Raw genomic sequence first — 144,179 nt, 5'->3', positions numbered from 1 at the left:
TGATGAAATACTGAAAATTCAAAATAAACAATAAAATTTATATCATTGTGTAAAGTATAAGTAAAATTACAAAAAGTATGATAAATTCAAATTATTTCATTGCATGCGAAATGAAAATTCAATTTATTTTAAGGTTGAATTCATGGATAAAGATCTGCAGTTTGTTTTATAAAAATCAATAGAGATGTATGTACTTCATTAAACAAAGTCCAAGACTAAATTTCTTCAATCTTGTTTCGATATATAAATAATCCACCTGTATAGGTTGAAATATCCACTGATTTATAATAACAATGAAGATAGGCGAACTATACATCCTCTTCATGTGAGAGTAGTTTGACCTGATATTTTACGATTGTTAGTATTTTAGGAGTAAACGATCACAAACATATTCAATCTCTCCCAAATGAAACAAAATGAAAACATTCTCACCAAGTTATATGGTATCGAGAATCAACAACACAGCACTTTGACAATTGATTTATATCTAGAGGGAGAATTGTGTATCAAATATTACACTCATACAGCCATATAATTTTGAAGTTGATATCCTGAAGTATTTTTCACAACTCGTTCGTATTTTAAAGTATGGTGAATGAAGGTTTGAACCTCAATATTGATCACCAAAGAAAATAGGAAAATTCTCTACCCCAATTAAAATTGGACGGACAATGAATCAGAAATTCATAGAAAAACATTCAAAATATTCTTGCATTCGTAACTACACCCAATTTTTCACACCGTGTCCATCACAGAACACTAGTCACTAAATATGTCCATGCCGTGTCCCAACTAGGGATGTGCGGTTAGTGGTTCGTTCTTAGAATATAGAATACCAGGAAGGAACATAAGGCCTTTGTTAAAACTGGTGAACGGATATCCGCCATTAGATGACTTCCATGATTCAATTCTCAGTCAATTTTGTGTTTCGTGCTGTCAAAGTAGACCAACAAATCCCATAGACGTATCATAGGGTAAGACAAGGGTTTTCTTTTTGTTATTACATTTTTCAGGTTCATTATTTCTTCTGTAGTGACTGTGTCTAAACACAGATGGCGCTATGGTTGTATGCCAACTTACATCAACCCCGGCTAATTTAAAGGGGTCGTCACATTGCAAAACCACAGATTAGTCTGTGGCAAAACAGTCACTTCTTCTAGTTCTTCACGATGATGTGAGAAGGTGTGTCTTAGGCAGAGATCGCTGGAACGCCTAACTGAAGAATCCACCAGCGATCTCGGGACGAAACACACCTATACCTTGGCTCGAGAAAGACTCGCCAAACTTCATTCTCATCAAATTACTAGCTAGTAGCGTTATTCAGTATATAAATTTATGGTACAGCAATGGGATGTAGTCTCACTTTAGCCTTTGGAGTTTGATCAAAACAATCATCAGCAAAATGACGAGAGCATAAATAACTTTAAGTTTTAGGAACAAATTCAGGTTCATTTATAAAATGAATCCATGCCGGTAATGGTTGTCGATACAACCATTTTCCACATTATATAAATGTTTTCCAGTTCCCTCGATTTTTGCACAACTTTTCATTTCAAGATTCAAAGTTTTGTTGATGTTTATTTTGTCCGCCCAAGAATATTTCTTTATTTATAATAAAATTTGCTAACTAAAATCATAAATTTTTCTATGTATGTTTAAAAAAATTGAAAAATTATAATACAATAGTGACCAGAACCTCAAAATGCGTGGAAAGTGCTCTAATGGATCATGATTATTTATATTCAATTACTGGATCCTCAGGTTCAGGTATGACTGGACCTTCATCTACATCCAAGCCTTCAAGCTTTGTGGGAATTTTCATTTAGTTTATTTGTTTATTCATGATAATAATATATAAAATCATCACATCATGTATAGCATCTCGTATCTACAAACATTGCGAGACAAATAACATAATGACAGCACAGCAGAAAGGATGTTCCAAGAATGCACTAGAATCGAAGGAACTGCTGATAATAGATTCCACCATATGTAACCAAGCCTTCAAAAAACACAGAAATCTTTTTATGACATATTTTGACTATAAGAAGCCTTCGACTCTATTCCACATGGGTGGCTGACAAAAATTTTGGAAATATACAAGATCGATCCAATTACAATAAACTTTCTGAAGTATGCAATGTGCAACTGGAAAACGAATATCGAACTCTCTACGGCGAACATAACTACTAAAGAAATGCCAATAAAAAGGGGAATTTTCCAAGGAGATTCATTGAGTCCCTTATGGTTCTGCTTGGCGCTGAACCCCCTTTCTAAACAACTGAATGCTACTGAAAAATGTTTCAATGTCAAAGGAAATAGAAATACTATTGCACTCAATCATTTGCTATACATGGATGACCTAAAACTTATAACAGGCAACAAAAACCACTTGCAAATTATGGTCAAACTGGTGGAAAATTTTTCGAAAGACGTGGGGATGAAATTCGGATTGGACAAGTGTCGTACGATTAGCGTAGTGCGTGGAAAAATCCAAAATGAACCGATAGCTCTCTCCAATGGACAGGAGATAGAAGCAATGAAATCGGACGATCTTTATAAATACCTAGGAATGAAACAAAACCGACGAATAAACCATCAAAGAATGAAGGAAGACTAAACAACTGAGTTCATTAGAAGAATCAACAAATATTTTAAAAACAACCCTCAACAGCAAGAACATGACGAGATCCATCAACACATACGCATGTTCAATTCTTATATACTCTTTCGGTATCATTCCATGGAGCAAAACAGATATGGAAAACCTGCAACGCAAAATGAGAACCTTGATGACGAAAGCACACAAGCACCATCAGAAAAGTAGCATTGAGAGGACGACACTGCCGAGGAATAAAGGAGGCAGAGGTCTGCTAGACATCATGGAACTTGCCCATGGTCAAATTGAATCCTTACGAACATACTTCAAAGACAAATCAGGCACGTCAGAGATCTACAAAGTACTGTGTGAAGCAGACGAATCAACACCTTTACAACTGCACAAGGAGCAATTGTCATACAACCACCAGACAATCCAAGAAAAACTGCAAAGATGGAGAGAAAAGCCCCTACATGGACGACATTTCAACGAGTTGACCCAGGATCATGTCGACATTGAAGCGTCGAACTATTGGCTCACATTAGGTGCGATGTATCCAGAAACGGAAGGATTTCTTTTAGCCATCCAAGATCAAGTGATCTCAACAAGAAATTACTGCAAGCATATCATAAAGGATCGAACTATTACTGACGATCGATGGCGTTATAGGTGTCCAACGAATGAGACAATCCAACATATCATGGGAGGATGTCAAATGTTTGCAGGAAATGGATATAAAGAGAGACACGATGCAGTAGGAAAGATACTACACCAAGAAATGGCAACTAAATTAACACTAATTCATTCTGAAAAAGTGTCATACTGCAAATACCGACCAGAAACCATCCTGGAAAACGAACGCTATAAACTGTACTGGGATCGTACAGTTTTGACTGATAAAACAGTCCCTCACAACAGGCCAGATATATTGCTAGTTGATAAACATCAAAAGGCAGCAATACTCATCGACGTAGCAATACCCAATAACAACAACATGCGTCAAAAAGAGGTCGAAAAAATTTCAAAATATAGGAACCTCGAGTTTCGGATAAAGCGCCAGTGGGGAATGATATCAACGAGAACTATTCCAATTATCATCTCAACAACAGGAATAGTACCCAACAATCTCAAGAGGAATATCAAGCAACTAGGAATTAGTGAGTATATATGTAATATAATGCAAAAAGCTGTTCTTTTAGGTACTGCAAGGACAGTGAGAAAATTCCTAGGAAGCGAAGTCCAAGGATCGGACCTGTCCTCGTCGAACTTCTGGTCCTCTTACACGCAAGGATCGCGTGTAAGAGGACCAGAAGTTCGACGAGAACCAGGGGGACCACAAGGACCGGACACGACCGAGTTCTGCCCTTCTGATATTTTAAATATCTGGGATTGAGTGAATGTTCCTCTTAGCGAGGAGTGAGAAGCCGACGGCGAGGAGAAATCCTACGCGTATAGGCAAAAGTCGGGGATAATAATAACTTCATTTACCCCACATGAGAGTTCCCAGTAATAGGGTAACAAATTACATCAACTCAAAGAAATTACATGTAAATTCCCTAAAAAACTAAATGAAACGACAAGTTTTCCAATAAAATGATAGATATAAAGAAGAAAAAAACATAAAATAAACATCTACAATAGACTAATATTAACTTTGTTAGCACAATCACAAAGCCTGTTGCTCGCTGGAGATTGTTGATCCGAGGCGTGGATAGACTACATGTTGGAGAATCTCTGGCTGCCATCCTCGGGACATGAATGTTTACCCGAGAGAGTAGAAATGGGCAGTCAATCCTTCCACTTAAAAGTTTTTTGGGCGAATCTCGCGCACTGCTGAACCTGCCGCTCAATTAAGGTTGAAAGCCTCAGCTCCTCCATTATGCCAGAAAGATCAACACCACGCTCCGGATATATTCCTGTTTTTCTATATACGACGTATTTCAGGAACTTCCTCTGAACTCGCTCAATGGGAGTAAGATGCGTTGCATAAATTGGGAACCAAATCATGTTAGCGTACTCCAACCTACTGAGAACAAGTGAAAAGTAGACATTTCTGATAGCAGACAGATCGTCTAGCTCATGGAAGCTCCTGAACAGAAAACCCAAAGATTTACAGGCAGATGAACACATATCTTCAACATGTGGAATAAAGCTCAGCTTACTGTCAAACCATACTCCTAGGTCACGAAAACGATCTCCAGCCGCAATAAAATCATCACCAATGTGATAATCGAAAGCTAGTGGATGCGTCTTCCTGGTGAAAGTAACTTCAAAACACTTAAAATTTAAAATAAGTCCATTCCGCAAGCATCAACCTCGAACTAACTCCAAACTTGACTGAAGTAGTAATTGGTCATTTTTTCCAAGTATTCTCATGAACAGCTTCAGATCATCAGCATAGGCTAAAGCCTCACAATTGAGAGAGCATAAAAGGTCATCAATGAATATTATAAACAGCAACGGCCCGAGGTTAGATCCCTGAGGAACGCCAAACTTGAGCTCATACTCAAAAGATCTGAATCCATTGTAGAAAACATAATTAGTTCTTCCCTTTAAATACGAACGAATCAACCTCACAAAGTTAGGTACAAAACCAAGTGAATTTTAGGGGGAACCCGGCCCCCCCCTTATCTTCGCCACTGATCTATATCCATGCTTTTGGATTTTGGGTTCATAGTTATCAAAGGAAAACAAAATGTAATCTATAAACCTAGTTATTCAAAACCTATATGCATACTATCTTCCAAGAGTTGTAATTATAGATAAACATGATTATTTAATTTTGTTACTCTGATACCATAGAGCAGAGTGCCAAATTAATGTCTAATCTTAATATTCATATAGGCCTTCCAAAAGTTCCAGCTGATAATCTGACTTTTCATTGGTATGTCATGTCTTTACAAACAAAAACAACAGTTATAAGTTTCTTTATATTTATCTTAAGATAAAATCTATCCAACATGATATTGATTATTGAAAAGTGTATTCTTGCAGTGTTATAAACAAATTGAAAAACTTTTAAATGTGTATCGCTAGACGAGATATGGATTGTGTATATGAAGCTTATTTCGAATCTAACAATCATTGCGAACCTGATGATATTCCAAGACTTTCAACACCCCTTTGGATATTCGGGAAAAAATACAATGCTCTAGATGGTAAATTGTGTTATCTATTCTTAAATATGTAAAAAAAACTGCCTTTTAGATCTAGAGAAGATTCGTCAGGATATAACATCCAAACTTTGGTTCACCTATAGAAAGAATTTCGTACCTATTGGTGGCGATAATGGATATGTTTCTGATAAAGGATGGGGATGTATGCTTAGATGTGGTCAGATGGTCTTAGGACAAGCCCTTTTATTTTCTCATCTTGGCAGAGATTGGTTCTGGGAACCAGGAACCAAAGACTCTATTTACCTTAAAATATTGAAAAGATTTGAAGATTCTAGACAAGCTCCTTTTTCAATACATCAAATAGCCCTCACAGGTATTTCAGAAGGAAAATCTGTGGGGCATTGGTTTGGACCAAACACAGTTGCTCAAGTTTTAAAGTAAGTATCTTGTGAATAATTTCCTGATATATTTAATTTTGTTTCTAACTGTTTTGGGTATTTTCCATTTCAGGAGATTAGTTCAATATGATGAATGGAGTTCTTTGGTAATCCATGTAGCTTTGGACAATACAATAGTAATTAATGATATAAGTATGTAGAAGAATTCTCATTTTATTTTCAATGATTATTGAATATTTTTTTCAGAGGAGCTATGTCGAAGAAATGATATAAGTACGAAATTACTGAAAGTTAATTGGATGCCATTATTATTAGTAGTGCCTTTACGGTTAGGATTAACTGAAATGAATCCAATATATATTCCAGGATTGAAGGTAAGATTTAATTCAGAAATCTGTGTTGAATCCATCTCATTTTATCAAATATAATAACCCATTATTATCCAACATCAGCCTATCAGTATAGGGAATTAGGAATTCTCATTCTCCCCTAAAGGGATCATCCTATATATTTAAAATCCCATAAGGATTGAGCCTTATCGTGTACAGTTGAGATTGATCCAAGGTTTGGACCATCTGGAAAAGGGTGAGGAACTGTTTTGTCATTACAAGCGCATGATCCCAGAACAGAACAGTTTTCCAGAATGTATTTCTCTCAATACGATTGCCAATTCTTAGTAAAGTATTTTTCCTACTGAATCGTGCCTTTCTCTATATTTTTGAGAATGAGGAATTAAAGGAGTAATCTAATTATTAGATGAATAAAAGAAAAATTGGTAGTATCTTAAAAGAACAAATTTTTTTAATTAGAACAACTGAACTTGATATACATGACATTCAGTTACTTTGTTTCTTATTCAAAATTTATATTTAACAAATAATTTCAACACTTTCTCTCAAAGTTTCTAATCACTGTTAGACCTATCATATCTCGTAGTTTTTGAAATTGGACTCTTGTGAAACTCCTGGATTCTTGACCAATTTTATAGCACTAGCATTGTCCACATATAAAGTAGGTATTCCCTTTTCCTCTGAAATTTCACTGAAAAGCCTTTTCAACCAAATTAAATCCTTAGTAGCTTTACTTAGAGCATTGTATTCTGATTCAGTACTGAATAGTACAACACTCTGTTGTTTTCTACTGAAGCAACTCATTGCTGCATTTGAAATTATGCTAACTGAACCACTTCTGGATTGTCTTGTTTCCTTGTCACCTGTTTAATCCGCATCACCGTAAACTTTCTACTCCTTATCACCCCCTCCACAATAGAGTAAACCAACATCTATTGTTCCTTTGAGGTATCTGTGAATCCTTTTCACCGATATCCAATCTATCAAACTTGATTTATTCAATTTCTCTGACAATAATAACAATAATAATTTATTCATTTCCACAATTATTGCAAGCATACACATATACAGACAATGAAAGGAAAACACGTCAAGTAACACATAGAAATCATCTATCAAAGTGTTCTTTTAAATTGTATGGCTCAAGTTCCAACAATTTGAATGCTTGGTTCCTAAAGTTCTTGAATGCACCAATTGTTTTGATGGACAAGGAAAGAGAATTGTACAATCTCATGGACATGAATTCGCAGTTATTTCTACTAAGAGAAAGACTTATGGCTGGACATGCCGAGTGCAACCAGCACTCTTGTTCTGAGTAAAGTATTCGCTGTTCTTTCTAATAAGCACAAGGCATCTGTATATACAGGGTGTTTCAAGTTCGACTGCCTATTAGACGTTTCTGGAAAATTCGGAATATGACATTGTTCATGATGCCCTATTCAGCTAAAATATTTTCGAACCTTCCAGTTATACAAGAAATGAAAAAAAAATTTTCAAAAAAAAACTTTTTTTTTCATTTTACTTCTCAGATATCATCAAGACTCCCATTCTCAATTTCTCCTTTCTAAAATTATTGCGTCAGTCCTTATAGATTTCAAAATATTAAGAAAAAACCGAAAACAAATGGGGATATCCATAGTCACTATTACATGAATTATCACTACTGTGAATATCCTATGCGTATACTCGATTCACTTTCTCGAACAAAAAAGATGTAGTAATGTTTAAACATGATTATGATCCTAAATTCAATAATTCAAGAGTTATTCGAGATTTTATGAATTTATGTATAAGTAGGATCAATTTCGAATCTGTTTCTAGAATGTGTTTAAAAGCAATATTCTATGATCATAGAAATTAAAATATGCAATTATTTCAAAGTGACAGGTGTATTCATTATTGAAGTTAGTAGATCATAATTTCACGAAATGAATCCCTGATATTCAAATAATGAAATTCTGGATCTATTCCATATCCACGGTGAATGCAACAGAATTGTTTCGAGAACTTGTCGAGCATTCAATCAGAAATATCCACATTTATCACCAATTAACGAGAAGATATTTCGGAAGTATAAAATGTATTCTATCGCCTTTTTATATGTATAGAATATTCATCGGCACACAGGAGTGCTGCATGATTTTATCTCATATGGTACAGATTTTTTTCTAGGTAGGAACTCCTGTATAATGGATATTCACAAAGTATGAAACATCCTTTCAAGATCTTCTCATTTAAATGATGAAGATGAGGAAATTTCTGATTCAATTTTCGATGAGTTCTATCAATAATAATAAGAAATCGAAAATGATGGATTATAGCGTCTGTGTAATAAATATAAGGTAAATAGTTTGTTGGCGTGCAGACAAATTTTCAATTCTGGAAAAATTACCTCTTCGAGCGGAACTCGAACCCGCAACCTCCGAATCACTACTCCAGCGCTCTAACCACTAAGCCACCGAGGAAGCTGAAGATTCTTCGTAACGAGGAACCACTAATCCCAGAATCTAGTGTTAGTATGTTATGCCTTACGAACTATATAATAATTCGCAAGGGTTGTGAAGTTGAAATGTTAGTATGTACTCAATAACGTCAGTGATCATCCTGATTCCATTCACCTTTCCTCTAGCGTCATCGACATATTTTTTTGACTACAGCTTATTGATTCAGGTATCCAATAAAGTCAGTTAAATTAACAATATTATCAAAACAACTTATTGTCCGATGTTGTTATTTTCGAGATAACTCATCTTATCAATAGAAAGTTCGTTATTTTTCATCAATATCGAATTTTTGCTTTTTACTTCCTGTAATATTTCGTTCAAAAGTTTTGCCTGCATTTTTAAATATTCTTTCTCAAAATTTGTTTCGATAGTGTGCGTTGATATTATAGATCTCGCAGATTCTTCCATCTCTGAATTTAGTTTCTCTAATTCTGTGGTTATTCCGTTCATTCTTCCACATCTTGTAGAAAAAAATCGTGCGAGAATATATCAGAAACGCACAGTTTTCATGGTTATATTTTATTATTCTATGTTGGCACTCCGAACTTTCCGCCACGGCGGATCAATTTGCCTTAAAGAAATCAGTTCTGCCAACCAACTTTTTTCAATGCAAAAATCACTAAAATATATTTATGGAAATATTTCATTAATTTCAATGAAAATGCAATGAATTAGAGAAAATAATGTATAATACTCGTACAGAAGGCTCATTCTACCACTCGTTCATTCCAAAACTCGCCACTTCGTGGCTCGTTTTTGAATTTTGAACTCGTGGAAGAATATCAATGCCTTCTGCACTTGTATTATAAATAACTATTTTGGGTACAAATTGTTGTTGATGATTTTTTCGCTTTATTTCAGCATGACTTATGCAACATTTCATTGCATTTAACGCAATTCAGTGCGTCTACCACTTTTTATTGCAGTAGTTACACAAATTTTTCTTTATTTCTTCACTGTACAAATTATTCGCAGAGCGATCGACTTCTTCGTCTTCACTGGCCGACATCTTGATACTGAATTTTATTATCCAAATATAAGAAAGCAAAACAATGTATTGACTAACGAGAATTATTGTATTGTCACTCAAAAATTAAATTTCCGACTGGTTGACGAAATTGAAGTATTGGAGGTCATTAAGTCGATCAAGAGTAGATGAGTAGGCTACGATGGAATACACGTCCTCACCCTCCATTTATGTGTGCCTCATATCACGCATATCATTAACCACTGCCTTCGGCATTCAGTTTTTCCAACAGAATGGAAGAGGGCGCTGGTTATTCCTGTTCCGAAGGTACATAATTTGCGGCCAGTCAGCATTTTACCGACTATGTCCAAAATATTGGAGAAAATTTTAAATAAGCAAATATGGAAACATCTTGAAAATAACAAAATTATTCCATTGATACAATCAGGTTTCAGAACCAATCATAGATGCACTACAGCCCTATTGCAAATTGTTGATGATATATAGATCGGAATAAGTTAACGATTTTGACTCAGTTGGATTTCTTTAAAGCATTTGATAGTCTCAATCACTCAATGTTGAAGTCTATACTGCTCCATATTGGACTATCAGATGATGCAATTTCACTGCTTGATTCTTTTATATCAGAGAGGCAGCAGGCGGTTTTTCTTAGAGATAGAATCTCTGATTTTTTGGAGATACTGAACGGTGTACTACCTCAAGGGCCCAATTTTATTCATCATATACAGGGTGTTTCCTAAACATGCGGCAAAAATTCAGGGGGTTGTTCCTTGGACTATTCTAAGAATATTTTGTCCTTTGATGATTTTTGAAAAACCTATTTGTTTCGAAGATATAGGGGAAACAAAATTTCAGATAATAACATTTTATTATGAAAAATTACATGAAAATTCAACTCAACCTACAAAAACTGTTGAAAATGACCACCTCTAGCCAGCATACAAGCATCCATAATAGTCAAAGATAAAATGTTAATTGCTAATACATCACAAAACGAATTCAAAAGAAAACCGTGTTTAATCTGTATTCCTTTACCATCTGCACTTATCAATTTTTAGTCAAAAAACTGGCCGTTTTTAGTAATTGGAATGTTGTTAAACAAATTTAAAAATAAATTGTACCTACTTAGTAAACACATTTTTATTTAAACTATTATTAATTTTAAAAATATGAAAAATGTTGTTCGCCCTGTATCTTCGAAACAAAGAGGTTTTTCAAAAATCATCCAAGGACAAAACATGCTTAAAATAGTCCAAGGAACAACCCCCTGAATTTTTGCCGCATGTTTAGGAAACACCCTGTATATCTATTAGTTCAAAAGTTTCATTGTGTTAGACTTCGGTCCTCTCCCATATGAATTATGCAGATGCTTTTTATGATCCGTGCTTGAATGTCAGTGATCGGATGCGTGTTCAAAAGTTACAGAACTCTTGTTTGAGGATGATTTTCTGGTTAAAAAATCATGATAGGGTAAGCCACAGACTTCGGGACGCAAATTGGCTCAATATGGAGAGAAGTAGACTATACAACTCAACCGTTTTATTCTGGAAAATTATAAATCTACTTGCTTATATAACAAGATCACTTACTGAGTGGATGTCTATAATATAAATATTCGTTTTAAAGGAACACTTACTCCTTAAATTTTTAGTTCACAACAATTTCGTCATTCATTTTCATACATTACATCTTGCATGAATAAGTTACCTCTGGACATCAGAGGGTTAAAAGTTATTAGTCGTTTCAAAAACATGGTATTCACAATGCTGATGAGTGAGCAGAACAGGTCTTTATCAGGGTAGTCGTGTTTATGATTGTATTTCTAAATGTTTCTTTTTTATTTTAGTTTCTCTACTTTTTGTTTTCCCCACTACATACATGTATGACGGAAATCGAATTTTGAGATTCTTTTTTTTTTTCTTTTTAGATCTTCAATGAACCCAGGGTTAAATAGAACAGTGCATCCGGCCTGGATGCACTGGATCTTGCCCATTCTGCGAGAAAATATGTATTTTGTTTGCAGAATAAAAGCCTTTATTATTATAAATGTTTAGAGCATGTTCTATAATTTCGGAGATTCTCTTCTGTGAATCTCATTCCTAGTGTGTCTTGCCAGACTTTTGATCTGTAAAAACATAATATTCAAAGCATACTGACTGTATGAAGATTTACAACTTACTTTTTATATTTCTTGGAAAATATTACATTTTTGCTACTTCCTCTTTTCTACAGATGAAACGAAAATTAATCAATAATAAACAAAAATTACCGACAACTTTTAAATTACTGACAGAATGCACGTCAAACTTTATTCCGTGTTGCCAAAATTGTTTGGAGCACGTATATTGAAGATCATAGATTGCACTTTCGCCATATAAGGAATAAGAGAGTTTTCCTTTTTTTCATGAAATGGTAGTAAATATTTTCAGATTTGGCAACACTAACAAAAGCCTACGCTGCGCTTCTACTGGGACCGTATTCTCGACAAGTGATCTTTCAAAACGTATACGTTCTTTCAATGCTCCGAACACTGAATGTACGTATACGTTTTGAAAGATCACTTGTCGAGAATACGGTCCCTGGTGCCTTTCGTGACCGGAACGAAGATAGCTTTATGCGATCTAGAATGATATAGGCAAAGATAGATAACGAAGGCAAAATCGGATAAATTAATGAAATGAGTTGACAGTCTCATTGTTGTCTATGTCAACATGAAATTTGAGGCTTGAAATTGCTATTCTACATCAAATTTTTAAATCTCACTTTGTGAAATAATCTAATGAAATTTCACTCGTGATTAAATATCCCATAAGTCTTTTTTTATTCGATAATCCAACTAAGTTACTTGAAGAACTACTAACACAAAGCTTGAACCTATTGAAGGATAGGAAAATTGAATTGAATGACAAGTATTAACGAAATGTAACTAGACTATTCGAATAGAATACAAATTCATTTATCAATATGGCCCGTTATTGGCCAGCTAACTACTATTTGCTTAGAAATGGTAGTACTGAGTGGTTTCTGTGGAACTCTGCAAACGGCTTTTGTCGGTAAACGATTTTATCTTCTTCCATTTTCGTCACTTCCTAATAAATGCGCATGATTATTTGATTCATAGTGTTTGTCTTATGAAGGGTAGAGATAAAGAGAATCTCTTTTGGTAGAACTTTCTTGAGAAAGTGTCCAGCGGAAAAGGATACATTGGATTTATTAAATAAGATTTACTTTACAGATGCTGCCGTATTGGTTGTTGATCTCTGTTTACGTTAAAATAAATCGTACAGTTTTATGTAACACGCGGCTTGAATAGACATAGTTGGCGAGTTGTATAAATTTGGTCATATTACCTAACGAGAGATTTAAGAGGCATATTACCCACGACTATAAAAAGTTACGATTTTAGCCTATCCTATTTTCGTCACTTAGTAAATTTATTTATTCATCCATTTCATGCGTCTTCTTGGTACGCCTGCTTGGGAATCCTATGCAACACGTCCAGCAGTTGTAGAAATTTGTATATCGTTACTGGCCACCGAATGTGTAGTTGAGCTGAGCAGAGCCAGCTACGAGAATCGAAACAAAGGTTTTCAACTAATATCTAACGAGGCAAACGTTGAGCTTAGCTCAACTTCGCGTTTGGTGGCTGATCATATTCTTTTGCTAGAATATTGTTTGTTAGAGTCATTTTGTTCGGCAGACGTTATATAACTTATATTAGTTATATAAAAAATATATAATTTTTTTCAGAAATGCTTTCAGTTCAGACAAAGTCTTGGTGTTATTGGAGGAAAGCCCAATCTAGCATTATATTTCATTGGGTGTGTAGGAAATGAAGTGATTTATCTTGATCCACACACAACACAAAGGGCTGGATTTGTAAATAATAAGGAAAACGAGAGTGAAATTGAAATAGATCTTAGTTACCACTGCAAATATGCATCTAGGATGAACATAAACAGTATGGATCCTTCTATTGCTGTTGTAAGAATATGCCCATTTTTTTATTTTATGATCTTATTTATTGTATTGTATTGTTTCTTAGCTTTTCTAAATTAACAGAAATGGTTGAAACCACATTCTAATCCGCAATATTTATTGTGGATTGGAGTGTGGTCACTGAAACTTCAGTAGGATATTTTGTCCAATGTAGACTCAAAAAATTTGTCTAAATCTTTTTGTCCTTTTGAAAGTTTAGGGTTGATTTTACTATTATACATAATTGAATTAGTTCTATAGAATGCATTTATTTAATTTTAGTGCTTTCTGTGTAAGACTGAAGCTGAATTCAACGACTTATGTCAACTGATACAAGACAATTTAATAATACCAGAAACTCAACCACTTTTTGAAATAACGCTTGAGCGACCAACACAATGGGTGTCGGTACCACCATCAGTTTCAGATGTTGAAGCAGCTGAAACATCATCCATAAGTAAATGTCCATCTAATTTGAATTCCTTGAATAATATTTTATTTTACAGTTGCTGTGAGAATAGACTCGGACAGTGATTTTGAAATTGTATAATTGCAGCTTCATGAGAGTTTGACTGATGGTACTCTTTCATTCGTTATTTCAATTATTCTAATTATATCTGTGTACAGTTTTGTAAAAATTTACTGAAGAATATTAAATTTACACTTCGAATCAATACAATAGTTTCATTATTATTCAAAGCATTTTTTATTTGGTTTCTGAAAATTTTATAATACGTACTTACTGCAATTTTTATAAAGTTAAACTTGATTCTTAGAATGTCAAGTTCAAATAAGTGTGAAATTAAATATATATATATAGAAAAGGTAATATTTCTTGTGCTATATTTGATGTATTGAAAGTGTAATTTTCTTGGGTTTAGAGCACATTAATGTGCTCTTACACTTTCAATATATATGAATATATATATATATATATATATATATATATATCATAGTGTATTATACGTCAGTTGGTGCCTCAAACATGAAAAAAAAAATTATATTTTCAATGATTTCCTCTCAAACAAAAATTTACCGGATGATAGCTTATATGCAACTATGGATAAATATATATATATATATATATATATATATATATATATATATATTTATCCATAGTTTGAGAGGAAATCATTGAAAATATAATTTTTTTTTTCATGTTTGAGGCACCAACTGACGTATAATACACTATGCTATAACCAGCTGATTGCATTTTTTCGTCTAGATATTGGGTTAGCTACAATTTGACAAATTTTCAGTTGGGAGGAAATGACTGAATGTATATTTTTTTCTTCGTGTTTGGGGGGCTGCCGCCGTTCTCCCCCCAGCCGAGTCGTAGCTGACGTTCACGAGGTTTTTTATTACTATTATCTAATGCATTCTACTTTCTACTAATTACCGTTGGAGAGGACCTTGGTCATGTATATTGTAATTGTAGTATTGAAATATTGCTTCGATCGTACTCAAGTTAGCTTTTGATTTGTTAGGTTATAGTCCGGGAGCCAGTAACAGATATAATAATAAGCCGACTTTATTTGTTGAATAGGGTCTGTATTTGGATGTCAGCCACTTAGTAGTCTGTAGTAATTAAACAAAAACTATTTAGAATATAATATACATTGGTTGAAACTATTTCAGCAATTTGCAGGTTAAATCTTCAATTGGCGCACTTCTTACACGAACATTTGGAAAACGTCTCAATACTAAACTTTTTAATATTATAGGAGAGGGTCGAATAAGGCACGTTGTATTTCTTGGAAGCTTGTGAGACCGACATATGTCTACTGACTACTGCTTGGATGGCGCAGTTTAAACCCTCGCGGGAATATGGCTTGTAGTACTTCGATTCCAGATTTTGAGCTGGCACGTAGTTTTCTTTGCCTAATGTCATTTCGGGGTAGTAATACGAGCCTCGGGATGATACTGATGGGTTGGGGTTGACGTCTTTTCCGTTGGTCCAGTATTGGGCATAATAAGGCGACAGTGCGTTGTACGAGTATAACATGTGCTGAAAAAAAATATATGTTAGATGATCCTGATCTTTCTTGAGCTTTGTTTAATTGTGTGAAATATTGGGTTTATAAATTCTGGATTTACCAATAACTCAAACACAGGTCCTAATATAAGATTTATTCCATACTCAATACAATGAATGCATAAAAATTTGAAAATCATCCTTGCGCAAACGCATAATCAGAATTTATATCTAATATATTACACTAGATCCATTCTTCGAAGAATGTATATAAACTACATTTTGACATATATACAAGTCTTTCTAATAGTTTCGTGAAGTCTCACATAACATTTACTATTGGCCAAATCGGTTTTATTTTCTTCAGGGTCGATAATTATGTCTACATAATTTTGATCTCGAAAGTCCATCTCCTTGACAACATCTACATTTTACTCCAACAATAAAATAAAAAAAAGAAAAATAATAAGATAACCTGAAATTGAACAATATTGAATTGTTAGTACCTAACTGGAATTTGCCAATAAATCAAACACAGGTTCTAATATGAGGTTGTTCCATATTCAATACAATGAATGCATAAAAATAATTCTTAGCGCATAAGCATGATTCGAACTTATATCTCTTTCTTTTTCCAAGTTTCCAATCTTCTGAACTTTTTACATCTCTGGGCAGATTTAAAATATTGAATCTAATGCGCAGTTCTTTTCCAAACACAAGTTCTGGTGATGGGCTTCTTTTAGTTTCACCATGTTTAATATTCCCATATTCAAAGTGACCTGGCTACACTTTCATTTTCACCATTCCTAAATGTGAAGAAAGTAAATCATTCAAAATTAATTTAATTATTCTACTGTTTCACACAAACAATCTGAATCAATGGTAAGTTCATTTTTACTCTTACATAAGGGTGTGTTTCCCCCGAAGGCATTCTCTGTGGCCACCCTGTAATAAAAAATTCTTTAAGTTTACTTAAAATTTTTTACATAAAGTTTTTTTGACGCTCGAAAAAAACCCAGAGAAATGAAGATCATGCAGTGAATAAACGCAATATAAACAAAAGCGATACTGCTACTACCACAAAGAAACCCAAAAATGCTAAGGAAGAAACTTATCCGGACCACGTACAGGTGGAGAAACAAAAGCAGAGCAAAACTTAAAGCGACATAACAAAACAGAGAACTAAATAACAAACTATAACACCAACTGTCATTAATGTCAATAAGAATCGAAATCAAAACAAACATATTCAAATAATACAGAATACAACAGGTGAAGTAAACAACATTGGTAAGGAAAACAACGTAGCAAAACAAAACAATCGGAACTGGGAAAACAAGCGAATTCACTGGATTTATGTGTGGATTTATTTATATCGAATAAAGCGAACCGCCACAGAAGAAAAAATTCAGGAATATATTAAAAATGCAGCTGGTTTTGAAGATAGCAACATAATAGTGAAAGAGACACTTACTGCCGAAAACGCTTCACGATGGTATGTTACAACAGCACCATTCAATAAAAAAGATGATAATTATAAACCTGAATTATGGTGTGGGAAGATTTAACTCCTCTAGACACAAAGAATTCCTATCTAATCAGGCTGGGGATTTTTTACTTTGAATACTGGCAAACCGCAAGAACCTCCCAATACCTCGAGTATTATATCACAGAATGTACCGTCTATTGGGAATTGCATAGACGAACTTAATACTATTTTAAATTCGCACCCGGATTGTGACTATCTTACAGTAACTGAGCATTGGAAGACTGAAGTCCAACTAAAAACATATTTATAACACCACCAATCTATAGTGAAATTAAATTTTGGATCACCACTTCAGATCTTGTAAAAACATATAACTTAGAAAATTTCAATCTAGCAACCCACTACTGTGGAGATGTCGGCGAGCATGGAGGAGCTGCAATATATGTCAAAAAAGGAAAAAAATATAATGTGTGCCAAAACTTAAACGCCTTATCGAAGTGCGGTGTGATTGAGTGTGCGGCAATAGAGTACAGTGTAGAGAGTAACGTCATTATGTGTATTTACCGACCACCATACAATTCAAGTATTGATGAGTTCTGTGGAAGACTGGAAGATGCCCTTGAGTTATTAACTGGGATGGAAAAAGTGGCCTTTATCACAGGTGACTACTGACTTCAATATGAACCTAAAAGACAATAAAAAAGCCATCAATCGAATGAACTTATTACTAAGTGCATATTCTTATGAAATTGTAGAACTTGTATAGACAGTGTTTTGACAAACTTTAAAGATGTTTATTCAAAAAATGTTCTGTACACTTCAATTTCTGATCACTTAGGTTTGAAATTTACTTTTACTAAAGATGAAAATAAGAAAGAACCTACTTGTCCTAAAATCGTCAGAATGTTTTCTGATGAAACTATAAATACTCTCAAAATAAGGTTAAAGTCTCGGGATTGGAAAGGAGTGTATCTGGTTGCTGAAAACAATGTAGATACACATTTAAACACGGCATCTTCCCGAAACAGCTCAAACTTGCTACTATTGTTCCTATATACAAGAAGGCCGATCGCGGGTTGTTCGGGAGCTACATACCAATAAGTATTTTTCCATAATTTTCTAAGTTGTTTGAGAAGGCAATGTCTGATAGGCTGATTAGCTTATTGACCTCTTGCAGTGCCGTATTTATAAGATACATACAAGTGAATGAATAAGCCCGATCCAGAGAAATCAAAAAGAACTGAAAAAACGCATGACAATTGCTTTACTGTCATCACGTAGACCACGAAAAGTTGCTTCTCCTGATTTAGGTTCTTAATCAATTTGACAGTAATCTAAATTTCCTTCTGCTTTGTTTAACATTTCGCCTGGGATTTGTTCATCTTGAGTATTTTCGATTTTCATGAAACTTTTGAAATGATTGCAAATTATTTATGTTAATAATCAACGTCTTCAAACTTTGCAGGTTTGAAATACAAGAGAAGACTACAGTTGGAATATCTTCAAGCTTATTTCATTGAACTTTCTTGGGTGTAACCAAGACAGGTCCTCTAAAATTTCTCTATTTGGACAAAAACTTTCTTCAATGCTGGTTCTAACACATCGAAAAATACTGACTTGTAATTATTTTTGTTGAGATTTTAGGAGAATCATCTTTTGATTTTTCCCAGACATCTGTTCTTTGAAATTCTTCTTTCCGTGAAATGCAATTTTATTTCCATATCAATATTCCGATTCTTCCGATATTCTTCCGATTCACAATTAATAGCAGACTCTTGGCGCATACTCTTTTATTTTCGTGTATACAACTTCAAAATGTTTATCATTTCTTTTTTTATTAATTAGTTTGAGCAGTGATTGAAATGAATTCCAAGCAACAGCGTAGTTCAATGTTTTAGTTTGCAAATATTTTGAACCAGGAGTTATAACAAGAACCAAATGTAAAACGAATGAAATAAATGAGTTTCTAATTTTTGATCATTGATTTGCCAAATTTCTGGCCATATGTCTGGATTTACAATCAAACTGACCATCATGTTTTTTTAATACGGTTTACTGAAGTCAATTATTTATTTTTGGCAGTTTTCTTCAACACACTTCCATCAATTATCGAAAATAGAGCCTTAGAGTCTTTTACAGTCTATAAAGTTTGTATGTTGTTTTTTGTTTCTTTTTACCATACTGCCATTCGCTTGTAAGATGAACTCAGAAAAACTGCAGATTCTTCCACCAATCCAAACAAATTTTCTGTCTCTAGTAACTTTACTGCTGAATCAGCTACTAGGTTCAAGACGTGATAGATACGTCATATTTTCATTTAGCTTTTTAAGGTGAGCCTGTAAACCGTTATAATACTTTTTCATGTTATTTTTTCCATCGAATGAACATGAAACGATATTTGATTCCAGAATTCCGTACTTGGTTAATTCTGGAGTTACACGTTTTTACAATGCAGGACCACTCGAGTCTTCAACTACAGTAATTTCTAGAAGCCTTTCATAATCTTTTCATCGAATGACATATCGTACGAAAATAGCCAATTGGTATATAAGTGCTTCCTGTATCTTGGGTAGAGTCTACCATAACGTTATGAATAATGCTATCGTGGAAGCCTTTCAAAATTATATTGCGTTTTATCGAAGCAATTGTTTTTATCAACTTGTTCAAATAAAAGATTTTGACAAAAATATCAATACAGAACCTTGCCCATAATGTCTATTCCTTGTTCATTTTAAAACGTTTAAATGAAATAAAATTGTCAAAAAAACATATTTTCAAAAATTTGTTTAGTTTAGTTTGATTCAGCTGGGGGCCCCCTTGGGCCGGGGCCCTCGGCGATCGCCGACCTGCCGACCTGGCCAGACCGGGCCTGCTTGAATAGTCATACTTTTTAGTGATGCTTGTATTTATTAGTTTATCGAATCTTTATTAATCTTCGCTACAGAATTTGTTGATAGGTAACATAAGTTATAATTAATTTATTCATTACAGCTTACTAACTGGATTTTTATAATAATTTGGATTTTCCTGAGGATTACCAGAGACCCATTTGATTTTTTTTTTCGAAATCGATAGCAGATACGACAAAACTACAACAAACCAAAAAGTGTCATTTTCATTTGTACACATTAGGAATCAGATATAATCAATTCAAAACTGATATCTGCACAATTAAATTGCAATTTGAATGAATCACACAATAAATGGTATAACACGGCCCAGACAATTTTTCGATGCGAATTACTCAGTACTACAGTATTGAAATTTTATGACGAGAATGAAACAAAAAACCGAAAACAACGAGTAAGTGCATGCCGATTACGAATACAAAAATTACAGATGGCAAATATATTTTGGAAATATTGGGGGGGATAAGTACCACCCATTTCTACGCCTTTGCTGGAAACATTGAAAATATTGCTGGCCTTCCCTAGAATTTGCGTACTAAGCATAAAATAATCACAAAATATATGACTTGAGTTATGAACAAAAAAATACTATAAGAAAATATAATCAACGAAAAAAAATCTTCGAAAATGGGGGGCGCTGTCTAAGACATTGCCACAGGCGCAATAGTACCTAGATACGGCCCCGACCTCTTGTAATATAATCAGCAAATAAACATGGGTATATAAAAAGGCCGTTCTGTCGAAAGCGCTATTTTGCAGTTAACCAAACATATTATAACGAAAACCTGTTGGGTGCATTTATAGATCTCTCGAAACGAAAGCCTTTGACAGTCTTACTCATAAGAAATTGTTGGAGTCTTATGGAATAAGGGGAAGTATGCTGAGGTTGTTCGAGAGATAGGGAACAGAGAACAGTAGTCAAAAAGAACGGTAAAACTATTTAATCAGATATAAAGATAAATAACACGGGTGTTCCACAAGGAAGTATTTTAGATCTAATTCTTTTCATCATTTTTATCAACGATATAGAAGGAATATTTGATGAATTCAGCGTATCTTGTTTCGTGACCATATTTGCTGAGCTACCCCAGTTTATCACAAAAAATGTACATCCTGCTTGAAAAAATACAGGTCTGGTTTGAAGAAAATGACTCGATTCTGAACGCTGAAAAGACTGATGCCCGCCACTCATGAGGCGTTTTTTCGAGCGTTTGGAATCCAGGCTTCCAAATAGCAGCCAGTCTACACTGACTGCCATCCCAGGCTGCCATCGAAACCCGCCACTCAAGAGGTTGTTTTATTGAGTATCCAGGTCGGATATCAGATGATCACACACAGCTGGCAATTTATCAGGTACCGCCGGAACTTCGTAGCGTACAAATTTTTGTGCAAAATGAAAGAATTTTTGATAGGTTTCATCGGAATATTTAGGCAGAAAACCTGTCAATGGAAAATAAAAAGTTCAGCATACGCAAACAGGAATATCAAAAATAAAGCCTATGGGGAACTAGTAGAATATTCCAAAGGAAAATTACAGAATGAAAGAGTATATGTGAATTTCGATTTGGCTGATATCGTTTTCCATCGTTATTGGCATATCTTCCCTTTTACGTTTTATGAGTTTATTATCGCCTTCAAGATGAGTACTTTTTTTGGACTAAGAGCACGTCAATGTCCGAGATTTATTATTTTCCTTTATCTATCCGCTTTGTCGGCTTCATATTTGCCATCTGTGATTTTTGCATTCGTCATCAATATACACTTACCCGTTGTTTTCGGATTTTTGTACCATTCTCGTCACAAGATTTCAATAATTTAGTTTTTAAATAACTGAACTGAGTAATTTGCATCGAAAAATTGTCTGGGCTGTGTTGTACAATTTATTGTGTCATTCAAATTGCTATTTATTTCTGAAGATATCAGTTTTGAATTGACTATATCTATACGATGTTCCTATTTTGGAGGTACAATTGAAAATGACAGATTTCTCGGATCATGTTGAGAATTTTGTCCAGCGACCTTGATGTGGCACTTCTCGCATCCAATATGGATTTTCAGCAGACCAATAATGTAAGTTATGTGTGATGATATTAGTCTATAAAAAAATTATAAAAAATGCATAAATAATTTCTCCTGTGAAAGGAACAGTGTGTGCAACAAATTGAAGACAATTTGAACTTTTGGGGCAATGGATTGGAATTTCGTATTCGATTTCCTTGAGCCCTGGGATGTGTGGCCATAGAACCTAGAGACATTATTTGGTTTTTCAGTGCATCAGTTGAAGAATATCTTCTTTCGAACATATTCAGAACGCCTGAATCTATCGCTTTGCGACCTTCTGGTTTCTTTATGCATCTATCAGTCATTTCGTCAAAAAAACTTAGTTTATGTCTAATCTGTAGGCTGGATAAAAAAATAACTGAACGGAATAAAACAAATGGAATAATTTCGAATATATAATATATCTATGCAATGCATTCGAGCAGTGCTATAATATAAATTCTATATTTAAAAATAATATTGAACATATATTAAAAATTTAACATTTAACAATACAAAGTCTGAATAAATAAAGTGTGAAAAGAACACATAATAAAATAGCTGTATCAAATAAAATATAAATGACTATGACTTTGCATCATATTTCGATTAATATAACTTGAAAATTGAGTTAGTTAAAACATGTGAAGCATATTTATTTATTATATCAGCAGTGACCACACTAACGGATCTCTATGGTAATTGTGAAACAAGTTTCAACGATGCTTTAAAAATTATGAGGTAACCAACACCAGTTTCGAAAAACAATTGTGATATCGGAATATTTTCATGAATATCCCAAATGAGCCGTATTTTTTTATGGTTAGAATATGACCACTATAGTATCAAGTTTCTGAAGGCATGACATGATTTGTTTAGAAATACTCTTTAGGACCCCTACAGTGAATTGTAATGATCAGTATTCCAAAATTAGAACGGAACTGCTGGTGAGAACATAATTGAAAATATAATGGAAAAACTTGCGGGTGCTTCTTCCATTTATGTGAATAAAGTACACTCGAAATATCAGTTGAATTTATTTGTAACTAGGCCAAACCAGTCTATTTTTATGAAGCATAATACAGGGTGTAACTGAATAAGTGTAAAACATTTAAGGAGGTGATTCCTCATCGAAAAAAAGATAGGATCTTTCATATAAAGAAACTTCATTGGAGCATCCCTTGTTAAAATACAGCCCCTTAAAGGGGGTACATAAAATTTGTATAACAATTTTTTTCACAAGCACTGAAAAAGTTACAATATTGAAATTAACCTGACGTTTTGTACTACCAAAAAGACACTTAGCCAGTAATTTATTTGGTTTACCACATGGTTGTAAGGGGTGAAAAACGCAACCCCTAAAATTTATTTCCAATGTAACTTTTTGTCTTATTATTTGTTTACCATTTAAAAATTTATTTCCGATAGCCTGTTTCATTCTAAACAAAAAATATTTCTTGGGTTTTTTGCCCAAAATAAACCAGTAAGCAGCAAAACATTATTTTACGAACAACTACAGAGATACATCGTCATAAATGCGAAAATACGAAACTAATCTATCTAGTAGGTCGCTATTAGCGATAGTGACAATTAAATTGGTATGACGCTGTCAGTTTGGGAATTTTCGAAATTGAATTAATACTAATACTAATTGTACTAACTACAAAATAACAATAAATCCAGTTCGCATTTATGACGATGTATCTCTGTAGCTGTTCGTAAAATAATGTTTTGCTGCTTACTGGTTTATTTTGGGCAAAAAACCCAAGAGATATTTTTTGTTTAGAATGAAACAGGCTATCGGAAATAAATTTTTAAATGGTAAACAAATAATAAGACAAAAAGTTACATTGGAAATAAATTTTAGGGGTTGCGTTTTTCACCCCTTACCATGGGGTAAACCAAATAAATTACTGGCTAAGTGTCTTTTTGGTAGTACAAAACGTCAGGTTAATTTCAATATTGTAACTTTTTCAGTGCTTGTGAAAAAAATTGTTATACAAATTTTATGTACCCCCTTTAAGGGGCTGTATCAAGGGATGCTCCAATGAAGTTTCTTTATATGAAAGATCCTATCTTTTTTTCGATGAGGAATCACCTCCTTAAATGTTTTACACTTATTCAGTTACACCCTGTATTGTGAGACTGGTGTCAGTCTAGTTGATCACAGCTATGGCTTTGCAATATGGTTAATTCTAGAATTTGTAACTTTTGCTGAAATTCTTTCTTGAGGTTCAAGTTTGATACCTCGATAACAATCTCAAAAACAATGTGCTTTAAACATTAAACATGCAATATCAAACCACTTATCAATTATGTAATAATTCGAGTTTTCTGTGAACTAAACTTGATCAGCTGAAGTTGTCACCAAATTACAGGTTACTAACTGAATGAACTTCAACTTCGAAATCTTCTTAAGAACATAAACAAAATATTAGCAAAACAGCAATTCAATAAAAATATTTCTTCGAAATAACAGAAAATTTTGAATCAGATTTTAAAATATCATGAAAAAATTTCATCAAGTATATTATTTATAAAGTATTGAAATTCATAACGAAATCAATGAATAAAAAAATTATGACTTTCATTTATTTTGCCTTTTCCTTTTGATGATGACAAAACGTTCAAAATCGCGTATGCAGGTGTGGTTACTTTATCTTTCAAGTGTAATTAATTTTCTTAACTAATCTTACAGAGTGAATTTCGTTTCGAGTTAAATAATTGACTATAGGAATATTTGACCCTAGTCGTTTTGAACTAGGCACACTTATTGAACATTTTTTTTACCATTTGGTACTGTATCAATTCCAACCAAATTTGCAGATATGAATTTATCCTAAAGTTGAAATGATTCTCATCAGTTCGAAACGATCACTGAAAATCAAATTATGTAAAAACAGCTCATACCCCAAAACCAAAACTTGAGAGATAACAATTTAATCTAAAGAATGTATAATGAATTAGAGTTCAACTTTTTGCAGAAGGCTTTTAAAGTCAAAATCGGGTTTTGAAGTTATCTCAAGCTTTCAATCCATAGGTTCTGCCAAATGCAGACCAGTGAAATAAAAATTGTTGAAAGATGATATGATGAAGTGATATTATTTGTAGAAATTGCTTTGTTCGCAAGAGTCTTTCAACGGTCAAGTAGCACCCTTCTCAGAATTATATAGCACTTAGTAGTCTGTAGTAATTATACAAAAACATAAACTATATGGAACTATGTCAGCAATTTGCAGGTTAAATCTTCAGTTGGCGTACCTATCACACGCACATCTTATTTTTTTCTTCTTACTCGTGCAATTCTCATTTTCGCAGGTTTGGTAGGGTGAATATGTCCGTCTAGTCACTAAATAGCGGACATTGCCTTGGGAATCTTTCTCGAAAGACCTGTTGGTCACAATGCCTAACTTGCTAACTTTATGGGAGAGGGTGCTAGTAGGCACGTTGTATTTCTTGGATGCTTGTAGGACCAACATGTTTCCATTGGCTACCTCTTGGATGGCACAGTTAAGATCATCGCTGGAATATCTGCAAGACCTGAGGACCACAATGCCTAACTTTTTGATATTATAGTATATTGTCCCATTAGGCACGTTGTATTTTTTGGCAGCTTGTAGGGCCAACATGTTTCCATTGGCTACTTCTTGGAGGGCACAGTTCAGATCCTCGATGGAATATCCGCAAGACCTGGTGGTCACAGTGCGTAACTCGCTAACATTATCGGAGAGGGTTCTAGAATCTAGATGGTACTTTGTATTTCTTGGCAGATTGTAGAGCCAACATTTTTCCATTAGCTACTTCTTTGATGGCGCAGTTAAGATCCTTGCTGAAATATCTGCAAGACATGGTGGTTACAATACCGACCCTCTGGTCGGAATGCCATAATAGAGAAGATTTTGATAGAGGCTTGCATAAGGCACCTGGTATTTCTGGGAAGCTGCTAAGACCGACATGCTTGTACTGAGTACTGCGTTGATGGCGGCGATGAGATTCTCGTGCTTGTATTCCTTCCATTCTGGGTTTTGAGCTCGCCTTTCGTTTGCTTTCTTTCTTCTTTTGATAGTGTCTGATGTTTCGGGGTTGGAATACGAAACAGGGGATGATACGGATATGTTGGGCTTGACGTCTTCTCCATTGGTGGACTGTTGGTCAGAATAAGGCGACGGTGCGTCTTCTAACACTTCCTCTTTCATGTGCTGAAAAAAATTTATGTTAGATGATCTTCTTATAGTTTGTTTAGATATTGGGTTTATAATTACCGGAATTTTCCAGTATAGGGTTTATTCCATACTCAATACAAAGAATGCATAAAAATCTAAAAATCATCCTCGCGTATAAGCAGGATCAAAACTTATATCTAATATATTACACTACATCAATTTTTCAAATAATAATTTCTAATGGTTACGTGAGTTGCTAATGTCTCACATAACGCTGTTTCCTGCGTGAGCGAACTATTGCGAGCGATGCGAGCGACGCGACCAAAGCGAATTTATCAAACCTTGGAATATAATAATAGAGATGAGCGATACCGTGATTTCCAGATCACGTTGTGAAACGTTCCTGTTCCTTTATGATATCAGTGAAATTAAACTGTGACGGTGATCACCGTTTAGGTATCGTATTCGGTTAGAGTCCGTTCCGTTCCCTGTTCCGCAGCACTGGGAGTGGGGTCACCCCACTACCAGTGCTGTACGGAACGTTCGCTAAACGAATCCGATACCTAAACGGTGATCACGTCACGCTTTAATTTCACTGATACTGATATCATAAAAGCGCTAAGCAAGCACGGACCGTGCTCGTTATTATTATGTGTATAGATCACCCGAACCTTAGCTCTTTTGTCTTTCTGTTAATACTTTAGAGGTAACAGATTTGTAGAATATGGATATGAATAATTTTGGACATCGAAAAATAAATAATACCTACACATACAATAACTCACATGTGAATATATATTGATAATATTAAGTATAGCTGATACTGCAATAAAATTAGAGAAAAACAGAAGAAGTAACAATCAGAAATGTACAAAAATATAGTAAAACCAGTTATTGAATAATTAAATTTTCTAAATATATTTGATATTTTCTATTAATTTTTGAGCTAATCAAAGAATTGTGAAATCTCTAAATGAAAAGGTATGATTTTTAGGACATGGAATAATAAATAATAAGCCATATGCATATATTCATATATTTATTTAATAATAATGATTCTTATTCATTCTCTACCAACGACAAATTGCTATTGAGGAAGAGAATCATTTGGGTTTTTTTATTATTAAGTCTGCTTCGACGTTCTGTCAATATATTTCCGGCTTTCGAAAATAATCTTTCGCACGGAACTGATGTTGCTAGAGTGCATAATTGATCTTGTGCGATTTTAGATAAATACGGTAACCTTTCTTTGTGATTTTTCCACCACAAGAGTGAATTCTGATGGCGAGATATAACACCCTCTTCAATGTATCCCTGTATTTCAATAATTGCACGAGAATTGTGTGTGCCCGATTTCTTCCATGGGTTTATCGTTTGATTCTTTTGCTGCGCTACTTGGATATAACTCACTTGACTCTTCGGAGATTTTTTCTACAATCATTTTCATTATATTTTCTTTCGTATTTTCAGCCATGGAAGGATTCGAAAATGCAAATTGTTTGAATTTGGGATCAAGAAAAGTACTCACTGCTAATGTGTTATTGTTTTCCACATTTCCTAAACGTTCCTGAAAACTGCCTCGAAGTCGTTGCACTACATTCGTCACAGTTTCCGATAACTTTTTCCTCAGTAACTCTTCCAAAATATTCTTCAATCCATTACAAATGGGGATCACTAACGAAGAGGTGCAATAATTTTCTCCACTCAGAGATTTTGTGGCTTCTTCAAAAGGTTTTAATATCAGACACAGTTCCTTTATAATGTTCCACTCTGTAGCTGTAAGTACAGGCAGTTCTTTTTCAATAATGGCTACAGTACTTTTCACAGCTTCTTCTAAAAATATAAACCTTTCTAGCATGCTAAACGTGGAATTCCATCGGGTCGGAACTTCCAATATTAATTTTAAGGGCGTTTTTCCCACGTTTTCTTGATATTTTATTAATTTTTGGGATGAAATGTTACTTTTTTTAAAATGCTTAACTATTCCCCGAACTTTATCAATAGTTTTTTGGATGTCCTCATTTTTGAGCCCATCTTTCACTAGCAAATTTATTGTGTGCGCTAGACAGCCAATATGTTTCCATCCTATGTCTTGAATTGCTTTTTGGATGTTCGCAGCATTATCTGATACTGCAAATATCACTTTCCTTTCAATACCCCATTCCCTAGTCACTCTTCGTAGTTCCGCAGATAAATTTTCGGAAGAATGACGTAAATCGCAAGCCGAACATTCAAGTAATATTGATTTTAAATAGAAATTTTCATCAATAAAATGCGCTGTAACTGCAACATAGCTAACATTGTTAATAGAGCTCCATGCATCGGTCGTGATGCAAAATGTTTTTCCACTATTAATTATTTCTCTAACACTATGAACGCACTCCTCGTATATTGCTGGCAATAAAGTTTTTGAAATAACAAATCTTGAAGGTAGTTGATAGTTGGGATTCAGAGCAGATATTAACTCTCTAAATCCCCTGTCTTCTACGAGGGAAAATGGCTGCAGGTCCTTAATAAACAACGAAAGTAATTTTCTATCGATGACATTTTTCGACTTGGTAGATATTTTAGAAAAAAAAGATTCAACTCGCGACTGTCGAAAGTTTGATGAAGATGGACCGGAACAGGTTGCGGGAGGCTCTTGTTCAGGTGTAGAAGTCGTGGCTAATTGGTTCGTTGGTTCAACTGTTGGGAGCTGTAAAAAATTCAAAGCAAAATTAATGAAAAATTATTATGAAAACATTCATTTTTCTTACATTTTCAACGGTTTTCGTTGTTCCAGCTTTGGTTTGGAACGTAACAGAAGGATGCCGATTTTTTAAATGTTTTCTTAAATTTGAAGTGGAGGTTTTAAAAGATAATTTTAACTTGCATAAATTGCAAGTAGCATAATTTTCATCCACTTCTGTGAAGAAAGCCCAAATATCGCTGGTCTTCCGCCTATTCATTTTCAAGAACTGGTTCACACTTCACACAAATCGCACACACCAACTCTAATAGTGAAAATTCACGACTAACGAACGATAACGTTAACGAATATTAACTTTTATTATTAACAGAGAATCAATATCAGTATCAATTCTAACACTTCTAATATTCAGCAGCTCAAATATTGTAAAATGAACTGTGAAATAATATCAAATTCAAATCCACTAGCAGCTAGAAGAGGGGCATCAGGGGCTGCAGCCCCCCTCAAAGATACCGACGATTCGAAGAAAGTTTGTCAATAGAAAAACCATACCTAACGTCTCTAACGTGTTTTCATTTATTTTTTATAATACAGAATACAGTACCAATTATGTAGTAATTCAGTAGTTATTATTTCTTTGTAGCAAGTATTATAATTCAACAAGTCCTACAAAAATACTTCTCAAAGCCTGCGAAGTTGCCGACAAAGGTTCCGAAGCAATAAAAACATCAGGCGGGCTTCATAATTTACGATTGCCACGGACGTTGATACGCCCTGAAAATATCTGTGAAATGTTCAAACAGTGATCCCGTCACGCTCTGTATTCGTTTTGCGGAACTGTGACTACCTGTGACAGTCTGATATCAGTGATTAAATCACAGTTCGTGAAATATCGCTCATCTCTAGCGCTGTCCTACTTGCAGTCGTATCGGTCGTAAAACTGTTTGACGCGAATTTCGCGCGATGTCCGCGATCAAATTATTTGATATTCGCGCGACTGATCTTCCGCACTGCACAATCCCAACCACATTTGTCTTGACGTGTCGTGTTTGTAGATTTCAACGTAGGTCACTGAAAATCACGCAGCTCGCATCGCTCGCGTAGTACATAAAATTCGCGTCGCTCGCGTAGTAACATTAGTCGCTAGGACATAGAGTAAAAGTTACTATCGGCCAAATCGGTTTTATTTACTTCAGGGTAGTTAATAATGTCATAATTTTGATCCTGAATTTGCAAGTCTATCTCCTTGGCAACATCTACATTTTCTTCCAACAATAAAAATAAAAAATCCAATAATAACAATATAATATATAATAACAATAATATCAAATTGATCAATATTGAGTTGTTAATAACTGGAATTTGTCAATAACTCAAACACAGGTTCTAATATGAGGTTTATTCCATACTCAATACAATGAATGCATAAAAATCTAAAAACAATCCTTAGCGTATATGCATGATTCGAACTTATCTAATATATTACACTATGTCTTTGTTTTTCCAAATTTCCAAATCTCCTGAACTCTTTACATCCCTGGGCGGCTTTAAAATATCATATATATTTCTGGTGATGGGCTTCTTTTAGTTTCACCATGTTTTATATTCCTATATTCAAAGAGACCTGGCTACTCTTTTCATTTCCACCATACCTAAATGTGAAGAAAGTAAATCATTCACAATTAATTTTCCTGATATTCCTATAATTATTATATTGTTCCACAAAAAAAATCTGAATCAATGGTAGGTGAGTTCGTTTTTACCCCTTAAATAAGGGAGTGTTTCCTCTGAAGTTATTATCTGTGGCCACCAAATAATCAAAAATTCTTTAAGTTCACTTAAAATGACACATTCCCTTCTAGATAATATAACCGCGCTGAAATCAATTGGAATATGTTTATTTAAGTTAAATACAATTCTAAATTTAAATCGACATCTTCTACAAATTCATTAGTTTTATTTCGCGCACGCAATCAATAATCTGCTGAAAATTATCGCTTATTCAATGTTAAGAGGGAATGGTACCACTTGACTGGTCAGTTCAAAACTTAAAAGAGAATAACTATTCTTGCAGATCACCGATTTGTATGGGGTTTTCTGATAATTTCTTCAAACAATGATCTGAAAGGCAGGGACGGGCTATTTTTAATTTGCGAATGAAAAAACAAAAAAAAAAGTTGGTAACTTTTCGTTTTCCGCAAAGGAATTGATGATATGGATGAAAGGGCTTATCACTGATTTATTTTAGAATTATTCGTAAAAAAAAAACTACAGAAAAACATTTCAAAAGAGCTGAAATCACTTCGTAATAAAAAAGAATAATCGACCGTCGTATAGTGCTGCCCCTACTGTATAAATTCGCAACGAATCACCAGATTCTTCAATACTACCTACAATTTGATAATTCCGGCAACGTTGATGCGTTATGAATCAGTTTTCAGTTAGAGTCGTAAACAGTATGTATTAGGTGAATAGAAAGATTTCCAGCTTGTTCGTTTCTTTTCGAAAGTTTGAAGGTATGAACAGATCGACGCGGGACTTCGGGAACGGGAGCGATGCGTTCAGCGGGCAGATTGCATAGCATGCACACCTACGCGAAAATAATGAGACACGATTATTAGTATGAATCTAAAATTATGTATGAAAATGACAGTTTTTCGGAGGAAGAAGTTTTACTGCTCAAAGCCGTTGATTTCCATCCCACAAAAGTTTCTTTCCCGCTCCCGCAGTCACGCGTCGGTCTGTTCATACCTTTATTCAGTTTAGTTAGCTGTCAATTCTTTTCGATATGGGTAACAAGAGATTCAAGGATTTATTTATTCTGATCCCATTACTTGCTTTTTGGGAGTATCATGTAAAATATCAAATTTGATTTCTACAGGAAAACAAGAAGAATCTTATTAGTTCATGGTCATTCTTATGATGATACTATTAGTTTTTTAATCATGCATAATCTGTTTTGTAAATATTCATTCAATACCAATTCATCTTTCAGTGTATGGGAAAGAGATTATGTTCATGCACAACATGAAATAACATTTCAGTTGAAATGGTAGATAATTATATGGTAATATTGAAGTTCAGTACTACGATGTTACGATGTGAGTCAATTTCTGAACATGAGAATTTTTTGAAATTTGAGAACCTTTTATTGCCTTCAAAATAAATGGATCGTAATTCTGAGCAAGGAGAATCAATGCGATATTGCGATATAACAACTGATTTTTGTACGAAGTCAATTTCTGAAAATGAGAATTTTCAAAAAAGATTTTAGGGCTTTTTTTGCCTTCCAAATTGATGGATCGTGATCCTGAGTATGAAAGATCAATAAGTGATATAAGAACTGATTTTTTACCAAATTTCATGTTTATAGTTTTCACATTTTCCGACAATAATCTCATCAGTACGTGGTCATTCTAATAATTATGACAACTATTAGTTTTTTTAATCATGTAAATTTGTTCCGTAGATATTCAGTCAATCCCAATATCTTTCAGTGTATGGAAATGTGATTATTTTTATGCACAATAAGAATTAATATTTCAGTTGAACTGGTTGGTAATTATAGGGGAATATTGAAGGTCAGTACTAAGATGTTATTATTGTTTAGAAATTTCTTGATTCTGCATAGTCAATTTCTGAAAATGAGATTAGAGTCCTTTTTTTCTCTTCAAAATTGTTGGATCGTAATCCTGAGCATTGAGAATTAATGCGATATTTTGATATAACAACTGATTTTTGTATGTAGTCAATTTCTGAGAATGAGAATTTTTTATAATTCCATTCTTTTTTTTGCCTTCAAAAAATGAATCGTAATCCTGAGCGTCCTGAATATTAGAATCAATGCGATATTGCTATATAACAACTGATTTTTATACATAGTGAATTTCTGGAAATAAAAATTTTTGAAAATGTTAATTGTTTTTTTTGCCTTCAAAATTATGCAAAATTATTGCCTGAGTATGGAGAATCAATGCGATATCGCGACATAACAACCTATTTTTGTACGTAAGAAATTTCTTAAAATAAGAATTTCCAAAAATGTTAGTTATTTTTTTTGCCTTCAAAATTAATGGATCGTAATCCTGAGCATGGAAAATCAATGCGATATTGCTATATAACAACTGATTTTTGTACGTGGTCAATTTTTGAAAATAGGCTTTTTTTTTCAAATTCCAGTACTTTTTATGCCTTCAAAATTCATGGATCGTAATCCTAAACATGGAGAATCAATGCGATATAACAACTGTTTTTTGTACGAAGGCAGTTTGTGAAAATAAGAATTTTTGAAAATTTTAGTACTTTTTTTTGCCTTCAATATAAATGAATCGTAATATTCAGCATGTTGATCAATACGATATAACAACTGACTTGAAATGAATATTGGTCATAAATGCCCATGTTCCATCATTCATCCGATATCATATTTGGATGACCATCATATTGATGGTTCATTTTGATTTGGCTAACCATAATGAGCAAAATCAATATTTTGCTCAATGAATGTGACCCGCTTATGTGAAAAGTTTCGGTGCATTTGTTTTGATTTTTTTATTATTCCACTAAATACGTTTTTGAATCAAATTAATTTTCGTAAGAATGAAGGAATCTGAACAAATTTAGCATATACATTTTTTCTCGAACCCATCTGATAATAGTCGATCCTAACTGATATTTCTGACAACTTCGCAACCCTCTCTAAAATCGGTTTTATTGCCCATCATAAAAAGCGAGTTATTCCTTTCAAAACATCTGGCCAATCCGTCCTAGAAAGATACCTAATACCATCTCTGTACCTGTCTTTCGAGCTCGAAGTTGCTGCATTGCCAAATGTTCGAACAACCGTTCGTACAGTTCGCTGCGATTTCATTGGCTGGCGTGTAAGAATTGAATGCCGTCAAACGTATCTGAATTCTTAGATGTGGTAGAAAAGGACGGAAGATCAGAAGAACGTTTGAGATTGCTCCACTCATCCTGAAAAGTGACGGCATCTCAGAGGGGCTGGAGGGAGCTGAATAGGTAAACTTTGACAGATGCGCTCAAACGCACGTGGTACCATTACCTCTTAAACAGATAATTCGACAAAAATTCCTTCAAACGATACTTGTCAAAATTTAACAGCAATCCTATCATTAGTTTGTGAGATATTGCGTTGTGACCTACCAGGCCATCGCTTGAGCCTATTAACTGAAAACTGGGGAATACTTTTCTGAGGAAGAAAAAATTGTTGTTAGATCCTTATGATACATTATAAGTATGGATTTACGTCCCTATAATTACTGATTGGATTTACACAACTCGAAAATAATTGAAAGACATTCCCTTTCAATTTGACTTACTCTTTTTTCCTCTGAAATAAAGGTTCGTGAAACGAAAGCTATTTTTTACCGACCATTCCAGTGAACTGCTCGCCAGAATTGTAGGTAGGTATATACCTACACGATGTAACATGAGTGACTGGCCATAGCCTAATGCTGAATGCAAGTCATCCAGGTCTTCTAGAAAAGTAGCTTGTTTTATTTCCTAGGACTGTTAGTTTCGGAAATACAGGGTGATTCATGAGAATTGGCCTAAAGGACCCCGCACGTTTTATATGGGAAATGGCTTTCCGTGAATTTGGCTGAATTTTTGATATGTTGTAGTTCTTGATGAACTGATCAGAAGTGTCCATAGCCACAAAGCTCAAACATGGACAGTTTTCTAGATATGGGGCTTTGAAAATGGATTTTTTGCAATTTTCGGGGTTTTTGCTCATCAATCGAGGAGCTCTCATTTCTGGTTGGAATGGAATTTGGATGTTCGGCGGCCAGAACCCGACTGAGAAATGATCTTCCTTGGTTATATTAGGCACTGCCATCGATAATTTTTTATACACTGCTCCACATTGGCTATGAAATGAGATACAAAATCCAAGATCTTCCATACATCTTTTGATGCCACAAGATGACGCCAGAATAATTCACATGACCGAGAAACGACAGAATGAATGATTTGGTAACATAAAACTATATCAACGAACGTAACACAATCACAAATCATCTCAAAAATAAGAAGAAAAATCAAGCCTTTCACGCCATTTAAACTCCTATCAAAAAGTTCATGAAAAAAAATTGTACTTTCAAGAATTCGTGGGTTGATTTCGGAAGTTCCATTCATAGTTAGCTTCCAACACTTGGACTTCTATATTCTACCCGGATAGTACTATATTGTATCAAAACTGCAGACATTTTCACGGATTCGTTTGTCTGTGAGATGCTAATGATGCTATCATCAATTTCGAGACATTCTGAGGAAAATGTCTTGGCACCCCATTGTCAGATTATCGAGATTTGTGAGAAATAAATCACATATTTTCCCATTTTCCCCCATTACAGCTCGCAGTAACTGGTTATGAACATTTTGGCTAACATATTTGATATTATTGGACATCAGATATATGATGATTCAGTTATTATGGTCTCTCTTAAAAAAATGTCACAATATGTCGTTTCTCATGTGAATTATTCTGGCGTCATTTTGTGGCATGAAAAGATGTATGGAAGATCTTGGATTTTGTATCTCATTTCATAATCAATATGGAGCAGTGTATAAAAAATTATCGATGGCGGTGCCTAATATAACCAAGGAAGATCATTTCTCAGTCGGGTTCTGGCCGCCGAACATCCAAATTCTTTCCCAACCAGAAATGAAAGCTACCCGATTGATGAGCAAAAACCACGAAAATTGCAAAAAATCCATTTTCAAAGCTCCATATCTCTCCATAGCTCTCAACTGTCCATTTTTGAGCTTTGTGGCTATGGACACTTCTGATCAGTTTATCAAGAACTACAACATATCAAAAATTCAGCCAAATTCACGGAAAGCCATTTCCCATATAAAACGTGCGGGGTCCTTTCAGATCTCCATAACTTGGGAATCAGCATTCCGATTTCAAGATGATCAATGTTTTTTTAATATGTTCACGGCACTACTCAGATTTTTGAGTTTTTCCCTTCAGACTTCGAAATCTATGTTTTTTACACGTTTTAGAGAAATATCGTTATTGGCATGAAAAAGAACATAATTCATTCTAATTAATTCAATTTTTACTTTGAATGGGACACATTTTTCAAATGAGCAGCAAACGAAAGAATTTATGTGTAAGGTAACTTTTTTGAATTACGGTCATGCTGCCATTCCTTTTGTGATAATATTTTTTCAGATTTTATAGCTTTCTGTCACATTTAGCAATTTTAAAATGTTAAAACTTTCAAACGTTGTTGAATCCGGAGACCTTGGCCGCCACCGAATATACACTGCGCAAAAGAATTAACGCACATTATGGAAATCTCAAATTTATTCTACAACTGAAGGTGCTCTCAATGATAATTATTTTTATCAGAATTATGCATGCATATGTTATCCACTTTCAACGTTTTTCTTCAATACAGATGTTTTTTTCCAGTAGGAGTAAAAAAATATGAGATTATCAGATTTTGAATGTATTGGCTCCATTCTGAAATCAGTTGTTCTCGATCAATTCTAGTGGTCGTTTGATTTTCTACACTCGATCGCTATGCAACGCGAAACACGCAATATGACCCAAGAGGAATGTGCCCAAGCGGGAGTTGCCCATACAAGTGTGTCCAGAATGTTGCAGCGATTCAGGGAGACAGGTATGAATGTCCGAAGACCAGGACAGGGTAGACCACGGGTAACACCTGCCATTCAAGAACGTTACTTGAGAGTTTCTTCGTTGAGACAACGGTTTGCAACCGCTCGCCTCCTTCAAAATCAGCTTGAGCAAACTCATGGGGTGCAAATTAGCACTCAGACAATGAGAAATCGCCTCAGAGAATATGATTTAAGGCCTTGTGTCGCGGCAAGAGGCCCAGCTCTTACCCCAGCCCATCGAAGGGCGCGTTTGGATTTTTCGAGAGAGCATATCCATTGGGAAGAGGCTGATTGGGAAAGAGTTCTCTTCACAGATGAGTCTAGATTCTGCCTCTACCATTGTGATCGACGTTCCCTTGTATACAGACGTCCACATGAAAGATATGCTCAGTGCACTCTTTCCCAATCAGCCTCTTCCCAATGGATATGCTCTCTCGCAAAATCCAAACGCGCCCTTCGATGGGCTGGGGTAAGAGCTGGGCCTCTTGCCGCGACACGAGGCCTTAAATCATATTCTCTGAGGCGATTTCCTAATGTCTGAGTGCTAATTTGCACCCCATGAGTTTGCTCAAGCTGATTTTGAAAGAGGCAAGCGGTTGCAAACCGTTGTCTCAACGAAGAAACTCTCAAGTAACGTTCTTGAATGGCAGTTGTTACCCATGGTCTACCCTGTCCTGGTCTTCGGACATTCATACCTGTCTCCCTGAATCGCTGCAACATTCTGGACACACTTGTATGGGCAACTCCCGCTTGGGCACATTCCTCTTGGGTCAAATTGCGTGTTTCGCGTTGCATAGCGATCGAGTGTAGAAAATCAAACGATCACTAGAATTGATAGAGAACAACTGATTTCAGAATGGAGCCAATACATTCAAAATCTGATAATCTCATCTTTTTTTATTCCTGCTGGGAAAAAACATCTGTATTGAAGAAAAACGTTGGAAGTGGATAACATATGCATCCATAATTCTGATAATAATATAATTATCATTGAGAACACCTTCAGTTGTAGAATAAATTTGAGATTTCCATTATGTGCGTTAATTCTTTTGCGCAGTGTATATTCGGTGGCGGCCAAGGTCTCCGGATTCAACAACGTTTGAAAGTTTTAACATTTTAAAATTGCTAAATGTGACCAAAGGAAAAAAATCGAACGATGTTAAATTCGGAGACCTTGGTGGCCACCGAATATTTCAATAATCTGAAGTTTACTATTATACTAGATAGCCACTTGGCTGATTTGCCGTGTAAAACTGAAACTTCCGATGATTTTTATAGTTTGATAAGAAATCAATATATCATGTTTTATTTTTGAGATGGGAAGAATTGAGCGATTTTATTTGTTATTGAAATTGTTATGTTTTACTTTGAAAAAACACAAGGTTGTATTATAACTTCAAAATTAATAGCAATTAAAAATAAATTTCACAACAATGGATTCTACTTAAAAAGTGCAGGTAGGATGTTTTTGTTTCATGTTGATAACACTAATATTAAAGAAGTAATGAGAACATTCAATAGCTTGAAAACAGTTTAATTTATGAGGTTGCGGTTTTCACTGTATTGATTCTCTTGAAAATCGAGCCCGAAAATGTACCATTCATTTTTTTAGCTCATAGGGGTTCTGAGATCCCCTCACTAGATAACGCATTTGGGACACCCGATACATATTTGGTCCAAACTGCAAACAGTCTTATTATACTTCGTATAATGAAAAATGCTATGGCATATTGCTGAAATTGTCATCAAAGAAGCTATCTAATGATGCAATAATATACTGGGCGTGCCATTTTAAATAAATAAGTAGTAGTCTGTTTCCGGTATATTCGGAAGTTGTAGAAATCTGAGAATATTTTGGTGAGAAAAATCATTGTCTCAAACCCCAGTATGCAAATTTTCAGTACAAAATTATTATAAGTTTTCTATAAATGTTTAATAGACCATCGCGGTGAATCACTCTGTATATGCAAACTAAAACAAAAAGTGGAAATCATCAAGGAAGGTGAAAATTATGAACCCAGTGAGCTGATAAATAAAAGAGGTATAGTGCAAGGAGGTGTATTGAGGTCACTTCTATTACTAATTTTTCTGAACGATTTGAAAGATATTGGAGAGGAAAACGAAAAAATTAATCAATTACCTGGACGACACCTGTCTACTGGTAGGAGCAGAAGATGAAATTACATTAATTCGAGCAGGAACCAATCTTCAATAAGACACATGAATGGCTACCGAAGAAGGAATTGAATCTAAATGTTGAAAAAACAAACCTCACTGTTTTCAGTACACACAGAAATAATGAAAGCAAACCAATCAGCATTACTTTAAAAAATAAGTTTATAAATATTGTGAACAGTACCTTCTAAATTTTTGGGTGTACCTATTCATAGACTGATTCATGAATGTTAGAGCACATTCAAGTCACAAATTGAATCCGATAAATTTTGCCATACCTAGAAAATACCTGAATGATAAATCATTAAAATATTAAATTATGCAAATTTTTAATCTAGACTTAGGTATGAGATTATTTTTTGGGAAACTAAAAGAAAGTCACTAAAAATGTTTACAATACAAAACATAACACTAAGAGAAATTTATTAGCTGGATTTTAATGAAATTTGTAGAGAATTGTTTAAGCAGAATAACAGTGTATGTACCGGGTTTTTCACCATAATTTGACCCCCCCTTCAACTTTGTTACTGAAAGAGGTACAAAAAAATGTTTTCCACAAAAGTTTCACAAAATCGATTAGTCTTCTTTGAAATGATTTCACAAAACGAAATAGATACAGAGTGGGACACATATTGATTGCAACTTCATTTTTTCAAATGGAACACCCTGTATATTATTCTATATTTGACTAGCTCTTTTTCCCCTGATTTCGAATATATAACATATGTTTGGCCTATCTCTCTTATTCTGAGTACCACAGAGTTTCAAATTTTAAGAACCACTTGGCAAGCTAAGTAATCAGTTTTCAAGTGGAAGGCTGTGATAATACAAAATGCCTTTTTTTGAGTTATCTCGTAAGCAACGATATGTAACATTCGTTTGTCATATTCATATTTATCGAATATTCACTACACAAAAGCGGAAAAATTTGAAATATTTATGTGAAGAACAATAAAAATAAAAAAGCTACGAGGAGAGAATATATGGAGTTACATCCAAATCATCCAGTTCCAATTTATAGTGAAAAACGTATGTCATATCGTTGCCAACTCAAAAAAGGGAATTGAAAACTGATTACCTAGCTTACCAGGTGGTTGTTAAAATTTGAAACTCTGTGGTTCTCACAATAAAAGAGTTAGACCAAACATATGTTATATATTCGAAGTCAGGGGAAAAAGAGCTAGTCCAATATAGAAAAATATACAGGGTGTTCCGTTTGAAAAAATTAAGTTGCAATCAATATATTGCCCCCTCTGTATATATTTCGTTTTATGAAATCATTTTAAAAAAGACTAGTCGATTTTGTGAAACTTTTGTAGAAAACATTTTTTTGTACGCCTTTTAGTAAGAATGTTGAAGGGGGTGTCAAATTATGGTGAAAAACCCGGTACAGTGCATCCCATTTTGGGTGAGACAGCCAGGTTTCTCGCTTGTTATTTGAGATAGAGCCTTGCGGTTTTCACGTTCCTATCCTACTTTTTTTTGAAACTCAAGTTGGTCTAATCAGAATTTTGCGTAGAATCCAGTGGCGTACTCAATTTTTTTTTCAGGGTATGGTTTTGAAGATTCAACACAAACCTATATTTTTTTTTAATGGAACACCCTGCATATTATTACTTCGTTGGATTCGTAATTTTTTCCCTTCAAAATGATGTATGATACTATGTAGGTAGGATGTTCAGAAATATAAAAAAACACTAAAACATCAAATAATGATGGTTTTTTTGTTAATGGGTCATGAATTTCCCAAGTTTCAATAAGAAGATTATTAATTTTTGATATTTAAAAAGTAGTAGGTCATTGATGATCCAAACATTCTTGTTGTTATATTATGACTACTATTGGCAGCATTGTTTTATCAAGCAAGCATTGGGCAGAAAAAACCAATCTGATCTAGGTGTCATCGCTATGAATTATTATTATTATTATTGATTCTTTTTTTATATGGGAAATCCATTGCCCATTAACAAAAAAACCATCATTATTTGATGTTTTAGTGTTTTTGTATATTTCTGAACATCCTACCTACCCAGCATTATACGTCATTTTGAAGGGAAAAAAATTACAAATCCAACGAAGTAAAAATATATAGGGTGTTTCATTAAAAAAATATAGGTTTGTGTTGAATCTTCAAAACCATATCCCGAAAAAAAAATTGAGTACGCCACTGGATTATAGCAGAATTCTGATTCAGACGTAGTTTTTACCTCAGCATTATTTCTAATAAATTCGGAGATGAAGGAGGGGTCCGAAAAGTATCAATTTCCAAAATCGCCCTGTATCTCTTAAACAGAAACAGTTATGCAAAATCTGATTAGACCAACTTGAGTTTCACGAAAAAGTAGGATAGGAACGTGAAAACCGCAAGGCTCTATCTTAAATAACAAGCGAGAAACCTGGCTGTCTCACCCAAAATGGGATGCACTGTACAATAAAAAAATCAATCAATATAATACCAGTAATAATTACAACACCAGAACACAAAATTCAAATTTTCCAATTCATAAGTGAAAAACACCCCACGTGTATTTGTTTCAGAGTATTCAATAATTTACCAACTAACATTAAGAACTTCAAAACCAGGTGCGTCTGAAAAAAATGCACTTGTTGAACACTTTATTTTTGAACAACAAAATGTACCTATGATAAGGGTGGTACGTTATTCGAAAACCGCTAGTGATTTAGGGACAAGGAAGCTAATACCTAATCAAGAGGTTATGGCAAATCGAAAAAATAATAATATATGAGGTGTTTTAAGTATTTGAAACATTGAAGTTGATTGTGATGTTCTTACCAGGTACCAGTCTTATCGTTCATGCAGGGTGAAATAAGACACACACTCAAGGGAGTAACAGATGAGGTTTATTCATTGTATCACCAACTTTTACATTAGACGAGATCGTGTGAAGAAACAATAATGTCGAATCTAGAACTCTCTAGCACATTTCTTATGGAACTGCCTATATCGGCTTATATGCATATTTATATATGAGAATATAGTTTACAAATTATCATTGACGACATAGTAACACATTATTAGTAATTCAACAATGAATTCCAATAGTAGCTACCTTGCGGAAATATCGCTACTGAAATTGATATTGGAATTTGACCTACATTACACCTCCCCCGCTTGAAAAAAAAAATTTTTTCTTTGTTAATAAAAAAAAAAATTTCTATCTAAGGCTTACACTTAACTATATACATTATCTTAAAGCTATATTACTAAATTCCCTTAATTTCCTATTTACATATACTATTACTAATACTATTATTATCTATGACATGCCTATTAAAAAAAATACGGTTTAATCATGTTCTTATGCACTTCTTTCACTTTATTGTCTTTTTTCAACACTACATTAGAATTCTTGACGTCAATTATTTCATATGGACCGCTGAACAAAGCGTCCAATTTATTTTCAATATTCTTGTTTTCTAAAAGTACCTTATCGCCTATTTTGTAATCAACTTTTTTACAATTTCTATCAAAAGTCTGTTTCCTTTTGATTTTTACCTCCACCAAATTTTCTCTTGCATCTTTCCAAGCTTTTTGCAATCTGTATTTCAATTCAATGGGATAATTATCGAAATTGTATATGGGATCGATTTGGTTTTCGATATTTTGTGGAATTCTACTAGGTTTTCCAAAAACAAGTTCATAAGGAGTATAGAGAGTGGATGAATTCACGGTATTGTTATATGAAAAACACCAAAAGGGTACCCAATTACTCCAATTATTACTTTCTTCATTTGCACGCATACGGAGATAAGCTCCTAAGTGTTTATGTGAGTTTTCAATCATACCTAGAGTTTCGTGGTGATGAGCTGTTGAATTCAGATGACTAATATGAAGCAACTCACATGATTCCTTGAAAACTTTAGCTAAAAATTCCGTACCTTGATCCGTAACAACTTCAGAGGGTATACCATATCTAAGTACAAAATTTTCTATGAAAGCTTTTGCAACTGTTTCAGCCTCTTTATTCAGCAATGGATATCCCTCAATGAACTTAGTAAGATCACACTGAATTGTAAGGATATATTTATTTTCGTTAATATCGGTGGGTAACGGCCCTACCAAATCTAAAAATATTTTTTGAAATGCAGAAGATGCTGTTGAAGTAATTGTCATTGGTTCCTTCCGCGGTAAGGAATATTTATACCTTTGGCAATCATCACACTTCTTCACAAAATTTTGAACGTCTTCTTTCAAGCCATTCCAAAAGTATTCCCTTTTTATGTTATTGTACATGCGGTTTATACCTGCATGTCCCCCTGTAGGTAACATATGATAGTCATTCAAAATTATTTGTCTCATTTCTCTACTTTCAATCCGTTTCGCATTTCTAACAATATTTATCGTTAAAGATTTCCCTAAAATTTGATTTTTGTATTTCATCAACACATTTAAAAATTGATTATTATGCGAGCTCTTCAGTAAACATAATTCTTTTATATTATTTTTTGTGCACAATTCTTCCAGATTCCTCAACGATATACCTAAGTCATGCGTTGATCGGATATTCTGGTTTAAATAAATAATATGTGAATTCACATCGTATACTAAATTGTTATACTGAATTTTATGTTGATTTATTTTCAATTTGGAAAATTCTTCATTAGAAAGTGGCCTCAACTCTACACTTTCTACTGGACGTTTCAATACTTCGACTACAACAGGGTGATCAGTCCTTTCGAGTGAAATATTCGTCTGGGATTGTTCGCTAGGTTTTTCTTTTTTTGAATGAGATCTTGTTATGACATTTAATTTTTCGATTGAACGATTTTGTATTTCTTTCAGGTCTTCTGATTCTAATTTTATTCTCGACAATGCATCTGCGGTAACGTTTTCCGAACCTTTGACGTAATGTACTGAAAAGTCATATTCTTCTAATATTAATCTGAATTTCGTCAATCTGCTAGATGGGTTTGTCATATTGAATAAGTAAATTAGTGGACGGTGATCCGTTAAGATTTTAAACTTCCTTCCAAATAAATATGGCCTAAAATGTTTTACTGACCAAATAATTGCCAAAAGCTCTTTCTCAATTGTGCAATAATTCTTTTCAGCTGAATTTAAACTTCTTGAAGCATAAGCAATTGGATGGTCATTAGAATTTGATAAGACTGAGCCTAAAGCAAATCCACTTGCATCTGTCCTAAGGATAAACTCATTACTTTCTGAAAAGTCTGGATATTGTAGGATAGGTTAGGGCTGCCATACGTCCCGGTACGCCGGGACATGTCCCGGTTTGGACCATTGTGTCCCCGTGTCCCGGTCAGTTATTAATTTGTCCCGGTCAGTAATTTGACCGTTATGAGATTCATATTTTCTTATATAGAAAAAAATAGTTTTCATGGAATCTCAACGGATTCCAGTAATCATGAAGCTGAAAAGCTGTTTCCGTTGCTCAAACATTATTTTTCAGAAACAGAAGGATTAAAAATATAATTATTGAAATTAGAAACATTGCCAAATGAATCACCTTATACAATCACTGCATTTTGTATTGAATCCTGAGAGGACCTTAATATTTCCATATAAAATATTTTCGCTGTCAGCGCGGATAACACAAATATAAATAAAAGGTACTTAATTTGAAGTAGAATAAAGCCGAGTTTCTTTTGAATTAGAAGAGATTTTTTCTAAAGACATCAGAACTATCGGTTGCCCAGCGCACATACTTCACAATACTGCTTCCAATTCCGCCGATATGATGTCAATTTCTGTGCAGTCTATTGGTCTTAAAATTTAAAAATATTTTTCGATATTTTCTGTAAGGTCGACCGATAAAAGGTTTTCATGAGAATGGAGAAACAACTTACAGCAATGAACTCTCATTCTAGAATTGGATGGCTTTCACTTCTTCTATATATTGAACGCTTGCTGAAGCAATGGGTGCCATTGAAAAAAATTTCTTAGCTGAAAAAAGGGCCTCAAAAGCTGTAACCGATTTTGTTTAGACTCTTTATTCGAACTTTATACTCTATTTCTACACAGTCAAGAATTTCTGATTGACGATTGGATTTAAAGGATTGAAAAATCCTTAATTACTGTTTTTAAAAAAAATTAATTGAGAGGATACTAAGAAACAGTTGAATGTAAGATTACTAAATAAATATTTTGGGAACCAAACAAGACAACTCTACAACGAACTAAAGAATGATGGCACGATGACTACAATGCAATAAGTTAAATTTGACAGTTACGTCAGAGATTTTTCACAACACCCGATATCTCGAATATAATCGACTCGGCCAATGACAAAATTCGATATATTTGCATGAATGGTTTTGATTTGCTGTTCCTTAATGAAATCTAGTGAAAAAAACTGTTGGATATTTGAATGGGAAAGGTTTCACGCTAGAAAAAATTACTTGAGAAGGACAAAACTTTGAAATATATAAATGGGCTAAGAAAAATGGAAACGAGGATCAAGCCTAAAAAAGGTACCAACCTACTTGTTTGTTGTTGCGACTTTATGTTGTTTTTATTGCGAGTTGATATTGTTTTTATTCTTTATGAATTATTTCAGTGGATATGTCTGAATGAATGAGTCCTATTTTATTGGGGAATGTGTTATAATTCAACTACCAAGTGCAAAAAAGTCAATAATCCTAGAAACCCCGGATTATTATTAAATGAATACCTGTCAGATGAGTTTTTACTTTTTATGTGTTTTTTAACCTATTTCTGTGCCACTTGTCCCGGTCGATGTTCTAACATTTATGGCAGCCCTAGGATAGGTGCTTTTTGCAAAACCGTTCTTAAAGTTTGAAATGCCTTTTCGCAATCTTCGTTCCATTGAAAAACTTTTCCTTTGCGGGACAAGTCATTCAAAGGTTGTGCAATTGCGGCGAAATTTCTGATAAATTTTCTGTAATAATTTGTCAATGCCACAAACCGTTTCGCTTCGTCAGAATTTTTTGGTACAGGATATTTTGAAATAGCGGAAATCTTTTCAGGATCTGGAGATATACCTTTATCTGAAATGATATGCCCTAGATATAATAAATCTTTTTTCAAAAATTCACATTTGATGGGATTTAATTTCAAATTGACTTTTCTCAAACGATGTAAAACTTTCAAAAGATTTTGATTATGATTTTGCAAAGAATGTCCAAAAACTATTAAATCATCTAAATATATAAAACATGAATCATAATTTAAGCCTGACATTGCTATTGTCATGAGTCTTGAAAATGCACTGGGACTCGTTTTTAAACCCATTCCTAATCTTTTCATTTGATATTGACCTCTTTCTGTAGTGAAAGCTGTATATGGTCTACTGTCGGGATGTAATTCTAATTGGTAATATCCTTGGGCTAAATCTAGATGGGAAAAATACATTGCTCCTGATAAAGAATCCAAGATTTCAGTTATGTTCGGTAAAGGAAATTTATCATCCTTAATTTGCTTATTCAATAACCTATAATCTAAAACTACTCTGAATTTTTTAACTCCATTTTTATCCGGTTTCTTTGGTACAATCAATAATGGTGATGACCATTCTGATTTTGCTTCTTCTATGATTCCATCTTGCAACATTTTGTCGACTTGTTTATGAATCTCGCTTTTCTGTGAGTGTGGTAACCTGTATGGTTTTACATATACGGGTTGCGATTCAGGTTTGAGTAAAATTTTTTGTCGATATAAATTAGTAACTTTTAGAGGGTCTCCTTCAAGATGAAAAACATCCGCATATTTAGCACAAATTTTCTGGATAGATATTTTTTCTTCTTCATTCAATGACTTCATATTAACTGAATCCAACACTTCATCTACTCTTTCTACCGATATATAATTTCGACCATAATTTAGTACTTCGAAATTTGAAAGAATTTCAAGTTTTGGTTGAAAATTCTTGATTTTTATCTCTCTTTCATTCACGTTTAATATTCTGACTGGAATTTTATTTGCTTTAGGTTTTGCAATCGTACTTGCAATAATCACTCCATTGCTAATTTGTTCGTTCAAAATAACACAATCCTCTGTTTCATCGGTATAACAATAATGAATTATTTCGCATCTGGGAGGTATAATAGTAAAATATTCCACCTTTGATTTCAAGGGGACACTAATTTCATCGTTATCATTATGCAATGTTATTAAAAATTTTTCGTAATCAATGATAGCTTTATATTTGTTCAAAAAATCTGAGCCTAGTATACCATGAATACTAAGATCAAATGATTTAAGCACAGAAAAATGGTGAGGAAAATTTTTATTACTTATAATCAATGAAGAAATATTTGCGGAACCCATGGAAGATGTGGATCCGGCAATACCTTTGATATTTATTTTCCCTGAAGTATCTATGTATTCTCCCTTCTGCAAATATTCTGAAAATATGCAGCTGATGCTAGCACCAGTATCAATTAAAAAATTCAATTCATTTTTGCCATACTTGACCTCAACAAAGTTCAAAGCATTCATATTATAGTTTACGTTAGGAACGAAAAAACTTTTCATCGGCGTTTTGCATTTCTTCATCGTCCGATTTTGTCATATAAACATGATGAGATTTCGAATTCCTATTATTCCTATTGTTATTGTAATTAGAGCGACGACCGCGACCTTCTTTCGTAGTATGATTCGGGTTGAATTTTTGCCTACGATTGTTATTTTCTGAATAGCGTCTACCTGACCTATATTTATTTTCATTGTGTGTGGAATTTCTCTGCCTGAAATGAAATAATTTAGGATTAGACGTTTGATAAGAATTTTTCACTAACTCTTCCTCTTTGGCTGAAGCTACAGCATCCTTTAAATTTGGGTAGTTTCTCGCTTTTATAATAGTTCTTATCTCGGAATTTTTCAAACCATTGGCAAAAGTGTTTATCGCTATTTTTTCATTTACTTGCCTTAAAACATCTAAAGCTGCGCTATCATTATCAGCTTGCGAAATAGTTAGGTCTAAAGAGAGTTGTTATACTAATTTAGCGAAATCCTCGATCGATTTACCTTCTTGTCTAACATTGTGTAACTGGGTAGAAAGCGCTGCAGGTGATTTTTTAGTTAAAAGTAAATTTTTCATATCTAACACCAATTCATCAACTTTACGATAATCCCGTCTTAATCTTAATTTTGCGTTTTGAGTCAATTTGATTTTAAGAATATAATTAATTAATTTCATTTTTTCTGATTCTTCTAACATATCGTTGTATAATTCTATAGAATCGATCAATTGTTTTACTGATTCCTCAGTGCTGTCAATAGACGGCAATAAAGAAGCAGCAGTCCTCAAATCAAATTTTTCTCCCATTTTCACAGAATTTTTTGAACTATTTATAATTAGAATTCTTTGGTTCAATATATCCTTTGCCTTTTTGAGTGAAGCTCTTATTTGTTCAGAATGCTTTTCAAAAAGCTCGAGAAAATCTGGATCAGTACTATCTGAATTTTTTATTATTCTTGCAAATTGATTATCTAACTTATTCAAATCACACAACAATTTTTCATTCCTATCTAAACGCTCCCTACGCTCTTTCGGTTCTTTATTAATGTTACCCAAAAATTTCCTAACTATATTATTTAATTCCTCAATTTTATCCATATAACAATCAAATTCATCAAATCGAAATAAGAGTCCACAAAATCACAAAAATAAAAAAAAACAATAAAAATTTATGATTGTTTTTCAGTCATACCAACTCTTGGCTTCTTCGTATCTCCCTGTGTATTTTCTTCCTTATGGACTTCATGGCTTGCCTGTAACAGAAGTACGCAATTCCTACACATACCATCACGAAAGCTGCAATTCCCAAAAGTTCTGAGGTCGTCCACTCTATCAGCCCGTTGGTAGCGCCTCCGCTGTTGCCTGCTTGGGTGATGATGACCTCTTCTTCTTTAGATTTAGAAGAACCCATGTTTTAGCTGTGATGTCGTCTTGGGTGTAGGTAGTATGCCTTTTTCTATCAACCAAATCTGCATGGGACTGGCAGGATCGCCATGTGATGTTCTTACCAGGTACCAGTCTTATCGTTCATGCAGGGTGAAATAAGACACACACTCAAGGGAGTAACAGATGAGGTTATAATAATGTCGAATCTAGAACTCTCTAGCACATTTCTTATGGAACTGCCTATATCGGCTTATATGCATATTTATATATGAGAATATAGTTTACAAATTATCATTGACGACATAGTAACACATTATTGGTAATTCAACAATGAATTCCAATAGTAGCTACCTTGCGGAAATATCGCTACTGAAATTGATATTGGAATTTGACCTACATTACATGATAGTACTTTTTGATATGAGCGAAAATATTTTATATCGATAGAGGTTCTGGTATTACACTAAAACCGAGACTAAAACTAGAAGCTGTATCCGAAATAAATTTATAATTTGGCTTTTAAATTTTTCAATCAATGGAAACTTGATCTATATTATAATAAATTGAAAATAATCAATGATCACCTAAACCAATTTCATTTGTGTTTACTTCTTTCTTACCCCTTTTTAGAATAAACAGAAGCTAAATGTCTCTTTCTCTCGCAAACATGATAAACACTGGTCTGTACTAGTGTACTATGACTTCTTCTTTCGCATACATCACATCGTAGAAATTTAGTCGATGTTCATGAATGCTGAGTAAAACGTGAAATTGTTTGTTTATTTCTGTCATCTGTCTTTTCAGTATGATTGACACTTGCTGACGTACTCGCTGGAATCTGCGTCCTACTCGAGCTGCAGATTTTCCAGATAAAAGTCTCAATTATTTCAATAACTGTAGGAGTTTGTAATTATTTTTCATGGAATTAATTGAATAAAGATCTTTACCTTTATCTTCTTCCCCTCCATCGGTTCATTTGCACTTAACCTGAATCGCAATAATGAATATAATATATCCCAGTGAAATAAGTTTGTGGCTTGTGGACAGGGCAATCCTAAGTTTGCACTTTTTTTCAAAATTTAAACATTTTTTTCTGTATAAATATTGGCTTTGAAATTAGATATTAAGAACTACACAATTTGAGAATCTTACAAGTTCAATAATTTTTCATATTGACGTATCTGCCTGATTCTATATAATATTTGTTTGTACGATATATTTTATCTTATAATGTCGTTCTTATAACATTATACTTTGTGTGGCTGAAATGAGTTCTTGAACACTATTGTATTGTTCATAATGTTCATATCAAAGCCAATATTTATTCAGAAATGAATGTTTCATTACACTGGAACTCACAGTAATTCTTCTCTCTTTTGCAGATTTATTCTCTGATTTTCGAGCAGTATAACATTTTAAACGCTATGCGAGAATTGTTCGTACTGGCTTGAAATATATACTCAGCACATACACTAGTTCTTCATATGTTTTACTTTCCGGCTCCACTGGTAGACACAGATCGAATATCAATTGATATGCATTTTCCGATAACAAATTTAACAATATGGCATGTTTCCTAACATCACTATCAATTGAATTTGTACTGAAAAAAATTTCAAGTTGTCTTTCATAAATTGTGTAGTCTAAATTCACAAGATCGAATTATGGTAACTGTCCCGTCCCTCATTTTCACTTTGTGTCGGCACTTTTCGCTCAGTGAAAAGCTAACGAGTATATTGTATTGTAGTACAGTTTCGAATCATTGCCACTCAAAAGACATTGATTTGTATGCAGAAGAAGTTTTTTAAATTTCTTTATGTAAAAAAACATGTTCGTTACCCTGCTAGATATATAGGTTATGAATCTCTCCTAGACTAGTTTGAATTCGCTTCGAATTTCGATTAGAAAGATTCGTGAATTGAATGATCTTTCTCTAAAAACCCCTTAATAATCAGGTTGACTCATCAACTGTGTTCTCGTCATTGCAAATTAGTGTTTTACGTTTACAAATTACAATCAAGATCGCATTATGTAACATTTCACATTGGCGTACCTAATACGCATCATAACTTTTATTGTCCTCTTACCACAAGTTATTATATTTTGAGAAATGTTGATATATTTTTTCATTCATTGTCTTTATTTAGCAATTTCGTAAAACTAGAGAGAGAGAAAAAAAAACTTTAATTCCCCTAAAGGGGAATTAAATATTTTTTCTTTCGCTATTATTGGAATTATTTTATTTCTCCATAATCTATGTTTTTTCTTGTTAATGCTATATCTTTTTTGCCAATTATTTTATTAACCCGAATTGGGCTTTGATATGTAGGTATGGTATATTTTTGAGTAAATAAATGAAATATAAATTTAGTTAAATTGCTCATTTATTGAAATTGTGCCAAAATATATGTGGGTTGAATATAGCAACTAGTGTTTTTTATGCAGCACACAGACATTAGGTGATTTTTACAAAATTTTAATTGGACCGATATTCAAAAGTATCTAGACTCTTGAAGAAGATATCAAAAACAAAATTTTTGCGAATAATATGAAAAACTGAAAGAACATGAATAAAAATAAAGTTCTCAGAAATAAATTTTGAATTTGAGATCATTCAAGTGGACTATTCAGTGGCTGTTTCAATCAGAACATCAATCTTTGTAATATTTTGAAATTGCAACAGAAATATCAGTCGTTTCGTTCATTTTATTTATTGAATAGAATAGATATAATTTTGCTACATTTTATACAATATTCAATTCCATCCTGAAATTGATCCCTAGATGTAACCTATGTAAACGAAAAATTACTACTCGCTAGATCTTTCATTTCTCTATAAGATGAACCTACATTTATTACATTCACGCATCCAGAAATTCAATTCAAATATCGAAAATGACGAAAGTGTGTTTGACCGTGGTGGAATGAATGGTGCCCGTGAAGCTGGCCGGCCGGGAGCTAACCTTACCGGCGTTTCTCGCCGATAAATCAGATTCCGAGTCTCAAATTAAATTAATAATGACTGAAATCTAAATCTTAGGTACGTATTCTTGCTGAAGTCTCAATAAACATTGAAAATCTTTCAGAAGATTCTCTCTAGATCCACGCATCTGCGTTCCGACCGTTGGTACACGATATGATACGATTAATTGACAAATTACCGCGTCTTCAAAAATTCCAGTAGAGTAACATGGAATGAAGCGTGCAAAATCGTTGCACACACCTCTCACCAGGAAAAAGAAAAAAAAATTTTTTTCTTTATGTATGAATATCTCAAAAATAAAAAAACTCGATGGCATCAGATCAAGCACAGCACGTCAAAAGAAAACATACTCCGACTTGTCAACTGGAGCAAATGATAATAGTTATAATTAGTGTGGTTTATTACAAGGGAAAATTCCGCAAACGTACCATGTCTAACCCAAAACCTATCGAATGCAACTAATTTGAAATATGAAATGCCAAATATTATGATCAATTGCTGAAGGCAAGTAAAAATATATAGAACAAATAGTCAACCAAATTTAGAAACGATCTGAGCACTAAGGAAAAAGAAATGAGGGAAAAAGTGAAACAGACTTCAGTTGCCTAATCCGGTAATGAAAAGGTAAGGTAAAATCGATATTTATCGACCACGAAAAAATTCGATAACATTCGACAGAGTAGGTAAAAGATAATTAACGCCGTCTGTGAAAAATCAGCCATAAATGACTCAAAATAGTCAAATAATGTGTACAAATATGTTCTGTACTGTGTACTGACGTGTATATGAATCAACTGAGCTCAAGAATTCACTTCCCTACCTCCCTCTCTATTGAAGTGATATAACTGAAAGTTCACAGCAACGTTATGTTGGGCGCCAGCAAGTATATAACTTGCAACGATAACGATAAGATAAATGAAAATTGAAGGAAAAATAAGGAAACGGGATATTGCAACAGTACACAGAAAATAAGAAAAAACTGAATCTTTACAGACCCAAAATCATAAAAATCTCCAAAGTATACTCTCAGTTACGCCAAAATTAATTTGCTCTGCATATCTAAAAGACACTTCAGTCAGATTAACAACAACTTCAAAGGTAAATATATGTAGTATCCATACTACAACGATAAGATAAATAGTAGCCACCATAAACTAATAGTGGTACAACGATAAGCGATAATAGTAGCCTCGCTACAAAGATACGATAATAGTAGCCACGCTACAAAGATACGATAATAGTAGCTATGCTACAAAGATACGATAATAGTAGCTATGCTACAACGATAAAAGATAATAATTGTCAGAAAATAGATAAAATAAATAAATAATAAATATAAAAAGAAAAACATATAATCTGTGCATCTGGAACAAATTTAGGAAGTAAAGGTTAAAGGCAAAAGAGAATTAACTTTGTTTACCAAAACTGCGTGTGTGACCCTACTGTCCGAACGAAAACCATCAAAATCGCGCGGGTAATTTAAAAATTACATGCTTTATCTGATTGTGGAACATTCTCCCCTATGGAGAACAATTATCGAAAATTACAGCGAATATTTCCCTCCTGTCAAAAATTCTATGTATCTGGAGAACAATTATCGAAAATTACAGCGATAATTGCATTGTAGGAAGCGAAACTGCACTGCGATAATTGTTCTGTTCATAGATGCATAGTTTCTATGCATCTTACACAGATCGAATCTATGGCAATTCCATTCTACATCAGTTTGACAAGTAATGTAACAGTTCATTCGGGAAATATTCCTCCGAATTACACTCGTGCATCAAAATGATCAGATAATTTCGCATTCCAGCGTGTTTTCTTTGAAAAACTGCTATTCATTCGGTCATTTTCATTTTTGGAGAAAGAGCCCGACACCGAAGGTGGAGGGCTCTTTCTCCAAAAATGAACTCATGCAGTTTTTATGACAACACGCTGTCATGCAAAATTATCGGTAATTTTGATGCACTTGTGCAATTACTTACGATAATTGCATTGTAGGAAGCGAAACAGCACTGCGATAATTGTTCTGTTCATAGATGCACAGTTTCTATGCATCTTACACAGTTCGAATCTATGGCAATTCCATTCTAAATCAGTTTGACAGGTAATGTAACGGTTTATTCGGGAAATATTCCCCCGAATTACACTCGTGCATCAAAATGACCGCATAATTTCGCATTCCAGCGTGTTTTCTTTGAAAAACTGCATTCGGTCATTTTCATTTTTGGAGAAAGAGCCCGACACCGAAGGTGGAGGGCTCTTTCTCCAAAAATGAACTCATGCAGTTTTTATGACAACACGCTGTCATGCAAAATTATCGGTAATTTTGATGCACTTGTGCAATTACTTACGAAAACAATGCTGTAAGGAGTTCATTACAGCACTGTTTTTAGTATTGTAATGAACTCATTACGATACTGAAATAGAGAAAATTTTTAACGGGCATATTCACCGAACTCCTAGTCAGATTTTGCTCTGAACTTAACTGCAGGATACGAACATACCATAAAAAAGGATATTTCGTTCGAGATTTATCATGTTTATGGGTGAGTCGAACCTTCTTATTTGAGACCATATCCGGCTCAAAATTCAAGAAATACACACTTAACGAAAGCTTTCAGCACTGAGCGCTCAAAAATATGATAATCTGAAATATTTGAATAAGTTAGAATTATTTTCATAATCGATAATTTAGAAAATAAAGATGCTGGTAATTTTCAATTTTATTGCAAAAGCTCAAAAATCATATTTTTGGAATGTTATATCACTCATGAAAAATCTTAAAAATTGATTAAAATATATACAACTATGACTTTTCACTATATATATAAATGAACATTTCTAAAGCAAATCTAATCATATTCAAGCAAATACATGATAAATAATGAAAAATCTAAAAAATAATATTTGTAAAAAACTGTTGTCAATGCAAATTGAAATATTGTTCTATTAATCTATCAAATCTTATGCTTGTCAGTTTATGATTGCCTTATGATACCAGCAAAAATATAAAAAATAAAGTAGGTACCACAGTACAATTTTTCATCATACAATTGCAAATCTGATCACTGAGCGCTCAAAGATCCTAAAATGAAAAGAAAGCGGTTTTTTGAACGGTTAGAAATTACCTAACCTCTAAAACCTCTGTTTTGACAGTTCTCATGACATGTGGAAAGGTAATCGAGGGTATTGTTATAAAGCAAGGAAAAAGAATAAGGATATGCCCTCAGAAGAAGTGCTAACCGCAGACACGTGTTTTGGGCTTTCGGCCCTTATCAGTATGGTGAAAAAGTGTTGGATGAGCAACACTTGAAAGAAAACAACAAACGAAGTCCACAACAGAAGTCAGCCGTCCATTTGTGGTTTCCGCAGGAAGACCCAATGTTTTTGGGCAACAACCAACATCACCACGTGGGAAGCTATAGCTACCTGCGTGAAAACCCTAATCCTGGTAATAATAAAACCATATTATCTAGTCCTGGTAATAATATTACCATATTATTACCAGGAGTAGGGTTTTCACGGAGGTACCTATATCCCACGTGGTGATGTTGGTTGTTGCCCAAAAACATTGGGTCTTCCTGCGGAAACCACAAATGGACGGCTGGCTTCTGTTGTGGACTCCGTTTGTTTGTTGTTTTCTTTCAAGTGTTGCTCATCCAACACTTTTTCACCGTACTGATGAGGGCCGAAAGCCTGAAACACGTGTCTACGGTTAGCACTTCTCCTAAGGGCATGTCCTTAGTTCTCACAACGTGTTGAGCTTAGTGAGCGTAATTCAAAGTCGCTCAGAAAAATGGCGTCCGCTCACCAAACATGTTGAATATGCACTCAGTGATCAGATTCGTTCAGAGAAAATTCTTACAACTGTTGTGTCCGCTGAACCCAGCCAATAACTACTAAATGGAATTAATTATATCGGTAATTTTAAGGAAATGGGAAATTTGAAACAATATGAAAAAACTCAAATCTATGGAGTTTTCCAAAGTTCATACTACATATAAGTTACAGAAAAAAAAAAATTCGAAATGAACTTCAAATATGTGCTAAGAATATGCAATCATATAGATTAGATATAATCATATGTAGATGTAATAAAATATTTCCAATAATATCTGATTCATTCATTATATAAATAGAACATAGCAGTAGGAAAAAAAGATATTTTAAGAAATGAGTAGTAATGATGATAAATCACCTCTTTCATATCTTTGAAAAAAAAATTATGACTAGTATTAATTACATTCCTAATGAAAAAAAAATAGAATATTGCAATATTGAATGGAAGGAATAGAATTTTTTGTAGAAATATTTAAGAGGTTAGAAATTACTCCTAGAAACTTAAAACATATTACATATGATCTCAGATTGTTAATCCAAGCAATTTCATATTGATATCTAGTATTGAAAAAAATTATTAATTTTATTATTTACAAGAATTTAAGGAAAATATAAGATAATTTTGATTCATAATAGTAATGAATTGAAATTTTGCAATATTCTATGCAAAAAAAGATAGTTACCGACACTGTAAAGTGGTAGAAGGGAAATCGATTATATATAAAGGGAAATGTACACATTTTGAAAAACATTTATAAAAATTATTGACTTTCGTAAGTAACAAAATACTTCTTTCTTTCCTGTTTCATTCTTTTATTAAAAATTATATAAATTTTTTAGGTCCACCGAATTAATACTTAACCTACAAATATAATAAAACCAAAGTTATATTGCCAATTAGCAGAACTTAATTTACTGATGTTGCTAGATCATGAGAGAATAGCAACACTTCTTCTTGATGGTATACCTCCATTAGAAATATTATCCAAACTAGACCATTTCTTCAAACCATTTTTTAAAGCTTCTGCTGTATACTTATCCTCCATTACTCTAGACATTGCCTCTAATTTTTGAGCACGGTCCTTGCTTAAAGGTTCACTTGGAAATGTTAAGTCATTTGCCTCAGCCAATGTACGAAGGTCAAAATAGTATTTGGCATAGACACAAGATGATACATTAATATTAAACTGTAAAAGCTCTAAAAATTGACGTTCTAATTCATTCATATCTTCTACTGTTATTTCTTTTAAGATCTGGCAATAATCTACATTCCATACTGCTTGATCATCCCATACTTTAGAAGCTAATAGAATTGCACCTAAAAAAATTAACAATCATAGTGGAATTTACCTAATTTGGAATTATCTAATTTGTCTAAAGCCAAAAACTTTTTATCATCCAATAATTAATTGAGTTTTTCAAATGAATGGCATAATTGAAAGGTGGAAAACTACACAACATAAAATGAATGATAAAATTTGTTTGGATATAAGGAGTACATATCTAAAAATATTTCTTTACAGTTATGAACAAACAGGGTAAGTTTTGCAACTAATGTTAGTTATTTCTACCAACCTAGATAAATGAAGTGAAAACATAATAAAATTGAGAACTTGCATAACTATTCAATAATACAGTAAATAAGAAACTAAACTCACCTAATACAATTCTTTTCCAATTAGAAGGTTGTATATCAAGTTCAGCATAAGTTAACAGTCTCTCTAAATAAACCAATGTAATAATGGCACATTCGGCAGTAAGCTGCGCTGCATTAAACAGAACTCGAACAAACTTATATATTTGACGATGTTCAGGATTATGCTTATCATAATCATCACTAACCCCATCTCTAGTCAATGGATGCAGTTTTTCATCAAATATATCTATTGTTCGATCTGAATCTCTATTTTTTATATGATAATAAATGGCAAATCCTACACACTTGACAGTATTCTTCAAATTTGGCTGAGAAACTGTGCTATCATCTAAATATATTGTAGAACATGAACTACTCTTCTTGAGGGGTCTTAAATCAGCAATTTGATGTTGACTCTTCCTTCTTATCATTCCATTTTCTATTGCAGTTTTTGAACGTTCCATGAAAATAGTTTTTGCTGTGGGATCTTGAGAAGGATCAGCATCTCCATCATCACCTTCACGCTCACTTATATGTTGTAAATTTGAAACACTTAGTTCTCCCTCTGCTAGAGTGTGATCTATTGGAATTATTACCCTGTGACTAGCTTGAGGACTTGTATAAGAACAACAACTTGTTTTATTTCCCATCCTAAATTCTTGGCAATATTAACTTTGAATTCATTATGGGTTAAATTGAAGTTAATCAGAGTATAGAGTCATAGGCATACATTATCTCACTTTTTTGTTTGCGTATATGTAATTGATGGTATAAATAACATATCAGAGCCATAAAACACAGCAAATTGCAGCACACCCACTTCAATTTAAGGTATAAACCTGCTTCAACATTCAACAAGAGGGAAATTAAATAAATTGGGCATTTTTAAGCAAAAATTTTACATATTTACTCTAATGGTATTTTTTGTTAACGTGCTGACGAGTTATAAATAATTTGAATGAATGTTTTTTTCTGATGCAAATAGAGCTAATCAAGAATTTATGATAAAAAAAAACAAATTCAGACATTGACTTTGACTGACGGGATACAGTAGTTAGGAGCACAGATAACAGATTAGAATAGATCGGACCATAGATAATCGGACACTGACTTTCTATGATGGAAAACACTGTTTTTTGATCCCTCATACGGCTGTTGCATTAGTTACTGTGATGTTACAGTTACAGCACTCTGTATCTGTATCTGTGTATTACAGAAACCTATATTGACAACATAGTGAAGCTCCACTTCCCGCGAAATTCAAATTAGTTCAATCATTAGCATTATAGGAATTGATAAATAAATTGCAAAATTTTTCAATGAATATATATATATATATATATATACATATATTTCCCACGAAAAAAAAAAAATATATATATATATATATATATATATATATAATACATCGAAAAAGAATAACAAATATCTACATTCTCATCTTCCATAACAGAAAGTTACAAGGTTGAATTTATAAGCAAAAATATATGTAAAGTAAATGTATATAAGCGTCCAGGTCAATATTGGTTCCAAAAAACTCGGCAATTCTTCTGGATGTGATACTGATGGTATTGGTTGTATGTTATTTTTGGAAGTTGATGGTCGATTCAAATTATCATTAAAAACTTAGGGGACACCTTCAGAAAAATTAAGCAAGGTCCAATTTATCAATACAAATTTTCTTTTCTTCCATTTCCCTCTTCAGTTCACTGCTGCTAGCAGAACCTAGGGTTTTTTTTTTTAACGTGAATCCAGAAATTTGGTATTGGGTTTAAACGTGAGCCTAATTAAACCATAAGGTTTAATCAGATTTTCCATACGAAATAGATTAGCTTAGTTGTTCTGCTAGCTTAACGTTAAGCTACCAGAACATCGAGAACCCGCGATTTCTCGAAAATTCAGGATTAAAAAAATTTTTGAATAGGGTAATAAATTAGCCTGAAATGAGCCTAAAATAAAAAATTGGAAAGTGGTTCTGCTAGCTTAACGGGGGTAAAAATGATTTTCCCAGTGCCATCTACATGACAATATATGTTAGTCCGGTATAAAATGAAACACACTGTTTAAATATAGAGGCCTGCAAGAGTCTTTCCTGAATAGACCTCGACACGATTGTCCTCAAGCCAATCCAATATGTGGGATCAATTTCTGGACCACAAAATTTGCTCAACACCAGAGCAACCACCTCAAGCTATAATTCTGTGATTTATATAGACTTGAAAAGTAAAGCATTTCGAAAACACCTTGATCAACAGCTCTCTCAAAGAATACAGGACCGTTATTAGTTTCTGTCTGAGGCATGGTTAAAGTTCACCCCAATTTAAGCTCCTGTCCAATGTGACAAGAAACTTAGAGCTGGTCAATATTGGTACGGTATGACCCAGCAGTTGGAATGGTTTTTTAGAAGCAGAAAAAATCATGCTGTCAATTTTTGTGGAGTTCATGTTCAGAAAGTTTTTTAGACATAGATATCAGTTCATTAGGTGCTTTTCTGATTGTATCAGAAATTAATTGTTTCAATTTGATTCTTTGATTTTTAATCTTTAAATTTCATATATCCAACTCTGTGCATGGTCAAAGGGCATTAGCAATAACAACCAAGTTTTAGTAACAATTTACAGACATAGCTTCGTAGTTCCAGATAAAAGCTCTGGATTGCAGATAGCCGTTAATTTAAAACATTTCAAATTTTTCGTTGTTTCGTAATTCGCTAAGTGTATTTCAATAATAGTTTTCGAACAAATATATATAACCAAATTCCCAATGATACCTTTCAGTGTTTGGGTACAAATACAAAATATTTTAAAATAATACAAACAATTATCGGATTCTCTCTTTATTCATGTAACAAACAAATCTTATTAAAACAAACTTTGGCACAACTACGCAACATATAAACTTTTTTGGTTTTGTAACAATTATCAAACAAAAAGTCAACTGCAACAAAATAAAGAAGGTAGAAATAGATGCATCTAAATAAAAGGCATATTTTAACAAAATGCATAAAAATAAATGAATTATACTGAAGAATAAATTTTCAGATTAGAATAAAGCAGTATTTGATATTAATGACAAAATGATGTTAAACCATCGAGTGTTACTTAGGTGAAAGGTTAAGTAAATATTTGGTTTACTCAGAATTGAATGCCATAGAAGAAAGCGAACCAGTTTGTAAAACATAAGAGTCTGCCATTCATATGACGAAATTAATTTGTTTTGTTCAAACAATAAAGTCAATAAATACTATTTGTTAGGAAAACTGCCAGAAAATATGGCGAAAATTTTCAAGAGTATATTTATAAATCAGTTGGTTCCAATTTGCTTACTTAGGTATTGACATTCCTTTCTCTGAAATTTATGATAATAACTGTGATATTATCCAAAGAACCTCTGTTGAATGATTGTAAAGTCAAACTCTTGGCTCCAAAATCAGGTTCATGAAGTCTTTCTTTTATGAAAGAAACAGCTTCATCATTTGTAAATGTATCCCACAATCCATCTGATGCTAAAATCACAAACATTGGTTTATGATCTTTCAATTCAAATGTTAAAATGTCTGGATCAGCTATCACAAATTTTTTATCTTTCAATGGGTAATCACCAAGAGCTCTAGAAGTGGCTAAAATGCCTGCTACCCTCCAAACACCATTGAATGTAACAAATCCACCTGCTTCTTTGATTCTTTTACGTTCCCTCATCTGTTGTGGTTTATGATCAAATGACAGAGGAATTGCATTACCACGACAGTCACACATAACACCTCTAGAATCACCTACATTTCCTACAATTAACTTACTGCCCTCTAAAACAGCTATCAAAGCTGTTGTTCCAGCTACATCAAAGTTCTTCTTAGCTGCCTCGAGTAAAGAATGATCAGCTGATAATACTTCATCAGTGATAAGCTTGCCATAGTTCACATTTCCATTCTTATCAAAATAGTCTGTAGCTTCCACCTTCTTTAAAGTGGAAATTTTTGAAGTTTTAACTTCTCTTGATATAGGCCTGCTGATATTATTAAGCTTATTCAGTAACTCTGGGTCTGTTATTTCTTTTTCTATTGATTTATCACATTCATCTGTTGTTGAAGTAGTCTTTTTGAAACTTTTCTTTCTATCTACTAAGATTGGTATTCTTGGCTTATCATTATTTTTTTCATCTTCTTTAATGGATGGTTCATCATTTTTTATTTGTTTTTTACCAGATATAAGGTCTTTTATTTCGACCACTTTATCAAACAGACTCTGTACGAGTTTCTCTTTTGCATAATTAGCAGCAAACTCACCTCCATGACCATCGAATACTGCAAATAATCCCACTCCAGTATTATTGATGTTATCATTGATAACAAATCGGTCCTCCATTTTTGGTCTTCGTCCTTGGATAGCAAATGCAGCGATATGTCCTATTTTCATCTGCCAACTTTTTTCAGCATCTCCATTGCCAAAGAAGCTAAGTTTATCTGCTTTGCTCCTTCCATTTTTATTGATAGTGTACTGCAATCTGCCTAATAAATTACGACTCCATATGTCTACAGCTTGCATATAAAGAAAAATCAACAACATTACAGTGCCACAAATAATAATTTCAGGTTTGAGCATGTACATTCTAAGCATTCGCCAAACGTTGTTAGAGTATGTTATGGGGGAATAATTTAATGGGAAACCCCATATAATTTTTGACATTATTTTCATATGTGATACATATGTCTGGTACAAAATTTTATCTTCTAGTTCATCTTCCATTGCAAAGCGATATAATTATTGTTTTGGACGAACCATTTTTTAGTGTTACTCGGATTTACTTTCACAGATATCGTTCGGTTCGGCGTATGAGTGGGTAATTTTGTCAATTCCAACTCTTGGTGATATTCTTTGATTTCCTAAAAGTTCTAAAAGTCATTTCAGGCAGAGATTCCTACAAATAAATTACCTTTCTAGAATATCCATTCAGAAATGCAATAAATTGCTCTATTGAAAATAATTTAAAGATATATTGTTCTTTTTTATATTTCTCGTTAATAATGTTATGACAATTGCGCTAGATTACCCAACTGTTTCCCATCCCCTTATTTGACAATAAACTGACAATTCGATTGACGTAAATGTCAGTAAGTAAAAACGGAGAAATAAGAATATGACATTCTGACACTTCACAAAGTACCTAGTTGTGCCTCCAAAAATTTTTTCCGAAGTGGTAAACATTCTTGAAAAATAAGAACCAGTACTATTTTGAATAAATACATATGAAAAAACGGGATTTTTCCAATCTCCGTAAATGTTTGGTGTTGTTAGAACAAGGAGTTAATTACATAGGTTGAATACAAATTCTAGTCGGATAGTTTGGATAAGTGAATGAAATGAACATTTTCCATAGGACATTTCGTTATGTGAATAAGTTGTGAATTAAAATATGAGTGAACGTAGGTTTGCAAGGGGTCTAAATAAACCAGGCACAGCTGCTCAACTTAGGGAAACCGTATCTCAAGTCGTCAGGGAAAGCACAGTGCAGGTATGTCTGAATTAATTAATATGAATGAGATACCTAGTACTTATGTTCTCTGAGTTACTACATACATTTAAAACAGACACAAACCATATTTTTTCGAGGATATAATTTTAAATTACATAATTGAAACTAATTTGTATAAACAATTTACTCTTACATTTCCTATATATTTAAAGTGCGTCTCAGGGCTACTTTCAATTTGTAGTTTCAAATCCGGAAATAGAAAACTATTTTTAAATTTTCAATTGAAGGCACTCTTTCGACGGTATTGGTTCATATTCTGCTTAATACAATAATTTTATGTTCTCTACTATGTCCTCTTTGCTATTCAGGAATATAATTAATGATTGGTATATAGTGTTTACTTGTATATACCATTATTTAGGTATATTTTTCACTTTTGCAGAAGTAAATAATATCTGGTATGAATGTTGAGATATTTTTTATTGGTATCACATCCCATACCATCCCTACTCATTTTTCAATGAAATTATCATTTTCACGACCATAATTTTTTACAACTTATGTTTCTGATATGGATGAGTGAAATCTAATATCGAATTGAAAATATATCAGTTAGATCCCTGTAAACATTCTTAACATTTTCTCGGAATGGGCCACATTTCATTTTTTCAGTTCATATTTTTTATAATATAATTTGAATTATAGAAATATTAAAGGTTTTCTTATTTATTTCATTTTATTCTTTATTATTTTATCATAATACAGAAAGGTTTTCTGATTGATATTTCTACATGCCAACTAATAACAAAATTTAAATAAGTAGGTATGATGATTCTTACTTTGGACTTTTTTTTATCTTTCTAAATTATGTTTTGCTATGATATTATGGTTAATTTTTTCTACAATAGATTTTCGACAACTTGTTGCATACCTAATTAACAGCAAACATATTTATAGGAAATGAAATCGATTAATTGAACCATTCGAAAATAGTGAAAATACATAAGATTGTGTTACATTTTTGTGAAACATTTCCAATGAAATGACTACACCAATGTGTAGTCAAAAAAAAAACAGATGCGATGATGAGAACTGTAACCTGTATAAGAAACTTTTCGAATTCGCAAAAAAAAGAATTCCGAAAGTTTCTTCACAATCTACACCTACATAGGTACCATGAAGTAGTATGTAGTACTTCAATACTTCATACTTCTGTAGAAACAGAAACCGGTGTGAATTTAGCAGACCGTTTCCAGCATACTGTTTGACGGAAACACCCGAAGGCGTTGACCAGTGGCGTGCGGCAAAAAAACGATTCACTAGATCGGATAGACATTTAGGAAGTGGGTTCCGTTGTTCCGTATAGTATTCAGAGTATCCGTTGGAGGAAATATAGATTTTCTATAGATCTCGGGATATTTTGGCAACGTTTTTATTCAAATTATCATCTGTCTAACTTGAAAAAATTCATATCTACGGAAGTACGCGTCGGAGCATAATCATATTTGGAATGTAGATTACTATCAGCGATGTGAATAAACTGTGAAAAAATCATTGACATCCCTAGGGATCCAGGGGTAGTTTTTCCAACCCTTATATTTCGAAAATTCGTATCTCCGAAAGTACGCTTCGGAGCATAACCATATTTGGAATGTAGATTACTATAAGCGATGTGAATAAACTGTAAAAAAATCATTGACTTCCCTTGGGATCCAGGGGTAGTTTTTTCAACCCTTATATTTCGAAAATTCGTATCTCCGAAAGTACGCTTCGGAGCATAACCATATTTAGAATGTAGATTACTATTAGCGATGTGAATAAACTGTGAAAAAATGATTGACTTCCCTAGGGATCCAGGGCTATGGTTATGCTCCGATGCATACTTTCGGAGATACGAATTTTCGACGTATAAGGGTTGAAAAAACTACCCCTGGATCCCAAGAGAAGTCAATCATCTTCTCACAGTTTATTCACATCGCTAATAGTAATCTACCTCGAAATCTACATTCCAAATATGGTTATGCTCCGAAGCGTATTTCCGAAGATACGAATTTTCGAAGTTTAAGGGTTGAAAAATCTACCCCTGAATCCCTGGGGAAGTCAATCATTTTTTCACAGTTTATTCAAATCGCTAATAGTAATCTACATTCTAAATATGGTTATGCTCCGAAGCGTACTTTCGGAGATACGAATTCTCGAAGTTTAACGGTTGAAAAAACTACCCCTGTATCCCAAGGGAAGTCAATCATCTTTTCACAGTTCATTCACATCGCTAATAGTAATCTACATTACTACATTCCAAATATGGTTATGCTCCGACACGTACTTCCGTAGATATAAATTTTTCAAGTTGGACAGATGGTAATTTGAATAAAAACGTTGCTAAAATATCCCGAGGTCTATAGAAACTCAATATTTCCTCCAACGGATACTCTGAATACTATACGGAACAACGTAACCCACTTCCTAAATTGATATCCGATCTAGTGAATATTTCCATAATAAATCGTTTTTACTGGTTACGCCTTCGGGTGTTTCCGTCAAACAGTCTGCTGGAAACGGTCTGCTAAATTCACACCGGTTATATCTCATGTTGGATTTTGGAACATGAAAGTTGAGCCTCTCCAAAGGGTATGGACTATCAACACTACCGTGAACTAACTTGTACAGAAAGATGAGAGCCTGCAAATCCCGCTGATCAGGCATAGAGATAGCATTGAACCTAATCAAGAGCACAGCATGGTCAGTACCTCTCGGGGGATAGACACCTTCCTCTCTATATGAGAGAAATGTATAAAATCTACGCTGAACCGACTCCAAACGCTGACTATGACTGGAATATATATGCTGCCATATAATAGAGGCATACTCGAGCTTAGTTTCTCACCAGCGTATTAAATAAGAGAACAAGTGTTCTGGAATTCTGGAAATGTCTTGCATTACGAATTATAAAGCCATACAACTTAGAGGCAGCACTCAGTAGGTTTTTTATGTGAGGAACAAATGACATATGACCATCAAACAGAACTCCCAGGTACCTAACACTACTTACTCTCAACAACTGTACATTTCCCACAGAATAATCAAACATAATGGGGTCCTTTTTTCTTGTAGAAGAAATGATATTGCACTTAAAAAAATTCAACCTCAGACGATTATCCTCACCCCATTTTAATAATTCTATTAACGCCCTTTGTAATCTGAAGCAGTCCTGCACACAAGTCACCCTGAGAAAAAGCTTGAAATCATCCGCAAACAGCAGCCTCATCACATCAACCACACAAATCAAATCATTGACAAACAGCAAAAATAGAAGTGGGCCAAGATTAGAGCCCTGGGGTACACCAGACTCAGACAAATACTCGAAAGAACGAAAACCCTCAACAAAAACAAACTGCCTGCGACGCGACATATAGGACCTAAGAAGACATATCAACCGCCTACTGAACCCATACCTATTCTCTAACTTCCTCAGCAAAATCTGGTGATCGACTCTATCGAAGGCCTTCTAAAAATTCGTGTAGATGACACTTGACCGGAATCATCCAAACTTTCAAATAGAAATTGGGAAAACGTAGCCAAATTTGTAACACATGATTTCCCAGGCATAAAACCATGCTGCTCCTGGCTTATCTGGTTTTTGACATATGGAAATATTTTGTTGTACATAATTATTTTTAGGATCTTGGAGAAATTTGACAACAAGGCTATTGGCCGATAATTTTTGATCGTGGCTTTATCTCCAGTCTTCAAAAGAGGTATTATCTTTGCCACCTTCCAGTGCGACGGATACACAGAAAAATTCACAATCATATTGAAAAGCACCGCCAAAGTTTTCGCCAACCTACCAATAGTATCCTTCACAAAAAAACTAGGAATACCATCCGGTCCTGCTGTCTGTCCACATTTCAGCTTTCTGCTGGCATTTATAACATCGGCCAGTTATGTTGTCAAGAGTTACACAAGAAGCAACCAACTGGGGATCATCTGATGGACTTCTGACGGCTTGAGACACCTCAAATACCGAACTAAAATATTCGGCGAATGCATTCACAACTCCCTGTGTACCCTCATCTCAAATCATCTCGCATCTAAGCTGGCAGCCTAGAGGTACCCTGTTTGGACTGTATAAACTTCCAGAAATTCTTTGGATCCTCGTGAATTCTCTGCTCCGATTCCTGACAGAAACCATGATAGGTTGCATACATCTTCGATTTCACAATACTGCGCAAGGATCTGTATTTTCTATAATAGAAATCAGTATTGATTTTTTATAATTTTTGGAATGCCCTTTCTTTCAAGCGAATATGATTGATTATATCAGGCGTGAACCATAATGAGAACTGACGCTTTTTAATAAGCTTTCGAGTTACACATTCATCAAAAATATTATGATTTTGGGGGTATTTTTCCACTAAAAAATTCATAACTTTTTTAGATGGAGTAGTACTGTGTTCTGCTTTTAGTATGTGATAAACAGAAAAAAAAAACTGAATCAAATGACATACCCCACATAGTTTGTCAGGCCTCGGGGAGGGGGGTAAATACGATTTTGGGGGTATTTTCTAGATAAATATTCGTTACTTTTTTGTTTGAAAGAGTACCGTGTTCTGCTTTTAGTATGTGGTAAACAGAAAAAAACAGAATCCAATAACATACTCCATATAGTTTGTCAGGCCTCGGAAGGGGGGAAAATGCGGTTTTGGGATATTTTTTAGATAAAAATTCATAACATTTTTGTTTGAAAGAGCACCGTGTTCTGCTTTTAGTATGTGGTAAACAGAAAAAAACAGAATCCAATGACATACTCCATAATAAACTTATTATTATTATATAGTTTGTCAGGCCTCGGGAGGGGGGGAAATCCGGTTTTGGGGGTATTTTTTAGATAAAAATTCATAACATTTTTGTTTGAAAAAGTACCGTGTTCTGCTTTTAGTATAAGGTAAACAGAGAAAAACAGAATCCGATGACATACCTCAAATAGTTTGTCAGGCCTCGGGGAGGGGGAAAATGCGGTTTTGGGGGTATTTTCTAGATAAAAATTCATAATTTTTTTGTTTGGAACAGTACCGTGTTCTGCTTTTAGTATGTGGTAAACAGAGGAAAACTGAATCAAATGGCATACCCCACATGGTTTGTCAGGCCTCAGGGAGGGGGAAACTGCGATTTTCGGGGTATTTTCTAGTAAAGAATTCATGACTTTTTCGATTGAAGAAGTACCGCTCTCTGCTTTCAGTTTTAAGATTGAAAGATTGAAATAGCTCGAAATATATGTTTGAATTTTTTTAATGGATATTCAGGAGGGAAAATACCTCTAAATTCGCATTTATTCCCTCCCCGAGTGTTCACAAACTATATGAACTATGTCATTTGATTCAGTTTTCATCTGTTCACCACATACCTAAAACAGGATACGATACTCCTTCATTCAAAAAAGTTATGGATTTTTATCGCGAAAATACCCCCAAAATCGCAATTTCTCCCCTTTCCGAGGCCTGACAAGTTCTATGGAGTATGTCATTTGATTCAATTTTCCTCTGTTTACCACATTCTAAAAGCAGAACACGGTACTCCGTCATTCGAAAAAGTTACCGATTTTTATCGCGAAAATACCCCCAAAATCGAAAATTCTCCCCTTCCCGAGGCCTGACAAACTATATGGAGTATGCCATTAGATTCAATTTTCTTCTGTTTACCACATACTTAAAACACAACACGGTACTCCTTCATTTAAAAAAGTTATGGATTTTTATCTAGAAAATATCCCCAAAATCGAAATTTCCCCCCTCCCCGAGGCCTGACAAACTATGTGCGGTATGTCATTCGATTCAGTTCTTGTCTGTTTACCACATACTAAAAGCAGAACACAGTACTACACCATTTAAAAGAGTAATGAATTTTTTAGTGGAAAAATACCCCCAAAATCGCAGTCTCCCCCCTCCCGAGGCCTGACAAACTATATGCAGTATGTTATTGGATTCTGTTTTTTTCTGTTTACCACATACTAAAAGCAGATAGATAGATAGATAGATAATTCATTGATGCTCCTCCACAAAAATTCATTGTATTGCACACGTCACAGGATTCGATAAAAAATACTTAGAAATGGTATAAATCATTTCTCATCATTGTCAGAATATAAAAATAGTAGAGATAACTTAATAAAGTTATACAATTCTTAAATGATACAGAGTATCATTGTCAAAATATAAAGGCATTACTCAATAAAGTGATAACTTTGAAATTGTATAGAGCATTTCTCATCAATGTCAGAATATAAAAATAGTAGGAATAACTCAATAAAGTTATACAATTCTTATATGATACAGAGTATCATTGTCAAAATATAAAATATAAATGCATTACTCAATAAAGTAATACGACTATGAATGATATAAAATACCATTCCTCATTATAAACATTACAACACAAAGAATAAATTAATTTAAAAGAGATTCAAATTCAAACTACTGGACAAGAACTCTTGGACACTCCAGAACGCATGCTGCCGCAAAAATTCACCGACAATTTGCTTATACTTTTTGAGACTGAGCCTTTTCATCTCTTCAGGTATCTTATTAAAAAGTTAATGTGAAATAAAATTAGGTCCATTCTTGGATTTTTCTAATCGCATATACTTAGATTTGACGTTGTTTCTATATCGTGTGTAATAATCATGGGTATCACCAAACTTCGGAAGATCCCTGTTATTATTATATTCATAAACAAGACATTCATAAATATAGATAGAGGGAAATGTCAAGATTTTAAGTTTTTTGAAGGCGTCTACGAAATCATCCCTGTAGTTTAAACCAGCAACTATTCTAACTGCTCTTCTTTGCAATCTGAAAATACCTTCCCTAGTAGAACAGTTACCCCAGATCAGTACACAGTATCTCAGATGTGACTCGACCAGACTATGATAAGCAACCTTAATAACATCCTTTGATACAATGTTGGCCAAGTTACGGAGCAGGAAGGTATTTTTTATTATTTTGGATGCTGTTTCATTGGCATGGGAGATCCAGGTGAGACTTGGATCTAGATAAACTCCCAGAAACCTTACGATTCACTGGTAGTATGATTTGAAATCCCTCTCAAATTGAACAACATAGTTTCTGTCTTTTCTGCATTGGAAACTAGCATATTTGATACAAACCATTCCTTGGCTCTCAGCTCTGCCGCTCTCGCAAGCTGTTCAACCCCATGCAGTTCTCGATGCAGAACACGGTACTCTTTCAAACAAAAATATTATGAATTTTTAACTAGAAATAGCCTCTATAACAACATTAACAACTCTCTGAATTGCTAAAAAAAGTTCAATAATATAAAAAAATATGAAAAGTATCTATTGCTTGAGTCAAATAATAAATTACTATCCATTTTCATATTGAAAATCATAATTATACCATTTTTTGCTTGGACCCTACTTTTGCCTCGGAGTGTACTTGTGGATGTGGATAACTTCACACCGGTCCAAAAACATTTATTTCAAAAGAGTCTTTATCAACCTTTGGTGGGATATAAAGCACAATTACAGAATATGTGAATCCTGGAAACAAAACCCTACAACCCACTTCATCAATACAAAGAACTACACCCTCCAACTCTGTCAGTTCAATACAATCATGATACGATATTTATCATGAACAGCCAACATTACTCCATCACCAGTGCTACATCCACTAGCATAAAGATCACGATCATGCCTATAGACATTATAATAAAAATAGAAACAATTCAGTCTCACCAACGCAATCCTGCAACCAAGTCTCAGTAAGAAGAACAATGTCAAAGTCATAACGAGTAATCGCACACAGAAACTGATGAGTCTTCGAATTCAACCACGGACGTTCTGGTAGTAACAGGACAACGAATCACTGCAACTGGGTTGAACTAGTTTAAAGTCTCAACCGACGGCACACCTCGAATGAAATGAACCTCCCCATTTTCACCATTTTTCTTGCGGACCTCAACCTCAGACTTCAGTCGTAATACTTCATCTGCTGGTGTGTCCTGTCCATTGAAAGGGATATTCCAGAGTAATCGGAAGATGACCTCAACTGTTTGGACTTTTTTAAAAAGCTGATCACCTGTGCTCTATTTTCCATCCTGACCTTAACTGGGCGGGGTCTAGGAGAGGCTAGATTGAATTTCCCAAACGATGTATGTTGTTTATTTGTTCCTGCAATGATACGATGACGGCCTTCAAAGAGTTTACGTCACTTCCGACGTTTTCAAAGTTCTTGCAATTCCAATTAATCGACTTCTTCGAGTTAATAACTCTCACATCTGAGGAAGACATACCCACACAGCTGCCTCCAAACTTATGACAGCATACAGTACAAGTAAGCACCAAGTGATCTTCATAGTGTTTCCTGCAGCAATAACATTGAGTGGAATTCATTATTTTAAGTAAGAATTCTTTATTCTAAGTACGAACTGAGACCATAGAGAAGATGCTTGATGATATAAAACAATATGCGGGAAATAGATGGTTTCAGATAGCTCAGAACAGGACAGCATGGAGGAACATGAAAGAGGCCTACATCCAGGAGTGGATAAGGGAAGGCTGACGAAGAAGAAGAAGTACGAACTGGTACATGTGGCAACGCCGATGCACTCCGGTAGTTATCTCTAGTAAAACTCGGTACATGTGGCAATACTGATGCACCAACACGCTCACCGCTGACCGATAAGAACGCGATAGTAGCAGCTGTTCCGCCCGATATCAAAATGGAATTATTGTTTGTTTATTTACACACTAATTAAATTATAATAAGGGTCAAAATCAATTATCGCTACACCACTTTAGCAGGTCATACCCTCGGATACGTCCTAATTCGCACAATAGTCCGAAAGAGGGATGCTCGATTGCGCTAAAAATCCTAACAAATCGAAGAGGAAAAAAGTAGGTCAACACGTTATAATGATAGTATAATATATTTGGCGAATATATTTGAATTGGAATTTACTTTGGTGATAAAATTTCCCCTAATCATATTATATTAATAATATTAGCATGGGCGCCCGCAGAAATTTTTCTCAGGGGGGGCAAAATGAAAATTATTGAAAAACGATAAGGCGTCCATGATTGTCGTAGGCGATATTAGTATTCCGTTTCTTTCTATTCCTGTATTTATATTCATAACTGGGGGGAGGACTGTGCAAAATGAAAATTATGAAGTTTTCCACTTCAACATTTTTTTAAAAAAATCAACATAGGGTGATGTAAAATAATACGGTAACTCTTTTCAAAACGAGTCACATTCAACGGAACAATTCACAAAAAAATAAAATATAAAAAATTTGGAGAACGGAATGAACTAATTATTATAATTGCTGATAAATAACGAAAAATCAACGAGTAATAACGAAATAAAAAATATATACATAAACGCTCGATAAAACTATGTTTATAAAAATAATAAATCTTGAAATATACACGCAAACAATGAAGTTTAAAATTTAATACTAAAATATGATTCAAAATAACACAGAATTGCTCTAGATTGTAAAAACAACAAATAAGCATATTATCAAAATTAACAAATCATAAATTGCAAAAAACAACTCATAAAAACAATATTAATTCTGAAGACAAAATACTTAATCGCTATACAACAGAGACGGCATATTTTATTCTAAACTAAAATATAATTCTGCGCAAAGTGCTGAAACTACGCTCTATAGTACAAGTAGTACATGGAAAAGTAAGGAGAAGAATAAGGCATTCTTTGACAGCAGGACAAAAATTTACATTGTCCGATAAGGTCTTCAATTTTTATGTTTTCATCCATTTGTGATTTAGATAAATACTTATTCCAAATGTTCAATTCACTTTCTAAATTTTCAATATTATACATATTGCTGACCTTAAGATGCAAAAGATTCTTTGGCAAAAAATTACAGGGTTAGTCAAATACAGAAAAATATACAGGGTGTTCCATTTGAAAAAATTAAGTTGCAATCAATATGTTGCCCACTCTGTATATATTTAATTTTTTGAAATCATTTTAAAAAACACTAGTCGATTTCGTGAAACTTTTGTTGAAAACATTTTTTTGTACCTCTTTTAGTAACAATGTTAAGAGGGGGCTCAAATTATCAAAAGTCGGATGTGTAGACCGGGACTTAGGCCCGATGTACACATCCGATTTTTTAAGTTGCGGTGCCGGATCAATCTTAGAGCCCGTTTACATGACAAGCGGTTTACGCGCGTTTTGATAACGCGCGTTTGAATTTTCTTCGAAGCGTACACATGCCTACGCGCGTTTTTATGGACCGCGCGTAGAGCGCTGTTCTAGAGATTGCCCGTAGTAACTGCGCGTTGGCTCGCGCTTTGAGATCATAGGTTTCTAATGTAACCGTTCAGATGAGCGCGCTTGCACGAGCTGATAGATGCCAGAGTATTTACGTATTTTGCTTCGATCCGTTCGGTCAGAAATATTTCAAAATGGAACCGGACGCTCCTAACTTATTCATAGTGAAATTGAGAATTTTCCTGTAATATGCGACATGACAAGTATGTAGTGTATATTCAGATAAAAACTCAAGGTGACGGGCTTGGGAAGAACTCGTCATCATATCCTGTGAAGCAGATGCTAATGAAGAAAAAAAATTTATTATGTGACCACATAAAAATGATAATAGCTCTTTATTAAGAAATCATGAGATACACGTAGAACAAATACAAATGAAGAGATATACATAGTATCGAAATAACATTCACCTACCACTTAACAGCAGAAATCTTCTATACTAAGTATGTATATGGTTCTAATTATAATTATTCAACAATGAATTAAATATCTTATTCTTAAATGGTTTATAATTATTTATTTCTTTGATTTCATTAGGCAGTCTATTGAAAAACTTTAAACAACTGTATTCTAGCTGCTGTTTGTGTTGAATTTAATTTACATTTTTTTCCTGTCGAGCCACGTGTCCTGCCCACTGCCACTTCAATTCTGCAGCACGCGCTATAATATCTACGACTCTAGTTCTTTGTCGGATTTCTTCATTCCTTTTTCTGTCTCTGAGACTGACATTGAGCATAGTTCTTTCCATCGCTCTCTGTATCACCCTCAGCTGGTTTGCGGTCTTCTTAGTTATTGCCATAGTTTCCAGGCCATATGTCGCTACCGGTAATATGCAGGCATCGAAAACTTTCCTTTTAAGGTTTATTGGGATGTCGTTATTCCTGAATATATATTTCATCTTTTCAAAAGCCATCCGAGTTAGCCTGATTCTTCTATTTATCTCTGCTGTTTGATTTTCTTAGCCGATTCTTATTGAGTGTCCTAAATATATATATTCTTCTACATTTTCAAGTTGTGTGCCATCAATGTTTATGTGTTCTGTGGTGTTGTTGATAAGTTTGGTCTTCGAAACATTAATTTTCAAACCGACTTTTTTCAGAGCATCAATAAGTTGTTTTAACATCTCGCTCAATTCCTGCATGTTGCTACTTATTAGGACGATGTCATCGGCAAAACGAAGATGATTTAAGTAGGATCAGTTTGATTGATCAATTGATGAATAATAGAAACTATTCGATCTATAATTACCTATCAAAACTTGAAAAAGTTTAATTTTCACCTAAATCTGATACTGAATCCAGATTCAAACCAAAATGTAGAATTCAAACTGAATACGGGCCGTTACGGCAACGAGCGTTCACCGCTTGGCAAGCGCGTTCCATGTGAACGGTATCCAATTATCCAGCGCTCATTCAAACGCGCGTAGAGCGCTTGTCATGTGAACGTGCTCTAATGCACACTATTCCGGCGTCGTTGCGGAGCCGGATCATTTCAATGCACACTATGCCTTTTCAACTTAAAATCAAAACTTAACAAAATCAAATTAAGACAAAACACGTTCAAATTGGAAATAATCAAATTCAAATTGTATCTGTAAACCACATTCAATAAGGTTATTTTGAAAATATTTTGGATCTCTCATTTTGATATAGAGCTTTTTTTTGAATTACACTTGTTATATGTTCCTTCGCTTCTCTCTTTTGACATAGAAAGATAATTTCATAGAAAATATCAGAACAAATAGCAATAAATGTCATCCCAATTTGATATTGATTATTCCCAATTCCCGATTTTGTTTACCTTGTGTACAGACAGAACCTTTGTAAATGAGACATACCTTTTTGAGAGACCGCAGATACGTTTGCGGTCCCGTTGCAGCCTAGAGGGAAGTGCTAGGAAAAAACGACCGTAGATGGACATTGCGGCGCCGCAACGGGACGGCGGGTAGTGTACATCCTTCCATTTGATTCTTTGTACTTCAGACCGCAATTGCGGCCCCGCTACGGCGCCGCAACTTGAAAAGCCGGATGTGTACACCGGGCCTTAATGTATCCTGACTTTCCGAACTCGCCCCTACTATCCCGCGAGTACTCCGTTCTTTATCTTATGGACTTACTACACTCGAGACATCACATCTGGTATTAACTAGCTGTGATGTCGTCTGGGTTTTTCAAAATCTAAAGAAGTGGCCTATTCATTGCACTGATCTGATAAATATGGCTATGCGATACTTCCCAAGTATTACGCTCAATTAATCGATTCTCAGCTGGAATATATTTGTTGATAAGCCACCACATGATTCTCATTCTTTACTCAACACTTTAACCGTCATCGATATGATTTTATCGTCGTGGGCTGGTTTCCGTCCTATGATTCAGTAGGTTCGCGAAGTTTTCCATAGAGTGCGATAACATTGCAGGAATCGTAAAAAAATCTAAATCCCGCCTGTTGAGATGGTACGATTCAAATTGGTGCGGATCATACTGGAGAGGTTAGACGAAAACTACGAAGATGAGGTGTGCCTGTTTTAACTGAAATGTTTTTCTTCTTTACTTTTTCATTAGCGAATTTTGAAAAGGTGTTGTTCTTCTTGGAAAATAATGAGTTTTATATGTGAAACGTGTTAGATAAAAGTTTTTTCTCTAGGAATATTATAAGGTTTTTCATCGGATAATCATGGAATTGTCATATAATTTTTGTATTCATTGACAGAAAACGGCCCAAAACGCCTAAAAGAACGTTCTTCATTCAAAGATTCGTAATCTCGATACTGTCGTTTTCAGATCAAGCCTCAACTGGTGGAACCATTAGATTTCGAGAATTTTCTCTTGAAGAACAAAACCGTACTGCAGAATGACCCGCAGCGTGAACTGCTTATATACCCCCCAGATGACATATCGGTGAGTATATTTTGGTATTGCATATTTATCGTTAGGTATATGAACAGGGTGTGCAAATTTCGATGTTTTAGCTATACAACTTTTAAACCAGAGGATATAGACAAAATCTGATATCCCATTCTCGTTCTCTTTTTCTAAGAAACCAATAAGTGCAGTATTCATTTTGGGCAACCTTCTTTTGTTTTCGAGTTCTGAGCGAAAATTGGAAAGATGACAATATCGAAAAAAATTAGATCTCCGCTAATATTGATGATAAAGCTCTGAAATTAAAACATCATACAGGTACTTCTTACGTAGAATCCAGTGACGTGCTCGTCTTTCCAACAGGGTTTTTAATTACGAAGCTATGACCCAAAGTTATGTTTTTTCAACCAGATTTATGTGTCATTTTTTGAGAGCTGAAATTTTCCTGATTTCAAAAATATATAACATTCTATGGCTTGTATCAATATGAATAATAGAGAATGCTCAAAAATCCCATTTTCCCTTCAGAGTCTCAATGTCATTATAGTACTATCACGATAGTACTATCGCTCTATTTTTTTGTGCTCATTAACAATTGAAACCATAAAAATATTGAGACTCTTAGATCGAAATAGGGGTTTTGATCATTTCCTATCATTTATATTGATACAAACCATACGATGTTATATATTTTTGAAATCAGGAAAGATCAAGCTTTGAAAAAAAGGCACAGAAATCTAGTGTTACCATTTGAACAAACATAACTTTGGGTCATAGCTTTATAATTAAAAACTCTGTTAAATACACTAGCACGCCACTAGATTCTACGAGAAAAAGTGCCTGTATAATTGTTTAATTTCAAAGCTCTATTAGCGGAGATATAAATTGTTTTCGATATCGCCATTCACTTCTACCGCATACTTTGATATTGGGAGCTGATTTCTGGAAGCTCATGGGTATCGTCCCAGACCTGCGCAGCAAACCCAATAACTCTTTCACTGAGTTGACCGATACCAAACATAACTGACACTGAAAAAAAGGAAGAATGTTATTCATCAAAACCTGTACCCTAAGCTTCTCCTTAACCGGAATAGTGTGTTTATCGAACATATTTTGCATTCGAACTACCAGTTTGCTATTTGCCTACGGCTCGGACTTATATTTCTGAACGATCTCTAGTTAACCGTATTTGTCAAAGTGCTGATAAACTAATAATTAATGTTTTTGGTTTAGTTTCGGGAAGTGAATTTTCAGGTGGGTAATGAATCATGTTGATGTGTTGAATTATTTTTGTGTATTCTGCACTGTATTGTATATTATTTTTACCCTGTAATTGGGATATTTCTGTTGGGTAATAAAGAAATGTTATTATTATTATTCGAGCTATATAGATACCGATGGGTTCATCCAACCCATAGCGTTCGGCGCTTTATCTGTTTTGAACAATTCCTCATCATGAAAAGGAAATTGAAATTGTTCCCTCAAAGTCTTCACCATTTCAGACCACGATTTCATCTCTTTCCCGACCGAAAGATACCATTGATGGGCGTCATCAACGAAAACATCCCCTGCAGAGCAAAGAAGTTCTGCCTTGGAGACACTACGAGTTACACAAAGCTCTTCAACTTTGTCTGAGAAGGCACTTAATGACAGCGTATTATTTTTGTCACTAAACTTCAGATTCCACTTGTAGACAGGAACCGACCTAACATCTTTTTGCCTTGAAGAGGAAGAGTTATGATTCGTATTATCCAAAACATCATCTTTATCAGAATCTGATGACGACTCGGATGAGGAATTGGGCTATAAAGTTAACATAGATATGTCGCCCGGTATGACAGAACTCTGTTGCCTTTGATACCTCTTCGCTTTACTGTTCAAATCTGCTTGCATATTTAGTAATTGAGCACAAATATTGGATTTCAATTAAATCTCCTCAAGAGCCTGAGGCATGGACCTATTTATTCTGCCTAAGCAGTGACTGATTTTAGATGATAATTTAAGGAGTTGAGAATTCTTTTTATCCCCATCGAAATGTTCGATAGTAGATTGCATGGTGCTAATCTTATCACTCACATAAGCACTATCTTCACCCAACTGAAAAGGATAATTAGGGTAACTAGGAGATGAGCCTTTCTTTTCGTATTTAAGAATATTCCTAAGGGTCTTGCGCATTTCAGCAACAGTGGTGGGGTTGGTAATACCTCGAAACCCTAACTCATAAGTTAACTCCTCCTTTTCTAACCGATTAATCTTTATCTTATTATCCATCATAGACAAGATGAATAGAAGAAAGTTCAAAAAAAAATAATAGAAAGATACAATAAAACGATATCCGGTACGATAATCGAAACGATGATAGTAACGAGAAACGATATTCCAAAAGCGAAAAACGATAGGAATTGTAATTCAGTCAATAATTAACGAATAACGGAACGATAACTTACCATTAAAATGATAAGTGGAACAGCCACACCAAATGGGAGTAGATCCAAAAAAAATTGTAACAATATCAGCGCTATCAGGCCTCACGTTGGGTGCCAAAATTTATAAACTCAAAATTTTGTAACCTCAAATCTGAGGTTTCTACCCGAACTACCTACTTGGGTATCCGCAGCTTGCCTCAGTGGAGACGGGGGTATTCTTCAGGATGGTAAGATACAATAGGTTATGCAAATGGGCGCCAGTTAAATTTCTTTCCGGAAATACCGTCCAGTCAGAACAAACAACTCTAAAATTTACCAAAAGAGAGTAATGATAAAAAGGTTTATATAGGTAGCACAAGATACGGCTCTCAATTGGCGTTGACAAGAAGTAAGATCAAATTGGCCAATTGAACGATAGGGAGGGGGTCACTGATACAAAACAGTGAGAAAGAGAAAGTGAAATTGAGGAAATCAAATATCAACAGAGTCGCGTCGCTTGAGCTCAGCCGCATGCGCGTAGTATGGTAACAATTTATTTCTTAAAAAAAAAAAAAACAAAAAAAAGTTCAATCAGTACATCACAAATGAGATAATCGTCGGTATATATAGGCGATATGTCGTCAGACAATGAAGATTGTAATCCTTCTAATGGTATAATAATGACTAATTTCTCTATAACACTTGCATGAAAATAATCTTACTTGTAAGTGGTATATCGACAAAGGTAATGAGATAATGCTATCTTCATGAAACCGAAAGTCTTCGCAGTTTGAACCTGCGAGGTAATAAGTTCTTCACAAATAGTATCAGTAGAAAATAATCAGGAATAGGCAACTTTCATAAATACAGATATTTCAACAATCCAAAACTTGCGTTAAGATCCTCAATGATCTGTATCTTCCTCTGAGGTTTCAACCATTTAAGGTGTTTTCTAATACCCAAACCATACAGTCCACTAAATTGTTTCAAATATAACCTACATCATTTATATTCTGCAAATACGTAGTATTATAAGGCTGTTTGCGATTCGGTCCAATAATGTACATTTTTGATCCAAACCGCAAACAGTTTTATAATACTACGTATTCGCAAAATCGAAAATGAAAAAGGATTTTTAGAAAAAAACTTTTTCTGCAGAAATATTCGAAAAAATTAGAGTCTTCATCGCCACTATTTTCTCTTCAACTCATGAACCGCTGAGTTTCACCCAAGGTGTGGCATATTGCTGAATTTGTCACAAAAAAAGCAATCTAATGATGCAAAAATACAATACAATAAATACAAAACATACAATGTCGCATATTTCAGATCATACTCCCCAACTATTCTCTCTTCCTGTTGGAATAGCCCATTCTTAATCCATCAATAAGCAAATTCGTCTAATAAATACCTCAACAGTTACAGCTTTTCTGGAATTTCATTCTGTCGAAAATTGGGACGATCTCTCTATCTACCGGAACATCGTTGATTTTGATCTCATGTGGGCCAGCAAGTACAGGACCATATTCGATATTTCTTTTCCGCTTGTCGTCATGAAGAAGGAATCATCTCTGGAGAAATATGTGGATAAATCGCCTGAGGTTCAGGAGATCAAAAAAAGATTGGACTGCTTGTACACTATCTCCCAATCTCGCCCAGAAATGAACCATATTTATCAGAACACAAAGAAATTATATGATGAGTGCATCAAATTGAATAAAAAAAAAAATCCTGAGAGAAAAAAATCGATAATTCCAGTAATGAACCTAAGATGGTTCGGAAAGTGATCAACCAGGAAATCCTGAGGTCGAATGAACCACAAAAACTCGCCGATGCTTTTAATAAGCACTTTATCCTTGTCCCCACCTCACTGAATACTCAATCCTTTTGCAATTCAGCTGATTCGAACCCCAAATCTAATCGGTATAATGTAAGTTCGTTCTTCATTTTTGAAATAACAGCAGACTGCGAAGGCAATGGAAAATAAGGGTTCCTTTGAATATGACGGAATACCGATGACAGTGATCAAAAGATCCATTGAAATTGTTGCTAAACCGGTGGCTCATTTTATGTATATGGCTTTCAGGGATGGTATCTTCCCGAGGTCTCTGAAGATAGCAGTAGTTGAGCCTCTGATCAAGAAGGGAAATACAGACGATCTCGGTAATTATCGTCCGATAAGTCTGCTAACTTTGTTCTCTAAATTAACTTTTTTCATAAATTTCAGCTTTTTTCCAAATTCCAATATGGATTCCAAGACAAGGAACACGGAAACCGCGTTATTTGAACTGTCAAGATCAATTCTCCATGCTTCGGAAGATGTCGAGGTTCCGGCGGGGCTTTTTTTTGACTTCTCTAGAGCTTTTGACTGCGTCAGCCACGAAATAATGTTGGACAAACTCAACAAACTTGGAATCAGATATAGACAGCTAGATTTGATGAAGAGCTATTTGGAGGGTCGATTCCAAAGGGTATCTGTTGAGATCGATGATGCTGTCTTTGTTTCTTGCGATGACATATTGAGTTGTGGTGTACCTCAGGGAAGCATCGCTGGACCCTTGCTTTTTCTGGTCTATACAGGGTGATTCCGGAGGAGACCGTCAGATTTTTGGAGAAGTTTACACTAGTAAAGACATTTCGAAACAATGTTTGGTTTATGGTTGGGGGCTTTTATTGAGAGTCTACAGGGTGATTTGTCCGATTCGACCGATTTTTCTTTTATTCATAACTTTGGTATGGCTCAATCAATATTGATGAAATTTTCAGTGTAGAACAATATGATTGTCTACTTTCAATAATTCCAACACTCCTCCAAAAATACAGGGTGGGAATTATGATAAGTTCAGATTAAATTTGCAGGTTGAAAAAACACCCTGTACATTCCGTTTTCAAAAATTCATTACCTGCTTAAGATTCTACCATAAGTGTACATTACTGGAGCGTTTTTATTTATTTTGGGACACGTCCAATTATCCTAAAAAAAAAATTTAAAGATGAACAATATCGTTATTTCGCTCCAAGGCAGTGAGAATATTCTGAACTAGATGGTATCGTCCAATGATACAAAGCTCTTCCTGAGTTCTAAAGTAGTTTTTCCAAATTCAAAATTCATTTTTAACCCATTATTAACTCATCCACTCATATTCTGATGTATAAAATCATTTAATCCAGAAAATATCTTTATATCTTATATAAGGCAGTGAACGCCTAAAAGAGGCTATCACCGACGCAAAAAAAAATCAAAAAAGTTCACAAAATAATTTTGAATGACCGTAAAGTGAAATATCATTCACGAATATTTGTACATGAGAAAGCTGTGTGCAAGATAGGTGCCGCGTGAGCTCACAATCGATCAAAAGCAATAACGTGTTAATGATTCTGATCAGGGTTTGAAGCTGTTCAAGTGCAATGAATCTGAATTTTTGCGTCGATACGTGACAATGGATGAAACATGGCTCCATAATTTCACTTCGAAGTCCAATCGACAGTCAGCTAAGTGACTGCACACGATGAACCGAATCCAAAGCGAGAAAAAACACAACAGTCAGCGGGCAAGGTTATGGATCAGTATTCTGGGATGCGCAAGGTATAATATTCATTGGTTACCTCCAAAAGGGCCAGACCATCACCAGCGATTATTATATAGCGTTATTGGATCGTTTAAAGGATGAAATCTTTAAAAAACGGCCCCTTTTGTAGAAAAAAAGGGGCTGTTTCATCAAGACAATGCGCCGTGTCACAAATCAATGAAAACAATGGAAAAATTGCATGAATTGGGCTTCGAATTGCTTCTACATCCACCGTATTAGCCAGATCTGTCCCCTAGCGACTTTTTCCGGTTCTCAGATCTCAAAAGAATGCTCGCTGGAAAGAAATTTAGCGCCAATGAAGAAATAATCGTCGAAACTGAGGCCTAGTTTGAACCGAAAGACAAATCGTACTACAAAAATGGTATCGAAAAGTTTAGTTAGGACCTCATCGTTTTCGAAAGAATTTGCATCCGTTTTATCCCATTCAGTATTTGTGCAAGAGTAGCCTTGACAATGGTGTAGACTTCAATAATCTTTACTTTTCTATCGAGATAATTTTTTTCAGGGATCCATATGAAGCAAGGAAAAAAAAATCCGTTATTGAATATTGTGTCTGCTGAAGATGTTTTTAAATACTTCTGAGTTATCTGCCAAATTATTAGTTCTTTAAATATACTGAATATGTACTGCAGTTTTGCCTCTTTTGAAAATTCCTGTATCGCGATCGGTTGTTGCATGTAAGAATCAAATATGAACTCTACACAATAGTTATTTTCTTAACAAGTGCGGGAAGTGGTACTTTCCAGCACGTAACTGTCGGTCAAGAAGTTGAGTGCGAAAAACACACTTTCCGCAAGAGTTAGGAAGAATATTTTTTCTACAAGCGCTTAAAATAAATTGGAACTCAAAAGATGTCATTAATTTTTGACATACACGTGAATGACAGATGTAATTCTGCATGTCGTTACCATAGTTATCTTGTCCTTGAGGGTGATTTGGCGTTCGCTGTATAGAGAGAGACATAACAGAATTTAATTTATTTTTCAATACTTGCGTGCGGAAAAATCCCCTGCTATGCTGGTATTTTCCCCCCTTTGTGTGGGAAAGTGACTCTTTGTGGCTTAAAATGCACGCTGAAAAAATTTTAAAGCGGACGTTTGTAGAAAAAAAATATATACAGCTAGAATTCTACAGATCGTCGAAATAAAATATTATCACGTTAAATTTTCTCTACAAGACCTTTCAAAGCCAAATGATAATCGAGAATCAAAAAGCGTGTATCCTTTCGAATATCCCAATATTCTGCAATGAAACTCAAAATCTCCGAATGTTTTTCCATGTAAATAAATATATTCTTTATTTCTCATTGCTATTACATGAAACGCAAAAAAATGACAACAATTGAATCAAATGCCATGAGGCACTTCGTGTTCATATCGATCTAATGAAAAACTGGCTTAATTTATTATGTCGTCGATTTCTCGAAGATTTCTACTATTCAGTGATGCTTATCTATCATAATTTTATTTCAGCAAGTTGCTTTGCAACGACGTTACAGAACTTTAACGTCTAGCATTCCATCAAGAAGTGAGGTAGAAAACTGCAACCTCTTTACCAGGGAATGTGTTAACACCTACTTATCCAACTGGAACTTGATCCATTATAAGTATAATGCATACTCAGGAACATATATAGATCTTCCCAAACAACCGAATAGTAAACTTACGGAAGAACTGTATGAAGTAGATATAGACACTGATGCCGTTGACTCTGAGAAGCAGAGCTTGGACACCGTTACCAAGGAGGGTTATCTGATGAAAGGACCAGAAATAGGTATAGAAATTAAATTAAGGATCTTTTCCTTCATAGGTGAAATCATTATTATCATTTTTTTTCTAGGTTCTGAGAAGCATTTTGTTAATTTAGGTTCGAAAAGTTTCAAACGAAGATATTGTTATTTGAAGCAAGAAGTAGATGGTACTTACATTTTGGTATTGTATAAAGATGAAAAAAAAGTAGACGCTAAAATTACAATTGTAATGGATTTTTGCACAGATGTGATAAAAGTAAAACAAATGTATGCTAAATGTAGATAAATATCTACAATTCGTATTTTCTAGAACTCAAAGAGAGGTAGATACTGTTTTGAATTGAGGATGACTTCGGGACATAAGTCTTATTTGTTAGCTGCTGAATCAGAAGAGGATTTCAAAGATTGGCTCAGCAAACTAAGTTCCATTTTACATCATAATAAATTACAAGATGAAAAGAGAGCAGCATCATTAGAGAGAGGTAAATTTGGGAAATTAATTTGTTTTAACAATATTAAAGAAACCCTTGTACTTATTCTGTCTATGCAGGACAACTTAAAGCAATCTTGAATTTAGCCATTAGATCAACAATTGAGATGTTTCTTGTATATAACTTTGTAGATTAATTAAAATTATTATATTTCAGATCGTAAATCTCCTCCATCATCCCCACAAGTTCCCATATTTGGCACTCTGAAAGGGTTAGAACAAAGCATGAATCCTCAGCTCATCAAATATGCCAGAGAAACAGATATGAGTATAGCATTTGCACGTAAAGAAAACAGGGAAAAATTATTTCCACTTTATCCTCAGTTGGCGATCAACTTGAGACAGACAAATTCTAGTCAAAATTCGATAGAGCCATATAAAGAAATTTTTGGCTATAGAGTACTCTTTAAGTGTGAAAATATAAAATTCAAACTACAAGCGGTGGACGAGAAAAACAATTTGAATCAAGTGGAGCCGTATCACACATTCCTATGTTTGTTCGATACCAGAAGCGGCAGGAAATTGACAGAGAATTTTCACTTCGACATTAACAGCGGAATGATAAGAAGTATGCTAACAAGAGGAAAGACAGAAAATGATTCTGAATTGATGCCTAATGAAGTTTCGTTTGAGTGGATTGCCCATCCGCAACAAGCATTGCTGAGTGTAACAAATCCTCATCCTGACATTTTCTTGGTTGTGAGAATTGAAAAAGTTCTCCAAGGGGGTATATACCAAAGTTCAGAGCCATACGTTAAAGCAAGTAAAGACCCAAAAATTAGTCTTAAAACATATAAGAATATAGCGGCATCATGTCAAAGGTTGGGAAGCTATAGGATGCCCTTCGCTTGGACCGCTAGACCTTTATTTAGGTATGATTGCAAAATTTATTCAATGACAAAAAAGTAAACACCCATAAATGCCCTGGTTTTAATAATTATAGATTATATGACTAATTATGTATTTTTATTTTGAGATGTTTTTACGGTGACGTCATGAGAGTAATTCGATCATGTTGATAACTTTTTTATTCGGGGGAATTTTCTCGCCGTCTTTGCAGTACCTAAAAACAGTTTTTGCATTATATTACCTATACATATCATCAGCTAAGAGTGTAAATCTGCTATGTCCATAATGAACAATTATGGAACAAATTATTATTATTATTATAACACTTACTGTATGGTTTTTTTGGTCTCCTGTAAAATTGTTCATAATGGACATAGCAGATTTACTCTTAGCCGACGATATGTATACTCGCAAATCCTAGTTGCTTGACATTTCTCTTGAGGTTTTTGGGTATTATTCCAATTGTTGAGATGATAATTGGAATAGTTCTCGTTGATATAATTTCCTATTGGCGCTTCATCTGACAAACGAGGTTCCTATATTTTGGAATTTTTTAGAGCTTTTGGCGCATGTTGTTATTTGGTATTGCTACGTCGATGAGTAATCCTGTTTGTTGATATTTTCGACTAGTAGTAAATCTGGTCTGTTGTGAGGGACTGTTTAATCAGTCAAAACTGTAGGATCCCAGTACAGTTTATAGCTTTCGTTTTCCAGGATGGATTCCGGTTGGTAGTTTAGTATGGCGGTTTTTCAGAATGAATTAGTTCTTATATAGTTGCAAATTCTTGGTGTAGTATCCTCCCTACTGCATCGTGTATTTCTTTATATTGTTACATTTTTCGGTTAATTAAATCGGTAATTTCTACTAACACTAATTTATTTCAGATACACAACCATATAAATTATTGATTGATTGATTTGCAACTATTTACAGATTATTCATTTCAACTACTACATTAATTTATTTCCACTTATTGATATCTACTGACTGCCGTTTACGTCGACACTGATCTCCTCTGCTTCTTCCATTGGTTTATATACCGCTGGCATCTCTCTCTTGAAGGAACTTGATCCACGGAACAATTATATACTTACTCCGGTACCTTCTAGAAAGACGCAGTGCGTAAGGCTTGCGAGTTCGTTACAATCTTCGTTTCCTGCAAACATTTGACATCCTCACGTGATATGTTGGATTGTCTCATTTGTTGGATACCCATAGCGGCATCGATTGTCAGTAATAGTTCGATCGTTTATGAGCTGTAATTTATTGTTGAAATAACTTGATCTTGAATGACCTTGTTATTTTTTCAATGCTGCTTTTCGGATAGTGCTTGTTTGCCTTTGTCATCAGCCTTCTCATTTTGCGTTGAAAGTTGTCGATGTCTGTTTTGCGCCATGGAACTATGATTTGAACATGCATATGTATTGATGGCTCACGTCATGTTCTTGCTGTTGAGGTTCGTTTTTAAAATTTTTTTGGATCATCTATTGGATCCATTAGTTAAGTCTTGCTTCATTCTTTGGTGGTTGATTTATCGACTCTGTTTCATTCCAAGGTATTTGTAATGATCATACGACTTCATTGCTTCTATTTCCTGTCCATTTGCAAGAGTAATCGGTTCAGCTTGAATTATCCCTCTCACTATGCTGAGTGTACGGCACTTGTCCATACCTTCATCTTCCGAAAAACTTTCCACTAGTTTGACCATAATTTCTAGGTGGTTCTTATTATTTTTTTTCTACATTTCACACTATCGTAGATGTGTGGATCAACCGGGTGGGAGCACCAAGATAAAATCCTGTCGTCACCTTCAATAGGGGTAAAGCACTTCGCGGATGATGTTCACCGTCACCAGTACAACGGCCTTCTGCATCCAACAGAATTGTTGGGGAGCTGGAGTTTTCTGTATGGTTTTCTTGCGGGCGAGCCCATTGCAGATTAAGATAAGGGGTTTTATTTCCACCTTCTGCAAATTTCACATTATCTTTATTCTCTTGGCAGTGCTTTGTATTTTGCCATTTTTACTCTATAGGATTTTCCGAGATTTTGATCTAGAGGCACCGCAAAGTCGATGATTACGGCACTATTCTTTTTTTATCCCACACCGCCACGTCAGGTCTGTTGTCCCCACACCGTGATCAATTATTATTGGGATATCCCAATAGACCTTGGTGTCATTGTTCTCCAGCAGGGCTTGTGGATTGTATTTATGGTACGGAGTGAAATGCGGTACAACTCGTTCTTTCAGGCTTCTTATTTTGTACACAATCATCAAAAACCCAATTATAAATAAATAAATTAATTAAAATCAACTGATCAAAGTAAATGCCTAAAAACATTTCCCCCTTGAGCCTAGCAACAACCGAGACGATCATAAAACCCCGCCCTCACATTTGACAACACCGCTGGTGTTGCGAGTTATGTCAAATATTTTTGTGTAGGCTCTCCTTAACTGTCAGGCCTCATGTGGATACCTGTAATTTGGTTTTTGTTAATCAGATAACCTCACCAAAAAACTCGAATGGTGTTGGAGCCGGTGACCTTGTCGGCCAGAGTAAAGTACCTCTAGTGCAAATGAACCGTCCAGGAAAATTTATGTTTAAAAATTCTAAAACTGAGCTGGAATTATTAGCATAGCATCCATCCTGCTACCACCAATATTTTTCGAAATCGTCATTCAAGATCAATTCTTTATTTTCTAGAATTATTATTTCATAAAATTCTATTCGCCTGATACAATATTCATGGGAAATTTCTTGATTATTTTTCAATTTATGGTTGTTTTTTCGAAATACACATATCTAATTGTGCAGAGCGCCAATTTCTTGAGGAATTTGAGTGCTGAAAGGCACACTATGAAGGCACATATATTTAAACAAATATAGATTTGAGACAATTGTTATTCAATAACAAACCACTTTTCAAAACAAGTCTGACTAGTTTCGATTTTAATCAAAAATTATTTTCAGCGCTTCTCAATGAAAAATACAAAATCTTTTACAATATGCCACAAATTGAAAATTTATATAAGGATTATTACAAACGTGCAAGTACAATATATGATTATTATGAAGAAAAGGAAAGTTATTGAAAAGAAATTATGAATATGATATAATCTTGATTGTATATATAGATATCTTTGATTATTTAAAATTAAAGAATGAGCAACTCAAAATAATCTGAGTCATGTCACGAAAAGATGGAAACAAAAACACTCTATAATACATAAACAGAGAATGATCGGGAAAAACCATCCACAAAGTATCATTGAAATTGTGTCATCCTATAAGATTTCTTACCTTTTGTTGTCTGATAGTATATTTACTTGTTTTAAATTGGATTTTTTTTTTGAGTGGGTTGTGCATGATTTCATTTGAAGCTCTGAATTTTTTTAATTGTTTTTAGGAAACGCAATGCAATCTACAAAATTAATCTAAAACTATAAAAATTACACATCTCATTATTTTATTTCAGGTTATATAGTAATGAATTAGATACAACTTCAGATTTCCACGCCATATATCGTCAAGAACCAAATAAATTGCATGATGAAGAGTTACTAAAAATTTTAGGGGAGTATAGAAAACCAGATAAGTTCAATAAATTCACGGTGATACCGGGAAGTCTTCAAATTTCAATTTCAACCATAACGGAGCAACCTCAAAGTAAGCACAAAAAAGAATGTTTGCAACAAGTTTATTTTAGTGGAATGCTAGTTCCATACTAATACATTTTTAGCCTCCTTTTTATATCCTGTTTATTTCAGATTCTCTGACAACCTCTTTATCACCTTTAAAACCGTTTCCAATACCACCCGTGTCTGAACCTATAATTGAAGTGACAGAATTTGGAGGTACCTCTGAGAAAGAGGTTCACCCTTATTCCTCCTTTATAAATCATTTATACGTATATCCAATAACTTTGAATTTTGATACTCAGAAGACTTTCACAAGAGCACGAAATATTGCATGCATAGTTGAGTTACGAGATTCAGATAGTGAAACCGCCACAGGACTGAAGGTGAGCATTGAAAGTGTATAATATTGCTGAATAATAAATGTGAAATTACTAAATCTAATCCTTGAAGTACTGCTAATTCACTCTTCTGAAAAAAATAGTTAAAATCTTACAAGGGATGCAATATACCTACAATTTTGAAGGTTTACTTTTCTAAAAATGAAGGAATGTTTGTTTTCAGTGCATATATGGACGTCCTGGACAATCGCTTCTAGTATCTTCTGCTTCTTGTTCAGTTATTCATCATAATACAACGCCATTTTGGTATGAAGAGGTGAAGATTCGGTTACCAATCAAAGTGCTTCCTTCCCATCACTTATTATTTACATTTTACCACGTTTCCTGTGATATAACCAAAAAAAGAGAGAATGGTATTGAACATTGTATAGGATATGCATGGATTCATATTTTACATAAAGGAAAGATAAATGTCGATCTGCAAAATATTCCAGTCGCTGCACATTTACCTGCTGGTTATTTGTCAATCCACCCGTTTGGTTTAGGTAAAGGGGTAAGATGGAATATAGAGTTATTAACACAATTCAAGTGATGTGTCCTAACTTTTTCAGAATGCCGGACCTGATATAAACTGGGTGGACAATCAAAAACCAATATTCTCTGTTAGTTTAAGTTTAATATCAACAGTCATGACAAAGGATCAACACCTCTTTAACTTCTTTGCGCTGGCAGAAAAATTGATAGATCCCAAACCTTCTGCATTACCATCTGACAATGAAAGTACTAAAATTCTCAAAGCTCTTCATGCTATTCAACTGAGTACCTTGATTGCATTCTTCCCTACTATACTCAACCAATTATTTTATTTATTAGTTTATACTGGAAACGAAGAAATAAGTTTAAACGTTATTAGAGTGTTGATTAACTTAGTTCATATGATTTACGAAGCTAAACGGACCGATATACTCAGTATTTATGTGAAATACGTGTTTGTTAATCCTGTTTTGAGTAAAAACGGAAATATACATGAAGAGTTGTGCAAACATCTTCCAGTTATTCTAGATCCTGGTAATACAGACTTCTTGGTTGTGAACAAGTTTATGCATCATTCGAGTTTCTTCTTCGATATTATTATCAAAGGAATGGCACAACATCTACTGGCGTCTGGAAGAATCAAGGTAAAGTAGTAAATTTTGACAATAGCCCCTAACTCATAATATAGAGAAAATTACATATGATATTTTCAATTAGCTCCAAACTATAAGTGAATTACCGAACTCGATACAGATAAAATTACGATAAATTATGATAAGACCTATGTATATATATTGAGTGAATTCTCGCAGGTTTCTAGGTCAAGGATTTTTCTCACAAAACAAGCTTTTGGAAAAAAGGCCAACTAGTTTCAATTTTATTTCAAAGTCTTCATCAGAGTTCTGAAATGTACAAACAACATGAAATACAATAATAACTTAGATGTTTAAAAATTTTTGCATTATACAATTATTTTAAATTATTAAAAACTTTTTACGTAGACACAATAATACTCAAGAACCCACAATAAAAATTCAGATGTTTGAAACTTGAACATTACAACACTATTTCGAACATTATTAAAAAGTTCTATTTGTTAATTAATTTATTTTATTATTAATTTTTTGTTTGAAATACATCAATCAATAAATGAGGAAGCAGGCTCGGAAACTATCATAATTAAAACAAAAATTCTTGACTTACATTTTCTTTTTGTTAGTTTTGGTGGCAATACCTAATTAAAATTTTGGAAACGTTAACAACCGCTTGCATGGAGGATTATTCAATGACTGAAATCAATAACTTGACAATTTTCGAAGAATCCGCGGATCTCGATGGCAATCTAAACACTTAGGGTTGGATTACAACATTTCTACTTATCTCTAATTTTTCCAATTAAATAATGAAGAGAGTTTTGGAGTTCATACCACAAAGCATCAGAAGGAGAGGAAGACCAACAACGCAGTGAAGGAAAGGAATTACAAAGAGTATGAGAGATAGAGCTATTGATGAAGATGACTGGAATAATAGAAAGAAATGGCGAACGAAATGCGGCATATAAATAGCCATATCAAATTCACAATGGAAGTTAAAACCAACAACTCACTCCCCTTTCTCGATGCCCTCGTAGCAAAAACCAACGATTCCTTCGCACACACGCTACCTGAATGCAAATTCACACCATCATCCGTCTCAAATCAACTCCGTATTGAACTCTTTAATCCATAGATCCATGAAACTGACAGAAAGCCTACATAATCCAAAAGAAATTAACATCCTTCAAACCGCCCTACAGCAGAATGGCTACAACAGTCAACAAGTTCAGAAAGCCATTAACCGACATCAGACCCATACACAACAAACCAAAAATCCTCCAGAAAATTTCCCTCATAAAGCTTTTCTAGCATTTATCAAAGGTGTCACTGACAAATTCAGTCGCATCCTACAAAAACAGGACATAAAGACAGTTTTCACAGCCGATAACAAAATTTCCAAATTTCTTCGAACACCAAAGGATACGATAGATTACGAGTCTCAAGGTGTATACGAGATACCATGTTCCGCATGTCCTAGAACATACATAGGACAAAGGAACAGAGTATAACTAACAGAGTATATGAGCACCAACTCGCAATACGCCAAGGGGATCCAACATCTGCCCTATTCAAGCACTACTCTGAAACAGGACATAACGTTGATTTTGAGGGATGCAAGACCATCTCTGCTGAAAAAACCTTCACAGGTAGGATAATTCGTGAAGCACTCGAGATAGAAAAACGACCCCATTACCTCAACAAACGGGATGATGGTCAAAGATTACCCAACGCTTGGAATCCTTTGATTTCCCGTCCCATGGCAACAAATCGATCGATAACTCAGCTCCCGACAACAACCCGATCGACAGTTCAGCCTCATACCACCCGTACCAGGCTCCCAGTTGCTACCCGATCGATGACTCGAAGTCACGTGACAACAACACAGCCGGTTCCTGCGCGATCGATAACAACTCGATCGATGACTGGAAGTTACCTGACAACGACGCAACCGGTTCCTGCGAATCCTCCATCACGTGGGTGACCCCCCACCACCACCCCTTCTACTATCAATACAGGATCTCTCGCGGTTAACATTCAGTTGCCTCGAAGGACGGAAGATATCCTACGAGAATACTGTTGTTGATAATACCTGGGGAGTAGGCAGATTGAGACCCCGGCGCAAAGTCAACGGTTCTTGAGAATGGCTCCAAAATCGGAGAAGAAACGTCGAACACGACAAAATATTAGACGCGGTCCAATACGGAACACACAAAGTTCAAATATTTCCTACCGCGGAAACCTATCCGAACATATTTCACGCCTCTACGGAGAGGATATTTTGAAATCTTCCAGAATTTATTCATCCCTCCTAATTCGCAGATCCAAACTTCTTTGTGACTTAACATTCCTCAAGTCATGCCAAGACAACAAGGGCATTCCTACAAATTTTCGATTAAAACACCAAGACGGTTCACCTTCAACCGTAAACATCCTCGTTAAGTGCAGTCATGCCTTAATCCGGAAAATCATCCACAATATCAGACGAAATCTCGATACAATCAACTCGTCACTTTATCATCATTTTGGAATTTTATCGCTTGCTAACATACATCCTATTATCTGGGACACTTATCTTAGAGTCTCTATCGAAAAGGCAGATCATATAAGTGCGAAAAAGATCAATTCCCAGAAGAAAAAACTGTTTTTCCTTCTCCAACACAAAATCCAACCCAAACAAACATCCAACCCCCCAGTCCTGATACACAATCTCTCCGATACCCCCATCGATCAAACCACTCGAGAGCTTCTATCTAAAGGATTTAATTTCTGTATCACCCCACACAAACTACCGACCGAATCTATCATAACTCAGGTGGAATCCGCCATATCACACCTCACCCCAACCGAAGCCGAGGAAACACGACAGGACATTGCCAGTACCCTAAGGAGAGCCACCCTTCCTCCATCAAACATTTCACGTTCTGAAAGAATATGCCTCAGAAATCTCCATAATAATACCGATATCATTGTCCTTCCAGCCGACAAGGGTAACGCTACGGTTATTCTCAACGCCTCTGACTACGTGGAGAAGATGTCATCCCTACTGAAGTCTTCAGAATACAAGAGAAGTGACATAGAGAATCTAAAAACTGTATATCATCATTTAATTGGAAAAGTCAAAGATAGGTAGAAATGTTGTTATCCAACCCTAGTGTATAGCTTGCCATCGAGATCCGCGGATTCTTCGAAAATTGTCAAGCTATTGATTTCAGTCGTTGAATAATCCTCCATGCAAGCAGTTAACGTTTCCAAAATTTTAATTAGGTATTGCCACCAAAACTAATAAAAAGAAAATGTAAGTCAAAAATTTTTGTTTTAATTAGGAGTATGATAGTTTCCGAGTCTGCTTCCTCACTTATTGATTGATGTATTTCAAACAAAAAAATGAATAATAAAATAAATGAATTAATAATTAGAACTTTTTAATAATTTTCAAAATAGTGTTCTTATGTTCAAGTTCTAAACATCTGAATTTTTATTGTGGTTTCTTGAGTATTATTGTGTCTATGTAAAAAGTTTTTAATACTTTAAAATAATTCTGTAATGCTAAAATTTTTTAACGTCTAAGTTATTATTGTAGTTCATGTAGTTTGTACATTTCAGGGACCTGATGAAGACTTTAAAATAAAATAAAATGATACTAGTTTCAACTAGCCTTTTCTCCAAAAGCTGGTTTTGTGTGAAAATTGTTTCTAGGTCAAGGAATTTTCTCACAAACCTTGAAAAATTAATATTATTTTGCCTTGTTTTTAAAATTCTCTTGATACATTTATAAAATTCAAAACAATCCAATTTTTTCAACTCGTATAAAGAATTTTATCAATTGAGTGCAACCGATAAAATCTTTATAAATACTGAAATAATTGGATTGTTTTGAATTTTTTGTTTTCTAAGAAAAATCGATTATTTTTGTGTGTTTGTGTGTTTATTTTATCATGGGTGTAGCTATATACATTTAATAGCAAAATTAAGGCCAATAAGGTGGGGACATCTTTTTTTTAAACATCCTGTATATTGTATTGAATGCAACTGAGTGTTGCCGAGCTGAACATCCAGAACTCATAATCAATACTCCTCTCTCTCCCTCGGTATTCTCATTGTTCATAAATCACCTTATATTTTTTATAATTTTGCCTGTGATTCGAAAACTTCCAACCCATTATGTAATTGCTCGTTGGGTAGGGATTGTCCTCTACCGGCTGATGTTGAAATACTCCCGAAAAGCTCATTGAGCAGCTACCAAAGAATCTTTGTTTATTACATACGTATCTTACACAAGCACACGTCCATAGTAACTGAACTAAAAGAGCATCCCTGGATTCCCTTATTAAACAAGCCACACACAACCTCCTTTTCCCTGGTACTCTCTAGTTCCTTCAATATTATGAAGGATTCTTATTATCACATTATATGTAATTTGTTTTAATCCAATAATATGTTGCAGATGCATCGACATGAACGATTTTCAACAGAATATTTACAAAGAATTGAAGCCTTAGTGAATGTGGTGATGCCTTATATTCTTTGTAACTACCAAGATAAAGAAATAGAAACTAGGGAGCTTAACAAGAGTCTGGCGAACTTTTTGAAGGTATATTAACTTCAACTTTTTGATTGTTCTTTCAAAGTAACATTTCAGAGATGCATCTCACTCGTAGACCGTGGCTTTGTTTTTAAGCTTATTAACATATACATGGACAAATATAATCCTGGTGATTCTAGGATTCTTCAAGAGTTCAAATTTAGCTTTTTAGAAATAATCTGCAGTCATGAGCATTATGTAGCCTTCAATTTACCTATTCAACACACAAAACTAAGTCCAAAAAATTGCCGTTCACCATCTCTTCTACAAGAATATACCTTATCGGAAGAATTCTGCAAGCATCATTTCATAGTTGGCCTTCTTCTACAAGAAATAAAAACATCACTGAACGAAATGATGAATATTCGAAAAATAGCGTTGACAACCCTTAGAGATCTTTTGGCCAAGCACGAAATAGATGATAGATTCGAAAGCAGAGGACAGATGAACAGAATCGCTCTTATTTATGCTCCCTGGTTGAGCATTGTACTTGAGAACCTTCCTCGTGTTGATACAACGGAGAGAACCGAAGATGGGAATACTAGTGTTGTTAATAGAATGTCATCCAGTGGCTCGTTTCTGTTCGCCAAAAGTTCAGTTGCTAGTGAATCTACTCCTAAAAGTCGCCACAGGTTTACGCTGCATGTCGACAAGAACAGTCCGATGCACTTCAGGAATTCCGCTTTTTATGATGCTATCGCTGGACAAAGTACGTAATTGATTTCACTCAATCTTTTAACTTATTACTTGTTGTTTTCCTTTGAGATAAGAGGATACATAAAATTCAATATTTTGTGTGAATTCATAGAATATTGTATATTTACTTACCTCTAAAGAATGTAGTAGTCCCTCAATAAGGAAGTTCTCATTGAATATCTCAGTTTCAAATGGTATATATCATGTACTTCTTATTCTGACAATACTAAATTATTCTTAATTATTAGGAGATACATAACTGCTCAGATGCATCTATATAACAATAAAATAACAATTGAATAATGTTCAAGGTGTATAAGAATAGTTATTTATAATACGCGTGCAGAAGGCATTTATATTCTTCCACGAGTTCAAAATTCAAAAACGAAGTGGCGAGGTTTTGAACGAGTGGTAGAATGGGCCTTCTGTGCGGATATTATACATTATTTTCTTTAATTCACTGAATTTTAATTGAAATTTATCTATTTATTGAATGACCTTCGGTACATGTTCGCGTTAAACGCGAACAATTTGCGTGGTCACGAATACAAGTTGGCCAAGAAAGGCCAACTTCTTGCCGTTCTTGATGAATTTTCTCTCCAACATAGTTTTTGATGATAAACATTGTCTTCCGGCTGGGGTGGTGGATGACTGTGAATGTGTTCAAGAGTAAATACGATCGGTGGGGAGAGGGTGCATCTGTACAATTTATTTAATTTTTTTCTAAATTTTTATTCTCATTTTCTCATATGTAAAAATAGTTGGGATGTTAGCAGAATTCTTCTTATGTTATTGTTTTGAGTATTTAGATATTGACCTCCACTTTTGTTGTAGTTTGATAATAATAATAATGAACAGATTGCTCGAGCTCTAAATGAAACCATCCATAATGAAATGCTTTTCGACAAAGTAAAATATTGATCAATGTTTTTACATGATGAAAGAACAGTCCGACGCCCAATGCTATGTCCTGATTTATGTTGATGATATGCTTATCATTTGCCAAAGTGAGAGTATAATAAGTGAATTTGCTATGAGTCTTCAGAATGAATTCGAAATAAGCTGTATGGGTGGTAACAACTGCTATTTGGGAATTGAAGTTGAAAATCACTCAGATGGTGATTATTTCATCAGCCAAAGAAGATATATCCAAGGAATCGTAAAAACTATCAATTTGGGTAATGCCAGTAATACTAATGTCAAACCATCGAATGTTCCACTGGATGCAGGATATTATATGCTCAAACAAGGAGAACAATTCGGAAATAATAAAAGTTATCAGAAAATTATTGGGCTGTTGCTGTACGTATCTATCAATACACGTCCAGATATTTCATCCAGAGTATAAATTCTGAGTCGAAAGGTATCAAGTCATTTCAAATTAGGTCAAAGTGAAAGGAAACTGAAAAAACCCTTTATTGGACTCGCGAATGCTGACTGGGCTAAAGCATAGTATACCGCATTGGATGCGAGAAATGCAGCACCAAAATCGCTGGAGTCTGAACGATGTGGTGTGAAATTTCAGGAAATCGAATTATTGGGCCCCACTTTTTTGATAGGTCATTAACAGGTGCCATTTTTTTAAATTTTTCAACTAATTATTTGCCGATCTTGTTAGGAGAAGTGCCATTGGCAACCAGGAGAAAATTGTTCCTGCAATTGGACGGAAGCCCAGCTCATTTTTGTAAGAATGTAAGAAAGGAAGGAAGGGAAAGCTTATGTTCTTGGCCAGCCAGGTTACCTCATCTGACGTGTCTCGAATTTATTTATGGGGACGCATATAAGACATTGTGTATAAAACACTACAAGTAGTGTAGAAAGTAGATCCGCAAAATAGAATCCGAAATGCCAGCGGCAATCTAAGCGGCTGTTTTGTCGACTGAACATAGATTAGAACAATGTGTGCTAAAAGACGGAAGACAAATCGAACTCTTAATTGTTTTTGGTTTCCCTTTTTTTCTCAAACCCTGACATGCGTCGCCATGAAACCTCAAAACCTTTGATTTTTCAGTGCATCTGTTGAAGGATATTTTCTTTCAGCCATAACTCCAGAACGCCTGAAGCTATCGCTTTGCGACCTCCAGGTTTTTTCATGTTAATTCGATGGAATTTCTGTTTCTGTGAAGAAAATTCACGGAGGGAGAAGAGGAACGATCGATTCTTCTTTTCAAAACACACTTCCCAGGTAGTGAACCCATAATAAACGCTAATATAGCAACTCAAACCAAAAATCACCGCAAGGAGGATAGGGATATTGCTAAGAAAATTCTTATAAGACAACAGCAGGAATTGGCAATAAACACTTTTCGACCATATAAATCACCAGGAGTAGATGAAATATGAAAACCTGGAGGTAGTACTCCTACAGAAAAGAATGGGGGAGATTCATCTCCATCTCCTGAAGATAATAAAAAGCAGTCTAGCACTGGGTCAAATGCCTAGAATATGGAGGAGGGTTACAGTAACCTTCATACCAAAAATAGGGAAGAAAGATGTGACTGATCTTTCAGACCCTTTTGCCTAACATTGTTTTTGCTGAAAACGATGGAGAAAGTGATGGATAAGAACGGAGAATCTGGAGAACAAACTACTTCATAAATGCAGCATGCCTGCAGAGCGGGCCGATCAACAGAGACTGCTCTGTATCAGCTGACTGAAGCCACCCAGAGTACTCTGAATAACAAGGAGATCGCATATCTGGGGCTTTTGACAACACAACACATGTGTCTGTCAGAGAGGCACTCAAAAGGCAAGAAGTGAACAAAACCATTATAAAATGGATGTATGAGATGCTGAAGACGAGAATAGCTGGGACACAAGTGAGTTATCAAACCTTCTCTGTTAATGTCACTCGCGGAACACCTCAAGGGGGAGTAATATCTATCTCCCCTTCTATGGAGACTAGTAGTGGATGAATTACTTTACAGACTCACAGAGCTTGGCTTCGACTGTATATGTAGGCAATGCAGACGATATAGTCTTAATAGTAAAAGAAAATTCGAGAGCTCCTTGTGCGATCTGAAGCAGGAGGGCCTTAGAATAACTGAACAATGGTGCTAGTCAGTGAGGCAGTGGGTTAATGTTTAACCCATCCAAGACCACAGTAATCTCATTCAATCGGAAAAAGGAAACTTCCAGCTATGAATTCCCTCTCTCTAAACGGAGATATCATAGAGTGGAAATCTGAAGTCAAACATCTGGAACTAACACTAGACAGTAAGCTTCTGTGGGGGAAACGCATAGAGGTTACGGCTAACAAGCATCAAAGGCCTTGATGACGTTTGGCTCGTAAGACTTGGGGATGTGACCCAAAATGTACGCCATGATTGTGAGGCCGATAATAACCTATGCAGCAATAGTCTGCCAAGTCAGAGCAAGTCAAAACAGCACGAGGAAAGCCCTTGATAAAATTCGAAGGTTAGCCTGTGTTTGTATAGTAAATCCAAAGTCACTTGAACTATTCTATAAAAACGCTTGGCCAGAGATTATTGCAAAACAGTCATAAACCATAGGCGCACCCTTTTCAAACCCTTGAGTTCAAATAATATTTTTGCGTATGTATGGGACTCGGATGTCGATTCTTTCAGAAAATTTGCGACTTAAATAGCTTTTGTTGTCACATCAAAAATGATACTATATCGATTTTTTTGAATTACGAATTGAGTACAACTAGATGACGGCGATGACGATTGGAATTTTCTAAAACCACAGTTTCTGGATAAACATAGTGGCGATACGAAAGCTTAAGCCCCATTTTCAGGAAAATTTGAGTGTGAAAGCCTAGGATTTAAATGGAAAGCGTAATAAAAAGACTATTATAATCAAATGAAATGATTTTTGTTCTTATATTAACCATTTTTTTTTGGGATCTTTCAATTATTTTTCGATCGAACTTGAAAGCACAAGAGCTTTTTTTAATCGGATGTAAGAGTATAAAACATTTTTCATCAGATAACCTTTTATTCTTTTCGCGAAAACTATATTTCTTAAAAATATAACGAGAACAAACAAGAATAATAATAGAGCGATCGGTTCAAAGAACGATCGCTCAAAAACACTACAGCGAGGCTCAAGTGCTTTTATTTAGTATCGATTTTAGCTGAATAATAACAAGAGAAGTTTGATTGTTGAGGCATACTAGGCAAGGACCAGATATGGGGGTACTGGGGGTAATCACCTCCCCCTCAAGACTTCCAAAATATAACATTTCAGAATTCTCGCCAAGGCGAATAACGAAAATGATTTGTACCTGACCAAATTTCTTAATTCATTTCGATGATCTACTTTGAGGGTGATTCAATAAATCAATAATTTCATTGACCAATTCCTATTATGTACATTTCTGACAAGAAAAGAGGAAATAGTAATTATAAATTCCAAAACCAATTACATTTAAAAAAAATATTGACGTATATACTTTATTCAGGATTCATAATCATTAATGTTTCAGCTCTAATTAATGGTCATTCGTTAAGTATTGATTCAGATATATCAACAATGTCAGATTCCCCATCAGCAATGTCCCAAGAAACAACAATAGTTAAAGAAAGTACTAGAAATGGAGACATGAAATCCCATATGAGGTCAACATCGACTCATGTTCACAGATATGATAAACTTCAATCAACAGAAGTGAAAGATTTACTCCTTATGTTCCTCTTTGTGGTGAAATATTTAAGCGAAGAACAACTTACCGCTTGGTGGCAACAGTCCACAGAGAGTGAGGTTGTAAGTTTTTTCACGACTTTAGAGATGAGTTTGAATTTCTTCAAGTATGTGGGAAAGAGGAATATCACTATTGTTAAATCTCAGTCAATGGATAATGTTAAGAGCAAGACAACGAAAGCATATACTCTTCCGGCTCGGATGAACCCTTCTGACATGAATCATGAGAATACTAGTACTTTGGTTATTCACACTGTAAATAGGGAAAATTTAACGAATTCAGGTAAAATTTCCACTTACTAAAATCTTCATATTCATGCATCTAACTCAATACAATTATTCCTTTAGAAGATGAGGTTCTCAAACAACAGCAGGCAATCTTAGAGCAACACTTAGCTACAGAAGTCGGTATGATTACTTTGGATTGTATGGGACTGTACTCAATGAATTTTAAGAAGAGTTTGATGGATTCAAATGGAGATAATGAATTAATGAGAAAATTTTTCGATTTATATTTGACATTCTTACAACTTGGTCAGAGTGAAAACTTATTCAAGCATGTTTTTGCGGCATTGAGAGCTTTTGTCAATAACTACTCCAGTGTGTTATTTCAAGGTGATAACAAACAAATTTGTTACATTTTTATAAATATTATATTTGGTTTTGCAAACCCTGGTAATATTAGCTCTCGGTCGGCCAGCTCCACGGGAACTATTCATTCCACCATGGTCAAACACTTTCGTCATTTTCGATTTTTTGATTTAATTTTTGGAAGCGCGAACGTAATGAAATGAGGTTCATCTTATAGAGAAATCAAAGATCTAGCAAGTGGCAATTATTCGTTCACAAAGGCTATATCTAGGGGGCAATTCTAGGATATCATACCGGTCAAAGAGATTTTTGTGATTTTTATATTTCCAGAATGAGCGGCCAAGAATTTCAGTTCATATTACAGAGGAATATGAAGGCTATAGATAAATTATTTAAATCTATCGTACACATTAGTTATCTCTTAGGATCCAGCTCCAAGATCCGAATTATATGATCTCATGCGGGCTGAATAGTTTTTCGTTATTTTCATGTTGTTTGTGTAAGAGAGAGTTATGGAATTCGAGAGATCGCGAAATCCCAAAAGCTTGTGCGTAAACAATGTCAACAAGATACATATAGATTTGAAGAACTGTGCTTGACTTCTCCTAATATTTTATTAACTTTCCGCTTTGTTTTCTTGAATTTTTACGTTTTTGAATCGCCCGCATTATTCATCGCTTTTATCTTTTTGCTTTCGCATTTTGTTAGTGTTTTTTCTACAGCGTTTTGAAACCAGAAAGTTGGAGCTGATAACCAGCAACAAAGGCCCTGTGAAGAGCTGAGATTTGTACCAGAGACGATTTGTTCTTCAACCTGATGATTTGGTAAGTCATCATTGTTGACCGCAATTTTTAAATTATTATTTTACGACATTATCAAATGTTTCGCTGTCGCTCCAATTTCATACGCACGCATATACCTATACATTTTTCTCTACTTTTTTAGTGAGTCACTTTTTCGCTGCCGGATATTTAATTTGCATTATTTTGATTCATTAATTTGGGTTTTATTTTCCATTTATCGCTGTCATAAACATTTTTTGGCGCCTAGATTTCATAGTACATATTTATAATTACGTAGCATCTGGTGACAGATCTTATGTATTCTTCTTCTATCTTCATTTCTTTTCATTTTCCGAAATATATTCCTTTTACAAATCGTTTATGCACACATGCATTAGAAAATTATTGATTTCTTCTGAACTTCAACTTCTTCAACAATTTCCTAGTGTTTATATTATGGTTTTTAATGTGAATATCAAAAGTAAACATGAGGATTTTCAGCAGAAAAAAGAGAAGTTCGCGAACTTCTTGTATAGGTGAATTAGCTTCACTATTGGATTTGGCCAATAAAGCAACAACATATTCTAATCCTAGAACATCATTTAGAATTCGTTTTACTGAGATAGATGATGACCGCGAAGAGTCAACTTCAATTTTGTTACAATGTGATCTCGCTTCATAAAGAAAACAATAAAACGCGAATTTCAGAATGATTATTTTTCTGTTGAAACAATTTATAGGCAATTATTTGATCCAAATGGAAAGTCTTTGAATGAATCGACGCAATCTGTTTTGACTCGCAGGCAGAGTCTTGCTTCTTGCTATCTTCACTCTTCAACGACTAACATTCGACTTCCGCAGATAGAAATAAAAAAAATCAGAGGAGAACACGCAATGTGCTACATATTTGGATGTATTTGACGCCCTTGTTCATAATAATCAATCGCTTACTGAAATTGAAAGTTCAATTACACTGCTCAACAATTGATAGGGATCACTTACTTGTTCTAAATTTATTTCTGAAATATTCGCTCCAAGATTATTAATTTAGTCAGATATCAGAGTATTTTCAGTTGATAATATGGTTCACTTGAGAAAAGAATGAAAAAATGGAAAGTTGGAGAGAAAAAAAGACTTTATTAGGAACACTCAAAATTATGTGTTTGAATAACAATAAATTTTATGATGAAACCACAAGAAGGCTGAAGTTTCGGTTAAGCTAGTACCTAGTTGGTCCCCCACGAGCTCGTCTCAAGCATTCACCCTACAAGGCATACTTTCGATCAAACGATTTATAAAATTTTGGGGCAAATTCGTCCAAATATCCCGTAAAGCGTTAGAAAGGTCCTCCAGGTTATTGATCGGTTGTTCTAAGGTTGACAATTGTCTAGAAATCTCAGACCAGACATGTTCGATGCAATTCATGTCTGGAGAGCGAGCTGGCCAGTCCATCCTATCAATAGCATGAGTTTCTAGCGCTTCATTAACCAGACGACTACGGTGTGGATGGGCATTATCGTCGATTAAAATGAAATTCTCGCCCACGGCAGCCGCAAACGGAACAATTATGGGTTCAATAATCATATCGTGATATCTCTGGCTGGTCATGGTGGTGTTCTGCAGAACAACCAACTCTGTGCGTTGGTTCAAACAAATGCCTCCCCATACACATATAGAACCTCCGCCAAAAGCTGTTATGGGTACCATTAACTGTTCTGCATACCTTCGACCTCTTTCCCTCCAAGCAAGAATACGTCCATCGGAGTTGACCAAACGAAATCTAGACTCATCCGTAAATAAACATCGGCTCCAATCTTCAAGTTTCCAATTGCGGTGCTCCTCAGCCCATTGCCCTCGATGAACCCGGTGTTCCCTATTCAAACGGGGATGTTGTACTCTCCTACGTGCTCTCAAACCACGAACATGTAGTCGTCGTCTTACAGTCTGGTTCGAAATTAGAACTCCTGTTGCAACTCTCAGTGATCTATTGAGCCGCAACGCCGGGTAAGTGGGATTTCTCCTAGCATTGAGGATCAAAACACGATCTTGGGCAGCTGTTGTACTGCGCTGCCGACCTCCCCCATGAACATAATCTACTGAGTCGTTTTGGATGAACCTATTCCAAGCCCGACTCACGACACTTTGCGAAACATTCAACCGCCGGGACACTTCTCGCTGGGACAAACCTTCCTGTATCCACCGTATGATTTGGTCCAGTTGCACAGGAGCCAAACGTCTTCTCGGCACGACTGATAAGCTGATATTGTTCTCATTTCTTCAATTATTGTCACCTTATGTGTTTGAACGAGAGAAAAAAACAGATTCAATAACAAATACCACATTGCTTTTCACTCCACCTGTAACAGCCTACAGATAATAATCGATTTTGTGAACAAGAGCCGATGAAGTGAGGAAGACTTTGATATAATCAACTCAAAACATCTTACTTTTTCTTAGAGAACATATAATGTACAGATATTCACGAGATAACTTGAAAAAAATACAAATGAAGAGAAGTTCATAAGTGATCCCTAGCAATTGTTGATCAGTGTATTTGATATCTTGGAAGGTCCGCCTCTATCTTAGTTCGCACATTGCTCATGACCACCGATAATAATAATTATCAACTCGCTTATGACTCGCTAGTCAATAGTTTTTCCAATGAAAGAGTGAGAGCCCAAGCCCATTGGAACACAATAAAAATCACAAACAAAATCAATTGTAATCTTCTAATCGCACTTCGCAATTTACGAAGTACATTCTTTGAAAATTTAGCCGCACTGAAAAATATGAATTTTCCTGTGGATTCTTGGAACTTTACTTCTTTCTTTTCACTATTCAGCCGTCATGGGATATGTCATATAGCTATTTCAATCTCCTATAATATGGATCCAATATCATCTTTGGCCGCTTATTCGAAAAACATGAAAATCACGAAAAAATATTCTCTTAGAGATAACCAATGTGTACGATAGATTTATTATTTAAAGCCTTCATATTTCTCTCAAATTCAATCTTGGCCGCCCATTCGGAAAATATAAAAATCACAAAAATCTCTGTGGCCGGCATGAAATCCATCAATTCCATCCTACTATTGGCCCCTAGATGTAACCTTTGTGAACGAATAATTGCTCCTTGTTGGATCTTTCATTTCTCTATAAGATGAACCTAATTTTATTATGTTCGCGCTTCTAGAAATTAAATAAAAAAATCGAAAATGATGAAAGTGTCAATGAAGTAGAAATTAAAAAGAAACGCACTTTATTTTATAATATTTTTGTTCTTCGGCGATCGATTTCGGATTATTATTCCATCATCAAGCCAGTTGAAAATACACAATGATATATACAAGATTTCTCAACATTATATTTAATATTCTTTTTTAAAGAAACCGAATTTTCCGCTCGCAGAGCATATGCCAGAATTTGACATTGAAAACCGACTATAACCGTTCCCTATATATTCATGTTTAACACCACGCTACTAAGAGCAAGAAATAAAAATCTATTATAACTGCAGACAATTGATTGGGAAAACTAGAGAACCAGACAATTAGAGAAAAATAACAGAAACAATAAATGATAAAAAACGATTTGATCCATTTCGACTTCAATAAGGCAGTAAGTTTCATAAGTTGCATACTCTTTACCTAAAAAAGATCCATCCAAAAAAGGTAATAAAATGTTGAGAAATCTTGTATAAATCATTGTGTATTTTCAGGTGGCCTGATGATGGAATAATAATCCAAAATCGATCACCTAGGAATGAAAATATTATAAAACAAAGTCTGTTTCTTTTTAATTTCTACTTAATCGATCATAAAACATACTATGGAAGAATTTATTTCTAAGACGAAAGGGTGTTTGACCGTGGTGGAATGCATAGTTCCCGTGGAGCTGGCCGGCCAAGAGGCATTACCATGGTGTTTTGCAAAGCGTTATATTCCTATAAGTTTCATATAATTAATATCGAAAAATTGAATTGAATTTCTAGGTAATGCAACTTTGTGCGGTAGACTGTGCTACGAGCTCCTGAAGTGTTGCAACAGTAGACTTGCTTGTATTCGCCAGGAGTCTTGTGCCATCTTGTACCTACTGATGAGAAGTAATTTCGAGTTTACTGGTAGAAAGGGCCTGACGAGAGTCCATTTACAGTTGATAATTTCTGTATCGCAAATGTTAGGGAACATCATTGGTCTGAACAATGCAAGATTTCAAGAAAGTTTGTCGTTGATAAACAGCTATGCTAGCAGTGACAAAGCCATGAAGGGAACAGGTAGGATAATTAATGCATTTATGGTTCTCTTTGGAATTGGTTAAACAAAAATTCCACAGAAATTTTTACAATTTAGATTTGGAATCCAAAATCTTAATAGAAAAATCCTTCCGTCATACACCGTCCAGTTCAATCTTTTCTCGGGAGTTATGAGATCCATTTGCAATTTGGCATTTGAATTAGTTATTATCGTTTACTGATCATCAATGTATTATCACAAAATCAATATAAAAAAAATTGTGTTGTAAAGTTTCATAATTGTGATTTTTTTGATTGCGTTCCTAAATATTCATTGAAATATTCAGTTATAAAATTCTCAACTTGTCATTTTGTTATATGTGTTTTTCATATAGTTGGGATATTTTGCGATGGAAAAAATGAGATATAGTATTTTCAGTGTTTCATCGAATCAAATTTTCTGAATACTGGAAGTTAAGGAAATTGTTACAAGATTTTATATTTCCACACTTCACTGTTAAAACATTTCTAGACCTCATCTCAAAACCACTTCAAATTGTTATGGTTTATTTGTCCTCGTATCCATTAAAACCTCTGAGCGATGGAAGGTTGTGGTAGAAATCAGTTACAAACAGGTTGGTGGAACAAAGTAGTGTAACAACCGATTTTTTTCATCTAATTTCAAAAATGAAAGAAAAGAGTAACAACTCAGTGGTAAGATAAATAAGCGTGATTGTGGGCTATTATGGGCAGGGTATGGAACTAACGATGCTGATTCTGCGCATTAGGCGCCTTAAATCATAATTCCAAACAATTTCACAATTTGCATGAAAACCTTGAAAATTGTGAAAAACTAATATCAATTACAGTTTTTTCAATATTTCAGTGAGGTTTTGCATCAAACTCAATTTTAACTTAAGTAATAATACTCAACGAATTTTGAAATACTTTTTATTGTACATAATTATACAAACTGATATTTGTGAACAGAAATAATTGAATCAAATTAGATATTCGAATAAATTATATTTTATTTTATTGATATTATCCCCGACTTTTGTCTATACGCGTAGGATTTCTCCTCGCCGCGCCGTCGGCTTCTCACTCCTCGCTAAGAGGAACATTCACTCAATCCCAGATATTTAAAATATCAGAAGGGTAGAGCTCGGTCGTGTCCGGTCATTGTGGTCCCCCTGGTTCTCGTTGAACTTCTGGTCCTCGTGATCCACGTGATCCTTGGACCTGTCCTTCGCTCCCTAGGAATTTTCTCACCGTCCTTGCAGTACCTAAAAGAACAGTTTTTTGCATTATATTACATATATACTCACTAAGTCCCAGTTGCTTGATATTCCTCTTGAGATTTTTGGGTATTATTCCAGTTGTTGAGATGATAATTGGACTAGTTTTCGTTGATATCATTCTCCACTGACGCTTTATTTGAAATTCAAGGTCCCTATATTTTGAAATTTGTTCGACCTCCTTTTGACGCAGGTTGTTGTTATTTGGTATTGCTACGTCAACGAGTAATACTGTCTTTTGATGTTTATCGACTAGTAGTATATCTGGTCTATTGTGAGGGACTGTTTTATCAGTCAAAACTGTACGATCCCTGTACAGCTTATAGCGTTCGTTTTCAAGGATGGTCTCCGGTCGGTACTTGTAATATGGCATTTTTTTAGAATGAATTAGTTTTAAAATGTTTGTATTGGATATTTGGGGTTTTGAAATACAGAGTATTCACTAATACACAGATGATGATTTTAATCGTTTATTCTCAAAACACTCTCGTAAATCTCACTCTATCTCTAAGCAAGTTCTAGAAAGGCTGAACGGAAGGGAGCCCAACCCAGAAGGGAGCTCAACCCAGTTCAGGTGTCTGAACGGAAGGGAGTTCAACCCAGAAGGGGGCTCAACCAAGTTCAGCTGTCTGAACGGAAGGGAGCTCGACCCAGAAGGGGGCTCAACCCAGTTCAGATGTCAGAACAGAATACTTGACAGGAGGACTTAAACACTAAGGTTATGTCCCTGACGTTTGCTCTAGATCATCGAAGATCTATTCTTGTTTTCTCTCTCGATGGCCTCGCCACGCGCAGACTCGCAGCGCCACCGTACGACATGAAGTAAAACTTCAAGTGTAGGGTTGGTTGTCTCTCTCGGAATTTGTTCGGATGAAGTAATATTCTAACACTCCCTCCCTTCATCGAACTACAACCAGCATTCTCCACTCCAAGTCTAATCTATAAACAGAACTCAATTAGTTTATACTCTAGTCTCTAGAAATACTCTGAAAACAAAAAATTCAATGAGTTAGTATTCCAAGATTATTAAATCATTAGTTTTTGAGTTAATCTCTTATGACCGTCTGATGGTATCTCTGACACATTCTCTTTCGTTGGAGTCCACCTCACTGTGGTTCTCTTATACTCAACACATTGTTTGAAATCACCATGTGTTTTAACCATATGTCTTCTAAGTCCAGATTTCTCTCTATGTAGTAGGTCGTCATTTATAACCTCTAAATGATCATCAAATACTTTTAGTTTGTGACTACCGTCTTTCTTGGTGCAGTCTCCAGCGGATTTGTTATCACACCAGACTGTTATAGGAAACATCAGTTTTCCTACCACAAATCTAAGTGCCTTATCAAGAGATATTAATTCGTGACAAGCATCACTCATAGCTAGATATTCGGCTTGACAAGTGGACAATGTGACATATGTTTGTTTATGGCTTCTCCAAGCTATTACATCTCCAAACAATCTAATAACATACCTTTCAGTTGATGAAAAGTCGGTATGGTCTCTAAATGTTGCATCGGTAAATGCCTCTAAGTATTAAGTTTGAGCGGTGAATTTAAGACTTAAATTCACAGTACCTTTCAAATACCTGAAGATTCTCTTTACACCTTTCCAATCAGCTTCGATCGGCTTCATTTGTTTTCTCGTTAAACAGTTAACAGCAAACGTAGTGTCTACCATTTGATGGATACATTAAGCTACCAATCGCTTCTCTATAAGGAACTCTTTTCATCTCTATAAGGAACTCTTCTCATCTCTATACGGAACTATTTTCATCTCTAGTTTATCTGAGTCATCTTGTAGATTCTCCGATTGATTTCTCTTAATCCTGTTTTCTACCTGTCTGGTTACCATAGGAGTATTTTGAGCATTGCAGTCATTCATATTCAATATATCTAACATATTCATGGTATAATTTGATTGATTGATTTATATACATCTCTTCTCGGTTTCTCTTTATATTTATATCATTTCTCCTCCAAGTATATAAACAAGGTCCATGTATAATATATCATTCTCTGAACCAAGTTTCTGGATCTCTTCAGTGAATCTCTTATTACATCTCTTTGGTCTTATCTTCAGCCCATATAGGGCTTTCCGAAGTTTATATGCATAAGATCGTTTGATCTCATTGTCAATGTCTACTCCATCAAGAATCTCCATATAGATCTCCTCTATAGTGCCATTTAAAAAGGCAGGTTTGTACTTCTGATTGACAAGCATGTAAATCATACTTATTGATTATTGCAAATGTAGCTCTAATTACTGGAAGTCTAATGTCATAGATATTTTTGACCTTAAAGCCTCGTATGACTAATCTTACTTTGTATCGTACAAGACCATTTGCCTCTAATTTTCTCTCAAATACCATTTCGGGTCTATAATATTTGCCCGTTTTACAGATATTTGAAGAAACTCTTTATCTACCAATATCCAAACCTTATTTTGTATCATGGAATCAATTTCTTCTTTTATAGCTTCCTCGAAATTTTTGGTTCTCTATTTAATGAAGAAATAAGACAAAGCCTCATATCTTCTTCTCTATCGGTTTTCTCATATTTACCTAAAATAATAATATTAATAGCTGATCTTTATTGATAACTAGTTATCCAAAGGCAATCGACCGAGGTCGTTCAGCCCACTTTCTAAAATACTATTCTCTGAGTAATTAAAAAACCTTGCATAGCTTACGTCCTCTACAGTTTTCTCCAAGTGTAGCAGGGTACTGGCCTTTTTATCGGCAGTTCCCTTATTTTGGCTCTTTCGAGTTTTTCATCCAATCCCAGTCAATTATATTTTCCTGGGTCTCTAATTTTTCTCTAGTGTCATCAAGTTGTTTATTTCTATAAACATCTTTGTAGGCAAGTTTCTTGTTAAATCTCACATGTTGAGATTCAAAGGACTTTTTCCGAGCTTGAATGCCACGTCAAGTATCCACGGTATAACCCACTGGGACAGCTTTCAGGGCACATTCTCCAAATTTCAAGCTGGGTTTTGGAATCTTAATGTATGCGAACATCACAATACATAATAATACTTACAAATACATCCAATACATCCACATCTCTCAATTTGATCAAAGTGGCATTTTGCATTTGGTGCAAACTTTGTCAATGGTGTTTGATATCTGATAGACTTGTGTGTTCTGTTGTACACATCTATGGATGCATCAACACCAATCTCCCACATATTCTTAGGTAGTCTGGAATCAAACATGTATGTACAAACCTTCTTTTGGATCGTCGAGTTAAACCTCTCCGCTCTCTCGTTCTCTATATTTTCTCTACTCAGTACTTCTGGGAATTTCCTTTCGGTAAATCTGTACCTTGATCTGACCTGATATAATATACCTTCTCATTTTTCTCCAACAAGTTTCTTGTTGATATTAAGAATTTCTCTAATGCTTCAGCCAACTCATCTTCTGTTTTAATGAATATGCTTTAGCAAGTCTCCAATAGTCTTCTATGTAAACAATAATGAATCTTTACTGACCTGGATGAGATGGTGGTTTAATAAGTCCCATCGTGTCAGTGTGTGTCAACTCGTTGTTTCTCAGCTCTCATTCTGTCTCTTTAAAGTGTAATTTCTCCATTGTCGATATGATACATACTTCACGTTCTAAGTTTTGGATTGATTCCAAGTTATCGATCTAAATTACCTCTCTACTGATATGACTGCAATCCCAATATTTTCTTGTTGCTCAGATTGTGTTTCATCTGTTTTGTCAGTTGAAACTTGTGAACTTTCTCTTTAGGTGAAAAGATGAGATCATACTCTTTCTCCCTCCCAATCGCAGATTCCGGTTCTCCCTCCGAACCTAATAGCTCGTTATTGGAATGTGTCTGCGATTGCAAGCTCATCTCATCTTCTTCGCTTATCGTTGCTTGACTCTCTAACACAATCTCATTATTAACCTTATTGTAAACTCTTAGGATTTGGAATTGTCCTCATCGATTACAATGACTGCTATCTCGTTTTATTCGCTCTCTATACTCATATTTTGACATCTCTCAAAGTTTCTCAAAATCAGACAACCATTTACGATATGGTCTGTTGCTCCAGAATCTGCAAAGAAGTCAATGATTGGATCAAGTTTACCTGTTTTAGTTTCTCTATGCTCTATACTTCCAACCCTTCTTGCCTTGGAGCGACCCTCTTTGTCGAATCTTTTACTATCTCTCATTCTCCTCTGGTTTACATGGCTTCGTCTCTTAGTGTTGAAACTTGGCTTGTTCAACCTACCTCTACTCGATCCTCTAAATTTAACGGGCCTAGTCTCGTTCGTGCCACCATTGTTAATGCAATCCTCTAACTTGATTGTCCTACAACCGAAGCAGAATCACTTACTTACTCTGTTGCCTCAAATTGCAATCAGTTGACCAGTGTCTCTCTTTGTTACAACGGAAGCATTTTAATTTATGTACTCGCTCTGCTCGCCGAAGGGGCTCCGCCCCTTGGACCCCGTCACTATGCCGGTAGATCCTTCACTGGGTATCCCTCTAGAAAATAAAAGATTTTTTTCGGAAACCTTGTATCGTTAGCTGATTTTAGACGATTCACTCGGTATCCTATGCTGATTCTAGGGTAGAATTCTATATGACTTTTTTCCTAGAACATACCATTTCGCCCTTGCTCACATGAAAATATTTGATGCAAATAACTTTCCATGACGACAAATCAAGGGCGGTCCTAGCCTTAAGTTTGAGGGGGTTCGCCGTTAAGGGTTTCGAGTTTTTCTATGGTACCAAATCCCAGATTACACCGATATCGAGCTTAACCTCTCAAAAATATTTATATTTAGATATTTATATGAATATTTATACAGGGTGTTTCAAGTTCGAAGGCCTATTAGACGTTTCTGGAGAACGGGGCCGATTTGAAATCTGAAAATTCAGAATATGACATTGTTCATGGCACTTCCGGTTATACAAGAATTAAAAAAAAATTCTTCGAAAAAAATATTTGTTTTCATTTTATGTTTCAGATATTATCAAGATTTCCATTCTCAAATACTCTTTGCTAAAATTATTGCGTTAGTTCTCATAGTTTTCAAAATATTAAGAAAAAAACGTAAAAAAGAGAGAATTTCCATAGTCACTATCACGTGAATTATTTTCACTGTGAATATCGTATGCGTGTACTCAATTCATTTTCACAAACTAGAATGATGTTGGAATATCGTGCATATCTTGAATTTGAAAAATATCATCACAGGGTGTTTCAAATATTGTGCTAAAAATTGTGAACAAAATTTGATCATAACTTTCGATTTTCAAAACAGAACCCTATTTTTTTGTGATTTCGTTGAATTCTACGGTAAAAATAAGGGTAGTGTTCAAACATGATTATGCTCTCAAATTCAATAATTCAAGAGTTATTCCAGATTTTATGAATTTATGTTATACGTAGGGTCAATTTCATTCAATCTGTTTCTAGAGTGCGTTTCAAATATTCAATTATTTCAAGGTGACAGGTGTACTCATTATTGAATCTAGTAGATTATAATTTGACGATATGAATCCCCGTTATTCAAATAATGATATTCTGGATCTATTCCATATCCACGGTGAATGTAACAGAATTGTTTCGAGAACTTGTCGAGCATTCAATCAGAAATATCCACATTTATCACCAATTGACGAGAAGATAATTCGGAAGGATGTTTCAAACTTTCTGTTACTCCCTTTTCATCACCAAGCTGATTTTTTCCTGAATTCATAAAATGTATTCTACCGCTTTTTCATATCAATAGAATTGGCACACAGGAGTCCTGCATGATTTTATTTCATTTGGTAGGTAGAGGTTTTTTTCTTCTAGGTAGGTACTCCATCCAGTATAATGGATATTCATGAAGTATGCAACATCCTTTCAAGAAGATGAGGAAATTTCTGATTTAAAATTTGATGAGTTCTACCAATAATTCTAATGCGTTCATCGTGAATATGGAATAAGATATTTATAATACAAGTGCAGAACTTATTGTTATTCTTCCAAGAGTTCAAAATGACCGAGTGGTAGAATGAGCCTTCTGTACGAGTTTTAAACATTATGTTCCCGAATTCACTGCCTTTTTATTGAAATTGACGGAAATTTCCATAAATATCTATTAGTGATTTTTGCATTGAAAAATGTTGGTTGGTAGAACAGTTTTCTGTATCACAAATTTGACAAATAATAGATAAATCCGTTCCAGTCTATTTTGTTCCACAAAATGTGCCGGAAAGAACTGATTTGCCACATAATTAGAGAAAAGTATATCCAGAATTTTGTCATTTGAATATCGGAAATACAATTCGTGAAATCAAATTAGTGAAGCTTTGATAATGAAAATACCTGTCACATGTAAAGTAATTAGATATTTAAATTTCTATGGTCATAGAGTATTATTGCTAGTCTGTCTGGAAACAGATCGAATAAAATTGACCCTACGTATAACATAAATTCATAAAATCTCAAATAACTCTTGAATTATTGAATTTGAGAGCATAATCACGTTTGGACACTACCCTTATTTTTTACCGTAGAATCCAGCGAAATCACAAAAAAATAGGGTTCTGATTTGAAAATCGAAAGTTATGATCAAATTTTGTTTACAATTTTTGGCACCCTGTGATGATATTTCTCAAATTCAAGATATGCACGATGTTCCAACATCATTTTAGTTTGAGAAAGTGAATTGACATAGGCATAGGATATTCACAGTAAAAATAATTCAGGTAATTGTGACTAAGGAAATTCTCTCTTTTTTACGGTTTTTCCTTGATATTTTGAAAACTATGAGGACTAACACAATAATTTTAGCAAAGAGTAATTGAGAATGGAAATCTCGATAATATCTGAGACATAAAATGAAAAAAAAATTTTTTTAATTCTTATATAACCGGAAGCGCCTGAACTTCGAAAATATTTTAGCTGAACAATGTCATATTCCGAAATATTAGATTTAGGCCTACAACTTTGCTCCTGCCGTTGGGCAATAGCTGGCTGTAACGGTAAGTGATAGTCGAAATAAATATATCGCAGATGTCATACAATAAGTTTAGTTATTTGTGAACATAACGCCATCGACATGTTAGTCGATTTGTGTCTGCATCATAAAGTTATTCACGATTATCCATGTCAGCTTACGAGTCAAATTCTCGTCATTTGAGGGAGGTTTTAATTATCTACTGAAATATGAATAAATCTGCGGCTGAGGCTCATCGAATGCTCTCAAATACCTATGGTGAGGCCGCTATTAGTGAAAGAACGTGCCGAGAGTGGTTTCAACGCTTCAAGAATGGTGATTTTGATGTCGAAGACCAGCATCGCGGTGGAAGAGAGAAGGTTTTTGAAGATGCAGAATTGGAGGCAATACTTGATCAAGACTCATTTCAAACGCAACAATAATTGACAGGATCATTAAGCCTACAAGCCATTTCAAAACGCCTGAAAGTCATAGGAATGATTCAGAAACAAGAAAAGTGGGTGCCGTACGAGTTGAAGCCGGGAGGTGTTTGAACGGAGTTTGTTTGTTTGTGAACAGCTGCTTTCGAGGCAAAGACGGAAGGAATTTCTGCATCGGATTGGGACTGGAGACGAAAAACGGGTTCATTACGATAGTCCCAAGCACATAAGATCATGTGGATATCCCGGCCATGCTTCCACGTCGACGGTTAAACCGAATATTCTCGGTTCTAAGGTCATGCTCAGTATTTGGTGGGGCCAGCTCGGTGTAGTGTATTATGAGTTGTTAAAACCGACTGAAACGATCACAGGCGATCGTTATCGAACGCAATCAATGCGTTTGTGTTGAGCATTGAGAGACAAACCGCCGCAATACGACGAGAGAGTAGATGAATGGATTCTATTGCATGACAATCCTCGACTCCATGTTGCGAAAGTCAAGATATACTTGAAAGAGTTGAAATGGGAATTCCTACCCCACCTGACGTATTCTCCAGACGTTGCTTCCTCGGATTATCACTTGTTTCGATCAATAGCACACAGCCTGGCTGACCAGCACTTCCTACCTTATGAAGAATTAAAAACTTGGATCGATTCGTGGATCGCTTCAAAAGATGACCAGTTTTTTCAATTCGTACGCTGCCCGAAAGATGTGAGAAAGTATAGTGACCAGCGATGGGCAATATTTCGAATCATAAATGTATAACCAGTGTTTTACAATAAAGCCTCAAATTTCGGTAAAAAAATGTGTACGCTTATGTATTTGTTATATTATAATATATTTATTTACTTATCACGGTTTTAGCCATTCAGGTAGAAATTAAAAAAAAAATAGTTAATCTATTGTTTCATATGAAAAAAAAAGAAGACAATTGGCAAGTATAACACAAAATCTAATTTGGTCTGTGAACCCCTTGAAAACCTTGTAATCACAGCGTCCTCGTCATCATCAATGTCCCTGTATATGTTCAGGAGGACTATACTGAATTCGATGTCAATATCGAAAAAACCAGAATAACACCATATGAACTACCATTTATTCATTTCGAAAATAAACTTGCCGAATAGCTGTGCGAAGATTATGCGTTTCCATACAGTTTTATAATACGTCATAATCTCAAACAATCTATTAATATGAATTTCCACCAAGTAAAAAACCGATCCCATCAAGAAGATCTGGCATACAGGCAACGTTGCAGATTATTTCGCATCTGACCAGCGTTGCCGTTCGTACGATAATTATCGTTTTGTACGATAATTTGCTGATCGGTACTATGTACGATACCGCATGTACGATAATAGCGTTTTGTACGATCATTTCAGTGTACCTATCATTTGAGTTGAAATTTCCATAGATACTAAAAATATAATGAAACTGAGTATGGCCAGATTTAGTAGAAATTTTCTTTTTTAGTAGATTTTTCGCATTTTCATGAAGTTTTTAGTAGGAAGAAATCATTTGGTAGATTTTAGTAGTTTTAAAAAATCTAACCGAAACGGTTGGGAAAGTCTAGACTTTAGAATGTTCCGATGAATCAATTCATAGTTCATTGGGGTTCTACGTTCTACGTGGATCTAGAAGAACGAACCTACTTAAACATAATAAAATCATAAAATTTCTTTTCTGGCTGTCGGTTGAAAATAAATACAAAGAATCATGGAATATCCGAAGGGTAGGTGCCTCATTAAAAACAGATGGTGTTCAAACTTCAGTTGAAAATATACCATTATCTCATATTTGGTATTCTATTTAGTGAAAAAAAATTGTTTGTAACAGGTATTTCATTGACATATTTGAGTGGCTGAATATTTCAGATTTGAATATATTCATTTCACACAACAAAATCGTTTTTTTGATGACCCTTATTTCATAGAGAATTTTTACGAAGATATTTCTTCGTATTTCCAATCAATTCAAGTATTTAGATTCATATTATTTTATAATATGTGGATATGGGAGCAAATGTTCAATTGTTGAAAGCACATAACAAAGACCATCAAAAATATACTGCTATTTCAATTGAAAAGGGCGTATCTGCAAAAAAGCACACTAGAGATATTTAATTGAATTAATATGAAAAAGAAATACATGACAATGCATGTTAAATAAATTCATTAATTTTAATTCAGAAAGACTATTGAAGTCAAATATAATTATCAAAATAAATTTGTTACTTGAAATCGTACTTACAAACTTCAACCCTAAGTATATGTATAGGTATCATTAAATAATAGGATCCTTGAATTATTTCCGAAAAATTTTTCATTTTTTTTATTATTATTTTTCATTAGTATTTCAGATTCAATTTCGAAACGTATCTAGTACCTCGAACACCCATATTCAAAGAATTTTGTATTTGGGTATTGTTTATTCGGTTTCCTTTACATCTTTGTCGACGATTGCATGTTTTTTGCAATATTCTAAGTTATTTGGGAAAAGAACTTGTATGAAAATGAGTAATTTAAAAAAAAAAAAAACACAAAAATAACAGAAACAATTTTCACGATGTTATAAGTAAAATTCGATCCATTCTTTCACGATTTCCTTAAAATATTTCTTGTTTTATTTTCGAATCTGTACGCATCTCTACTATCTATCCTATTCATAAAGTAAAATTTAACCATAAGAGACATTAGAATAAGGTGTATTCTGAATAAAGTGAAAATACCGACAATCTGTGAATAGGAAAATACAGGTTCTCTGATCTTGTCTGATAATTAATTAATTATTCATTAACCGTTTTGTCTAAATGAAAAATATATTACTTAATCGATACATTGCTTGTTTTTTCATCCTTTTCCACAAATTGTCATATTCTCGCAAAAATTTCCTTTATTTCGAATGTGTACGATAAAAATCAGTGGGATACGATAATATGTACGATAAAATACGATGATTTTAAACACGCGGTACGATATTTTAGGCTTGTCGACCTGGCAACGCTGCATCTGACAGACTTTACGTATTAAACATGATGGCCGCCGCCATATATAAACAATGGATAAAACCATCGATTTTGACGAAAAAAAGGCATTTTTATTTCAGGGAAAGCTTGAAATGTGATTAATTAATCATTTCTTACGAGAATCAGTTAATAAAATACAAGAAAACTAGCTATTAATGTGGATAACCTCACCTTCATTAGGCCAATTTCCCAAATAAAAAAAAAAACTAGCTGGATTAAGGAATTTATGAAAGGGGATTCGTGATCTAAGATCCAAAATAAGTAAGTCTGCAAAATTTCATCACTTTTGAATCATTATTAAAATTAATTCTATATAGTAAACATTGTTTTTCTTTTCAGAAGATGGATTATTTTCGTTTGGATGAATAATTATACAGGATATTTATTTGTCGAATATCAATTAGAAGTATCTAGAGATGTTGGACCAATTCAAGTCTGAAAATTGAGATTAAAGCTTCAAATTATTAACTAATTTGTAAAGAAATACACAATATTTGATCAACAATTATATAGGGTGTATATATATTTGAAGTAGTAATTAGACATTTTGAAATCTGAAATTCTCATTTCTCTAGAAATGGCAATTCCTTTCTTCTTTGAAAAATTTGGGAAAAATGCATAATCAAAATGTGAGAGTTATTATCAGTCAATAGAAATACTACCTGAAAAAGAAACTGCATTCAATGTTTATTTTCAGTTTTGACAAATATTGAATTTACATAATCATTCGATAAGATCTATGAAAAGACCTACAGTGAAATTTTGTTTTAGGAATATTCAGTATAGCTATAATAAACTAAAAAGGGGCAGAATGAATAGATCTACCTTTCAAAAACCCATGGCTAATGTTGCCTTACAAGCAATCGTAATCATATCAGTAACATCTTTGAGAAATCAGGTTATTAGAAGTCCCTCATTTCCGAGGTTCATCAATACTTTTTTCAGTTGAGCAACAAATTATTCTTCTATTTCATAATTTATTAAGAAATACAAGGAAGGACACCTTTTGAAATCTAAAAATTTGGTTAATAGTAGGTTATTTTCCATAATTTATAATATTGAAAGACCAATTGGACATTCCTGAAGAACTAAGGCGTTTTTATAGTCTGAAAATTGTATCGATGAATTTTGCATACTTTTCTGTTCCATATTTCTTGAAGGTATATGGACAAAAATGATTTTTGTGGGTTCTGGTGAATGATCAAAGGGATACAGGTAACAATTTCATTAATACCAGTCGAGATGTAGTTATCATAGATAAGAGATGATATAGAAATTTCACTAGATAATTCTGATTCAGTGGAGGACAGCTGAATTAAAGCTTAATCGTGATGGTTCGTTACGTTATAGAGCAAGCTTGTAGCTCTGGGTTTCACTCAGAAGTAAATTGAACAGGGAAATATATATAGTAAATGAAATTTTGACAGATATTAGTTAAAAAAGATCAACAATTGAGCATTGTATTCACATAAAATCAAAAAATAACTTGCTAACTGTTGTTGCATTGTACGTGGTTGACTTTTTTGTTTTAACAAATGTTAATTCTGAATGAATATATCTGATAGAATATTTAAGTGATAATTTCATCATAAAGAATTCAGGGAAAGCTAAAAATGTTTAGGGATGAATATCACTAGAAATTATGAAAAAGGTAGTATAGTAATTGTTTATATTCTTCAAGTATGTATTGCAATAATTCAGCATGTCTAATTGTAAACATATGAAAACTCCTTTGAAAACTTAATTGAAATTTGATTCAACAAAAGAGAGTTGTAATGATGAACCATATAAGAAATTAATAGGTTTATTAACGTCTTTAGCAGTATTAACTAATGCTGATAAAGCATACTCTGTTAATCTCTTGAGTCAATTTAATAATTATCTCATTATTGAACACTGAAAAAGTGCAAAATTCATTTCAAGATGCAAGTATAAAGTATTTTATACCTACATTGAATTGCTGGAAAATTTATACCAATTTCGAAAGTAACTGCCATGTCAAAATTCTCCATATACTGAATGATCCTTCAAATTTTATTTCTGTTGTAACATTTTGACTAGTAATTCAAGTGAAAAATTTGAACTGATTTTATATATGTATATAGTATAGCTATAAATGAACAACCTGAAAAGAGACAGAATGAATAGACTTGCCTTTCGAATACCCATGGCTTATGTTACCTCATAAGCAAATTTAATATCTAGGTAGAACCTTTTTGAGAAATCAGGTTATAAGTTTGAGAGTCTCTTAATTTCCAAGGTTTCAGTTGAACGACAAATAATATTATGATAATATGACAGGGTATATATGGTTGAAATTATTCGTATGAAAGATTTCACAACGATTTGATTTCTTCATTATAAATTCAACAGCACTGCACTCAAATTCTTCAAAAACTGATAGGTAACTTATATTTTTGCACTCTTCAGTCGTAAAAGTGTATATTTTAGATATTCCAAAAACACATGGAAATTTTTGAATGTCATCTGACTAACTTGGCTCTTTTTCCAGTAATAAAGCCAATTGTGAATTATCTATAAGGAGTTTTTCTATCTGTTTAATACATGATCAGATGAAGCTTCTGTTCTCTTTTGTAGTTCCATCTTCTGTCGCAATAGATTCAAATTCTCAAGAAAGAGAATGTAGTTTTATAGTTTGTGGAAAATAAACGAAAAATTCCTGAAATAAAGTAACATTCATATCCAATTGAATGATACAAACACTTAAAACAAACCTGAATTGAGGAAAATGCATTCGATGATATCAATGTTCATTTCCAAATTTTGACAAATATCTATCGAATTTTCGATTCGCCGAAAACTTTGCATTTTATCTGTCGGCATTTATTTAAATATTGAATAACAATTTTGGAAACTGCAAACTTTTTCAAGAACTTTCATATATCGAAATGGAATATTTATTATTAACATGACACTGACAGCCAAATTGTCCACAGATACCACAGAAATATGGGACTTGAAATGTCAAAATGATCCGAAACACCCCGTATACTCGAAAACCGCGGGGAGAATCGAAGGTTTGGGATTTTTCCCGGGATCTCCAGACGATTTTGAGGGGGGTCTTATTCTTGTCATTTTTGCTCTAGATGGTCCCGTTTGGGCTGTGATTTTACGTTTAGAGTTTGACGTATATGTGCAAGCGGTTTTATATATACTTAGACTCGTTGAACTTTTGGAATCTCCTCTTCAATTTCAGACCTCTTCTCAACCTCTAATCTCTCTGATCTCTCTCTCTCTCTCTCTCTCTCTCTCTCTCTCTCTCTCTCTCTCTCTCTCTCTCTCTCTCTCTCCTCTCTCTCTCTCTCTCTCTCTCTCTCTCTCTCTCTCTCTCTCTCTCTCTCTCTCTCTCTCTCTCTCTCTGATGAAGGTCTTGATCTCGTCTAAATTACCTTCTTGGTTTGGGGTCTGTCTCCTGGTCAGATCTGCATCTCGTAACTCGGATATGACTGGTAATACAGCATGATAAAGTGCAGATCTTATCTTTTGAGCAGTTAGCTCAATCACACCTCACATGCTTCATACTCTCATACTATCGAGTCGAATCTTTCACAGAAATCATCGACCGATTTGTGTTTCTCCATTTTAATGGAGTACAAGTGGGCTCTTACCTGAAGTGTGTGTCGCATTTGACTTGCACTTCCTGGAGAACCTCAAACCTCTACTTACTTCAACAGGGTCTCGGATATTGAAAGTTTTCTTTTAATAATTCTTCTCAATTATGTTTATGATAATGTCTCGTACTCAATTACTTCTCTTGGATTTGTTGGCCTCTGAAAAAGTTTGGTTACTCGTACTTGGCTCTATGACATCCAACAAATCGTTTGTCAAAAAGCTCTGATCATAGACTGTCCATCCAGATCTTAAAATTTGAATTCTGCTTTGTAACATGGATTAATTTTAAATACCTGGGTTCTCTAATATTCTAGAATTTAACCCCAAAAATTATTCTCTTAACTCTAATCACCTCTGGGTTTTCTCATACTCTAAAACTAATATTCTCTTCTCTACTCTCTCTCTCTCTCTCTCTCTCTCTCTCTCTCTCTCTCTCTCTCTCTCTCTCTCTCTCTCTCTCTCTCTCTCTCTCTCTCTCTATTGTCGACAATTTCTCCTCTCTCAGATCTCTAATTTCTCAAAAACTCAATAAAATATCTCCTCTAGCCTCGTTAATTAAGTTGAAATTTCAACTTACCTCAATATTTTTCTCGTTGTGTATACAATAGATTTTCAGAATAATTGTTTACCTCGTCGCGCAGTTTGAAGCGTGCTGGTTCCATAACCTATTGGATATTTGGGGTTTTGAAATACAGAGTATTCACTAATACACAGATGATGATTTTAATCGTTTATTCTCAAAACACTCTCGTAAATCTCACTCTATCTCTAAGCAAGTTCTAGAAAGGCTGAACGGAAGGGAGCCCAACCCAGTTCAGCTGTCTGAACGGAAGGGAGTTCAACCCAGAAGGGGGCTCAACCAAGTTCAGCTGTCTGAACGGAAGGGAGCTCGACCCAGAAGGGGACTCAACCCAGTTCAGATGTCAGAACAGAAGACTTGACAGGAGGATTTAAACACTAAGGTTATGTCCCTGACGTTTGCTCTAGATCATCGAAGATCTATTCTTGTTTTCTCTCTCGATGGCCTCGCCACGCGCAGACTCGCAGCGCCACCGTACGACATGAAGTAAAACTTCAAGTGTAGGGATGGTTGTCTCTCTCGGAATTTGTTCGGATGAAGTAATATTCTAACAGTTTGCCAATTCTTGGTGTAGTATCTTTCCTACTGCATCGTGTCTCTCTTTATATTCATTTCTTGCAAACATTTGACATCCTCCCGTGATATGTTGTATTGTCTCATTTGTTGGACACCCATATCGGCATCGATCGTCAGTAATAGTTCGATCCTTTATGATATACCTGCAGTAATTCCTAGTTGAGATCACTTGATCTTGGATGGGTAAAAGAAAACCTTCCGTTTCTAGGTACATTGCACCTGATGTGAGCCAATAGTTCGACGCTTCAATGTCGACATGATCCTGGTTCACCTCGTTGAAATGTCTTCCATGCAGGGGCTTCTCTCTCCATCTTTGCAGTTTTTCTTGGTTTGTCTGGTGGTTGTATGAAAATTGCTCCTTGTGAAGTTGTAAAGGTGTTGATTCGTCGTCTGCTTCACACAGTATTTTGTAGAACTCTGATGTACTTGCTTGATCTCTGAAGTATTTCCGTAGGCTTTCTATCTGCCCACTAGCAAGTATCATGATGTCCGTAAGACCCCTGCCTCCTTTATTTCTCGGCATTGTAGTCCTCTCAATGCTGCTTTTCGGATGGTGCTTGTTTGCTTTTGTCATCAGCGTTCTCATTTTACGTTGCAAGTTTTCGATGTCTGTTTTGCTCCATGGTACGATACCGAATGAGTATGTTAGAATTGAACATGCATATGTGTTGATGGCTCTCGTCATGTTCCTGCTGTTGAGGTTTGTTTTTAAGATTTTTTTTGGTTCTCCTAATGAACTCAGTCGTTAAGTCTTGCTTCATTTTTTGGTGGTTGATTCGTCGGTTCTGTTTCATTCCAAGATATTTATAAAGATCATCCGACTTCATTGCTTCTATTTGCTGTCCATTTGCGAGAGTGATTGGTTCATCTTGTATTCTTCCTCTCACTACGCTGAGAGTACGACATTTGTCCAATCCGAATTCCATACCTACATCTTTCGAAAAATGTTCCACTAGTTTGACCATAATTTCTAGGTGGTTCTTATTGCCTGTTATCAGTTTCAAACCATCCATGTACAGCAAATGATTGAGGGTTGTAGTATTATTTCCTTTAATATTGAAACCCTTTTCAGTATCGTTTAGCTGTTTAGATAGTGGGTTCAGCGCCAAGCAGAACCATAAAGGGGTCAAGGAGTCTCCTTGGAAACTTCCCTTCTTAATTGGAATCAGCTTGATTTTTATGTTTGCCGTAGAAAGCTCGATGTTCGTTTTCCAATTGTCCATTGCAAGCTTTAGAAAATTGGTTATAATTGGATCGATCTTGTATATCCCAAAATTTTCTTCAGCCAGCCATGTGGAAGTGAGTCGAAAGCCTTCTTATAATCAAAATAAGTCATGAAAAGGTTTCTATGTTTCTTGAAGGCTTGGTTGCATATGATAGAATCTATTACCAGCTGTTCCTTCGATCCTTGTGCATTCTTGGAACATCCTTTCTGCTGTGTTGTAATTATTTTATTTTTCTCGCAATGTTTGTACGAGATACGAGATGCTAAACATGATGTGATGATTTTGTATATTGTTGGTAGACATGTTATTGGTCTGTATTTTGAGGGATCCATAGTGTTTTGAAAATCCTTCGGTATTAGGTAAGTGATACCTGTTGTTAAAAATGTTGGCATTTCTGTTGGATTATGTATTATGTTATTTATGTATTCGACTAGCCTGCCGTGCAGACACCAAAACTTCTTCAACCAGAAGTTGTGAATTCCATCTGGGCCTGGAGATTTCCAATTGTGAGTGTTTTTCAATATTTCCTGTAGTTCTTCAGACGTTATTACACTATGTAGCATACTTTCTATGGTCTCACATAATTTCTTCTTATCCAACGCGCTTTGGAGTTAAAAGCAGTTGGTGTTGACAGGATCGGTCCAAAAACTCTCCATATCTTCGGCGCTTGGAGGACTCCCTAATTTTGTTGACGTTTGCTCATTAAGCATTCTATAAAATTTCTTTTCGGAGTTTTCAAAAATCATATTGTCATGTTTTCGTTTATAGCTCTCATTGTATCTTCTCAGTCGTTCAGACTATACACTTAATTTTTGTTTGAGTGTATCTAGAGTTTCTTGAGCACTTTCATTGTTGGCGTCGTAATTGCATCCACTATTTTTTGTAGTTTTCTCGACGGAGAACCTTTTTCAAATTGTGTTAACCTTCCTATATTTTGTCGGAGGCTATGTAATTTTGCTTCTAGCCTATTTTGCCAATGTGGTTTGTTATGCTGTTTTTTCTGTGCTGGTTGCTCACTTCTAGGTTTTGGCTTCACGCCGAGCACTGCTGATATTGTAGAGGCTGCAATGAAAAAATGAAAAAAAATGGACGAGTTTCTTTGCTTGAGCAAGTCTAGGAGTGTTAGTCCAGTGGATTATCCTGTTGTTCAACTCCCATAGCTGGACCGCAGCTTTATATTGGTCTTTTCTAGCCCACAGAAAAGCTCTGGCCAGCAGGTGTTATCCTTGATGCACTTTTTGCAAGTTCATCGGTTTTTTCTTTTCCTTCAACCTCACAGTGCCCTGGTACCCATAGTCACTTTATTCCCTCTGGCCAGTTGCTTTAAGGTGTTACGGCACTCCCAAGACAACAGAGACCACTGGCAGCACGATTCCAGTGATCTCAGCGTGGTTTTGCTGTCCGTGGTGATGTAGCTATGCGCCCCCTTGAGGTTCATTTTGAGACACTCCTGAGCGCATACATAAGCAGCCAGTATCTCGGTCTGTAGAATCGAGGGCTCACTTCGCAGGGCTGTAGAAATCCTCAGTTTAGGTCCATATACCCAAGTACTTCTCTCTGATTTTGATCCATCGGTGAACCATATGGATGAATTTTTGTCCAAACGATTTACGAAACTTTGCACTAGGACGGTCATTTATAACCGTTTCAAAGGGCATTTCAAAATGGAAAGTGGTTGGCATAATATCCGATGGTTTTGCCAAGAGATTTGAATGTAATTAATTCAGTATCCTCATATGTCCAACCCAGTTTCCAGGTAGGAGCTTATCATTAAGGGAACTTCTTATTGCTTCCAGCAGGCTACATTTCCTCACATGTAAATGTAAGGGAGGTAAGTCCTGTATGACTTCTAGCGCTGCTGTGGGAGCTGTGCGCATAGCTCCTGTGACACCAATGTATGCCAGCCTTTGGAGTTTCTGCAACCGGCTGCGTGTGGTGGCCTCCTCGGTTTTTGTCCACCATGCTAGAGATGCATAGGTGACAATAGGGCATACCACCGCTGTGTATAACCACAGTACCATTTTCGGTTTCACTCCCCATGTCTTTCCAAAGAGTCTTTCGCAGGCCCACATAGCCGCCGTGGCTCTGGAAATCGTCTTATCTATATATTTCCCCCAGTTCAGTTTACTGTCCAGGATAACACCTAGATATTTGCACTCACTAGAGAAGTGCAGAGTCTGGCCATTTAGGACCGGAGCTCTGAGGTCGAGGTTCCTTCTTCTAGTGAACGGAATTATTGTTGTTTTCGAGGGGTTGACAGTAAGCCCCTCTTCCTCGCACCAGTTTTCAATAATTCTGAGAGCAAGTTACATTCGGCTATTTAATGAGCCCTCATGGATCCATGTAGAGTATTATCAAAGGTCCCTCCGATATCTCCAAACATTGCAAGCAGAATCTCTTTTGCGGTGAGGATGCCTTCCACCTCTCTGAGGAGATGATGAAGGGCGTCTACAGTAGATCTGCCCGCCCTATAGGCAAACTGTTTGTTGAGGAGTTTTAACTTCCTCTTATATTATTATCAATTATTTTATCCATGGTCTTCAGGAGAAAAGAGGTGAGGCATATGGGTCGATAGGATTTAGGCTCCAGGGAGCCTTTTCGACCTTCTTTGGGTATGAATACTACCCTCGCCTTGTAAAGCTGGCCTTAAAAAGCTCAGTTATCGGGGCCATAAGGACTTCAACACCTTTCTGTAGCATGGCTGGAAAGATACCATCCATGCCTGCTGATTTGAATGGATGAAAGCTCTTTATCGCCCATTCAATTCTTTCTGGTGTGAATAGTCTACCAGCTTTCTGAAAATCCCGCCTGGTGGGGTTTTATACTTCCCCAGCGGGGGCCCCATCTTCAGTGGTAAACTGCCTGGAGCCAGGAAAATGAGTCTCTAGTAGAGCTCTTAGGCTCTCTTGAAGATCATTCGTAAAGTCCCCACATGGTTTCTTTATTGGGTTGGAGTGATCCTTAGATAGTACTTTTTGAAGTATAGCTGCTGGGGCTGTTTTATCTATTCCCTCGCAGAAACTTCTCCAGGACTGCTTTTTGGCTTTCCTGACCTCTTTGTTTCAGTTCGTCAGGGCCAGTCTGTTGGCATTCCAGCTGCCTTCTCGCTTAGCCTTATTGAAGGCTTTTCTAGCAGTTTTCTTGAGGTTTTCAAGATGATTATTCCACCAGGGGACGTCTCTGGGGATCGTTTCCTTCCTGAGTGGACAACTGTTTTCAAATGCTCTCTTCAGACATGATGTGAAGTGAGCAGAGGCGTTTTTAAGATCCTTATTGGAACTGATGTTGTATTTCAGGCCTTTCAGTTCAGAACTTAGATGGGCTACATAAAGTTCTCAATCTGTCTTTCTGGGTATCCTGCATTCAACATCAGCTGAAGCAGTTGCTTCAACGTCGAATTCAATTACCATATGGTCTGACATGGACGGTTCTTTTGAGACCCACCAGTTCTTGACCAACCCTACAATAAAAGGTATCCCCAGTGTAAGGTCAATTACTTCCCTTCTGATCGCATTCATGAAGGTTGGACTATTGCCCACATTCACTATCTCTATGTCAGTAGAAAATAGAGAATCAAGCAAATCCTCACCTCTATAATTTATGTCTGTGCTCCCCCATACTTTGTGGTGTGCGTTCGCATCGGCCCAGAATCAATTGTTTCTTCTCCCTGCGGCATCATTCGATGAGGCGTTGTACTTCCTCCGGTGGTGGGCTGATGGCGTCTCCTGGAAAATATCCTGAGGCAATAACCAGCTGCCTCTTCTTCTTTATGAGGAACTTCATCCTCTTTCTGGCAGCCCCAGAGAGTCTAGGTCTCCTGACCGCCAACTTTTCGAGACGACCTCTTCATCGCTGCTCTACAGCAGCATTTCCTCAGTCGTGGGGCCAGGACTTGCGCCCTGTTCCCCAGGCTGAGTGAGGCTTTGTTCTTTCTCAGTGATTGGCACATTAGGGCTAGTGCCAGGCCCTTTTACATTTGCTAGGTCCATATCAAGTCCCACTTGTAGCTAGGGAATTTCAGTCACCAGAGGCAGAGTCCCGCATGCCCCTGGAAGGCCAATTAAACGAGAGTCGCTTGGTATCCGGAGTCCGCATATTCAGGACTAGATCTTCCCACTAGTCATGCAGACTTCGGCATATGCTGTTCCACCTTGTCTTGGGGAAAGTCTTTATTGTCTTTCATACACTTGGTTCAGGCGGTTAAGCCAAATCCCCGGCATGCGTCCTCTGCTCGCGAGACATGACCACAGACATCAGATTCCACATGTCGGTATATCAGGCATGAGGGTTTCGACCCCTTGCATGCCTGGCATCTCAGAGGAAAGAAAAGATAGAGGTGCCCTTAGAAGTAAATAGCGTTGTATTGTAATCAATTGCAACAGTATGATGATAAAGTGAGATAGGACAACAACAAACCTGCAAAATTGACAACTAGAGGAGCGGTAAACATTTCAGTGGCGTAGTCAATGGTTCTCTTACTGCCTCTTATTAAATTTTCGGTGCTGAGATGTTTGGAACAAACATATGCATATTTCGGCAAATTGTTCATTTGCAATATTAATACGTGGCACCATATTTTGCTAAATTCTCTTTTTGAAGGAAACCTACGAATGTTAGCATTGAATTAAGTTTTCGATATCTCACAAATACTACGCCATAGACGCCATAGGTTTTCATTTCTGATGTTTTACACACTATACGTGTTTTTCGAGTATTTACCATGATTAAAATTAACAATATGTAACTTAAAATTCACAAACTCGTATGAAATAACGCCGATTACATACGTGAAATTAAAATGAACAGTTAACCCTTAACGCACCTCTAGTTGACACGTGCAATAACAACAACAGAACCGTGTTGCCAAATCCTCAGAATATTCGCAAAACATCTATGCCACAGAACGGAGAAAAGATTACTTCTTCCTCAGAATGGCAACGCATTACATTATAAGTGTTTGTAAACAAAAATGTTATAGCGATGTCAACAAATGCTATAAGGCACCTCTATCTTTTCTTTCCTCTGAGCCTGGCATCGTTTACCCCGTGCAATACCCCAAGCCATGACACTACAGCTGGGTATGGGGAGAGTCGCACCGCATTAGTCAGTGCCAATCGATCACTGACCCACTCTCGCCCCGAGGAGGCTGCGGTGAACCATGCCAGCACAGACCTTGACATGGCCGGGGTCGACTAATCCCCCGAGAGTCCAGTAGATAAATACATTTTACCTGGAAAAAATTCCGAACTTGATGAAACTTCTACAGGTTGTTCGGGGGTGCTGTGGCATGATCCAAAAATGTTGGAGTTCTTCGGCCCTCCTCAATTTAGCACAGGGTCCCCGTGTTGGATAACTCGACAAAGTCATCCCACAACACCCCCGAACAATCTGTAGAAGTTTCATCGGGTTCGGAATTTTTTCCAGCAAACCTCACTCTTTTTGCTTTGACTACTGGATTATAAATTTGATCGATTATATCTCAATTGATATTAGGTTTACGAAAAAGTTTTTGAATACAAAATTGTAGAGTATTTAATGATCTACAGCTTTAAAAATGTACGTTTTGGTCGAAAACTACTTAGTTTAGAGGTAATGAGCAAAAAAATGAGAAAAATCCGGAAATGTTGAGGTTCTTCGGCCGCCCTCAAGTTAGCACAGGGTGTTGGATAACTTGAGAGAGTCATCCCACAACATCCCCGAACAACCTGTAGAAGTTGCAAGTTCGGAATTTTTTCCAGCAGACCCACTTTTTTGTATTTGCCTACTGGACTATAAATGACTCTTCCCCTTGATATTAATTTGATTTGAAATGTCTGATCTTTTCTTCACAAATGGGAAATAGTCACAGTACTCGGTTGGTTATTTCTGATATCTGAACTTGAATTTGTTAAACTAGTACTCGGCACACAATTAATTAAATTATTATGATCTGAAAGAATTGTATAATTTGGAAAATCTGGCAGGGCTGAAGGTAAAAAAAGTCTTGTTTTAGATGTATTGAAAAAATTTTCCTCACTGATATGGTACTCACATATTCTACTGTTCATATTAATATTTGCTGGAATGAGCAGCTTTAATTGCTTTATTCCATCCAAAAATTCTAGATGGAGGTCTGGAAGTGCTTCTTTGTGGTTGAACCCCTGTAACTTATATTCACACAATTTTGGATGCAATATGAATAATGATAAGATGAAATGCTGATCAATTATGACAAAAGGTGCTTTATATTTATACTCAAACGAAAAAACTAGAAGATAACAAACTTGAACCTGCAAGAAAATAAGAATCAGGACAGAACTGAAACACAAAAGAGAGGTAGGAATTTACGACGAATATTTCCCTCCTGTCAAAAATTCTATGTGAATGGAATGCAATTATCGAAAATTACAGCGATAATTGCATTGCAGGAAACGAAATTGCACTGCGATAATTGTTCTGTTCATAGATGCATAGTTTCTATGAGTCTTACACAGTTCTAATATATGGCATCTATGGAATCTATGTCACTTTTACAAGTTAACAGTTTATTCAGGAAATATTCCCACAAATTACACTCGTGCATCCTTATCTACTGAAAATGATGAAATGTTTTGGTAAGTAATTGCACAAGTGCATCAAAATGACCGGATAATTTCGCATTCCAGCGTGTTTTCTTTGAAAAACTGCATGCAGTTTTTATGACAACACGCTGTCATGCAAAATTATCGGTAATTTTGATTCACTTGTGCAATTACTTACCAAAACATTTCATCATTTTCAGTAGATAAGGATGAAGTATGTTTTTGTGTGAAATAGCGATACATTAGTTCCAAGCCCTGCTCCTCGGGTCGCCAGCATCAAGATTTCAAACGTCTCTACGCAGTCGTCAGTCTTTTCTTTATTTGTCTATGGTTTACCCCTATCGCAAATGGAACACCAATCAACCTCTCGGTGTCTGGTAGACACGACTGCGCTGGAACTCGCGCTTGCTTCTCGGCGTTTTGTCCCTCTGCGTGGAGGAGCCCCATGCAATCGGTAGATTTCCCGAGGTTCTTCTTTGATATATGATGGATCAGCATTTTAATATCTCTATGTAATTTCTGTTGCTGTAGCCAAACTGACGGCCTCTTCGAATGTTTTCGTAGCCCGTAACTCACTCAACATTTTATCCATTATTTTTCCCGGATTCGAACCACATATACTCTTATCACGGGGAATATATTTCAATTGATCACCGAACTCCATTTCACACACAAACTGCGTAGCTTTCCCTGTTCATTAAATTAATGAACATGCCGTAATGCTGTTCCATTTCTCGTCGCTCTCTAGCATCTGGTCGATGACGTTCCCTTTGTTTAGGCGGAAGTCAGGGTTGCCTCCGATCTCCTGCCCCAGCTCCCTTCTAGATTTTTCCCATTTTCTGCAAGAGAAGATATGATCGGTTTTGTCTAGTCCGTCGTCCACATTTAATGGTCAGTCTTAGTTTCACTGTCTACTTCACAGCAGGCAGTTACTGCAAGCCCTTCCACTACGACAAGGTGGTGACCTCGGAAGAGTAACCCTGGTAACCTTTTTTTTAATGGAGGGAAATCCACGTTATGGACACCCAACAACCCTCGACAAATGTAAAACACATGTCGACACCTGCTGGGTAGTGTGGGGCTCTCCTGAAGGGCATACTCACTAAAAACCTCCATTACACATCCGCCGAACCCGTAGAGAAAGGTTCCAAGGACGCCAATCTTCCTCTTACGCATTCAGCCTCAGTGCGGCCAGCTCACGTTTGGTACTCTACCGCGGAATGTCCTTCTTGTTTCACGCTGTCCTGCCCTAAGGCAGGATAGTGTAGGATAGGGCAGAAGCAATTCATTGAAGGTGGTAGAGTCATTCAACAGGTAGCCTAAAAAGCGTGAGGCAACTACCCATCAATGATCTCCCTCGTTCCGTGATTTTCCCCATTGCTCTGATTACGGAACTCATGCCTGTGGTAGTTCCCACAGGGACTTGGTCGGCAAGCCTCCTCCCTTCGAACTTCCACGAGGAAACGCCTCTTGGGCCTGGCTTGCGAACTTGCACAGCTAACGCAAACCCTGAGTCCTAACAGTATAGGATCAACATTAGTTTGTGCAGGGAAATTATAAGGATGGGGGTTTTTTAAAGAGTGTTCAGTAGTTTTGACTGTGAGCAGTGGGGTTGAGCAGAGTACTAACATACTTTTCGTTATCCTCAGTGTTGCAAAACAAATATTTCAGCCTGAAGGAAATAACGATGTACAGTTACCAAGTACTAGTACGTTTACAGCAGTAACAAATCAAGAAGTGGATTTAAAAAGTACTTCACTACGAAATATTCATATTGAAAATTGCACCGATTGTTAATTCACTTTCAGCATTGAGGGTAAAAATAAAGTTTGAGTTAAATTGTTCGTAACGTATTAGTTCCTGTTTCAATGCAAATCGATATTAATAATAAAGTATTCAAGTTGCGCTTTTCATTTTCCTACACCTAGTGCCGCACCTCAATAAATCATTTTTTGCTTTTTGCATGAACGTAGAAAAAATGTTGTATGCAACTCGTGCAAAAATTGTTTATTGCACTCGACGTGTTGTTCAACTCGGCCTAACGGCCTCGTCGGACAATTTTACGTCGAGTGCAATAAACATTCACTTTTTGCACTTGTTGCATAAATAACTATTATTCAACATAAATAAGCATAGTGAGTTCAGAGGTTTTATAATTAACTACCTGTGCGTAATGTTCAAAAAACATTTTTTTTTTAATCTATTTTTCCCGCCGAACTTTAATGGTGGATGGTGTTGTCGTCACTGTGGTGTATAAAGTCACTTAACAAAAACGAATAAAGCACTACACTCTGTCTTACCTTTCCTTATACTATGTTCTTAGTTAAAAGTTGATCAACTTTCTAGTGCTAATGATAGTTCTTAGCCCTTAGATAAAATGCATAAACGCCCTCATTGATTTGTTAGCCTTCAGTTCTCAGGTTTAGTCTTAGTCCTAACTTCTTAGTTCGTAGAAATGGTGCATAAACCAGCCATTATACTAAGCGTTTAAACTTGAAATTTGTTAAAATTGTTATCTTCCGGTAATAGATGAATCTATATGGTACATCAAGCCCAGAATATCCGGGATGTATTAGGAGTGCTATATAAAAATTAATTTATCTACCACTGCTTCATTTTGAAGCTATTTTCCACTGAATTTGGTCCACTTGCGTTACGTAATGTAAAGATAGGATCTTCATTAAGGATAACCTGAAAAATATTTTGATCAATAAATACGAATATCTTGTATATCAAATTTTCAATAACTATAGTTTCATACCCATAACAAGTGGTAACTTAATAATCATTAAAATTGTCAACCACAACGAATCTCGTATTATTTCTGAGCCATCTATAGGTATTGGGTTTTCTCCACTTTGGATATTCAATAGTCAGATTACAGTAGCGACCCCGGATCAAAAATTCCTTGCCGTAAAATGGCGGTGGGCTTACTATCCATTTTTTAAACTAAGGTAATACACACTATAACGAAACACCACAGTATAGGAACTAGGAACTATACAGTAGTAACACTCTCGTTAAAATGAACTTAAATTTTGTTCCAATCAAGAATTCGCGCATTCCTCCCAGCGCAGGAGGGAAGCCATTAGGATCTTCATTCATTTGAGCGGAAATTCAAAAGTATATTTGAATTTTCGTAGATTTCTTAAGATTTTCAATAAGGAGAGTGGCTTCGGAAGTCATTTTTTCGGTATTTTTAAATTTCATGTATCAATGGTTAGTATATTCATTATAGTGACACTATAAATAAGGACGTATTTCATAATTATCTCATACACATTGTATATTTTTTCTTCTTAAATACTTTTCAATAAATCAATGAAACTTTTATTATGAACGTTTGGCTTGCAACTAATATTTGATGAATTCTTTTCAAGTAATTCCATTCCTATAATAATTCCATATTATAAATACCAATTCCCCATAAAGACTTTTCAACAAAAAAGCAGAACCGATTTAGAAATATTCTCATGAAGAAAGTACTGGAAATTAACATGTTATTACGTACAATTAAGGCTTTAGGGTCGGTGTCATACAATAATACCTGAAGTAGAACTGAATATCGGAGGTAATTATTGTAATTTGGTTAACCTTAGCTGATACCTATCAAAAACAGTTCCGAAATCGGTTTAGATATGTCGAAGGTATGAGGACAAAAAGCAAAAAAAATCAGTTGAATTGAAAATCTTTTCCTTTTTTAGAAGTCAGTTATAAATATTGACTTAGCCAAATAACTTAGTTGTTTTTGTCACTCATGTTTACTCCTAGTTTTCTTACTAAAATTGAACTTGTCAGAGAATTTTTGAAAACAATTAAAGAAAAACATATTATGAGAAGAGAGAATATATTCTTCGTTTATACATATACCTTAAAAATATATCAGTAGAAATCTTGTTTTATCACACAAATATATCGATATAATCAATAGAAATCTTGTTTTGTGAATTAATAGTGTAGTTTCGACAATTATACACGCTGCATTGATTCACCATTTTGAATAAATCAATAAGTAATTGAAATCTTGGAAATTCAAAATTAACAAACGAATGTTTACTTGCTAACAAAACAAGGTAAAATGAGTAATTTACTTGACAAGGTTAGGTTCACGTGCAAATCGACGATTTATATGATATGGTTCAATTTCTCTAAGCTGCGCTAGGAGGAATGCGCGTGTCCGACAAATGGACAAAAAATCCTCGAAGTGTAACTACTGTACAGTTCCCATACTCTGTTATCTGTGATACTGTGGAAACACGAATATCGAAAATTGCACAACATATTAAAAGAATGAGGTTATGTTTTGTAGTGATAGAGCATGCGTAAGGATATCTTTTCTTGCAGTAAAGGGCCACTATTGGGACTTTATGATTAAGGGCTTTTCAAAGCTTTTTTTGACCTCAAAATTGGTTTATGAAACACGTTTCATATTTCATTTGTAAAAGAGACTTCTCACGGAAAACTAGACTTTACTTTCATTTACGAAACTGGTCCTAAAGTATTAACTTCACTTTTAACAATAGAGTAAGTGCACCTTATTTCTGATTAAAAATCTTCAATTTTATTTAAAAGTGAATTAAATTAATGATAATATTAATTTATTTTCAAATTTCCTCAAGATGTTTTACAAATTCACAAGTTGGTGTATGAACTCTTACTTTATGTATGAAGCATACATAAAGTAAGATTGATGAAAAACTATAGAAATTCTATTTTTCAATTTATTACATATCACCAAATATTTGATTTCTATTAGAAGTTACCGATGACTTGAAAAATTAATGTTTTTTTAATGCACTATTTTCAATGCAATTAATTTCAAAACATGAATTCTAAGTAGTAATTAACAATTATCCAAATGTAATTTCTGCTGAAACTTTAGTCATTCTTACTCTGATAACAACCTCAAAACAGTAAACAAGATAATTTATTATTCAGACTTCCTCTGGTTTCCGGTTACTTCCATTGAATTATTAATCAGTTCCACTCTACTGCTGAAATTAATGGTTGGCTTTCTTTAGGATTTCCAGGTGAAGTTAAAGATTTGACTAAACGTATAAGAACTGTCCTGATGGCTACAGTGCAAATGAAGGATTTACATCATGATCCAGAAATGCTTGTTGACTTACAACACAGTTTGGCCAATTCATATGCTTCCACTCCTGAATTAAGACACACTTGGTTGGATAACATGATAAAAAATCATGTTAGAGATGGCAACTTCTCAGAGGTTACTTAATTTAACATGAAAATTTGACTCTTTTGAACTTCTTTTTTTTTAGGCAGCATGTTGTCAGTTACACATTACAGCATTGATGGCAGAGTACTTAAAACTGAAAAAGGTACAAACGTGGGGTGCTGAAGCATTTAACAAAATATCAAGCAACATCTCTAAAGATGAAAAAGGCTTAAAATTAGACTCAGGTGTTCAAGATATTCAATATACTGAGTTTATATTATTAGAGCAATTAGAAGCATGTGTAGAATTCATCAACAAGGCAGAGAGATACGAAATCATGGGTAAGTTGCCTAAACATTCAAGCTACCGAATCAATTAACTATTAGAGTTTCAGGGGAACTTTACAAACTAATATTGCCTATGTATGAGAAGCGAAGAAACTACGAACAGTTGAAGAATGCTCATTCAAATCTTGCCCAGAATTATGAGAAAATAATAGAGACCAATAGGTCTTGTAAACGATTACTAGGAAGGTATTACAGAGTCGTATTTTTCGGTCAAGCTTTCTTTGAAGAAGATAGTGCCAAGGAATTTATATACAAAGAACCCAAAGTAACTTCTTTGAGTGAAATTTCAGAACGTCTGCAGAAACAGTTTTCTGATAAATTTGGTACTGAAAACGTAAAAATGATACAGGACTCTGCACCAGTAAGATTTCTTATACTTGAACGTCAATGAAATATTATTCAACTATATGTTACAGGTAAATCAAGATGAGTTGGATCCAAAACTGGCATATATTCAAGTAACACATGTCACACCATACTTTGAAAAAGAGCAATTAGAAGAACGACAGACTGAATTTGAACAAAACCATGACATCAATTGTTTTATGTTTGAGACACCATTCACAAAAGATGGCAAAGCAAGAGGAACTCCCGAAGAGCAGTGGAAAAGAAGGACAATATTAGAAAGTGGGTTTGAAGCAAAAACATTTATTTTATTGTTCATTATAGTGATTCATCTTGATTCACGAATTGGAAACCATATTAGAAGTAAGAAAGTAATAACACTTCACTCAATAATTCGTCTTAAAAATTCAACTTTATTTGTCAAGAATTACCTTCAAGAGTGATACATGTACTCCAAGGCTCCTCTAACTTTTCAATACCTTTTTTAAAGAAAGATTCTTCTTTGCTTTCGAAGTAGGGTTCAACCCTAGCAATCACTTCATTAGAGCCATATTTTTCCCTGGATTACATTTTAACTGTTATTATCGCAGGAGCAGAGTCTGAATAACAAGGATTACCTTGCTTGAACACTGTTTTTTGATGGAATGGAATAGTACTAAGCCATTGCCTTGCTTGCACAGTGTTTTTTTCCTATCAAAAAACCGTGTTTTATCAATACTTAGCATCTTTTGAACCTTGGTGCTATCTGTGCGACAAGCCCGGTACTTATTGAGTAAAGTGTTAAGTATATGTAGATATAAAAAACTCTCGGAATTTCAGTTTTTAATAAACCACCTTATGACATAAAAATTTTACTTATGACGTCATTCATTCTTACAGAGCTACGTTATATTTTTTTTCTTTAATGACTGACCCATTTTTTTTTTGCTAATTTATTTAGACCTACCTGATCTAGATTTACCTGATTGATGATGTAAAAAATTGGTACAATCAATACAGATTTTGAAGAAACCTCAAAACGACATAGCAGAAAACAATGGTGTTTACCTTATCCACTTGTCCCTCAAGGGAGCCAAGAGGGTAGATCATCCATAACCTGTGTGTCATATCTGAAAATAGGTTATATAGAATCGAATTAAGATTTTACGGAAGGATTAACAAGCTTTTGCAGAAAACATTGGTGTTTATTGTATACACATTAGGGGGCTGAGGTGGGATACCAACCATAACCAGTAACGTTATATCTGAAAAGTTGTACAACTTAGGATTGAATTCTTGAATTCAATCCTAAGTTAAGTCCTATTGAAAGTTCATCTTGATGAACTTTCAATAAAATAATTCTTATAATGGCCCCTAAAATAATATATAAAATATTATTGTCAGTTCGACATTGTCTGCGACAAAGATCAGATGTGTTTACGAAAATGAATAAAAATATTTTCATATCGGGCTGAAGGACCTCGGTTGAACTTTTAATGAAATAATTCTTATAATGGCCCCTAAAATAATATATAAAATATTATTGCCAGTTCGACATTGTCTGCGACAAAGATCAGATCAGACTCGGCAGGAGAACAATGACAAAAAGAACCGTTTGATTGAATGAAAACTGATAAGGAACATAATGGACTAACATCATTGGCCAATATAACAAAAAATATTTAACAAACAATGAAAACAATGAACAGAAACTTCTCTTCTAAGATGAACAAGTTAAAAAAGATGGAATATGAAAATTTATTTCAGGATTGAATCCAAATATCAACTATTTGGAATACGAAATTTCTTTGGTCCCGAGAAATAATTATCACAGAAAAATAGTTTTCATCCTCAAATCAAACAATAATAAATCTACATTGGAGCAAGCTCTCACTGAGCTGAAAAATGAGAAGAAAATTTTCAGCTACAAGGAAACAAATGCACAGAAAATAACAAATGCCAAAAGAGAAACTCAGCAGCCATACTCAGTGGTAATATCAAATGTGGAGACATGTATCAAAGACAAAGATATTAGTCAACTTCTTCAATTTCTCAAAATTCAACATAGATACTGCAAAAGAATAATCTCAATATCTCTTTTAAAACCTACTAGATATATCGTGAAGAGCTGATGCATTCTAACTAATGTTTTTCCAGCTTCCTGGAAGTATGCGGTTGGCCCCCTTTTCCGAAAGTTCATAATCCTACTGGAGTGTCTGATTTGAGAGTTATAAGAATTCTTCCTTTGTTCTCTAAAACCCTTGGAAGGGTGCTATTCGACCAGATTTAATGATTTTTTGAGCAAAACAAGCTGTTTTTTTTCCGTTCAGCATGGATTCAGACGATTGTATACCACCATAATGGCTTTGGCATCTGTGACGGACGATATCTTCAGAGCTCTCGATTGTGACGATATTATGATTCTCCTTCTTCTTGACTTCTCGAAGGCATTTGATACCTTAAATCATCGTTTAATTCTCTCGAAAATCAAATATTATGGATTTAAAAGTGCTTGGGTGTCTCTCTTGTCGAATCATTATTTCTCTCTAACAGAAGTCAAGAGGTAAGGGTGGACGGGGTTTCTTCGCGCGTTAGGGCCATATTGCGGGGTGACGCAGGGTTATATTTTGGGCTCTCTACCTCTCATCATTTGCAGCATTGATTTGTTCTGCTCCCTTCAGTTTTCAGATCCTGAGAGCTATGCTGATGATACCCAGTTCAGGTTTTTTGCCGGATAAAATCCACTTGGCTTCCCAACATATTAGTAGTTATGTTTCCATTGTGAAGCGATGTGCTCTGAGTCATTACCTGGTTCTCAATCCATCTAAGTGTAAAATTATCATATTTGCAAAGGAAAGAGAAAACTGACCTATGTGAACAGATAAAGAAATATTCCGAAAAGCTCAAGAGAAACTCCAGTTTAGTGTGTGAACATGATTCCGTCATTTCTAATTGCCAGCGGAATATAACAAATTTGCGCACTACTAATAATTCTGATATGTTCGAAATCTCATCCCTAAGGTCAAAATTTGGGGAAATTGGCAATATGGTTGTCACTGCGAGTAACTCTGTGAGTTGGGTTGCTTCAGGTGGTTCTGATGCTGTTCATTCTCGAGAGAAATCTTGGAAAAGCTTAAGAAATCCCACAATATCATAGTTAAGAACATCCCTGAAGGCAATGATGCTGATGACGTTGAGGTGTTTAAAAGAATCTTGAATGCTATCGATAATTCCTCCTTTGATACTGTTGTTTCTGTTACTAGAATCGGTAAAGCTGATGATGACCGTCGTCCTGTTAATATCTGCTTCAGAAATTTTCATACACCCCTTAAAGTGCTGAGAAATAGAAGATTGATTTTTAGGTAATGCTACCCGGAAGTGTTAGCATATTTCTGATGTCAAATCACTCGAGCAAGTGAAAAAACTCAACCGAACTCATGAAGAGCTCAAAAAGCGGTTGGCTAAAGGTGAAAAATATCACAATATAATATATAAAAGGCGAGCTCTCCATGTAATTCAATTTGAGAAATGGACAGTCTTGTACACACACCTGGCTCCTTTCTCGGCAAAGAAAAATCCAATGCAAGAAATAATATATTTATTGCTGGTGATTTCAACATGAGTGACATCAAGTGGCCCCTTACAGGCCCTCCAATCAATAGTTCGCCTTCAAGCAGATTTATTGATATGATGAATAACTATCATCTCTACAATTTGTTACTCAACCCACTAGATTTCATCATAATCAGATTCCATCTTTGCTTTACATTATATCTTTAACGATAATAGTTTGGTTTCGTCCTTGGATTACTTACCCCCTTTAGGGAAGTTTGACCATAATGTGTTGGGGTTTGCGACAATGATCTTTTTCACTTTCAGATCTCTACTTATTTCAAATGGTACACCCAATATATTATTGCATCATCAGATAGCTTTTTTGATGACAGTTTCAGAAATATGCTATACCTTGGTTTTATCCAAGATATAGGAAAAAATGGTGGCGACGAGGACTCGCATTTTTTGTTATATTTCTGCAGAAAAAATTTTTTTCGAAAAAAACCTTTATCTTTTTCGATTCTGCAAATATATAGTATTATAAGACTGTTTGCAGTATGGATCAAGAATGTACAGGGTGTTTATAAGAAGATCATGAATTTGGACGATTCAAATTCATCAAAACTCGAGATTTTCAAATTAGAACCTATATTTTTTATTATTTCAGTCGATTCAACGTACAAAAATAGTGGGAGTTACTTAAGCGAACCCTATACCTAAAACGAATAATTTAAGAGTTATCGAGGAAGAACTTTAAATGAGGAAAAACCGCAATTTCTGACTGTGTGGAGTAGTCTGTGACTTCCGGAAAACATAGAAAGAAACTAAAATTCGATATTTCGATAACCAAATTTGAATTATTCGTAATTGAAAATTATATTGGTTTATGGATTTCTCAACAATCCAAACGAAAAATTAGTTATAATTCATGAAATGTAAAATTTAGTTACCAAAATATCGAATTCTAGTTTCTTTCTGTGATTTCACAGAAAGTCACAGACTACTCCATACAGTTAGGAATTGCGGTTTTTCCTCATTTAAAGTTCTTCCTCGATAACGCTTTAAATACTCATTTAGGTATAGGGTTTGCTTAAGTTACTCCCACTATTATTGTACGTTGAATCGACTGAAATAATAAAAAAATATAGGTTCTAATTTGAAAATCTTGAGTGTTGATGAATTTGAATCGTCCAAGTTCATGATCTTCTTATAAACACCCTGTACATTCTTGATCCATACTGCAAAAAGTCCTATAATACTACGTATTTTCAAAATCGAAAATGAAAAATGTTTTTTCGGGAAAAAATTTTTCATAAGAATCCCATTAACTCATGAACTATTGAGTTTTTATTATTTTATTGCTGAAATTGTCATAAAAAATGCTATCTAATGATGTAACAATATACAGGGTATGCCATTTGAAATAAGGAAGTAGTGGTTTCCCGTATAACTGGAATTTGTAGAGATCTGAAAATATTTTAGTGAGAAAGATCATTGTCTCAAATTTTCAGCACAAAATTATGATTAGTTTTCCATAAACCTCTTGTAGGCCACCGTGGTGAATCACCCTATATATAAATTAAACGGCTGGAGGAACTTAGGTCATTTGGCCATTTTTTGTTTATTGGCAGTTACTACCATTATTGCTTTAAGTATTTTTTGCAAAAAATGTTAAATATACATGAAATTCTGCGACACCTGAAGAGTATTGGTAAAGGAACCCGGTGATACCATACTATGTCTTAGAATAAGCACCAAGTCAGGTCCAGTTGGCCACTATTTCAACTTGAGTAGATCTAATTCAATAGTTATCACATTTTTGTTTTTTAGTTTGAAGTGCTCTGATGGTGCTAATGATCAATTTTTTCAGCTGAATATTCCTTTCCTTATGTTAAAAAGAGGATACGTGCAAATACGAAGAGATATATTGAACTCAGTCCTATAGAAGTAGCAATAGATGAGATGCAAACCAGAGTGGCAGAACTTGAAGAAGTGGTGTTCACAGGGCCAACCGATGCCAAAAAACTGCAGTTACGTTTGCAGGGCAGTGTCTGTGTTCAAGTTAACGCTGGACCATTGGCTTATGCCTCAGTATTTCTAAGTACAAATTCTTCGTCCTTGTATCCAGAAGATAAGGTGGAAGAACTTAAGGATGTCTATCGGTACGATTTTTTCATTCTGTTGAAGTAATATTTTTTATCATTTATCTCTTTTTATTCAGAGAATTCCTAAAAATTTGCTACTCAGCACTGCAGATCAACAGTAAACTCATCACAGCAGAGCAGCATACCTACCAAGAACTCTTACAGGATAATTACAAACAATTATGTTCCTCACTTTCGGAGCTTTTTAAAGAACCCTTATGGCCTCACGATGACACAGGAAGTTTTAAGAGGAACAGTATGGCACTTTTTAGTGCTATAAGTGGCGCCTCTCAAAATTCTAGTACAGCATAAGACAGGTGTACGAAAGTTGAAAAACGATTGGAAATTTCTTGCCATAAGTATGGAAGGTATTCTGTTTGCAACATATTGATTATCATTTGATCGAATTGAGATTTTTAAATTATTTCATTGAAATAAAAAATTGTCCTCTTCCTTTAAATCTGATCAAAATCCAACCAAAGAATGTCTGCATATTAAAGTTAGAGTACAAAATATTATATAATTGTACTGCATACTGCAAAAAAAATTAATCTTCAAAAATGTCCCTTTATGTATATGTTATCCCTCCCATTATTGAAAGAAATTATTTTAAAACATAACCTCTGAAATCCAACTCTTCACAATGATGTTCATGTGAAGCATTCAAGATATAATTTTAATAAGGATTAGGTAGGTTTGAAAACTCAACTATTTTGTGAAAATGTATCTTTTATCTATGAATATATTCATTTGAAAATTCAGATGCCATTTTATGTTTTTGGATATCTATATCCTAAATTAGTTTTCAGTTAGTTGAATTATGCCATTTTATGTATTACATATGTTCGAATTTTATTATTGTTAAACGTATACCGAACTATTGGGTCAATAGTATGTGTCGATAAACATCACCCTTGAATAGCAGTCATAAAAAACATTGTTAGAAGTTAGTATTTGATATTATATTTCTACTTTTATATAAATCCATCAATTTAACATTTGCCATTAATATAGGACCGTTTCCCTAAAGAAGAAACACTTGAGGTGAATTTGCATGTCCCAATACTTTCATATTACTGTCTTTCTATGCGAATTGAATATTATGAATAACATCCGATTTGAACTGTCAGTCCCTTCAGTCATTTCAGAATAACTGAAAAAGGGTTATGGTTAACGTTCTGTGGAACAATCTGTTGTGTAATTATAAATGTATATCTCTGTCTACATCTACTTCCTAAATAAGCTATACTGCTACATTATTAGAAACTATTTGACATTTTGTGAAAAAACGATTTTTATATTTCATTTTAATGATTTGATATTACTATACAGGGTTGAAGTTATTTAGAGGGCCACTACAGGCATATCGAAAACCGTTAGAAAGACAGGATGGCTTAAATTACGAAAAAGTTGCGTTAATTAAGGATGAGTGTGTTGGTGTGAACAGATCCGAAATATCTCCATTGGTTCCCGAGATATCTCGAAAAAACTGAAAATCGAGATTTTCTTCTTTCTGTATAACTCATTTGTTTCTAGAGATAACTTCGAAATTTGGTTTATAGCCATCATCCAATATAGAGATACTATAGGTGTCTTCAGATTTGTTCTGTTTTCCATTTTTTCAGAGACGCGATAGTCAAGTACTGATTTCACATAACAACTCTTCAAATTTGCGTACCTAGATTCGATATTTTTAGAGTCTGATACATTGTTGAATTCGTAATTTTTTTTATTTATAACTTCATGAGGAAAACATAAAAAAAAAATTGACTATCACGTTTCTGAAATAATGGTGAACCGAAAAAATCTGACGACACTATTAGAATCTCTATATTGGATAACGACTATAAACCGAATTTCATGAAGTTTCCAGAAACAAATGAGTTAGTTATACAGAAAAAAGAAAATCTTGATTTTCAGTTTTATCGAGATATTTCAGGAACCATTGGAGATATATTGGATCTGTTTAACACCAACACACGTATCCCTAAATAACACAACTTTTTTGTAATTTAAGCCAACCTGTATCTCAAACTGTTTTCGAAATCGCTGTAGTGCCCCTCTAAATAGTTCTAACCACAATAATAATATATAACAATATACAGATATTATTATTGTGTAACAAGACAATAGAAATTTATATTTTTAGCTTATTCAAATCAGAATGAAGGTTTTATTGCTTGCATTCCAGTGGCTTGGAACCTCTTTCATTTTATTTGTTCATTATTTCAACTGAGTTAATTTTTTCATTCCTCTTTATTGCTATGTGATTTAAATTGTTTATTTTTTACTGTTAGTTGGAAAGATAAGCATTATTGTTGAAATAAATGTTTGTTGAGTGGGCTGTGAAAATAAAAATGTTACATGTCAAAATTATTTTATTACAAGCAGATTGATTGGCTTACTTCCTTTTCTTCCATCAACAAAAACGCGAAATACCTCAAATTCAACGGGAGTAAAAAAATGTAATATCCATGGTTCTTATCGATACTTTAATAATGTGGAGGATTTTCAGTCACCAGGAACACTCCCTAGTTTTGGGAATTCTATTTCCTTCTTCAGGCTTATGATTATTGACATCAGTGCAAATTATTTGAATAATAATTCAAAAT

General features: G+C 34.9%; 6 protein-coding genes across 31 annotated transcripts in view; 2 read left to right on the top strand and 4 right to left on the bottom strand.

The window, feature by feature from the left end:
• LOC123677656 (ras-related protein Rab-14) overlaps positions 1 to 740 on the bottom strand; it is a 2,662-nt gene extending 1,922 nt beyond the window's left edge. Inside the window, exons 1-2 of one of the 2 annotated variants that reach the window (XM_045614314.1) lie at positions 433 to 740; positions 1 to 10 (exon numbers count right to left, since the gene is read on the bottom strand). The exon at positions 1 to 10 is cut by the window's left edge and continues 105 nt beyond it. In XM_045614314.1, coding sequence (XP_045470270.1) covers position 1 — 1 coding nt within the window. In that variant the 5' untranslated portion in view covers positions 2 to 10; positions 433 to 740. The remainder of the gene's footprint in view (positions 11 to 432) is intronic. The other variant, XM_045614313.1, reaches the window with a different exon arrangement.
• A 4,533-nt stretch (positions 741 to 5,273) lies between these two features.
• On the top strand, positions 5,274 to 14,607 carry LOC123677655 (cysteine protease ATG4A). The gene is made up of 8 exons (XM_045614311.1): positions 5,274 to 5,483; positions 5,594 to 5,757; positions 5,807 to 6,152; positions 6,226 to 6,305; positions 6,360 to 6,487; positions 13,706 to 13,939; positions 14,216 to 14,390; positions 14,440 to 14,607. Exons 2-8 carry the CDS (start codon positions 5,622 to 5,624, stop codon positions 14,481 to 14,483), a joined length of 1,143 nt encoding a protein of 380 aa, XP_045470267.1. The 5' UTR covers positions 5,274 to 5,483; positions 5,594 to 5,621; the 3' UTR covers positions 14,484 to 14,607.
• A 745-nt stretch (positions 14,608 to 15,352) lies between these two features.
• LOC123677950 lies at positions 15,353 to 50,374 on the bottom strand. 22 transcript variants are annotated; one of them, XR_006747164.1, is made up of 7 exons: positions 50,027 to 50,309; positions 49,822 to 49,939; positions 49,495 to 49,768; positions 39,211 to 39,304; positions 16,813 to 16,853; positions 16,415 to 16,714; positions 15,631 to 15,941 (listed from the first exon to the last, which is right to left on the bottom strand). XR_006747164.1 is itself a non-coding variant. In XM_045614699.1 (3 exons), the coding sequence occupies exons 2-3, from the start codon at positions 49,840 to 49,842 to the stop codon at positions 15,591 to 15,593; spliced, it is 372 nt and encodes a 123-aa protein (XP_045470655.1). In that variant the 5' UTR covers positions 49,843 to 49,861; positions 50,234 to 50,374; the 3' UTR covers positions 15,360 to 15,590. The 22 variants fall into 22 exon arrangements, 10 of the variants coding, with proteins under 10 accessions (XP_045470648.1, XP_045470653.1, XP_045470655.1 ...); XR_006747166.1 differs by lacking the exon at positions 16,415 to 16,714; XR_006747163.1 differs by lacking the exons at positions 15,631 to 15,941; positions 16,415 to 16,714; positions 16,813 to 16,853 and adding exons at positions 30,108 to 30,850; positions 38,992 to 39,079.
• Positions 50,375 to 54,571: 4,197 nt separating this feature from the next.
• Positions 54,572 to 58,398, bottom strand: LOC123677949 (cyclin-Y-like protein 1-B). Its single transcript, XM_045614690.1, has 2 exons — positions 57,359 to 58,398; positions 54,572 to 57,018 (listed from the first exon to the last, which is right to left on the bottom strand). Exons 1-2 carry the CDS (start codon positions 57,984 to 57,986, stop codon positions 56,630 to 56,632), a joined length of 1,017 nt encoding a protein of 338 aa, XP_045470646.1. The 5' UTR covers positions 57,987 to 58,398; the 3' UTR covers positions 54,572 to 56,629.
• Positions 58,399 to 60,156: 1,758 nt separating this feature from the next.
• Positions 60,157 to 62,425, bottom strand: LOC123677947 (protein phosphatase 1L). Of its 2 annotated transcripts, none has more exons than XM_045614687.1 (2): positions 62,266 to 62,425; positions 60,157 to 62,215 (listed from the first exon to the last, which is right to left on the bottom strand). In XM_045614687.1, the coding sequence occupies exon 2, from the start codon at positions 62,076 to 62,078 to the stop codon at positions 60,663 to 60,665; it is 1,416 nt and encodes a 471-aa protein (XP_045470643.1). In that variant the 5' UTR covers positions 62,079 to 62,215; positions 62,266 to 62,425; the 3' UTR covers positions 60,157 to 60,662. The 2 variants fall into 2 exon arrangements, with proteins under 2 accessions (XP_045470643.1, XP_045470644.1); XM_045614688.1 differs by having other exon boundaries at positions 60,157 to 62,224; positions 62,266 to 62,422.
• A 31-nt stretch (positions 62,426 to 62,456) lies between these two features.
• LOC123677946 (dedicator of cytokinesis protein 9) lies at positions 62,457 to 143,910 on the top strand. Of its 3 annotated transcripts, none has more exons than XM_045614683.1 (21): positions 62,457 to 62,844; positions 75,914 to 76,030; positions 83,462 to 83,762; positions 83,829 to 83,995; positions 84,050 to 84,221; positions 84,387 to 85,101; positions 88,554 to 88,744; positions 88,846 to 89,099; positions 89,278 to 89,607; positions 89,666 to 90,232; positions 94,629 to 94,775; positions 94,824 to 95,475; positions 99,913 to 100,410; positions 100,476 to 100,742; positions 105,494 to 105,775; positions 135,040 to 135,248; positions 135,301 to 135,538; positions 135,592 to 135,905; positions 135,961 to 136,171; positions 141,294 to 141,585; positions 141,645 to 143,910. In XM_045614683.1, exons 1-21 carry the CDS (start codon positions 62,746 to 62,748, stop codon positions 141,877 to 141,879), a joined length of 6,258 nt encoding a protein of 2,085 aa, XP_045470639.1. In that variant the 5' UTR covers positions 62,457 to 62,745; the 3' UTR covers positions 141,880 to 143,910. The 3 variants fall into 3 exon arrangements, with proteins under 3 accessions (XP_045470639.1, XP_045470640.1, XP_045470641.1); XM_045614684.1 differs by lacking the exon at positions 62,457 to 62,844 and adding an exon at positions 75,493 to 75,646; XM_045614685.1 differs by lacking the exon at positions 62,457 to 62,844 and adding an exon at positions 75,652 to 75,708.
• The last annotated feature ends 269 nt before the right edge of the window (positions 143,911 to 144,179 follow it).

Source organism: Harmonia axyridis, chromosome 4, assembly GCF_914767665.1.
Source record: "Harmonia axyridis chromosome 4, icHarAxyr1.1, whole genome shotgun sequence".
Classification (NCBI taxonomy): Eukaryota; Metazoa; Arthropoda; class Insecta; order Coleoptera; family Coccinellidae; genus Harmonia; species Harmonia axyridis.
Note: the sequence above shows the minus strand (reverse complement) of the source record. Positions and strands in the feature narration are given on the sequence as shown.

Excerpts from the sequence above, each read along its gene's own strand:
- LOC123677946 (XM_045614683.1), top strand. The coding sequence starts at position 62,746 with ATGAGTGAACGTAGGTTTGCAAGGGGTCTAAATAAACCAGGCACAGCT. Across the intron at positions 100,743-105,493 it reads CTCCAGTGTGTTATTTCAAG|GTAATGCAACTTTGTGCGGT; the intron begins GTGATAACAAAC and ends TTGAATTTCTAG. Across the intron at positions 135,539-135,591 it reads AGAGAGATACGAAATCATGG|GGGAACTTTACAAACTAATA; the intron begins GTAAGTTGCCTA and ends TTAGAGTTTCAG.
- LOC123677655 (XM_045614311.1), top strand. The coding sequence starts at position 5,622 with ATGTGTATCGCTAGACGAGATATGGATTGTGTATATGAAGCTTATTTC. Across the intron at positions 6,488-13,705 it reads TATATATTCCAGGATTGAAG|AAATGCTTTCAGTTCAGACA; the intron begins GTAAGATTTAAT and ends AATTTTTTTCAG. Across the intron at positions 14,391-14,439 it reads AGCTGAAACATCATCCATAA|TTGCTGTGAGAATAGACTCG; the intron begins GTAAATGTCCAT and ends TTTATTTTACAG.
- LOC123677949 (XM_045614690.1), bottom strand. The coding sequence starts at position 57,986 with ATGGGAAATAAAACAAGTTGTTGTTCTTATACAAGTCCTCAAGCTAGT. Across the intron at positions 57,019-57,358 it reads TTGGAAAAGAATTGTATTAG|GTGCAATTCTATTAGCTTCT; the intron begins GTGAGTTTAGTT and ends TAATTTTTTTAG.
- LOC123677950 (XM_045614691.1), bottom strand. The coding sequence starts at position 26,140 with ATGGAAAAATGTTGGCTCTACAATCTGCCAAGAAATACAAAGTACCAT.
- LOC123677947 (XM_045614687.1), bottom strand. The coding sequence starts at position 62,078 with ATGGAAGATGAACTAGAAGATAAAATTTTGTACCAGACATATGTATCA.